Source organism: Agelaius phoeniceus, chromosome 9 (assembly GCF_051311805.1).
Source record: "Agelaius phoeniceus isolate bAgePho1 chromosome 9, bAgePho1.hap1, whole genome shotgun sequence".
In the NCBI taxonomy this organism is placed as follows: Eukaryota; Metazoa; Chordata; class Aves; order Passeriformes; family Icteridae; genus Agelaius; species Agelaius phoeniceus.
The window spans coordinates 4,548,743-4,692,921 of NC_135273.1; the positions used below are offsets into that span (position 1 = coordinate 4,548,743).

General features: G+C 43.7%; 2 protein-coding genes across 5 annotated transcripts; both read right to left on the minus strand.

Moving 5' to 3' along the window:
• Window positions 1-39,751: 39,751 nt before the first annotated feature.
• On the minus strand, window positions 39,752-44,073 carry LYPD5 (LY6/PLAUR domain containing 5). Its single transcript, XM_054636878.2, has 3 exons — window positions 43,460-44,073; window positions 42,561-42,677; window positions 39,752-42,002 (listed from the first exon to the last, which is right to left on the minus strand). Exons 1-3 carry the CDS (start codon window positions 43,512-43,514, stop codon window positions 41,800-41,802), a joined length of 375 nt encoding a protein of 124 aa, XP_054492853.1. The 5' UTR covers window positions 43,515-44,073; the 3' UTR covers window positions 39,752-41,799.
• Window positions 44,074-44,467: 394 nt separating this feature from the next.
• On the minus strand, window positions 44,468-101,852 carry TACC2 (transforming acidic coiled-coil containing protein 2). 4 transcript variants are annotated; one of them, XM_077182799.1, is made up of 17 exons: window positions 101,134-101,852; window positions 83,572-83,735; window positions 75,766-77,068; window positions 72,616-72,651; window positions 71,069-71,129; window positions 69,767-69,974; window positions 65,970-66,031; window positions 65,039-65,151; window positions 64,128-64,299; window positions 63,863-64,003; window positions 56,934-57,077; window positions 56,427-56,503; window positions 52,259-52,302; window positions 46,812-46,972; window positions 46,371-46,477; window positions 45,440-45,560; window positions 44,468-44,687 (listed from the first exon to the last, which is right to left on the minus strand). In XM_077182799.1, the coding sequence occupies exons 1-17, from the start codon at window positions 101,199-101,201 to the stop codon at window positions 44,622-44,624; spliced, it is 3,048 nt and encodes a 1,015-aa protein (XP_077038914.1). In that variant the 5' UTR covers window positions 101,202-101,852; the 3' UTR covers window positions 44,468-44,621. The 4 variants fall into 4 exon arrangements, with proteins under 4 accessions (XP_077038914.1, XP_054493699.2, XP_054493701.2 ...); XM_054637724.2 differs by having other exon boundaries at window positions 65,039-65,154; XM_054637726.2 differs by lacking the exon at window positions 72,616-72,651 and having other exon boundaries at window positions 65,039-65,154.
• Between the last annotated feature and the right edge of the window lie 42,327 nt (window positions 101,853-144,179).

The following is a 144,179-nucleotide window of genomic DNA, read 5'->3' on the forward strand; positions in this document are numbered from 1 at the left end:
TGAGAGCAGCGCAGACAAAACCTCCCTGTGCCTCCCCCAGGAGCAAAGGAGCAGCAGCTTCAAAATCCCTGCACGTAGGAGCAGATAGTTTCATTCAAAAGCTGCTTTAAAGCATATTTCCAATATGCATTTTAAGGCTAAAACTTCATCTCTTCTGATGAAATGATGTTGACAGAGCTTGGGAATTTAATCTCACATGGAGGTTGAATTCGTTCAGCCTCGGCTGGGTCTTGTTATTAATTTGATGTTGAAGTAGAAAAGCATCCTGATGTAGCTGCTGTGGATAAGCACTGGTACACAATGATGAAGTAATTTCCCAGCCTTTTAAGTACTCTGTTTCCCTGAAAGCCATATTTAAACACTTTGAGTTCGTTAGGAGTTTAATATTCTTATGTTGCAGTTGTTTTCCTCATTCCTATGTGCATAGCATTATACTAAAATACATATGGTGATTCCTCATTTTCCACCAAACAGTGAATTTTTATTTTGCATCCATCATTCTAAATATAAAATTTATCAGCAAAAAAAGAAAAAAATGCCCTTTCCCCCTCTTTTGTCTATTTTAACCTAAAACCGTTCCACATTACAAAAAAAAAAAGTGAATTGTCTTTAAAATACAGTGTCCCTGCAATAAAAGGATTGAAATGCTTTCATTTCGTTTCAAAGCTTAAAAGATGAGAGCTTAATCTTCTTCAGAAAAGGGCGTATTCTGCACTGCAATGTATGCAAAGTGCCCGGGGGGCTTTCAGCTCACCCTGCTGCTGCAGTCAGGTCAGGACAGTGCCTTGCTGCTGTCATGGGGCAGGATGGGAGGCAGAGGCTCGCTATTTTCTGTGTTTTATTTGTTTAATATTTCACTATGCACCGTGTTACAGAGGTAATTTACATTTATATTAGCCACTACAGTGCAGAGTAAAGCTGGGGGTTGAAGCTGCTCTCATTTGTGCTTTTACCAGGAGCTATAACATTATACTTTGCTGCAAGTCCCAGTCCTCAAAGGGCTGGGGCTGGAGATTGTACTGGCTGGGCCTTTTAAATTGTTATGAGCCATGATTTGAGTTGTATTTCACAGGAACTACTACAGCAGGAACAACCTGAAGCAGGGGAAGAGAAGCAGTTGCAGGGCAGCAGTGACCTGGCCTGAGCTGGCTTTGGGGCACAGGAGCTCCCTGCAGCCTCTCCTGTCCTCAGTGACCACCAGAAGGGATGGAGCCCCAAGTCCTGCCCTAAATCAATTCAACAGACATGTAAAAACATGTTTTTTTGGTCTGTTTTTACCCTTTGGATCCCCTCCCCTGTCTCTCTGGTGGGGAGGGAGCTGTGTGGGGCTTGGTTGGTGGCTGGGGTTAAACCATGACAGAGTGAAAGGAAGAAAAGTTTTACTCAGTTATAGCAAGACCCCAGATATCCCAAAGATTCTTGCTCTTGGCACACCCTTCTGGCTTAGCTGTGGCTGGTATTGCCCAGGCTGGGGAATCCCTTGGTGATGGCACTCTGGGTTTCCCCCCCTGGTCACAGCAGTGTCCCATATGGTGACAGTGCCACTGCTGGTGCCACCAGCCCTCAACCCCTCCCTGGTACCCCCCTGTGGATGTTCCCCATGGGGATGCCCACACAGGTGGCCTGTTTTTCAGGGTTTTTCACAGGAGGAACAGCTCTGCAGGTGGAGATCCAAGCAGAAATGCGGTGTTTTACATCACAGGAGGAATTACAGGGACTCCAGTGCAAGGTAAAAACTGCCACAGGTCTGTAACACACAGGACAGCACCAGCACAACCTCAGCTGGTAATTTCAGATGGGGTTAACATTTTTCCCAGCCCACTCTTGCCCTGGCAGGTGCTGTGCCAGTTCAGGTATCACCTGGAACTCTGAGCTGGCACAGAGGCAGCGTTCAAGCCCAAAACTGGCACAGGCTCCAGAGAAAACACCTTGGCTCATCCACTGGCATGTGGTTGTGTCACCCACACAGCCATTAAAAAAATGTTCAAGAGCTGGAGTGTATGGAGGCTCTGGTTAACAGCTAGCATTGTAACTTTTAAGTTCATAAAATAAAGTAAGCTGTTAATAAAGATTTATTTAAAGAGAAGGATATCTCTATAAAATCCACCATATTACATTATACAACTTGAAGGAGATAGCCAAAAAAAACACCCCAAACTCAAAACCCAACTCTGTGCCTACATTTAAAAAGGAAAATATAAATACTTGTAATAATTTCAGAGTATGTAGGGAATGTAGAAGGAATACAAAAACCTTTGAATATTTAGGTTTAGGAAATACATGAAACAATGAGGCTCTGGAGACATTCCCAAATGGCTTTTTAGCCTGTTGGTGTCTCCTTCCCAGGTTGTTCCTTGAGTGCTGCTCTACATGTCCTTCAGAAAAATTATTTTGTGGTCTCTTAGATTGGTTTCTGAGCAGAAAAACTGAGCTCCCTTCCGCCCTAATAGTTCCTGTTTCTTGGGTGAAATGCCTGTCACCCTTTTTGGGCAATCACCATTTTTCCTATCTCATGGTTTCTGAAGAGCTCCCAGGAACTCCCAGCATGATTTTCTTTTTCTACCTCCCTTTGTGCCATCCCAAAACCTCTGCTGCCTCCAGTAATGTTCCTTTTAATTTACATTGGAGGAAAGATTACAACTGACCATTGCAATTAAAACAGTTCAAATTTGATCCCACACTTGACCAAATTTTGGTGTTTGTATCTTCCAGCTGCTCTGATTTGTAGTGTGGGAAGCCACAGCCTTTGCACATGGTGCTCATTGCACAGTGGGCTACTGCTTGTAAATCCATTGAGAATATTTTGTCATCAAAAGCTACCCGAATTGGGTCTTACCAATTTACAAACTTTTGTCTTTATTACATTCTCTCTTGTATTTGTACATTTTTAGTCAGTGTACGAATAAGGCTCTTTTGGTATGTTCTTAATAGATGCAGTAATGACATGATCTATAAAATCCTCTTCTGCCAACAGTTCCTATCCATAATCCACCCTGGATTTATCACTGATGGGGACAAACCTGGAGCCAGAACCAGGAAATTCCCAGGAAAATACAAAACCAGCTCCAGGCCTGCTGAGGTGGGGAGCAGGATTTCACATGGAGATAGCAGCCCCTGTGCCTGGGGGACAGCCAGGGCCTGCCCCAGGGCATGAAGGCAATCCTGGTCTCTCCTTTTGGTCCCCAAGGATGCTTTAGGAGACAAGAAGTTTCCTCTGAACCCCTTTCTCCAAGCCCTGTTGCCATCAAGGACTCAGAGCTGCCCATGGCTGAAATTGAACTGCTGCTGAAAATTATTTCACTGACAATGCAGCGCAGATATTGCTCCAGCTTGTCTGGCTTTTCAGCATTTCCTTGCTCTCCACAGAGTTTCCACTCCTGCTAAAACCAGCTCCACAGGTTGTGGCAGCAGCTTGGAGGGGTTGTGTAAACAGCAGCCCTGCCAGGTCAGCTGCACCTCTGCTCAGCCGGTGACAGCGCTGGCTCTGCTCCCTGCCACCTGGCATCCCCAGGGACACAGATGTTGGCAGCTGTTCTCCTGCCAAATGCTGCCTTTGCCATCCAGCTACTGTGCTCATCCAGCCATAAAATTTATCTGTGTTAGCCTGGTGGCTTTATATTTCAAAGGGAGAGATATATATTATATCCATATGTTTCCACAGTAAGGGGGTTGGATTTTTGTTTCTCCTGATATCTGGAATGACAACATTTCTGGAAGGTGCATTGGGTTTTTCTGTGGCATTTCGGGGTTATTACTATTCTGTAGATAGCTAAGCTATGAAATGCATAATTTTTCTTTTTTAGTGCAATTCTGATATTAATGATGAAAAGATTACTGCTTCTGTCAATCCTGCTTTGTCTTGGGAAAAAAACCCACAGAACTGACTTTTCCTTTAGATCATTCTGTAGGTTCATCACACCTTAGAAACCTTTACAAGTGCCTATAGTGGCATGAGGCATGTGCCTGATTGGGAATGACTTCACTTGCAGGAAAAATACCTCTGCAGATGTTAAATAATGTCTTATGGATTACACAAGGATTAATTAAGTTTAGAAAGGATAGACATAGAGCTGATGCAGTGTGAAAAAAATGAAATAAATATTTGATGCCAATTAAGAGGCACAGCTTCCTTTTTACAGGGATTAATTGAGCTACAGTTTTGTTAAAAGCATCCTTCAGTTTTGTTAAAAGCAATACAAACTCAATAGAAGTATCTCATGGTCCTGTTTTAATTAATTATTAAACAGCAAGAGTAGTCAAAATCATCAAATAAATTAATCTCTCTCCATTAAAAGCATATCAGGGTGGTTTGCAGTGGCAAACCACAGCCAGATCTGACATTTCTAAGGGAAAAAAGAGTGGCCAAAGAAGGACAAAAAAGAGCAGCTGTTTTTGTGGCTGGGAGAGAACAGAGGAGAACCTTTGCTGGGGAAAGCCCCAAGCTGTACTGGGCACAAAGCTGCCCTTTAGTGTAACAGTGGTCACAGGGGTTTTCAGGATGAGGGAAGAGATGTTGATCTGACTCCATATTTCAGAAGGCTTGATTTATTATTTTATGATATATATTACATTATAACTATACTAAAGAATAGAAGGGAAAATTTCATCTCAGAAGCCTAGGTAAGAATAGAATAGAACAGAATGATAACAAAAGGAGCTTTGATTGGCCATTAATGATAAACATCTAAGATGAGCCAATCAAAAATCTACCTGATGCATTCCACAGCAGCAGATAACCATTGCTTATATTTTGTTCCTGGAGCTTCTCAGCTTCTCAGGAAGAAAAAATCCTAAGAAAGGATTTTCATAAAAAGATGTCTGTGACATTTAGGGAAGAGCCCTGCAGGGTTCCCTCATGTAGTTGCAAGTTTATCTCTGGGTGCATACATTGTTTTACAGCTTTAGGGATATATTTTGTTTTATTTGTAGGATACAGGTTTTGGATTAAAAAAGCATCCCAAAATCTTAAAGCAAACAGTTCCCTTGGTTGGAGTTTGGAGTTAAACTATATATATTTTTTTTTCCTTTTGCTACTTTTTCCTTTGAGAAGTCAGGAACTGTATTTTCTGGAATTTCAGCATTGCTTCTCCTGGGTGAGGGCTGGGAGCAGGAGGTGGCTCCTGGATCTGCAGGGGTGGTGGAACCCACAGTGAGGGGAAGCCCCAGGAGCAGTGCCTGTCTGCTGGGGAAGCATCTTCCTCCTGTGGGGTTATGGAGCCAAGCAGTTCCTGACTCCTGTGTCCTTAATTTGAGTTCTTTAAATGAAGAGGCTCCTGTGAATGCTATAAAATTGCAGTTTGAGAAATCAAGGACCAGTGGGCCATGAGAGAAAGCTAATTCAGTCCACAAAATATGAGAGCCACGATAAGGAAGAACAAAGGACAAAAGGAAAAAAAAAAAGGCAGAAATCATGGCTAGCAATTCTATGAGTAACCCACTCACTCCTCTGCAATGATTAAACATTAAACTCCCACAAGCTAAGCAAACAAAAAAAAAATCTTCTGAATTCCCCCAAGGCTTTTGTCTTTGTAGCAAGGTTTGAACTTGAGGGTAAGTGCAGCTGCATCCTGAGATGAGTTGAGCTGACTCTGCCCTGGAGGTGCTCTCTGGGTGAGGTGTCTGCACAGGGGTGTCTGCACAGGGGTGTCCCTGGCCAGGCTGGCCTCAGGTTGGGGTGATGAGCACTTGGTGCATAAAGCTCCTACACCATCCCTACAGATGCAGCAGTGTCAGACTTCCTGTCCCCCTGCTCCACCTTCCTGTGTGAGTTCAACTCCAAGGAGGCAGAATTGCACCTCTTTTCTTTCCCTACAGAGGAATAATCTGTGTTTGCCTCTCCTTTGCTGTTATAGCCCCAGCAGCTTGTCCTCCTTTAGCTTCACTTCATTCACCAGGCAGATCCCAGGCACATGCAGACTGCCTGTAGCCCCAAATTTGCCTTTTGCTACTTATCGCCTCTCTGCAACTTTAATTGTCCCAACTAACTTCAAAAAGCAGAAGGAGATTTTAAAATCATCCCAGCTGACAAAGCAGGGAACTCAATTTACTTTTGCAGAGCCGCCTTGCCAAAACAAAGACCGCAAAAGCTGCGCTCTCCTAGGTGGACTCAACCACTCAACCACTCGACTTTATCAAAGACAGGAACGGAGCAGCAGCTTCCCACACGGCTCCCTGGAGCCCAGCTTCCCTGGGGAATGCAGCACAAGCCTGCACAGGCACGCCAGGGCGAGCAGCACACAAACAAATCTTCCTTTGCAGGGTCCCACAGTGCTCTTGCCTAACGCAAAGCTTGGCTTTCCACCTCCACTCTGCTGGAGGTAAACAGGGTCAGCAGAACCTGCTGAGGTGGGAATCAGGGGGATTTTTAGCCTGTGGATAGCACAGGATGGTAGGGGGTGAATTTGAGGTGGTGTTGTCCCAGGGGGCAGCTGGAGAAATGGGACTGAAATCCCCAGTTGCTGACAATGGGACTTTCCCACTGGAGCATGTCCCCCACTGCCTGGGCAGCAGTGAATGCCAGGAGGGTCTGTGAAGGAGCTATGATATGATTCCAAGAGCTACAACATGATTTTGGGTATGTAAAGTAGGCAAACAGAGGTGCCCTGGCTGCACACTTGTTCATAAACACACCAGCTTTGTGAAAACACCAGGATTCATCCAGACACACCAAAGGTCAGAGGTGCAAAAAGGATCCCTGTTTGCTAAATTTGAAAACAGCCCTCTCCTGCAGCTCAACCATCTCTTGGAAGGGAGTGAGGCATCTGAAATCCAAATTGGAAGTATGCTATCCTGGATGATTATTTATTCAAAGCTCTGGCCAAAACAATGAGACACTCACAGTCTATGCCTGGCTGACATAAATGGGGCTGTATCCTGGTGGGGCTGTTCCTCAGCAGAACCAAAGGTAGGGCTGGGAAATTGCATCTGGTTTTGTTATCATGTCTAATAAGTTAATTCAGCCACGTGAGAGGCTGAAAGACTTAAAATACATGTTAGGGGATTTTTTAATCTTTGCAATAGGCTATGTTTGTAGCTGGGGAATATGATACAGTGAATGAGAGGTGGCATATTAAACTCAGCTGCTTCAACAAATGCACGTGTAAATAACACTGGTGGATTAAAGACTTTTTAAGGAGTTTTAAGGAGTACAGATGTAGAGCTCTAAGGGAGTTAAAGAGTTTAACAGAGAAAAACTAAATGAAAATGGTAAAATTGGAGAGGAAAGAAGGGGAAAGGAGAAGGAAAAACAAAAACAAAAAAAAAAAAAAGAAAGGAAATGATGGAGTAGACATAAAAACAGAGGAGATCACTAGGAAGAAAACAAAAACAGAGACTGGCCTGTCCCCTTTCAGATGGTGATTGTGAAATGAAAAAGCTTCACTGGAACCCAAAGCGGTCACTTGGGTTCATCTCCCCTGGAGAAGGCTGCAAAGGCAGCGCGGCGTACCCAGAGATAGGAAAACGGTGAGTGCTGCTGCTGCTGCTGCTGGGTGATCTGTTTTCTTTCATCTGATGAAGGTCATGACTTTGATATTTTCCACCAGACTGGCCCGATTTGGGTGTCGGGCTGTTTGTTTGTTTACAGATGGAGAAATGTTTCCGACATCTGTCTGCATTCTCCCAGCAGCTACCTCATGTTTCTTGCAATTTCCCAGCCTTGCCCATGGCCTGTTCTTGGAAGGTTAGTTTAGTTTGTGTTGGTTAAAACACTCTTTAGCTGAACTCACTTAACACAACACCACACTGAGGACTGTCTTAGCCTTTATGTAATGTTTTGCTAATTTTAACAAACAGGCTGAGTGGTTGGAGCCGCTGGGGTTGCTGAAGAGCCATGAAGAGATTACTCAGTCAGATATTTCTGGAAACGTCTAGATTTCTAGAAATACAGATGAAATCATGCCGAGATCAGAGCACAGCTGTGCAGAGAAGAGGCAGCTCATTTATCACCCCCATTGTCAAGCCCAAATTAGTCCAACACTGGTTGGAGCAGTGATGTGATCACTTGGTTTTGCAGCAGCTTGAGCAGAGAGCTGTGAAATGGGCAAAAGCTGAAATCCCCTGGAGCTGGGGGTTAACGAGTCCCCTGAGCCCTTGGAGCAGCTCCTGTCTCATCCCTGTGTGCATCACACAGCAGGGTCAACCTGCATCTCATTTCCTGGGACATCCCTTGGGCTTACCTGGTGCAGGAAACCAAAACAGTTTGGGAAATACACAGAAACCACAAAGTCAAAGCCTCGAGTGGAAATCTTGTGAAAAGCCAAGCTGTTCTCTGCGCAGCCAAGTAATCAGGCTTACAGAGTTGTGTCTGGCCCTTATTCCCACCCCCTGTGGGGCTCCCAGCTCCTTCCCACGTCCTCCTGGCCATCCCCTGGGGTGAGCCAGGGCTGGGGGTCAGCTGCCCAGTGGGCAGGACGGCAGCCAAGGGACCACGTGTCCTCTCCACCAGTGTCCCCACACACGTCCCTCCTTCCCTACCCCCGCTGATTTTTATCATATGGGCAGCCACATCCTTGGGTTTCTTAGGCTCTTTCAGATTTGGTTTTAATGAGCCAGCAGGCTCTGAGTTCTGACAAAAAGTACTTTAGCCTTAACTGTGCTTTAAATTTGACTTCTGTGTAAGAAGATGTGACAAGCAATGTTTGTGAACTTGGAGCTTATTACCTGTGCAGTTTATCTACTAATGGCTATCCCTAAATGTTTTACACTCCCTACAGTATATCAATGTTATAATTGTGCAACTAATTGAACAGGGCTTTCATTGAATTATCCCTAGGAACAGTTTACAATTAAACACTCAACCAACCATTACCTAAAGCTTTTACAGAAACGATTACCATAAATTTCCCTTCAAAATGGTGATTTAGTGCAAGCATACTGCCATTTTTTTTAGCAAGAAGAAAAAATAAACTTTATGCTGTAGAAATGTGCACATGGTAGTTGGCAGACTGGCTCCTGACCTCAGAATTACTATGAAACATGTATTTTAAATACTGAGAAACTAGAGAGTAAATGTATGTACAGGAATGAAAGGCTGACCAGAATGATAAATGAATCAGGCTTAATCAGAAACAAACAGTGACCTATTCATAGCTCTTTCAAAAAGGCAAGAATTTTGCAGATGTTGTTGGGTCAAGTTATATAAAAAGACAGTTTATAACAAGCAGAATGTGTGTGCTGAAGTCAAGGGAAGTCTTCACAGACACATGTTTTTCCCATAGCTACGTGACTTTATTCCCCAGCGGCGTGGTTTCATTTTGATACATGCTCCTTTTCATCTCTGATCAGGGCTCCATCCCCATGGTGGAGGGATTGCTGGAGAGTGCACTGAGAGCTTGGAGAGACATGAGAAACTGGAGTTTTAGGCTTAACTCCCTTGAGACATCCCAATCCATGTTGGTGGGAGCTGTGTGCAGTGCCGATCAAAACCTGTGCTGTGGGCAGCACAGGGGTGGTGCTGCAGTGCCCAGGTCTTGAGCAAGGTCAAACATTGCTGGGACGTATCCATCAGTGCCCCTGGGGTGCTCACAAGTGTGTGGGAAACGCTTTCTTGGACAGCAGCTCGGGCTCCCATGGGCAAGGCTTGTCCTGGCTGCGAGTGAGGTTTTGAGAGCCTTGTGTTTAGAGTCCAGCAGGGCTAAGGAGCTCATCAAGAGCTGGAGACCATTTTTCTCCTGTCTCAAGTGGTGGGAGAGTCAGGCAAAGGGCTGCAATCCAGCCAGCAGAGGAGCTGGGGAAGAGCCAAGATGAGCTTTTAAAGGGCTCATGAGTTGACACTGATTTGCCTTTGAAAACCCTGAGCATCTGCACTGAAGCCCAGAAGACCAGAACCCATTCACTGGCCTGGAGCCCAACACATGCTCCATTAAACCATATTTCATTTCTTCTAAATAAATAATCAGCCTCCTTTATGGCACCATAATATATCTGAGGTAGTGTCTCTGCTGCTATTGAAGTAGAAGAAGAGGGGAAGGAGATTGATAGCCAACGTTTCATGTGATGAAAGGCAGAATTAATCATAACCCAAGTACAGGATGGCACTGCTGCATCAGTTCTGGCCTGAGCCTGCCTCTCTGTGTATCACCTTGTTGCACAATGTTTCATAAAACACAGAAATGTTGAAATAGAGTCATCCTGGAGAGAACTGTTTATACCCAAATTGTGGATCTGATGGCATTAAACAAGATCCCTTGCCTTGAATCAGGCTGTGTTTTGTCCACTCTGTGGCTGCAGAAGAAGTCAGACCCGCAGGGTCCAGAGGCTGCCAAGAGCTGTGCACTGAAATTTAAAGTGCAGGAGTGGGGTAGGACAAAGGAACATAGGCTGGAGGGTCAGAAAGGGCACAGAGTAGTCTGTAAACCCAGAAGGATTTAAAAAAACATTTGCACAACTGATCTAAAATAAGCTCATTCATGGTTCATGTAAAATTAGAATCCTCTTGGAAAATATTATTCAATTGAACAGAAATTAGAAAACATGTGTGGATCTGCAGGAAATTTGAGAGGTGAACACCCCCAAACTTTCTCTTCCTGTAATCTAGAGCCAGGTTTTGCCGTCTAAGCCCATGCCTTAATACAGTGGAAATTGCCAATTTTCAGCAAGAACCTGCAGGTAATGGAAACGAGCTGCTGATTGAATTTACCCTTCCAATGAGCATGACAGGAGGAGAGGGTGCAGTTGCTTATTTTCATTCTGTGACAAACATGATTAATGGGCTAAATGCATAAGTCCTGGTCCAGTTTCACCACCTCCACAAGGTGCTAAAATCATTTCATTGAGAGAGGAAACACCAGGACTGACGCAAGGAAGAAGAAGAGCATGTGTGGCATAGCTTGGAAGGAGTGCAAGCCATGTTTCACCACCTACACCCAGACCTGAACCAGGATCCATATTGGAGGAGTCAATCTGATTTTCAGTAATTTAAGATTCTCAGATGACTTCTGGCTGAGCATTTGGCTTGGAGAAACATCTGCAATTTCATGGCTGTGAACTTTTAGCAAAAAGGATATTTTCTTTTTAAATGAGGAAGGGGTAGCTCTGAGCACTTTGTTTTCCTGCTATGAAGCAGACAGTTTTTATCTCTACCTGCAATCTAAGCTTTGCAGACGGGGTGAAAAGAGACTCCTGTGTAACTATTCAAAAGTCCCAGACGCACAGAGAACCACAGACATCGTCTCTCAAATAACTTCTTGCAAAAGCTGTGCAGGCGATTCGCAGGTCTTCACAGGAACTCGGTGTTTTGCTGGGGAGCATAATCTTTTCTAATACTGTTAATTTTAATAAGCCCTTTCTTGTCTGGTGGTTAAACCACAGGCCTACAAGTCACAACACAGGCATGTCGTTCCTGCTCTTCCTTGGCCTCGTGTCTCACCTCCAGCAAGACACAATTGCATTGTTACATTTTTCTGAATCTTGAGCCCTAAAACTGCGAGATATTTGCCCATCCGTGTTGCTTCGCTGAAATAACATTTGCAGAGCACTTTGGGTTGTCAGAGGACAGACATTATTTATTAATGTAATTTCTGATTTGGGCTACGCCCACGCAACCTGCTCGTTCATGTGGAACGGCGTCATTTCTCTGACTTCCTTTCTATGCAAAGGCTCGGTGTTATCTGCGTTAGGAAGTGTGATTAAGGAGAGAACTATGCTTCTTTTTAAAGGTTTTTTTTTAGATAGATCAACTTAACATGTGCTTTTCCCTTCACAGAAGTGATTTTTGTTTTTGTTCTCTGAGCTGAAAACCCTGCGACAGTGAGCTACAATCCTGAGATAACAATGAGAATTTTCTATGATGGCTTGAGTCCACGTGCCACTAACATTTTCCTTGAGGTGCTAAGCCTCTCCTTTCAACACCAGCATCAGTACAATTCAAGGGAACTCCAGTAGTTCAGAACGGAACCTTGGCTGGAACAATTCTTGTGGAGGCTGTGCATGCTTGGGCATCACTTATAGGAAGGACTGGCACTGACGTACGAATATTTTATTTACAGAATCTGTACTAATGAACTCTCTAGCTAGCTGTGACCCAGGAAACACTCTGCAGCTTCTAGAAAGTGCAAACCAAATTAATGCTCATGTGTGGACGTGAAGGTCAATGGGTAAAGGCTGAAGAAATCTAGCAAAACCCCATGTCAGCAGCCTGTTGAATCAGCTCTTTAAACAAGCTGCTGGATGTTGATGTAGGGTTTTGAAGTCTTATGTGCTGACAGGCCCTTGTATTTGCCTACTGATGGCAAAGGCATTATATTTCTCATCAGCTGCACAGCAATAATTGGAGACAGCATTTTTATCACAGGCTCAATTGATGTTGCAACAAGCCTGGTGTGTTGCCTCTGTGTCTGTCGCCACATTTTAAAATTCACGGACTATGTCTAATTTTTTTTTTTTCCTGATATGTCATATCAGAGTCCAAGCTGTTTTGTGAGCAGTAAGCATTTACTTACCAGAAATACCACATCAGCATCCAGACATAGCAGTAATAACTGTGGTTGAGCTCATCCTTTCCTAAATGCCCGTTGCAGGAGGACTGTGTCACTCCAGATTTTGGGTGAGCTGGTCAGCACCCATCTGTGTGCCTGATTCTCTGAAGAGATAAGTAACCAAATTCAGGCAAAAACCTGTGATGTGTGTGGGAAAACCAATGGCCAGATATTTCTTGTGTCAACTGGTAATTGCAATTCAGCTTGGGAGTCTGTAGCCTCTGGTTATGTGCATCCTTTTTCGAGTATAAACAAAGATAAAGTTCTCTGAGATTTTCAGGAGGAGTGAAAATATTGAATCTCATGTCAAGGTTTGCACAAAACATTTGATTTCCCTCCCATTTTTGCTGTTAGTTCAAATGAATGGGATGCTCTGGAGTTTTGACCCAGAATCATGGAGTTCTGTGAAATTGCTTGATGCAGGTTAAAGCAGGATGTGTTTCTGTGAGAGATCCCATGTAGGGGTGGCCATCCCCATAGCAGCAGTAGAACAAAGGCTGGAGAGGACCAGGCAAACACTTTCTCTGACATCCCAAATGAGAGATGTCCACTCCAAAACTGGACCTGGTAGTTCCAGTGCTCACACCCCACCCAGGCTTGGCCCTGCAAATGCAAATTATTAAATGTTTGGATGAGAAGGAAGATCAATTCTGCTTCAAAATCTCGTTCACACTTCCTTGGTGTTCAGTTCTGAGGGCACTTTCCAAGCTGCTCCTGGGCCTGCCCAGCCCTGGAAGCTCAGCTTTTGTCTGAGTGAGAGCTGAGGCTGAGCCTGGTGAAGCACCAGCAGTTCTGGAAACCCCCAAGCAGCAGCAGCAGCAGCAGCAGCAGCAGCTAGGCAGCACAACCTGTATGCTGCAAAAAAACCCCTATTCACCACCATCCCAAATATTATTAATCAGCCCACAGTTTGCTCAGACAGGAAATTGTTACCGACCACTTTAATTTTACTAAACAAATGAAACCACCCCATTACTCATTCAAATCTAATAAACCGCAGCACACAGAGGAGGAAGTGAGCACTTCAGAATGGCTTGGAGAAAAGTTCTCACTTTGTTTTGCCATTTAATTAAAGCCAGGCTCTTTACAGGAAAGGGCATAATTAAATGGCAGCATGTGTACCATGATAATCTCCTCCACTGGCATCTCAACATGCAGCTGGCTACTGAAGGCAGGCAGACTCTTTGTGCTGCTCTCTACACTCCCAGAGCCTCACCTGCTCCTCAGGAAGAAAATGCACTGGGTACCAGCACAGCTCTCCTCTTCACACCATGCTGGATGAAGCAGGGCTTCATTAGGAAGGTGCCAATGAAATAAATTTCCTTATTGCTTAATGCCTGCAGATGTTCAGAAAGCAACTTCCTGAAGATGGGCCCTGCAAGTCACCTGGCAGCCGTCGATTTTATCAATGCCTTGGCATTTCCCGATCATCAGGTCTTTAAAACATAAACAAAATAGTCCAGCTTTAATATTTGCAGTCCTAGCATTAGTTCAATATGTGATGTGATTTGTGTGCATATGTAAATATTGTCTTTGCAGGCAGAAGGCAGACAAAGCATGAATGTACTTGTACCACAGAGAGGGATTGCTGTAATTGTTTGCCTTTCTTCTCAACATCAAATTACTGCTTTAAATGAAGGGAATTTCTCAAACAGGCAGAAATGCCATTTTTGCTATGGGAATTCTACTTATTCCAGCTGCATGATGAAGTTTCACCTGAGAGAAGAGCTCATAAATGGGAATTATCCTTTGTGGTGTTTTGGCTCCCAAAAGATGATTAAAGACAAAAAACACAGATAATCTCAATGAAGGGCAAATATCACAAAGAAACTTAACAGCCAACGTGTTTTTGTAGCACTGGAAAGGCCATGAAGGCGTTTTCAAGCACACACGAGTTTGTTCCTGTCTGTACAACACCCCCTCTTTGGGACTGTTTCTGTTTGGCACCTTTGCACTCAGGGGATGGACAGTGTTTGCTGGAAGGTCCTTGCCAATTCCTTTGGTGTCTCACCTGCTTTGCCCTAGACAATCCTTAATCCAATGCAAACAGGACTAAAGTCAACAGGAAGATGTATTAAAGAAGCCTGCATAGTTAATAAATCCCCTATTAGTCACCATCAGGATGAACTGGTGTGTGATAAATCCTTTTTGTTACCGTGCTCCAGTCCCATGCATGGACCATGTTATCCACATGAAACCAGCCCCTCTTCCCTTCCCCATCACAGATGTGCTGCAAAATCTGCAGCACTCAATCTGCTCTCCTTCCCATTCCTCAAAATGTTCTCCCTACCACTCTCATTAGTCTTACTTAATTTGTTTTGCTCTGTGGAAGGAATTACAGATTTGCCATCCCAGAGAACAGCTGACATTTTTACAGGAAAAGAAGTACGTGATTCATAATTTTCCAGAAATCTGCACATTACATACGAAGCACATTAGGACCTTCTGAGAAGCAGGAAAAATCCTGAAACTTGTACTTGTATTGTTCCTGTTTGTCTGCTTTATGTACCTGTGCAAACAGCACAACAAATCTCACAGGCAGCAAGGAAAAATTGCTGTGCCCTCTGATGATGTGCATCATCACTCAGCTGAAAGGAGAGTGGCTGCACCTTGAGGAGAAAATGATTTTAAACAGTGCTATTTTGCAATGGCATTTTCCAGTGGTGCAGAGGACTGTGGAAGATCCAAGGAGGTGGAATTTTGGGAGCTGTAGGATAGATTTTTTTTCTAAGCCAGAACATGCATGAGAAATTTATAATGCAGTTCTGATTCAGTGTTCGATTTCAGTCATCCCTTTCTGCTTGTTGGTTTGGTTTTGTGGGATATTTTTTTTCTCTTTCCTTTTTAAAAGCAGCATCCTCAGCTTCTCTTATCAGGAGCCATGGGGGGAAATGCTGTGATGAAACCAGACTGTCACAACAAGGGTCCTGAGGAAAGCTGGCAAGAAATGCTGTGGAAAAGTGCCATGGTCAAGGGGACATTCAACTCCATCTTCTTGTAATTTTGAGAGGTGAACTTGAACATGATGTACAGAGCTCTGAGGTACTGGAAAAAATATTAATAATTCAATCTAGTGAGTGTTTTATGTCAGTGAACACAGTCTCAGGAGGAAGAGCTGGATGTTTTTAATAATGTACTCCTCAGAAATCCTCAGAAACTCAAGAAATTATTTATGAAGTGCATGTGAGGACAACAGTGGTCTATCCACTAAACTAAAAATGCCTTTCTTTCTGTCCTCTACTTTTTAGGATCACTCACAGGTACCTTATATCCCAAAAGATGCACCACAAAAACGATTTTATATGTGCAACAGGGAAGCAGAAGCTTTGCAGAGCAGAGATTGTTTCTCAATCCCTCTGGCCTTAATCAGAGCAGGACTTCAAGGCACTTTTTAGGATGCAATACCCTGCCTGGAGTGCTGCATCCAGCTCTGGGCCCTCACCACAGGCAGGTCCTGGACCTGTTGGGGCCAATCCAGGGGAGGCCATGGAGGTGATCAGAGGGATGGAGCAGCTCTGCTGGGAGGAAAGGATGAGAGAACTGGGATTGTTCAGCCTGGAGAAGAGGAGGCTCCAGGGAGATCTTAGAGCCTAAAGTGCTGAGAGGGGCTCCAAGAGAGCCTGAGAGGGACTTTGGAGAAGGGCATGGAGCGACAGGACAAGGGAGAATGGCTTCCCACTGCCAGAGGGCAGGGTTGGATGGGATTTTGGGAAGGAATTGTTCCCTGTGAGGATGTAAGGCCCTGGCACAGGGTGCCCAGAGCAGCTGGGGCTGCCCCTGGATCCCTGGCAGTGCCCAAGGCCAGGCTGGATGGAGCCTGGAGCCACCTGGGACAGTGGAAGTTGTCCCTGCCTTGGCAGGGGGTGGCGCTTTAATTAAAGTCCCTTCCAACCCAAACCATTTTGTGATTCCACCATTACAAAAAGCAGCAATCTGAGGTTCAAGGAACAGGCTCCCACATTTTCTGTGTCTGTTTTGGAAGTGATCCCTCCAGCCCCTGCAGGCTGAGGCACTGGCAGGATCCATCCTTCAGGCCCCTCCAGCTGCAGGAGCTCCTCCAGAGCCACCGCTCCCGCCTGATGCCACCCTCAGCCCTGTCCCTCCCCACAGCACTGCTGGGACAGTGGCATTTCCTGCTCTGGAGCTGCACGTTCCCTTTGCTTCCTCTGGAAGAGCAATCCAGAGTGAGCAAACAGCAGCCTTGGGAGGGAGGCTGCTCCGCAGGGCCCTCTCCCTTGGCCCGCCCCAGCTCTGGAAGTCCCCGGCTCGCGGTGTCACCGGGGCAGCTCCTCCCTGGTTTTTCCCTACAGATCCCGCTCCAGAGAGGTGGGACAGGGCCAGCCCTCCTCTCCAGGGCCAGTTTCCCTCCATGCAGGCTTTTGTGACATCCCTGGGCTGCAGGAGGCTTTGGAATGACAAATTCCCCACAGGAGCTCCCCAACAGCACAGGTAGCCACTTGCCAGTAAAAATCCCTCTCATACAAGGGCTGAGGTTCCTCTTTCTCCCCCAGCACCTTCCCAGAAGTTATATAAAATGATGGTATAGCTTTGTTAAACAAAACAAAAAAAAACCCCAAAACACCGAGCCCTAACTTTCAGAGCATTTTTAGAATCCTTTCCAGTGTACCTCATCCTTCATGTTTGCTCCAGCCACTGTTTAAACAGTTTGTGTTTGCTCAGGCAAGGAGATTTATATCCCGGATCAGTAAATAAACCTGTCACTGTGTGCTTTCCTACAGATACTCCTACCTGATGATTGCAAAACACAGCAGGCAGGAGAAGATGACATGTGTACAAAGAAAACGGGTGTCTTTAAGGCAAAAGAGCAGGAATTACAGCTCTGCTTTGGTGTGTGGAAGCAGACACACAGGCAGCCGTGGCTGCTTAGCCCCAGGATTTAGGTTTAGAAGTGTCTCTCTGAGCAGAAATGATGTGCAAGCTGGATGATAAAATATGAATCCAGAAAGTCTGTGGGTTAGATTTCACTGAGCTTTGGCTGGAGTTGCTGGATTGAGGAGCTCTGTCTCCTCTGGCTTAGACATTACATAGCAAAGCTTGTAATTTTTCATCTCCTCTGGAATGCCATTTTGCAAGAAATAACAATTCTAACTACTAGGTGCAAAGGAATTTTTTTTTAAATAAACTTTTACCTTGTCCACCTGTGTTCAGAGTAGGTCAGAGAATGGAAGGAAGGTGCCCCCCTATTCAGGAGAGAGGAACTGAGGGGAGCTGGGCTGCACACAGACTTGGCAGTGGCATTTCAAATCCTTCCATCTGAAAATAGGGGCTGGTAAGGTTTAAATCACAAACACACAATAAAACCCACTTGAAATGAGTCCATGTAAACGAAGGGATTGAAAAACAGCTCTGTATCTCTGTCCTATTTCCCTTTCCAGGAAGGAACATCTCTTGGGTAACCTAAAAACAAAACAAAGTAGCAGAAAACTTTACTTAACCTCCAGCTAATTTCCTATCCTGACTAAATTTAGCAGGTTGGATTTTGTTTGGGGATGTGCCTCCAGCACAGTAAATTCAGAGGGATGTTGCCATTCCCCTAAAGCAACTCTTGTAGTGCTCTGGTTAAAACTGGCTGAGTTAATTCCACATCACAGCATAAATTTTTAACATGAAATGTCACTTTTGGTTTAAACAGGGCAGCACAGGGGTCTGGTGGAGCTGTGGCTGAATTCTGCTCCCTGGAAAAGCCCAGCAGCAAACACACAGCAGCAAACCCACACAGCAAACAGCTGCTGGAGCTGCCTCCCAGCCACCTCTGCCTCTCAGAGAGCACAGGAGGACAAAAACTTTGTCATGAAAGCTCCTCCACGCGTGTTTTGAAACAGACAGTCCTTAACTGAAGGAAGATCAAGTCAGGGACCAGCCCAAAACACTTGGATTATTTTTCCATGAGTCAAGGGTTATACTCAAAACAAAAATTAGCCTACAAATACCAAGGCCAGGCTGGTGCACTGAGCATTTCCCAGCACAGGTCACTGCTGCCAGCCTCCTGCTACAGAGAAAAAACCATCTGACAAACGACTTGGAAAGTTTCTGAAACTTTATTCACTCTGTCTGTCTTTGCCTTGCTAAAACCTTTCATTTCAGGGCCTGCAATTATTTGCACTGCTGTCAGCTTGAGGTGTAGAAATTGTGGAAGGAGCATAAAAGGACAACAAATACATTTGGAAACTCTCTGAAACTGGCAGCAAGAGTTTCTGCTGTGTGTGTGGGGAAGCTGGAGACCAGGACGAGGTGCTTCTCTTACCTAACTGAGAATTGCATCTTCTTTGTGGGGAGAATCTTTCCAGGGCATGGAGATACCAGGTTACCAAACTGTCACAAAAACCATGACTAAGAAGTGTCTGCTGCTCACCTCAATCCTGAGATACTGGAGGAAGAAGAGGAAAGGAATAAATAATTTTTAAGTAAGTGAATTAAAAAAAAAAAAATCATAAGAACTTGTACAAATAAAAAGCAACACCTTTATTAAAGTAGTGCTTGAAGTTAATGTTTGAGCAAACAGTGTCTTTGATCCCATCAAAGTGAAATAATTGAAAGGGAATGACAAATGCACTGCCAGGCTGGCTGGAAAAGGTGATTTCAGGACACTTCCCTGCACCACATCCCCCCATGACCCACCAGAGCCCCTGTTCCAGCCCCTGCCCAGCCTCAGCCCTGTGCATGCAGAGCTCCTGGGGCTGATTGGTTTTCCAGCCTGGCATCCAAGGTCCCTGTTTTGCTACAAGGCAGAATCTGAACGCTTGAAATGACATAAAAAACCTTTTTGTGCTCATAAATGCAGGGGCAGAGGCTGCAGCCGAGTTTTCCTGCTGTGCTGGGAGCAGCAGCACCTGGCACAGCTCTGGGAAGGGGTATCTTGCTCTTGACAGATCTGTGGTTTTTTTATTTTCTTTTTTTTTTTCCTTGTTTGTGAGCCAAAAATAAAATTAAACTGCATAAACCACCCTTGTTAAACTGGACCCTTATTTTCTCCATGAACTAAAAGGTGCATTTGAGATTTTACTACTCACATTAATGAACTGGATGTAAATGAAAAGAAAGCTGTCTTACACATAATTTAGCATTCTGTAATCATTAACACTCTTTCCTAAGTCTATGGTTGATTCACTTTGACATTTTTTGTGGGATTTACAAACCCCTTTAGCCTCTGTTGGACAAATGAGACCGCGCCAGATGCAAGCCAGGGCTGAAGATGATTTAAGATTGTTTCCACTCTTACAGCAGCAGTTTCTCCTTCTGTCTCTAGCATTAACAAACAAACACAATTACAGACAGAGGAAGAACAAAAAGTTGCTTGCTAGCGTGAAAGAAAGCAGCAAACTTTTAGGAAGAAAAAAGGAAAAAATATTTTTGCAGTTAGGGTTGTATTTTTCATCTGGTGACAGCTCTGGCAGGGATCTGTGAAAGCTGATTCAGGGCTGGTTTGCAGAGCCCAGTGCAGGTGGTGTCAATGCCTTTAACAAAAAAAAAAGCTATGAATAATGAATAATACATAACCAAGCTTTTGTTGAGTAATTATTAATAGGAAACACACCATTTGAGATAAAGGAGATTCGTAGCTGGCAGAAGGTGGTAGGGATCACCATAACACTGGAGCTGGCCATCCATGGGGTTTACTTGGCACTCAGCAGAAAAGGAAATGTATTTTCCCTGCTATCTCCCTGAATAGTTGAGAGTGGAGCAAATCACCATCAGCAGAAGGCAGGAGAAAAAAAAATCTGTTTCTGATGCAACTTCCCATGTTTTCAATCAACATTTTCCATAAGCTGCCTTTTGGTGATGCATTTAAAAGTGATGTAAATGCTGTGATTGCAAAGAGAATACATATATTAAAGGAGCACAATAATAATATAAATAATAACAAACATAAAAATATATACATATATAGACACATGTATATACATATACATATATATATATATATATGTATATACATATACATATATATATATATATATATATATATATATATATATATATATTTATGGGTTGGCTGAAGAGAGCCACTGCCATGGTTTCTGGAGGAAATGGGAGAGAAAAACAAATTATTTGCTTCTTCAAGTAGCTGTGCATTTGTGGGCCCTGGAAACACAGGTACTGTTTTGCAAAGGGTTCATTGCAAATGAGAAATGAGCTCCAGCTCCATCATATCTCCTCCCCCACGCTGTGAAAGGTCACAGTTGGCTGAGCTCCATTGTAGCTCCCCTCAGATTGTGGGGAGGGAGTTCAGAAGTTGTTTTTCCCACCAGAAATAAAAAAGAAAAAAGAAAAAGAAAGAAAAGAACAATTGTACACCATTTCCATTTTCTGAAGAGGAAATGGTGATTTGTCTCAGCCATGCCATTGCCTGGGAATTGAGCAGCCTTTGGTAGTAAAGGAGTTAAGCAGCAGGTTTGCCTTAAATCTTGAGGAAAACATGTTTGAATTGCTTTTTTTCCATGGTAAATAAGCATGAGTCCTTCCTAGCACCTTCTGTGTTTGAGGTGCACCCTGCCCCTGGCTTGGCTGCTTTTTGCTGAATCCCACCTCAGCTCTCACCCAAATAATGTGCCACACCTGAAAGGTGCACCCACGCTGGAAAATCTCAGCTTGAGGAAAACAAGTAAGAAATGCACTGAAATGCTCTGAAATTCCATCTCCTGAGCAGACACGAGTTCCAAGGCAGCAATTTGTTGTGTTCTGTGGGCTCCCTCATCCTGTGGGTCAGGGTGGAAAGCCAGATGAGGATCCAGCAAATGGATTTTTCACTGTGACCTTTTGAATCATCCCAACAGCATGGGTGCCACTGGAAAAGCCCCAGATCCTCTTTTGTTGTGAACCAAACCCTACTGCAAAATTTCTCTCTGTGTCTCATGTCCAAACACAAACCTTTTCTGTCTCCTCAGCATGAAATTCTGTGTTCCAGCTGTGCTTTGGGTGAATCCTTCCCATATTTTCTATTTTTTCCTATGTGAAACTTGCTGGTTTCCCTCCCTGCAGAGGATTGAGCTTGTCTGGGCACGACCCAGGCAGATTAGGGAACAAGGCTGGGCTGCCTGTGCCACTTGGATGGTTGGAGATAATCAATTCCTCACACAGGCACCAGCTATTAATGGGCTGCTTTCTGGAAACTTCTGATTCAGAGCTCCAGAGTTGCCAGTAACTCATTCTGATCATTTATTTTCATGTCAAATAAACAAAATGCTGCCTGCCTCTAAATCCTCTGAAGGAACCCCAAGTGGAGGCAGCATCTGAGCAGAACAGGGGGGCACTTTTGAACTTTTGATGTTCATTTCCCTCTGTCCTTCTTCCCCTGTCTTCTGAGTAATTCAGAGGAGCTGAATCTTCACACCTCGAATTCATATAAAATCAGATTATTAATAAATTATGCTCACTGGGTGAGAGTGAGATGAGAATCATGGCAAACCTGATGGTGACATTTAGTATCACAACTTTAAAAAGCTGTTTTCAACAGCACATTGCAGGGTGCAGTTGCCAACAAGAAGACAGAACATGCAGACACCTCGTTTTTGCAGGGTTTTCCACTCTCATCAGCCATGTGATGACAGAAGTGGTTCTTATAACTATTTATTTAAGGCTTTATTATAATGCTCATGCCAGAGGGCCCTGGATTAAGATGAATTGCGAGTTTTAATCATGTCATTTCATTGTTTTTGTGGACCTGCCTTGGCGCTCGCTTGTGGGCAACTGCTGGCTTTGCAAAGAAAACTGTGTGAAAAGTCTGTCTTGTTCACTGCCCTAACAATGGACAAACCCCCAGCCCGCAGGAGCAGGGCACATCCACTGTTCTGCACATTGTTCATGCTCTGAAAAGGAAGAGGAACGGGGCTGGGCTCCTCCAGAAATGAGACAGAAATGCCATTGAGGTCTCATTTCCTGCGCGGGGCTGGCGAGAGCTGGGCCAGAGCTGTGTCGTGGTTTGTAGGAGCTGCTGCATCCTCCTGAAATCACTCACCCAGGGTGAAAAGGGCTGAGAAAGGGTCTGCTTTTAATCAGTTCAACATTCTGAGCTGGGGACAGTCCCTGTGAGGGGGGAGCAGAGATCCCCTCAGCTCCACCCAGTGAGGAGTGGGAGCGAAGCCCCAGGGGCATCTCAGCATCCAGAGCAGCCCCAACGTGTCTGGGCATCCAGAGACCATCCCTGACCTGTCCAGTGATGGTCAGCAGGGCCCTGGCCACCAGCAGCACCACATAATGCCCAGCTGGGCTTCAAACCTGCTGAAGTAATGGTTTAAAGTAGTCCCAGCCAAGCAGAGTGGAAAATGTTAGAGCTGTTTTAGGTGCTGCTTGTACACACTGCCACTCACATTCATTAATCAGACTCCAAAAATGATGGATGTCTTCAAATGTTGTTGCTTGTAAGTGAAAGTTTAGGGGCTCTGGTTGTTTAAAACTGGTTTTGTGCCATTTGAGGGTTTTTTGGGTGGTACATGATGATCCAGCTGCTTCCAGGGTGTGGGGCTTTCAAACCCATTCTTCCTCCCTGCTAAAAATCACGGATTTGTGAAAAAAAATTGTAATTTAGCAACACTGGGCATGTATTGGGTGGATTTTAAGGGACAAGAAATCATTGGTAGCTTCTCCTTTCCCCTCTGTGCTTGGATGGAGCACGGAGAGGCAGCTTCATCTCTTCATGGCTGCAAGAATATTCAATGAAATTGGAAACACTGCACTGCAAAGCCCCTCTTCACTTCCAGGAGCTATCCTGGGAAGACAACATAATGTTCATTTCAACCAAAAGAAAACATTCTGAGCAATATTTTCGTTTATATGTATATTTTAAATATATATTGTTGGTTTTTTCTGGGAAATTAATTTCCTCATCTCATCTTCCTCCTCGTTCTGTTTCACCTGAAGTGATGGACACCATGAAAGACATTTCTTGATCCCAGATGTGTTCCATTTCCTGCAGCTGAAACTGAAATCATTGCCTTCTTCATAAATACCTGCCAGGGATGGAGATGCACTACTTAAGAACTTTCTGCAACTGCTTTGGTTTGAAACAAATCAATCAGAAGGATTTGAGGAGGTAGCCAGCATTTTCTAATTTGTTTCTACTGGCAGAAGTGCTGCAGTGAGGTTACATCCAAACAAATTTGGTGGCAGCATCTGCTTTAACATGACCTAAACGTCTAAATCTAACTTTAGAAAGTGACTTGCAGCAGGTTCAAGCAAGGCTTTCAGAGTTTTTATTTCCACTGCTTTAAGTGAAGAGCTGGGCCATGGGGTTTGTGATTTTGGGATCCCTGGAGGGATCCTAAGCCCAGCAGAGTCCCCAGCATGTCCAGAGGAGCCCATCAGTGCTGTTTGTGCTGTTCCACAAAGGGTTGGACTCACCAAGGGATGGCTCTGGAGGCAGAGAGGGTCTGTTTCAATACCCCACCTGACAGCACTGGACTAAAATGGGCAAATGTGGGTGTTTAACAGAAAAATTTCAGCTGTTTTATGGTCCAGATCATGTCTCTGGGCAGTGCTTTAGTGCACAGGACTCATCTGTGTTTTATTTCTTTATACATATACATATATATATATATATATATATATATATATATATATATGATTTCTGCATCCAGGCTAAATAGATGTTGAAAAAAAAAAAAGCTTTGTTATGTTGTATCAGACACACATTAAAAAATATAAATGTATAAACAATGCCACATTTCTGAGCTGCATGAGAAAATAGGCTCTTTAGGGGTATTTTAAATATTTAAGATGCTATTCTGGAATGAAATTAGTCACATTAATAATCCTATTAAAATGTAAGATCAGTGTCCAGAGATGTAAGGGATTATTACTGTACATGATGTGAAGAAACAATTAAGTTGCATGTAAATGCCTCATGTCCTGTGTAGCTTTGGTCTTTAGGTATTTTATTGCAGGATTTTCTTTTCTCTAAAAGTTAGTGGTGAAAACACATCTCAGGTCAAAATAGTAAATAGTGAATCACCCACAAATTCAGCTCATTTCCTATCTCTCACTGAAAAAATGTTGATTCCAGGCATGGGAGCAGAGCTGTGAGCCAAACAGTAATTTCTTTATGGTGTGGATGACTCAGAGGAAAGAATGCCTCATGGGGATAGCAGGAGAAAAAAAACTAAAGAACAAGGAAAAAAGTAAACTTTCTTTAAAGAAACAGGCAATCAAGTAAAGGGCAAAAGGTCAGAAAAAGCCCTCAGCTGTTTCTGTGATGCTCCTGTGATGCTCTCAGTGCCCTGCAGCTGCTGCTCTGCCCTGGAATGCCAGGTTTGTCCCCAAGGCAGGGGACACCCAGGGGCCAGCCCAGGGCCAGGCTGAGCCCAGCCCCATCTCTGGGTTCAGAGCCCCAAATCCCATCCAAACCAGGACTGGGAACTCATTTCACACCATCCTGCCAGGCACTGGAACAGGAGTTTTCTTCCCAGCACTGCTCCTGGTGTGAAGCCCTGGGAGCTGATCCTGCCCTGGATCTCTGCTGGGAGAATGATGCAGAGCCAGCACCTCTGTTTTGGGGAGGGGAATTTAATGTTTTTAATGTTTTTAATGTTCAATCCCTCTTTAGTAACTCTACTTAATATTTAGAGTTAGAGTTATTAACTCTACTCAAGGATTTTGGGACCTCCAGCAGCTCTTTTGTTTGTCACTGTTTCCTTGTTCACAAATGTGAATAAAAGCAGTTTAACCTCCTCCATAAGTTGCTTTGTGATCTCTTGATGGGCCTTTAATGATTACAAATATTCCTTGCCCTCCCTGGGAAGTGTCTCCTCCCCCAGGCAGATTTATCCAGTGGGGTGAATTGATATTCATCAAGCACATTTCATGAAGGCTGATTGAGAAATGGAGCAGAATTTCAGCTCAGCTTTCAGCAGCAATATCTCATCTCATTGCCATTCTTTTTTTTTTTTCCACAGTGATAATGAATGATTAATTTCAACAAGCATTGCTATCTACATTTACATAATTATTTATGTGCAATTAAAACATCTTGCCTGCTGTTCCAGAGTCAATATCACGTGGCCAGGAGCACAAAACAAGATAAGGAGGCAACATTAAAATGTAGGGTAGCTCGTCCCTGTGGGGTAACCATGTGCTGCTTTAATGTCACATATTTAAAGCCATGCTCAGGACCAATTAATTTCAGTCTGTGAAGACTAAGAAAATTATTTGTGTTATCTCAGTACAGATCATTACCCTCTCCCACGCATTTTAGGAGCATTCCAAAAAATGTGATTCAGGTTCCAGCACGATATAATTTGAGGCCTGAGGCAAATTTCCTCTTCAGCACCTTCCCTTCACAGGGATGCTGCAGCAAATGGCCTGATCTTTATGTACAGTGATTGCTATAAGAAATAAAACAGATTTCTCTGATTTTCCATGAACACTTAAAATATGAAATAGAAACGTGCCTTTTGGAAGAATTATTTAAGAGCTAATTCTTGTTGGTGTAGGGAAATGCATTAAAAAATTAAAGTTTCTATTAAAAAAAAAAGCTTGAATTGGAATTGACTTAACTTCTTTCCACTCAAATTCACTTCCTCACCTGCTAAAATATAGTAGAACTGTTTCAGGAGTTGGATTTATCCCTAGGAGTTGTTTCCAGAAGGTGAAATTCACAGAGTGTAAATAATCTGCAGGAAGAAAAGACTTGTTAACAACAGATTGGCATAAATTATTTATTCCCTGCCACCAGGCCAGGCAGAGCTGGGCCCTGTGACAGTTTCCAACCACAGCAGGTTGGGAAGCACTGGGTGGGGAGTCAGAGCTTCCACAAACACTGGGGAATAATGAGACTGTAAATCCGGAGTGACCTTTGCTGCTGGGGTGGGATGGAGATCAAAGGGCTGAGATTTCCCTCTGCTGCTCCCTGCTCAGGGCTGGGACATCTGAGCTGCACCTGGCCCTGAGCAGCTTCTGACAGAGCACAGGGGAGAGCCAAGTGCCTTCCCTGGCTCTGGGCTGTCCTGTTTTCATTTGGGTTTGGGGTGGTGATGGCCCACAAGGAGCAGGACAGCAAAGCTGTCACTTCAGAGGGCACTGCAGCCGTGCCACTTGTGCCACCCCTTGGTGCCCCAGCAGCTCTGGCAGCTCACTGCCCCTCACTGTGCTGCATCAGAGCTTGCTGGAATGCTTGAGTTGAGCCCAGCAGGCTGCTTATCAAATGTCCTTATCAAAAGGATAAATGCAGTAGGTCCATGCTGGGCCTTCCTAACTGGAAACACACTGACCTCACTCACTTTTTGTGAGAAATAATTTCTCTTTGGTACAGATCTGCCTGATTAACAGGATGAGAAATGACAGCTTATTTGCTCATTGGAAGGCAAACAGCTGGAGTAGGGATACCCACACCATGATTTCCCATGGGCTGTGAGGATTCTGGGGCCTCCAGCAGCTGGAGGATGAGTGCAGGCCTCAGCTCCTCCATTTGGGCACGGTAGGATGGAGGGAATTGTGGAACAGAGGTTCTGAAAGAAGCTCAGGCTGCAGGAGATGGAGCACCAGGAGCCCTGTGCTCCACACCCAGCACTCCCTGCAGAGGCAGAGCCCAGGATCCCCCTGAACCCCAACAGGTTCTCCAAGGCAGAGGGTGGAAACTGTCCCTGGCTGTCCATAGGGAAAAGCCCTGCCAGGGACAAGGTACACGTGGAGGAGGCTGCTCTGAAGGGGATCAAACATGTGGAGGGATCCACTGCCAGGGGTGTTTGTGATGACAGCTGGGGGAGGAAAAGCTCCAGGTTTTCCAGTGGAAAAGGCGACGTCAGGCGGCACGGCCTCAGGAGCCGGGAAAGCCCAGCAGGAACAGCTGAGATCTCCTGCTTCCACTCAACACTTGACATGGAAATTGGAAAACTTGGTTTGGGAAGGACAAGACACTCAGTGTCAGTGGTAACCAACCCATCAGGAGTCTGAGAGAAAGGGGAGCCCCTGCAGAGGAAGAGCAGGAGGTGCCCTGCAGGCTGAGGGTGATGGTGCAGATGTGTCCTGCTGAATTAAACATCTGCTCTGGGTCTGTCTGTGATTCCAGCAGCCCACACTCGGTGCCTCCAGCACAGCAGGGGATGGTGGGACACCCACACCCCCAAAACCAGCAGAACAACAGCAAGGAGAGAGGGGATGAGTGAAGGAGCCAACTCTGCCTCAGCATCAGCCCTCGCTGAGGCACCACTGAGAGATCCATGAGCAGCTCCATTACAGTTAAAGTTTTGCAGGCTACTCTTTCATTTGGAGTTAATTAACAGTAATGAGAATATTACATGGATTAGGGGGTGGCTCTTGTTTAGCAGAGCATGGACTTTGTTTGTCTATCAGGACTATTCTCATTTTACTGACTCTCAGATCCTCATTAGATATTAAAACCAGGAACCTGCAGGGGAAAAGCCCTTCATCACATTTCTACTAAGTCAGTGTTTGTGTTGTGTAGGCTATAGTACTCTCTAATTATTTCTAACTTTCATTAAATTTGAGGTTTCTTTCTTATTAAAACATAATTAACTGGATGGGATTGGAGAGAAACTATGCTTAACATCAAGAAATTGAAGGTGGCAGAGCTTAGGAACAAAAGCAGGGAGGTGAGACTGTCAATATTTTGAACCTTCTGACAAATCCCCAGACTGTTTCATTTTAAAAGGGCAGCAACAACAAACCTTCCAGAAAATCTGCTTTCATGTTTTCGTGCCCATGGTCATTTCTTTGCTGTTTGTTTGTTTTAAAATGCTCCACTCCACTGGTGGCCATGGTATGCTGGGTTACAACACAGTGTTTCCAGACATGGAAGAATGTTTATATATCTGTGGGGAAACATTTAGCTATCTTTTAAAAATAAGCTATTTATGTATCTGGGTGTAAAAGACTGATGTTCAGTTCAGATCCTGGTCCCATCAGCCTTCCCTCTGCTCTGGGTCACTGTGGTCAGATTTACAGGCAAGATCTGCAGTTATTTTTTTATGGTTGTCCCTGTAGCTGGAAGACACCATCATGAACTTCAGAGCCTTCATAACAAGTAAACTCTTAACATAGAATATTTGCAGGAGTTTGAAATAGATCTGGACAAAATAGCCAAACAAAAAGAGGCTTTAATATTTTTTTAGATTATTTTATTACAGTCTGTGTTCAGTGTTGGAGTTCTTACTCAGAGCACAATGCATTGCACCAGTCTTACATATTGATTTTTATTTTTTGGCCATTTCACAGTGCACTTGCCTGGTTCTGCTTTCTGCACTGGCATAAAGGTGCAGCCATTCTGTGTGAGTGAAAAGCTGGAGCATAACTAGTCCAGACACCAGCCTGGTGTCTCTGCAGGAAGCAGAAATTCCAAAAGGGAGCAGGACAAAGCTCACAAGTCTGAACTCATCCCATGGGAAAGGCTGGGGTGTGCTCACAGGGCTGCTCCTGAGTGCATCCCAGGGAAACTCTGTCCTGCCTGCCCTGGGGCAGGGAATGGCAGAGCCAGGGTTTGCACACAGGGACAGCTGGCAGGGGAGCAGCTTCTACCTCTGCAGACACTGACAGGACAAGGGGGGGTAATTTCAAACCAAAAGAGGAGAGGTTTAGGTTGGGTGTTAGGAAGGAATTGTTCCTTGGGAGGGTGTAAGGCCCTGGCACAGGTGCCCAGAGCAGCTGGGGCTGCCCCTGGATCCCTGGCAGTGCCCAAGGCCAGGCTGGACATTGGGGCTGGGAGCACCTGGGACATTGGAAGGTGTCCCTGCCCTTGTCAGGGGGCTGGAAAAAGACAATATTAATGTCCCTTCCAGCCCAAACTATTCTCTGATTCCATGAATAAAAACAAACCTGCGAGCACATGGTTTGGGAGACAGATTTTTGATTTAACTATCACAGGGGTGCTTTACAGGTAAGGTGACCCAAGGACAGCACAAGTTCGGCTGCTTTGTGATGTTATTTTCATTGCTAGTGTTATCACCATCCTCCTAAAGAGCATGAACACCTACAAATGTATTTTAGGGTTTATTTTGTGTAGAAATGCAGCGTGCACGAGGCTTTATCTCCCTAATTCAGGGTTTGAAGTGGAGATTTTTTCACGTGCCCAGCTCCCTGGGGCTGGCGATGGCTGCGGTGATTCCTCATCCCCGGCTCCTTCTGCAGCACCCACGGGAACGGCCGGAGCTGATGGATGCAGCGGGAAGCGCCTTTGGGAGGGCAGTAAAATAATGTCAGCCCCAAAGAAGGGGACCTGCCATCCCGTCCCACCTGGGCACGGAGACTCCGGGGAACGCGGGTGGGATGGAGGCGCCTTTGGAAGGGGCTGTTTGCTGCTGGAGCACGGAGCGGAGCTGTTCCTAAATGCCGGGTACCATCTGCTGGCCAGCGGGAGCAGTGCGGGATGGAGCGGGGACAGGGACAGGATGGAGCTGGGACAGGGATGGAGCAGGGACAGGGATGAAACAGGGATGGAGAGGGGACAGGGATGGAACAGGGATGGAGAGGGGACAGGGACAGGGATGGAGCAGGGACAGGGACAGGGTGGAGCTGGGACAGGGATGGAGCAGGGACAGGGATGGAGTGGGGACAGGGATGGGGCAGGGGCAGGGAAAGGGAACAGAGCAGGGACAGAGATGGAACAGGGATGGAGAGGGGACAGGGATGGAGAGGGAACAGGGATGAAAAAGGGACAGAAATGGGAGCAGGGACAGGGAGCATCATCTGGGGCTGGGGACTTTCTCAGAGCCTCTGAGGATGGAGCAGGGCTGGGAGCATCACCCAGGTCTCAGGGCATTGCCCAGTGGGAGTTTAAGAGACAGAATCCTGGTTAGGATTAACAAACAGGCTGGGTTCAGCACATCATTCATGCCATACAATTCAAACCCCACAGAGAGAAAATTAATTGTCTGAAAAATTCTACAAGAGAGCTGGAGGACTTTTTGCAAGGGTGTGGAGTGACAGGACAAAAAGAAAGGCTTTAAAGTGCCAGAGGGCAGGGCTGGATGGGATTTTGGGAAGGAATTGTTCCCTGTGAGGGTGTAAGGCCCTGGCACAGGGTGCCCAGAGCAGCTGGGGCTGCCCCTGGATCCCTGCAGTGCCCAAGGCCAGGCTGGACAGGGCTTGGAGCAGCCTGGGACAGTGGGAGGAGTCCCTGGGGCTGGAATGAGATGAGTGTCAGGTCCCTTCCAACCCAAACCATTCTATCAGCTCATAAATTGACCTCAATCAATGGGCAAATTAATCAGCATCTCAGTTTTGTGTAGGTGCCAGAGTTCACCAATTTCAAGCCCAGTTTTTATCACCTAACACAATAGAAGCCAGGTACAGAGATGCTTTACTCAGCTCAAAGCCTGCAGATGTTTTTTCTCAGAGCTCTGGGGTGTCCACCAGCAGTTTGGAAGTTCCTGAACCAGTGCTCAGCTCAGTCACTTTGAGACCTCCTGCCCCTCTCCCCAGACCTCAGAGCTGTCTCCACCTCTGGCCAGCAGCCACAGATGCAGCTTGGCAAACTCCAGATTTGTTGAAACCTGTGATGCAGAGAAAAAAAAATATATTTATAAATATAATATTTTTAAGCATATAGAAAGAAATATCTCGATATTGTAACCAGAAGTCAAAAGAATTGAGTCTAAAAGGCCATTTTAAAGGTTAAACTGGAGTGGGGGGAGGACTCTGGTTGCTAACAGCTGTTTGCCAACAGAACATTCTCTGGCATTTTCTTTGAGGAAAGCTCAAAAGATCTTTTCACATTAGCAGTCCCCAGAATGGGTGTTAAGTTTCCTATTATTGTAAGAACGGCCTGGGAATCTTGGTGCCCTGCGTGGGAGCCAAGCACAGGCAGCAGCTGGGGAACAGTGGAGAAGTGCCCAAGAACTGCTGCCAGTTGGGAGAAAGGAAAAATTCCCAAGGAAAAAGGAGTTTGCAGAAGGAGCTTGAAGTTGAGTGGGGGTGAGGAAACATGAATAAGTGATTATTTTAGTATATGGAGGGAGAAAAAAAAGGGGGAAAAATATGTTTTAGTGATTCTGAAGAGACCAGAGTGACCAGATATACCAAGGAGGAGCTGGGGAGAGGGAAGAGCTGCAGAGCTCCAGGACAGGACAGCTGCTCCTGCCCTCCAAAATCCCTGGGAAAACAGGAGCTCTGAGCTGGGAGAGAGTCTGGATGGATTCCACGCCCTCAGAGGAAAGGGACTTTCATTTTTGTATAGCCTTGTCTCTAAAATCAAATTGATTTTGGTATCATCAGTGGTTATTGCCTCCATTCCATTTTTCTCATCAAGAAGAGGCAGCACTCTCCAGGCCTGCAGCAGCTGGGTGGAATCAGTTTGGAGAACATCAGGCACCTGTGGAGGAAATGAATGAGCCACAAAAGGGACTCTGGTGCCCTGACCAGTCACTTCCCTATTGCTGTTTGAGATCTTGCTCCATCACAGGAGCGAATCACAGGCACAAATTAAATGCAATTTAAGGACACTTAAATATTAACAGAAGGGGGCTGCAGATGAAATTGCAGTGGCTCTGAATCTTCATTTTCAGCATTCCTGTCAATCACTGTCATTGCTGTCATTACTTTGGATTTTCAACGCAAATGATGAATAAATTGTACACAAACACAGGCGTGTATCCCTGTCTGTGAGAGAAGTTTGGTTGCTGCATGCCAAGAGATTTTTGTGCTCTGAGAATGCAAGAGAAACGAAAAAGTTTAAATATTTCTACATTGCTTCAGTTTAAATTGCCAACCAAGAGGACTTTTATATTATTTATATCATATATATTATAGATATATTCTATTTTTACTTTATTATGACTTATTTGTAATATTTGCAGCAAGATAATAGAGACAATGTTTTGCTGTTCTCTCACTCTGGAGATGCTGTGGGTGAGAAAAGGAAAGGGGAAGGAAAGGAAAGGAAAAAAGAAAGGAAAGGAAAAAGGAAAGGAAAGGAAAAAGGAAAGGAAAGGAAAGGAAAGGAAAGGAAAGGAAAGGAAAGGAAAGGAAAGGAAAGGAAAGGAAAGGAAAGGAAAGGAAAGGAAAGGAAAGGAAAGGAAAGGAGAAAGGAAAGGAAAGGAAAGGAAAGGAAAGGAAAGGAAAGGAAAGGAAAGGAAAGGAAAGGAAAGGAAAGGAAAGGAAAGGAAAGGAAAGGAAAGGAAAGGAAAGGAAAGGAAAGGAAAGGAAAGGAAAGGAAAGGAAAGCCTATGGAGGGTCATGAGTGTGATGGTGACCAATTTGCAGCCTCCTGGCTGTATTTCAGTTGGAGGAGCTGTGACAACTCCAAAATCAGATGAATTCTGATCACACTCACTTGGATTTATGTGGTTGTGATGAAAAGCACCTCCCCACTCCTGGGCCAGATTCCTTCCTCGATGGCCCTGCTGTTCCTCAGCCCAGCAAGGAGTTCTGCAGATGCTCTCATGATAAGCTATGCAAAAATAGGCTCAGTCTCAAACTAATTCAGGCATTAAGATAAGCTGGGAGTCTAAAGCTTTATCTGAATCTGCTCACTGGATTCAGAGTGCACAGGAGCAGTTTCCACTGATACCTGCACACTACAGATCAGCTCATCCCCTGCCCTGTGCTTGACATAATTACCTTAAATCAAATTACTGACAAGATGTAGATTCTCCTCCTAGTCCTGCCACTTATTATCAATTTTAAATTGTAATTACTTTTTTTTTTTTTTAAATTCAGAAGGTCCCCAGCTTTCAGAAACAACCTATTTCATCCCTACAATTCAGGAAATGATGTGCTGAGAGGAGCAGACACTGTGGCAGGGGTTTCTCTTCCTGCCTGTGATGTAGTTCTGTCACTGCTCCCATTCCTGGGATAGCTTAAACCACCCAGCAGAGCTGGGCTTTATCATGGTGTGTACAGAATTATCTGCTCCAGCTGTGTGCAGAGAACAGCTTGGGTGCAGGACTCAGGCACTGCTGAGGAGCTGGGCCAGCCAAGGGCATTTCAGGGATGCTGAGCAGCACAGGAATGGCCTGCACAGCTCCTGCTGCCTGCCAGCCCCAGCACGGTGCAGGGAAAGTGAAAATTGCTTTATGCTGCCATCAGTGTCCCTCTGTGGCAGCTCTGGGGTGTGTGTGCTGTTCCTGGCCTCCAGTGGGCTGATCTGACTTTTCCAGGGTTAACACCTGGCTTTGTGCAGGCTGCTGGCCCTAGAGGCAGTGAAAAAGCTGAGAGGTTGCCCAGCGCTCTGCTGATCAAGGTGGTCACCCCCAGCTACCTGTGCCTGCTTTGGTTCCACTGAGAGAGGCAATTCTAGTTCAAGTGGGGGTGTTTGAACTATATTTTAGGGTAAAAATAAAGCCACAAAACAAACAGCTGCTCCTGAGAACTCCCTGAGTGCACCAGAGCCAAAGTTGAATTCATTTTGTCCTGTCTGGAAGCCCTGGCCGTGTTCTGTGAGAGCTGCAGATTCTGAATCACTCCCTCCTTCCTAGGGGGGCTCATCTGGACAGGGGCAGCTCCAGGGAGAGCTCAGAGCCCTTCCAGGGCCTGAAGGGGCTCCAGGAGAGCTGGAGAGGGACTGGGGACAAGGGAGGGAGGGACAGGACACAGGGAATGGCTGCCAGTGCCAGAGGGCAGGGCTGGATGGGAGATTGGGAACTGGGAATTGTTCCCTGGCAGGGTGGGCAGCCCTGGCACAGGTGCCCAGAGCAGCTGGGGCTGCCCCTGGATCCCTGGCAGTGCCCAAGGCCAGGCTGGACAGGGCTTGGGGCAGCCTGGGATGGTGGAAGGTGAAATTAGCAGCAAAGAAATGAAGGTGATTTTTCTGCAGAAGCAATAAAGAACAAGAGCCCTGATGCTCAATGCTCAACCTTAAATGAGCCCTGATTTGGCTCTGCAGCCTCTTCAGGCTTTTCATGCAGAACCAGGGGAGCCTAATCTGATTTAAAATGCATCCAAAAATTCCCAGCATCAACCGCAGGGAGTGGGACAGAGCTGACATCCAGACAGGCGGCTCTGGGAGGGAACCTGGAGCTGGGACAGGCTGGGACACCTGAGGGTCAGTGTCTGTCTGTCTGTCTGTCTGTCTGTCTGTCTGCAGGCACCCCACTCCAGCCAGGGCAGCCTTCCAGGGCCACCAGCATCACTGAACATTGTCCCACTTGCAGCCACAGGCCCCAGCCCCAGCTCCTCTGCCTGACCGGGGCTCGTGGCCACCTTGATCTCAGGGATGGAAATAACAGGAATGAAAATGCTTCTGCAGGAGCTGGGCAAATCTAGAGCAAAAGTGGTTTGGACAAGAAAATGAAATTTAAAAAGAGAGCTATTTTAAGCCTGTGAGTGACTGTATTTCTTGGGACCAGTGCAGCCCACAGGCCATCTGTCTCCTGGAGAGCTGCTCTGTGAGACTGGGCACACCATGCCTTAGAAATCAGCCCCAAGACAGGCAGCAGTGTTTTATCTGCTGGCTCAGGACACCCATCCATGGGCAGTAATCCCCTCCTCATCCTCCTGAGGAAGCAGCTGAAGGAGAGGTCACCAGGATTTGCCCCGAATAGCCTGGGCTCACAGTGCAGCCCAGAGCCAAGGCTTGGATCAGCATAAAAAGCTTTGGATAAGCCATATTAAAGCAAAGGTCAGATGAGATCACTCCACTCCTGATCACTCATGAGCAAAGTATTGTTCTCAGTTTCCACAAGGGAGCCTGGCTTTTGAGGAGCTGGGTTTTCCAGGGACTGCTTTGCTCTGATGTTAACAGGAGGTGTCAAATCAAAGCAGGATTTTTTTTCTCTCCCCATGCTTGTCATCTTCCTCAGAAGAGTCCCATTGAGGCCAGCTCTGAAAAACTTTCTGGCTGGCACAGACCCTCATTTCTCCCTAATTTATCCCTAATTTATTATTTATTTATGAAATTATTAGCAACTGATGAAACTCTGCAAACCCCTCCTCATTTAAAGAGCACCAGACATCCATGAGCTGGCATTCAGAAGAAAAATCTCCTAAATCTGGAAAAAAAATTGGCTTGGAAGGTGTTGGGAAGATGCTTTAGGAGAAGCTCCTCCTGTCCTAAGCCTTGGGGTGAGTGAAACAAAGCAATCCAGGGACAAACCCCTCCTTTTCAGCTGCTGCACAAAGCACTGCAGAGGGGCCTGGTGGATCTCTCCTGCTCACAGCCCTGATTCCAGGAATGCTGATAAACCTCTGCCAGTGCCCCCAGGCACAGCCCAGCTCGGATGATTTCCCCAGGAACATTTTTCCCCAGCCCAGTTCACTGCCCCCACTCCTGGATTTGCTTCATCTCAGTCACTGATTTGCTCTTTGCAGAACCCTAATCACTGCAACAGAATATTTAACAAAACCAGACGTGTTTATCCAATATGAGGAGTCATAGCTGGCTGGGAGAATGTGGAAACAAGAGATGGAGACTGCCAAGTGCTCATGAGCACTGTTCATGGTACAGTGCAAAGAGACAGCTCCAAAAAGTGAAACTTAACCCTTAAGGACTAAAGGAGAGGAGGGCAGGGCTTGTTCCTTGCTGCTCTGTCCCAGCCACACCTGGGGTGGTGTTCACAGAGGTCTCAGGATGAGGGAAGAGATGAGAATGTTGACTCCATGTTTCAGAAGGCTGATTTATTATTTTATGATATATATGGTATTAAAACTATACTAAAAGAATAGAAGAAAGGATTTCATCAGAAGGCTGGCTAAGAACAGAAAAAGAATGATAATAAAATCTTGTGACTGACCGAGACAGTCCGGACAGCTGGGCTGTGATTGGCCATTAATGAGAAACAACCACATGAGACCAATCACAGATTGCATGACCAATCACCTGTTGCATTCCACAGAGGCAGATAACCATTGGTTACATTTTGTTCCTGAGGCCTCTCAGCTTCTCAGGAGAAAAAATCCTAAGGAAAGGATTTTTCAGAAAATATCATGGCTACACACAGCCAGCTCTCAGGGATGCAGAGCATCAGAAGTGAGGCTCAAATCATCACTGGACACTGCAGGGTCCTCATTTCCCTTCTGTGACTGCAGATCTCTCCCCAAGTGTGCCCTGACCCCAGCTCTGCAGCCCCAGCTCTGGTTTGATGGATCCTGTGCTACTCTCAGCTCCTGGCTGGCACCAGGGGGGCAGAACTTTGCTCTGGAGCTCCCTCAGATGAGTTTTGGCCATTGGAACTTCAAATGCTCACAAAACAGCAAAATTAGAGCACAACTTACCCTGCTGATTAAGGCTGGTAATCAGCAGAGTGTGAGGAGGAAATTCAGAGGTTATCCTCCTATTAGAAATACCATTCCAATGACACATAAAGATGAGAGCTTGAATTCAATAACTGCACACTTGTGGAGATTTTGCTTGCATTGGAAAGCCCTTAAAATTGTAAAAGGGTGAAAGAAAAGTTGCTAAAAGGAGATGAACACCCTCAGGATCTCAAGGATATGTTGCAAAAGCTCTCTTTAGGTTGGGAGAGCACAGGAGCAAATCCACGAATCAAAAGTTTCTTTAGAGAAAATCAGGCTGTGACCTGGCTGAAGGGAGAGCAGCCAGTCCCTCTGAGCTCCAGACCTACAGACACTGATTGTTTTTTCACTGAAAATCAGAAACTGAGAATGGCTGACATTAAAACATGGCATTGAATGTCTCCAATGAAGGCAGCAGCAATCAGTGATTTGGACACCAGTCTTATTTTTTGGCTGAGTCTCTGCCAGTATTCAAATACCTTCTCCCCTTGAGCATTTAAAGGAAAAATTAAAACTATTTTGGTGAGGATGAAAGGCAGGAAGTCCTGAGAGAAGGGAAATTGCTTCAAGAGAGAAATTCCTCCTCACCTGTCAAACATTATCTCATACTTGCAAGTCTTTTGGGCTTGCAGCTAAAAGGGTTTTAAGAGGAGCATTGCCTGTGGGGCTAAGTCAGGCTGCTGTACAAGTTGCAAGGAATTTTAAGGAAAAGTGCACTCCTTAAGGGATTACTAGTGCTAAACATGGAAGAAAGGAGGGTTGGGTGGCTAAATAAGAGGGCAGGGTTAGATGGGAATTTGGGAATTGGGAATTCCTCCCTGTGAGGGTGGGCAGGCCCTGGCAGAGGTGCCCAGAGCAGCTGGGGCTGCCCCTGGATCCCTGGCAGTGCCCAAGGCCAGGTTGGACACTGGGGCTGGGAGCACCTGGGACAGTGGGAGGTGTCCCTGCCATGGCAGGGGTGGCACTGGGTGGGATTTAAGGTCCCTCCCAACCCAAACCATCCTGGGATTCTGTGATAAAATGCTCAGCCCCATCCTCCCACCCTCATCCCTCTGCTTTAGTTTTGTTCCAGAAAAGTGCATCACCTGTCTCCCTTGGAAACCCATCCCTATGGCAACATGCAGGAATGTCTCCATGCAGACATGGCACAGCTTTGACAGCCCCTTCTTTTTGTCACACTTCTCATGGCACCGTCCCGAGGCTGTCGGGAGATGATGGGAGCTCGCCTCTCTCAAGACACCACTTGGAAGATTTTCCACTGAGAACTTGTTTTTTGCAGTCTTTCACTCTCCTGGCTCTTGAACTCTCAGTCTGTGTATCACAACTGTGATTTTGTATGAAAAGTGTTGCAAAAAACCCATGTATTTGCCTTTATCAGAAAAAAGCCCTAACCCCAAATGTGATGTTTTTGACAAGACCTACTTTCCATGGAGCCACCCTGCCAAGCACGAGCTGCTTCTGTGCTTTTTCCCAACTCAATCCCACACTGGCTTTTCACTTGTGGGTTTTTTATTTTTTCTCAGATGCTAAGAAAGTTCACCTGCACCTACACTGCCAACACTGTGAATTTCTTGCTACACTCCTCATGGGATTAACATTGTTATCATTTCCCCCACTCTGTTGTGAGTAAATATGCCACCTCTGAGTATATCACAAATTTTCCAATTAAAAACACCCCCTGCACTGCTGGCTGTGGGTGATAAGAGGGCTCCAGGAATTGCACTCAGGAATTCTGATTGAGAAGCATGAAATCCTCCCCAAGGGCATGTTACCAACCACAGCCAGCAGCTCTGGGCTGTGTCCTGAACATCTGCAGGTCCAGAAAGGCTGAGACCCTTTGGAGTGATGCTCACAGTGAAATCTGTCACAGCTGGGCTTTCTTTGCACACAAAAACATGCTAACACAGGCTGCAAGGGTGGTTTTTGTTTAATCCCTACTGCACAGAAATGCATGACTGAAATTTCACATGAGGAAAAAAGGTCAAAAAATAAACTGTGGTTTGTGACAAGCAAGATGCACTTGAAACTTTCATCAAATTGCACAGCCAGAATTGAGCTGATCTTGTCTAGATTTTCAAGGCCACAAGGATTGCTTAGAATTGCACCAAGAACAAGGAACAACTTGGTACCTTGTGCTCACTGTGGAAAATCAGGTGTGGAGGAACAGACACAAATTAAATGGCAAATTCTCACTCTTACAGAGAGCTCAAGGCTCTCTGCTCAGCTGCCCCCTCCTGAGAAGTCCCAGAGGCTCTGGCTGCCCTTGACAAGACCAGGAAAACAAAGGAATGCTGTTTGTACAGCCAAAAACAAGAGGATAGAAAGAAATAGTGAAAGTTATGATTTGGGGCTGTAGTTACAACTGGGATTTTCTCTCACTTAGAAATGAATTTTTTTGGAGATCCTTCCTGGAGGTGAAAGGGCAGAGTGACACTCACACCCAGCTCTTACCCAACTGAGCCATTACATAAACCCAGCTGATACAAGAGATGAAAAGGAAGTCCTGTCATTCTAAGTTGCAGCAGAAAGCATTTCAGCACCAGCCTCTCTGCTGCTGACCTTAAAGGAGAAGGAGCCTGTGGCTGCAGCAGGAATTAACCTCAGAACAACCAAATTTCTATTGCACCTGTGACTGGGAATAGCTTTGCACAGTCATGGCAACAAAAACATTAAAATATTTTCTGCAATTTAATGGAGTTTAAAAAAGATCCCTTCTATTTTGTTTTTGTTTCTTTTGCTTGTCTTCCTGTCAATGCTTGCCAAAAACCATCACGAAACCGCTCTGAGAACACCAATCCACAAAAGTTGCTCATCCTTCCTAGATATCCACATGCAGACACTTCAGGGTCATAATTGGGCAGGAAAAATGTCCTTTTTTTGCTGTAAAAAGCAAAGCAGGGCCCATGATGAGCTGGGAGGCAGGAGTGGCTGGAGGCGTTGGGAGCTGCCTGAAGATCCCAGTCCTGGCTGCTGTCAGGAATGACAGATGGTGTTTGTCAAGAGGATAGAGATTTACCTTCTTACTTTACCATGGAAATATAGCAGCAAGAACACTACCAACATCCACTATTTTATCCAACAGATTTAAGAAATATATCCCACATTAAAAAAAACCAACAAAAAACAACAAAGCCCAACAGGATTCCTGCAGGGAAACAAAGCACCAGATGCAGCTGGAAATCCCAATTAAAAGAAGCAGTTGTGTTTACCAAGAGACAATGTCAGCCATTGCATGTAATTTATTTTCTCATTAAGGAAATGCACTGAGCACATACAGAGATTACATTCAATACAGATTTATCATCACAGAACCATACAAAGATAAAGATACAATCAATACCTGCTTCCTGTAGCAGAAGAGATTGAAGGAACTGCTTCAAGCTGAGAATGAAATGAAAAATACTTACACCAATTTAAATGATTTTTTTATACAAATGAGACACTGGAGTCCAAATTAACATTCTCAGCCAAGATCTGCTGCATTGTTGCAATCTTTATATTTAACAGCTTTATCAGAGTGGTGCCTAGAGACTAAAAATAGACCAAGCTGCCTTGTCTGAGCCCACCTGAACAAAACCCAGGAGAATCCAGCCAGTCTGAAGCCACAACCTACATGAGATGATGGAAGGATCCACACTGGGAAAGAGCACAGACAAACAAGGAGACAGCTCAGCCCCTGTGACAGCTACAAGGCAGGCAAGGGTTACACTCTGCAGGGAGGGCTCACTCATTGACCTTTGCAGCAGCTCTAGAGTTTGCAACCTGAATAAAATTTTGGTCAATGTGAAGAATTCTACTACACACTGCCCCAGAACTGATTTTTCAAAGAATTGTACTGAAAAAAAGTCACAGCACAAAGCTAGAGGAAAAACTACTTTGCCACGTGTTTTGTGAGTTCCATAAATTTCATTACCTAACCTTTTTCCTACGAGGCAACTAAAACTAGAACTGGAAGGACCACCTCTACTTCAGTTACACCAGCTGGACTTTCAGCCAGTCCTGTGCATGTTGTGTGCCAGGGGTTGGACCAGATCATCACAGCTGGACATTAAAATCTACAAATTTCACTCATCTGCTTGCCTGGTGCTCTGAGTTTTGGATCAAAGGAGGTAGTGATGCACAATGCCTTCTACTATGTGACCCCTTCTGGATCATCTACTTGGTAAAACTGCCAGGAATGGGTTTATTAAAAATATTGATTTAGTCCCTCTTTACACCTCCAAAGACTTCCAAGTAATTTCATTCACTTTGTAAAATGAAAAGATAGATAAACCACCTCAACTCCACCACATCACTGAAGGAGGAGACCTGTACAGATATATACACTCTTAATCTCAAAGACTGCAGTTTAGGGCAGTGGAGAATTATTTACATAACTGAAGCCTCAAGAATTATAAACTTAAGTTATAATTTGCCTACAAGACAGGGATTAATCACTTGTTTTTAAAACCAGCAGGAGAGATAGATTGAGCCAATCTTTGGATGGAGTACCAGTTCAAAAACAACTTCCAAACTCTTTTTTTCTTCTTCTTCTGATGCTGTGGCAAAATTCTCAAAGGATCAGAAAAGAGAAGACTGGAAGGTGTTTTTTCCAAGGAAATGCACACACAAGCATAGAGAACCATTGAATGGTTTGGGTTGGAAGGGACCTTAAAGACCATCCAGTTCCAGCCCCCCTGTCAGGAACATATCATATACAACAGAATATACCTCCATACATTATTCTCTTAATCACCTTCTCTTACCAATTTGTATTAATACTAAATCATCTGTATTTCAAGTTTCCTTTTGTCCAGCATGCCAATATGCTCTGAAAGATTAACTTGTTTGCTAGAATTTTCAGTCACTTTGTGCTTGAAAATTTTAGCTTGCTTTTGAATATCTGCCAACAGCAAAAAGCATTTGGCAGCCATTTGCCCTTGACCTCACTACCAGGTTACCTGCAGCCAAGATTTCTCCTTATCCAAATTGCAGGAAAATAAGCAACAGGGCAGCATTCCTTACACAGAGATCAAGACCTATTTAGCAGATGAAACAATTTTTATCTAAACATCTGTCAGGTCTTCCTACAGCTTTTTGCCTAGTGAGATAAACGGTACATGGAGCAACATGATTAGCAAATATTATCACCCCTTGCTAAGAAGGCAGAGTTGTTGCTTGAGGATGCTTTTTGTTTTCATTTTGCCCCTCATGTCAGCTTCAACAAGGGGTGCCAGAGCAGAGTGAGGATGAGGAGGGGGAGGCTGCAGGAGCTGGTGACCCTGGGAGCCAGGCTCCTGGCGTTGCAGTTGTTGGAGTAGCAGCAGTGCACGCTCACCCCGGGCGCCCTCGATCCGTCGCGCCTCGCCCGCTCGCAGAAGGACCTGAACGAGCAGGACTTCATGATGCCACCTGCAACAGAGCCACAGTGAGCCCAGAGGGGCTGCAAACGGCCCCCTGCTCCCACCTGCACCCCCCCAGCACCAGCCTGACCCCCCAGCACTGAGCAACAGCCTCGGGTTTGGCTGCTCCTCACAGGAAAATGAGTACGACCTCAACAAGGCAGCGCACCAACAGCTCCCACTAAAATAACTCTGATTTATCTCAGAGGCAACTGGTGCAGCTAAAATACCTTGGGATGTGCCCAAGTGCAGGGGCTCATTAGCTTCTGTTCCATCCTAATTTCCAGCTAAGTCACACAAGCAAAAAGTGGGCAATAGTTAAAATGCTTCTTTTTAGCTTTCCCACAGAGTGGGTGCAGCTCATTGTGGCACACTGACAAATCATTCCCTGGGGGATTTTGTGACAACAAAACTAGGACTGAGATTCATTAATGGGGTTTATTTTAAGAGGAGACATCTAATTTTGGTTTTCTCCTTAACTTACTCAGCATTCTTCTCTTTCCAACACTGATTATTTCTTTCTTTCTTGTGACAAATGCAACAGGTCTGACACATTTGTGACACTTACTTGCTTGTCCTCTAATGACTGCACAGGCATCTGCATGGCCTGGGCACTGCTGACTTCCTTGTCTGTTGCAGTCATCATCACTAGAACCTACACAGGTGTAACACTGCAGTGCTTCACCTGGGTGGAGGGAGAAGAGACCACTTAGAATTTACGAGAAGTATTTAAAAATATCAATCTTTCTAGTATGGTTTCGAGCACACATTAAAAAATGAAAAAAAAAAAGCTTTGGAAAATCCAAAGAGTCCGCAAATCTTTTCAATGTTTATTTTTTTAGAAATGGGTCAAATATTGATTAAAAAAAAAAAAAATCAATCACAGATTACTTAGTTGTTATAATCTGCACTTAAAATAATACAAGAAACATTTGATGTTCTGTAACTGCATCCATATCTTCTTGTAATGTTTTCAGAGCAGAGCCCAAATGTTGTTTTTTTCCCCCTCCATCATGATCTTTGGTCCACAGTACCATGAGAAAGCACATTGTATACACATAAAATCTTACAATGATCTAATTTTCCTCTTCTCCTGAAGTACCAATTCAGCTGGAAAGCACAGCAATGTATCCTGAGTTGTGCTCTTGTTTAAACACCACAACTATACCTCAATCCTCTTTCTTGCCTCAAACTACATGGCATTTTCAAAGGAAGGCAAGCATGAGCTATGAAGGTATTTCAAACACCACATTTGAAGCTTGCAGAGCAGAAATCCCACCCTTGCTATCAGTGGGGACATTTGAATCTTTACAGAGGTGCAATTCTGTGCTGCTAACCACACACACAAAACGACCTGAAACCAACCCAGCCCAGGAGAGGAGCCCAGAACAGCAAAGAGGCTCAGCCATGCTTGAGGTAGGGAATGCAAATGAAGTAAAAAAAGGAAAGAAAAAGGAGCTGACTTACTTTTGAGGACCAAAAGGGAGCTGACAAGAAGCAGGCTGAAGACTGTCCACATCATGGAGATCCAAGAGATGCACCATTAGGCAAAGAAAGCAGTTTGTTTGCTATTAGAGCCTTAATGCTTCTCCTCCATCCCTAATCCTGTGCAGAGGATAACTTACAGGATAAAGAGGTGTTCAAGAGTGCTACTTATGGAGCCTATTCTGGTTGCACCTCTGATCACACCAACCTCAGCTCCACCAGCCCTGCAGGCAAATTCTTCCAGGAGCAGGAAATTATTCACGTTTCAGTGCCAGACATGCTTAAAAACCATCCTGTCACCACATGGCACAGCCTCTGACTCCTCCAACAGCCTCATTACATTTGCCCATGGGATTTGCTGGATCAGGGTCAGAGCATTAAATATTTTGGAGGATTAAGCCTATGCTTGAGACTTGAGTGGTCCAAATCCAACACATAGACACACACATATATATATATATTTAGAGAGACATTAAGATATAGACCTAGATATGTGCACATAAGCAGCAGACTCTTGTGACCCACAAAGTGCTCCAAGCAGTGACCCATGAAGTGCTTTCTGTGGAGGAATTAATTCCCAAGAGCATCTGGTGCTGAAATAAGCAAGTAGCAAGTGAAGGACACAAAAGAGAAGAGAGCCATACTTATCTTCAACTTTCAACGAAAAAATTTATTTACAATAGAGAATTTCATTTGTGACATGCATTTTCCTTTTTTTTTTTTTTTAGATTTTATTTTACAAATCAGCAAATGCAGATAAAGTTTACATTCCTTAAGGCAAGAGTCCCCATGCAAGTAATACATGTTTATATTAAATCCAAAAGACATCCAACATGGGAACTCATGTACAAAGGGAAGGCTAGGATCAGCAATTTGTATTTTCTTAGAGAACTTGACAATCTCCCTGATACAGGAACTTTGAGATCAACTTGCTATGAATTATACTATGAAAATGCAAACAATAGCAAGAAATTCTGATAGTCATCTTAGTACTGCATACAATTAAATCAACTTTATTTAGAAAGAAAATACAGTAGTGCATACGAAAAAGTGAAAATATAACCTGTCCACATAAATGCATGGACATCAGTGTGCCAATGGTCATATTGCACTCAGTATCGAAGTCCAGAAATTTGGTTAAAAGTTAGCTTTTCCCCATTTTGGCAATCAGTTCATCACAAATCTTTGTTAATTCTTCTATCTCTTTATTCTGGAAAATAAAATATGAAGTATTATGAAAAGGATTGTTGCATTAAGATGAGGAGGGATTTTTAATTTTAACGTTATCTAACTAGTGAGAAAGGTGTGGGAAAATTAACTTTTCTCCAATGCTGAGAACAGGAGATCTGTACATACAGATATATGTGCATATATAGTACAACTAAGTGTTCATATTCATAGTACAGCTACATGCATTCAAACAAATGCTTCCTTTCTTCCAAAAACAGCTCCTCCAGTTTGAATAAATCAAATTTAGCACCAAAGCAGACAGCTTCACAGCAGTCATTCCCAGCACTCCACAACAATACAGAGTGGAAATTTGTTTCTAGGCTGCACTTTTCTATTTTTTTTTTCATTATTTTCACCCTGCCTTGCAGAGCTGCAAGCAAGGACGAGCTGTTCTGTGCCAAAGCAAGCTCCCTTGGCTGAGCTAGAGATATAAATAGGCATTTCCTACAGACACTTTGGAATTAGCATTGGAATTACAGCTAGCACTAAAAAGGGAAACAGAACCTGAGAGAAAAACCTGAGAACTGAAGCAAGCCAAGTCCTGGGCTGCAGAGGTGCACCCTGAGCTCTGCCCAAGGCTGAGCCAGCCCCAGACACTTGGGCTCAGACCAAACCTGGGTCCAGCTGGGGCACACAGGGGTTTTGCCTTAAAATTTGGGGAGTGCCGCTGTCCCCAAGGCCAGTGAGCTGCAGGACAATCCTCAGGCAGAGCTTGGCTCCTGGTTTATTTACCTTTTGTTCCAGTGTTCTCTCCAAGGCATCCACTTTGAGCTGCTCCTTGCGAAGGCTGGCCTGGTACGCTGCCTGCTCCTGCTGGGCCTTGCCTCTCACTTGTGCAATTTCAGCATTGGCTCTGCAAAACACACAGGGTTTGGTCACATCAGGATCTCCACAGGAAAGGGAAGAGGGTGCCCCAGGGTGGACAGCACCTGAACAAATGGGGGGAGAGGGCAGGGCTGCCTTCCACACAACATCCTGGGTATGTTGTGAAAAGCGTTTAGGGACAAGTCTCACAAATCCCTCTCTTGCTCAGCAGGGGCTGCAGAGCCTTTTCTTACTGTCTGTGTTGCTCCCTTTGTGCTTCTCTCAGACACCTCTGCTGAGGTCACAAATATGACTCAGGTGGAAGTGTTTTATGGCAGTTTCCAAACCTAATCTCCAGTTCAGGGGACTGTACTATGAGTCCTGAACATGATCCCCAGAAAGGCTTAACTGGTCATTACGTGGAGATCTAGAAAAAAGGAACTGGCTAATGGCTTCTTTCTTGATCCTCCCATGAAAATACATTAACAAGTATAAAGAAGACATTACCTAAATATAGAAATTTTAAGGGGTTCTGTAGGGTCAGGAGCTGGAAGAAACACAAGCACATTGCAGGAATTCTCATTATTGCATTTCTTTCCACCTCTATCACAGAGCAGCCTGTGCTTTGCATATTGCAGGATCAGTTTGGGATGTGAGGTCCAGCCATGGGAATCTTTCTGCAGCATGAACTCCTGAAAAATGTGTACAGTCCATGCACCAGCCCTGGAAGTGTCCAAGGACAGGGCTTGGAGCAACTTGGTCCAGTGGAAGGTGTCCCTGCCCATGGGAGGGGGTGGAACAAGATGGTTTTAGGATCCCTTCTAACCCAAATCATTCTGTGAATCCATGACTTGATTACCTGTCCAGTTTTTCCTCAGCATGAATTTTGAGTGCCTGGTACCTCTGCTCCTCCTTCTTCACTCGTGACAAATATTCCTGCGCACATTTCTTCAACACTTCTTCATTCTTAAAAGAGAAGATGACATCAAATTTAAACCAAGAGGTTAAAATGCAGGACAGGCACCTGTTTGTGGGAGTCACACACAGCTGTTTGAAGGGCTGCAGTCCAACACTGACACCCCCTGAAAGAGAATATTACACAATGTAAAGAGATTTACAATTTTTCTGTTTGCATTTGATAGCTGGCTGCAATCCTTCACCTGAGGACTATGGTTTGGCATGCAGAACATCAGAATCAGCTGGAAACACCAGTCCTGCCTTCTGCTCAGCAGCACAGCACATTGTGGTCCACAGAACCTGCTCAGCTCTGTTCTTTAAAGGAGATGTTAAGGTGACTGACCTTCCGAAACCCCTCCAGGACTTCTTTCATCTTCTCATATCTCCTGAAAAGATCTGCCAGGGATTTCTCCACTGAGTTCAGATCGGCCAGAGCTTGCTCCTTCTCCACTATGAGCTGCTGAACAGTGTGGTGGGAGACAGATTTCTCTCTCTGCTCATCCTCTGAAAGAAGAGAGGAGTAGAGAAAATAGAGGTTTTCAGCAGGGTAACAGGAGTAAGTCCACTGAGCTCACTATCATCTACAGTTTCTACTGTACTCTGCCCTATTTGTGTATTAGTAAGTTTACAGGATCCAGAAAAGTCAGATTTATATAAAGACACGAGCCTGTTTTGGAAAACAGTTGCTAAATACAGTGATATTTAAATATTTTGATGTTGGGGGAAAATGTGAATGTATCTCTGTACTGATGATTTCTTCACTCTGAACTCGGCTGTTCCCATGAAAAGGCAGGTGTTGGATTTCCCCTGAAGATGCACTAGCTGAAGGAAAGGACATTTATGCACATGCCTAGCACTGGCCACAAGTTATCTGCCACTGTTGATAAATGCCTGTCACCTCCTGGCACCTTCTAATCCTGCACAAACAAGGCACTTTGGTCAGTGCAATTCAATTCTTCCCTTGGAAAAGCAGTGTTTTACCAGCTCTCAGGATTGCTGGAGCAAGCAGCAGAAAGGAAATCTAACATCAGACAGACTTCCTAAGTGTAAAAAAACTGCAAAAAACATCTGCCAAGCTCCTCCTGTGTATAGTTAAATTTGAGCCAGGGGTGGTGGGAAGAACATAACAGGAATACAAATCCATATGGAGGAGGAATTTTCAAGGGAATTGACCTCATAATAAGTTGGAATATCCACGTAACACTGGAAGAAAAGGTCTGGCATTGTCTTCCAAAATGCTGCATTGTTTCCTTCACATCCTAAACTATGATTCTTGTGCCCATGTTTTAAGGGGTACTTTGCATGATACTGAAAGGAAAACCCACCCACAAAACACAACAGTTTTATATTACCATTTTCCTTGGTTTATGACAGAAATTAAAATAAGGTAAAAAGTTCTGTGGGAAAAGCATGGGGCATTTCACAATGTACAACTTTTCATTTGGGCCTTTATATTTGGAAACATAAAGAACTAAACAAGTTTGGTGTTTTTATTTGAATAGAAGATTTCATCTGAATTATTTATAGTGCTGGTCAGCTCCAAAGTGCCAAAGCTGATACTGTCACTTCCCAAACTGAGATTCATCTCTTCCTCTTGCATACTCCATCCAAAAAATAAACATTTTTGTTGGCCTGACCAAGGCTAGAGCAGAGATGATGCCACACTGTGCAGCAGCTCCTGGGCTCCTCTGCTCACCTCTGACAGCACCTGGCTGGGGCAGAGCCTGACCTGAGCTTTTTTTGCTCTGTGTGATACAGAAGATGAAGGTTCTCAGGACCTGCTTGTAACACCTTTATTTTACTGGTGAACAAATGCCTTTGACATGGCAGAGAAGCCCAGTTGTGTAACACAACATCACTTGGATATATTTAACACTTTATTAAAAAGAAGCATTCTTTTCTATTTTGCTTTCTTAGAGACAACCTGTATTCCTCTGCAATGTCAAAATTAATGTGTTCCCAATTAAAACAAACAAAATTGTTGTCTTTTGTTTATTTTTCTAAAGCTCAGAGGCTGTTTCCTTGTGTTCCAGCAATAGATTCGTTTAATTGTGCTGGAGATTACACCCTGCCCAGATAATTCCAAACCCTTTCCTGGCAGTTCTCTGGCAACACTTCTGTCACTGTAACTCCATGGGCAAGAGATCCATTTGCATCCTCATCCAAAATATTGTAATGTACTTAATATCACATCCCTACTTTTTCTGAGACTTTTGTCTGAGGTATTTTAGCCACTTCCTTACTTGGTTCCAGGGTGATCAGGAAGTTAATAATTCATGTCACACTCCCTCACAGCTACTGAGCTCCTCCTCTTCCTCCCTCCCCATCATGGGCCCTTCTCTCTCCTCAGCTGGATCAGCTCCTCCAAAACTCAACCCCCAGCACCATTTAAACTCACTCACGGGAAACCAGGGCAAATGTTACAGAATCCCAGAATGGTTTGGGCTGGAAGGTCCCTTAAAGCTCATTTAGTTCCACTCCCCTGCCATGGGCAGGGACACCTCCCACTGCTCCAGGCTGCTCCAAGGAACGTCCAAGTGATGCTCCCAAACCAAAGTGGTTAAATACAACAAAAGGCAGAAACCTGGCTGGAGGGAGACTAGAGTTTTATGTGATGTTTTCATAGAATCACAGAATGGTTTGGGTTGGAAAGGACCTTCTATTTTCTAAGACTATGATTTAGTTTCAATAAAATGTGCTGGTAATAGTCTGCCAGTCAAATCTTAGACAATTCGCTACACATCCTTAATTCTAAATATGTTTACGAGGTTATGTGATCAAAATATTTGAATTAAATAACTTCCCAGCTGCAACACACCCTGCCCAGGGCTCACCAACAATCACAGCAGTATGCTCAGGACTAACACTACCCAAATTGACAGAATCAGAGCAGCACCACGGCAGATCCGCTTTCAGGCTCAGCTCACTACTACTCACACGACTTAATGGGAATGCAGCAAACAGAGAACAAAAGCAAAAGAAACTAAAGATGCAAAATGCTGGTGTGAAAGTTGGTGTAAAGCTTTACTTACCAGGCTTGCCTGTTTTGTTTTTGCAAGCAAATAGCAAGAAGCAACGAAAACGGAAGCAAAATAGAAAAATCGGGAATTGTTAGGAAAGCAGCAAATAAGTAATGCAACAACCTGTAATGCACAAAGCATAACAACTGTTTGTTTTTCACAAGGAGAATCTCATCAGCTATTCAAATGTAAAGTAATAAAAAAAATCTCATAATGTAAAATCTCATAATGTAAAATCTCATAATGTAAAATCTCATAAATCTCATCATGTATTCAAATGTAAAAATAAGGATACATTTTTAACAGGAAAAAAAAGACCAACAAATCAACATTAGAAAGCTGTCAGTGAAAAGGAATTGGGGTGGGGATTTTGGCTGTGAGCCAGGTGTGTGGAGGGTGCAGGAACATTGGGGTCACCCAGGCTCTGCTCCCTGGCTGTCAGAGCAAACAGCACCAAGCACAAAGCAGCAGCACAGCCTGGAAAGCCTGGTCTGTCCTCTCCCCACTCCTCAGAGTAAACTAAAATGTGTTAGGAGTTGAGGCAAGTGTAAGGAAAAAAAAGGGAAAAAAAGATAAAAGCACAAGTAAAAAGATACACCAAGCGACACTAAACAGGGATCTCCACACTGGCAGCTTGCACAGTGTGGCATGAAGTAATCACAGCAGCTAAGCTGGGTAATTTTGAGTTCCATGTATGTGTGACAGCAAATACTGAACCTTCCACAGCCCTTGGAATCAAAGGCAATTGCTGTTTGCAATGCACATTTTTCAGGGCCTTTAGAAGCAAACATGGGCAGTCATATATTGTTAATATGGGACATTTTCAGTATTCATTATGCACACACCAGCCTACAAAAAGCTCAGCAGGACCTATCAACCTCACTGAATATTCATCAAAGGGATTGGTGAAATTGGTTTATGTGCAGTGCCCTTCTAACAGGGCTGTATAAATAGTTCAGAAGGGTTAAATGATGAACAGAAACAGCACAGGCATTTCTTTTGTTAAGATGCATATTCTGCTTCAGCACTGAGGCATCACTAACAGGTCACTGAAGTACATGCAAATAACAAACACACATTTTTCCTCCACATGTGGCATTCGGATGAGTGAATTCCTTTATCGAAGGGACAGCAATTTACAAGAAATGGCATGACAAAGTGGGACAATTAGATCCAAAATTTACATTAAATGCAGGGAGAAGCCTCACATTTAACGTATTACCATGCTGTAGGATTTGCATACTGCTCTAATGAACACAGAAAGGATGTTTTCTGTGTAGCTGTTGTTGGTTCAGTTCCTTTGCAAATGGACAGCAAATTAAATTACTTATAGCCTTAGCCCTTAAATACTCACCACAGAGCATCTGAGAGGTTCTGATACTCTGAATCTGAAGTTTAAATCATAGTCAATGGCCCAGTACTTACTGAACCTTCACTTCTTTGCAACAAGAGGAAGTGGCAATGGTGGAATGCACCATGTACACCAAGGCTGTGCCTCTGCCCCAGGATTCCTATTCTGTATCTTACTGTTGCACTGCAGTCTCAAAATCTGATTTTTAAAAAAAATCTGTTTCTCAAAAATAGAATGCAAATTTATCTATTGTTTACTGTATGCATAGCTTGGGGAAGAAAGGACAGGTCTTTTGTGTGTCTGTAGGACTGGCCAGGTTCAGAGTGGAAGCCATACCAGGGTATGTAAAACAAAATGAAATAAGTTCTTTGCATACTCTGGTCACTCCTGCTTGAACACTTGCGTGATGACAATGACACACACCATGTCAGAAGGCAGCACACTGGCTCAGTTGTGCATACAAAAGGCAATGGAGGCATAATACCAGAGAGAATAAAGCCTGGCCTCTTATTAGTGTTTTTTATTCCTTATTATATATATTTCATTGATTTATTTATTATAGTTGTCATTCTCACAAAATTTATTTGTAGGTCCATTTTACCCTTCACTTGAAATGAGGCTGGGATGCCTCCCAATGGCCAAGAAATCCAGGAAGGCAGCAAAAGCACCAGGCACTGGTGCTCTTCTGAGCAACTCTGGCCTTGGAGATCCCAAAATTCCACTCAGCCATTTGTGCTAGTGCCTGCTATAGCCAGACTAATAAAAAGAGCTTTGGAAATCTTAGAGGAGGCTTTAAAATCACATCCCAGGGGCAAGACCTCACATGCTGAGGAACCACACAAGCCCTGCAACCTTAGGGTTTGAAGTGCTACTGAGGGTAGAGGTTTTTATCTGTGAGACATGCTGTTAGCAAAGGTGTTTTTTAATTACTGAGAGGCAAAGCTTGTCACAATTTAGACTTGAAAGGAGACCCCTGTGTCAGTAAGTAACTGGGGGGGTGGAGGATTGGGCACTTGTAAAGTCCCAGCTGGGATTGGAGTTAATCTTGGTTTTCGTCTGATCGATGCACTTAGCACAGATAATCCCTGTTGCTGTGAAGAGCTAACTTTGGGATCTGCCTTTAAACAGCTGTGAGCTGATGCCTAAGGGGTTTTTAGGTCACTGAAAGTCTCTCCTGGAGAAACCCATGAATTTGAACCTGTTTCCTATGGGCTCTGCTGCAGAAGGGAAAGCCCTGAGCTTTCTGTGTTACCTGAACTGCCCGGGGGCTGCTGGCTGTGAGACGAGGCCCTGACTTTTCCTTTTCTGGTGTCCTCAGATGCATTCACAATTCCCTGCAGCATCAGCAGATGCAGCCAGCATCAAAATGAAGCCCACAGACTTCAACCAGGGAGCACCTTTCACAGCAGGAACACCTACCTATCATCTGAGCAATCGTCTTCTCATATTCCGAAACTATTTTTCTGTAAGAGGGAAAACAAAAAAAGAAAAACTTTTGGCAAACAACATCATTGCTCATGCTTACTTAGCAAATAACACTATCATAAACTGAACTGTGGTGCTTTTAAGAGATACAGAACCCCAACACATTTTTATATGTTCTTTATTGCCCAAATAACAAATAAAACTGAGAATTTTAACACTGCACCTGATTTTTAACTCTCCATGGGAATCAATAAAGGTGAGGGGAGGAAGAAGAGATTGCTTTGAAACAGATTCTGTTTTTTGAAACATCACCCATCATGATTATAAACATAATCACACTGGCCTAACTCAAGTATTACGAAGACCCTGGTTTTTCCATTGCTTTCTCCCCTCTTCTCCAAATTTGTGTTGGTTTCTTTTTAATATAAACTTCAAGTAAACTTATAATTGGCATCAAGTAAACCTAACAGTAGTGTTGGCTATCATCCAAACTGTATCTCATCTTCTAAATGAATCTTCTCATGACTAAATGATTCACTACCACTTAAAAGAACAAGATCAAATTATTCAACTATGTAGCACAAAATCCATCATGTCCCATTTCCAAAATCTGTTTTTGAAGCAGAGGTGGCAAAATTCTACTTTTAAGACTGTTTTATTTCGTATACTCATGGCAGGCTTTGAATTTCCTTCTTGAAAAGAGGTTAGCCAAAATAAGCAGATTAAATGTGATTTAGAAAGATGATCCATCCCTTCCCAGAGCCAAATAAAGCTAATGAAATGAGACTAGCTTGATCTGTGCTTTGATTCATGAGCCACGCAGGACCGTCTACAAAAAACAAAATTACCCCACACTTCATCAGAAGTGGATATTCCAAACAGCTCACTGGAGTTGGAGTACACCTCTTTTGAAACTCACTTTCACTTGCTCCATTTTCAGAGCTCTGCTGCAGTTGGTGAGGTTACAGAAAGGATGTGGCAATAAAAGTCAGTAAGAAAAGGATAAAACTGCAGAGCTCCCACAAAACTACTACAATAACTCCAGAACTGCCTCAAATCTGAATCACAGACAGAGCCCAGAGCCCTGAGAAGGCCACCTGGCCCTAAAGTCAGCAGCATCTCCCCTGCCCTGGTCCTGCAGAGCACTCAGAGAGCAGGGGCTCTAACTCCAGCACTGGGATTTTTCCTTTCAACCATAAACGATGCTTTGGAGAGCAAAGATAACAGCAAGGATTTTGCCCTAAAAGGAAGGGTTTGGTTTCATGTCCAAAGCAGATTACCTCAAAAGCCTGCAGTAAGCAATGAGGATTTTAAAGCTTTGTCATGTCCTTGTGACACAAGGCACCTTTGGGAAGTTTTAGCATCCAAGAAGAGGAAGCCAAGGACTCAGGGTACTCAGGGTAAGGAACACAACATTACAACACTGCAGCACTTCCCAGGGAAGGATTTGCTCCAGATTCATGTCAAAGGCCTCTTTCAATCCAGGAGCCTAAATAATGGTCATTACAGCTGGGGAACCAAAGGATGCTGCCACATCATCCCTCTTGGGGAGGGCACATCTTAACCCCAGGCTGACACATTACACAGGCTTAAATGCTGCTATTTGAGACACTCAGTTTATTCACTGACTGCACATTGGTAAGGCATAAAACCACCAGAATCTAAGGCTACAAAGGGCCTCAGAGGTCATCTGCTTGACTCCCCTTACAGAGTCATAATCAATCAGACCTCCAAAAAACCATAATTAAGTATTTCTTGCTTGCCTCCAGTTAGACTCTTGGATCATGGTATAGCCCACTGTGGTTCAGCTCTTTGATAGCTACTGCATTATTAAACCTCTCATTCTGGCTTCTGTTCTCTGGAGTGGAATTTCCTCCAAATGATCTTTTCCTGGTAATTTAGATGAATTCAGGATGTTCCAGCTACACTATGCAGGACATGGGTACAGGAGCATTGCTTCTCCTTCTCTGGGAAGTGATGCTTTTGTGCTTGCAGCCCTAAATAATCCCTTCACTCCCTGCTTATCATTATGTCATATCTCATTGCTGCATCTCTAATTTACCACACATGGACTGCTTGAACATTTCAACTTCCAAGAGAAATCTTATCTTGGTGCACATATGTGTATTTATCATTTTGTGACAATATTAGCCAGATTTTTTTCCTTTCATCCACACGTTCCAGGCATGTGCCTGTGGGAAATCTGGCTTGGTTATTGTGGGTTGTTTTTTTTTTTTTTATATCAGATTTTCTGGAGGGTGGAGACACACACAAGCAAATTCCTGTGTGGAAGATGAAGGTGCAGAACCACAGTGTGCCAGCTGCTCTGTGTCACCCCTGGCTCTCCCTCCATCAGGGAAAAGGCTGGCAGTGCCCACTGGCAGCCAGCAGACACGTGCACCCCGACACAGAACAGACCAAGCACCACACTTGAGTGTGAGCTGCACACTGAGACATTCCTCACAATCCCTCATTTTGTTCCCTCCTTGTTTGGCTCCCTGGGTTTGACTGCTCACAGCCACTCTGTTCTGTTGCTCCTCATTAAGCATTTCAGGGCTATGCCAGGGCTTTGTTCCCCATCCCAGCAGAGCACAAGGGAGGTGAGAGAACTCAGCTGGGCACTGGGAGGTGGCAAAGAAGAAATAAAGAGGCTGCCCTTGCCTTTTGCAGATGCTTCTCTTAAGATGCTTTGGCTCAGAGCCCCGTGCTGCTGCTATTCCAATCTGCCATGTGCAATTCCTGGCATCCATGCAAGCGTTTGTGGAGCTCTGCACTGCAGCTCCCTTCTACTCTCCCTCCCTAAGCACAGTTTTCCTGGATATAAGTGATTGCTTATGTAGGTCATCACTAGATAGAGAGTTTAGCTTTAAATCACTGAAACTCTTCATTTTGGGAAGAAGCTGGTGCTAGAACAGAGGGGATTTTAAAGAAAATATAGTCTCAGAAGCTATTTGTATAAATTATTACTTAAAGGAGGGATGCTAAAATAACGTGACAGTCTCCTTTTCTTTATGAGTTAAGAGGGGGGACCATTTTTTTCTGGTTTTTGAAGGTAGAAAATAATAAGCTTTAAAGACTCCATGAAGTATTTTGTACACTCTCTTTTGCAATTGATGGCTTTCTCAGATTCAGATCAATGAGCAAGCCAGGCTCATTGTTTTGTCCTCCTTATGGTCCTACCAACTGAAAAAAAAAAAAAAAAAGCTGAAAGCTTGAAAGGTTTTTCAACTGACTGAATGGAAGGCTTCAGTGCTTCTTTGAGCAGCACTGCTCACATCATCCACTACAGGGAATTTGTTGTCATCCTCGCAAGAGGAAGGACCTGGGCTGGAAAGGAGGGTCAAACCATGTTCCAGTGTACAGATATTTAATGTACCAGAGGCAGGATGGAACAGAAATAGAACAGATACAACCAGAACAAACTGAAAACTCCGGGTCCTTCTGTCAGCTCCCAAAGGGAACAAGAGAGCAAAAGTCAAGAGAACTATTGCTTAAATTAAATCAACCTTAGTGTGTGCAGCAATTAAAAAATCATCTTAGTTCAAAGAAAAGGGTGTAGAATCTCCCTAAAAGCCAACATTGATAGTCCAGAGTGGTTCCTTTACAAGAAATGCTTTTCTCCTGACACTGGCTTGATTTCTATTGTTGAACAACCTTACAATGATGTCCTGGAGGCAGCCTGTACTACTGCAAACCTGCATGTTCTTCCCTACATCCCCTCCTTTTTCCAAGCAGAACTACTTATGGAGAGTGAATTTAATGTGCATTTAAGGTGCACCCCCCTGCCAGGTAACTGGCAGGTAACTCTGCAGGTAACTCTGCAGGTAACTCATCCTGTCTGCAACAAGAACCTCACCATGCAATCCTAGTGAGAATTCACACACCAACCAGAGGAAATCCTTCCATGGCATTAACCTGGAGTAAAACCTCCCTTATATCTCAGTATTCTGAGGGTGTGAATGAGATTAGCAACACAGAAGTTTTCAATGATTACCCTGAACAGTGGTGCCCACCATACAGAGAAAAGACAAAGGATCAGTTCAGGATCAGTGCAAAGCCTTAAGTTAAAAATAAAGCTAAGCAAAACAATTGTATGAGCATGGTACTCTGTTGTCAGGCTGAGATGAGGCTCTCTGACAGAGTAATCAAGTTAAAAACCCACCTCATTTCCATCACTTCCCTTCTGCTTTCTTCATATTTCTCTTTCCACTCAGATACTTCCCTTTCCTTGGCCACAATCTGAAACAGAAAACAAAGGGACTAAACCCCACTGGATTATACCCATTTATTCATTGCTACTGTTAGCCACACTAATATGATACACAGCTTTGTAAAATACATCATTTTATTCCTATTTCAAGCAGCTTACCCTTTTTATATAATTATATAGCAATGTCAAGATGCACAGTGTACACCTGAGGTTTAATACCACAAAGATTTATTTTCACATTATATCTGCTTTTCACATCTGTAAAACAAGTAAAACTTGCAGTGTAGCACCTTTTGCTTTAGCGTGGCTGAGGATGGTTCCAAGAACAGAACGACATAAAACAGAACAACATAAACAAGAACAGAAGAACAGAACAACATAAAGCATTTGGGAGAAAACAGGCAAGAAGGGAACAACAAGGGGCAGGTTTTTTCTTTCCCGAGTTGTGGAAACTGTTACCTCTGCTCGGGCCAGCCGTAGTGCAGAGTCCAGGTCCTGCTGGGGGTAGAGCAGAGCCGTGGTGCTTTCTGCATCTGAGGCGCCGATGCGGGAGTACAGAGCACTTTTGGAGATGGAAACATCTGCTGGGATAGCAGGTTCTCTCTGTGGGTTTGGTTTTTTAAATACAAAGAAACAAGCCATTAAATAGGTGTTTAGCTCATGGGTTTTCTGGGTGTGGTGCTAGGACTAGAGTTCTGTGCACCTTTAAATTACAACACAAACAAGGAGCTCTGAATTCAGCAATCGTAAAATATCCATTTGAGATCCATAAGAAGCACCAGGAGAGTCATATTACCTCTACAGAGGGAAAATAAAGACAGCACTTTGTTATCAATATTTTAAAGTCTTATCTTAGAAAAGGTACTGTTTTTCACCACAACATCCACAAGAAATGCACATCAGCAGAAAGAATCAGATTTGAAGGCAGAAAGCTTGTTATGGTCCATTAAAATAAATCAAGAAACCAGAAGCAAGAGGACAGCTCACTTTCTTAGGTCTGGCCTGTCAATACATGGCATCTATCATAAAGAATACCACAGAAAAAGTGTGACTATGCAGGTGACACTGCTGCCCCACTGGTGTCCAGCATGCGATTAGTCAGTTAAATGAGGCTTTTTTTGCAGCTGTCAATTTTGCTCATATCAGCAGCCCAGATTAAATAAGGGAGAGCAGCATGTGAAATGAGGAGAGCAAAGAACAGGAACGTGACACTGAGATGCAGGAGATGTCTCACAAACAACTCTCGATGCAAACAACCCAAGCTACAGCACATAAAAACTGAGGAGAGATTCCAAAGGATGGTCCACAGAACCCAGAATGGTTTGGGATGGAAGAGACCTTAAATCCCACCCAGTGCCACCCCTGCCATGGCAGGGACACCTTCCACCATCCCAGGCTGCTCCAAGCCCTGTCCAGCCTGGCCTTGGGCACTGCCAGGGATCCAGGGGCAGCCTCAGCTGCTCTGGGCACTGCCAAGCCCCCACCACAAGGGCTGGACCATGAGTGGGGAGGAAAGTCAGGTTGATCAATGCCTTTTTCCATTCACTGATGGAAATGGATATTCAAATCCTGTTTTCCTTGCTGCTGAAAAGGGGATAATGTATTTTCCCAGTTTACCTGTTAACTTTGTGCATAAAACAATGTATTCTGTTCGTTCAGGTTCACTAATGCTGTAGCTAAGTCTTTAGGCTTTATCTGCAATAATTAAGACTAGTAATCAAGAATATTTCAATTATTTTTTACAAAAAAGAGAAAATAATTATTTTTTCTTGTATTTTATTGTCAAAGAGGGTGATGTGGTTTTAAGTTGTTTTGTTTGTATTTTTTAGAAGAAAATAGCAGAGTCACTCTCTAGTGACTGAAGCACAGGGATGTGAAAGGAGTAGATAATGTCTGGATCAAGGTTCATTCCTCATTAATTTCAACATCACATATTCTTGTCTCAACACTGGTAAAGGAAACTTTGCCAGATGCTATTCCATAAAACAGTTATGCTGTTCCTCACAGTTCTTCTCACACTGCCCAGCATCACAGAAAGCATCCAAACCCACTGCTCATGTTGTTGTAATCCCTTGTGAGTTCTTGTATCACACCTGACTGAAGAAGCTGTATTAGAAATTGTACACAATGCACACAGGACCAGATGTTCTGGATATCACATCTGTAAAGAACATGAAGAAACACTAACAACATTAAAATACTAGGCAAGAAAATTGAATTAGAACAAGAATAACCTAAACAGTACTTACAGAACACCTCACTGCATCTTCATTTACAGGAGACTCTCACTAATTTACTTGGTATTTTTTGTTTTTACACCTAGGAGTCAATTGACTCTTCTGGGATTTATGGAGCAGGCTATCCCTTCTCTGTTTTTGCTACCTTTAACATGAACATCCAAAATAAGGATCAATTCTAGCAGAATTAGGAGGTGCAAGCTCAAACTCGGTGGATTTTCCTACCAGAAGAAAAACCATTCCTAGATCTGTCAAAACTGCACAGTCTGTGCTCTTAAAAGTATCTTCCAATGTAAAACAACTACATAGGAAAAAAATCCACCTGGAATACAAGCTCAGACACCTCTGTAAATGTAGAAATACAAAAAAAACAAACTACTCCCTCCTTAATCACAAAGTAGGAATAACTGAGAGATAAGAGAGAGCCATTAGATCATCAAAGCTGTCCTCCAAAGAAAGGCCACCCCTCAGATTGATCTGTTGAACTGCATCTGTCACATTTCAAAAGCCTCCTGCAGCTTAATTTGCTGGATCTCATAAAGAGATTGCTGGAAAATATTCATTGTGCCAAGAAGAAACACAAACGTTTTTTAAGCTCATATAAAAACATGTCCAAGTAACTGCTGGGAGGATGACAATTTTTAAAAGAAAGATGTTTAGAGCATTTAATATGTACTTACAGGTATTTTTATGTAGTGCACAACAGATCATTAATTTCTCTAGCTCTCTTTGCATTTGATGAAATTGTACAAAACAACAGCAATAATGACATGCAGAATAGCTTGAAATTTCCAAAAAATGACCATAAAAACTCTTGGAATTTAACCACTGAGCAGAAATGCTTGTAGCAGTGGTCCAGCCAGTGTTGCCCTAACTCTGGAAACACCCTGCACAAGTCACAGCTGGGGTCTCTGGCAGGAGTAACCAGTAAAAGTCATCATGGTTTTACTGCAAAAGTCAATTTTACAGAGCTCCTAACTGATGCATAACTCAGTAACTGTTATTTGCTGCCTGCAAAATATTCCTACCCTGAGAAAATAACAGCACCTGACCAACAGGATGATGGTATTACCCAAAATAACCCAATAATAATGCTTTAACATCTAATTGCTGAGAAGGTAAGCAGTTAATTGGGGTAATAATCATCACAGGGATTTGTAAGTCACTAAACCTTGCACAGAAAGATTAGAGTCTTCAGGGGAATTACTACAAAATGTAGGTCACTGCAATCTTAGTGTAAATATTTGAGAGCTCAACACACTTCTCTTCCCAGCACCTTTCACAGAGACCAGATATCTGACCAGAAGGGAAACAAATGCACATCTATTAACCAGCTGCAGTTATCTCACTTCCAGGAGGTCAGAGAGGAAGAAAATAGAGAAATGGAAGGAAAATGAAAACTGGTTTTTATCACAGCAGTTAGAGAAATGTGTGTTTAGCCCTGCTGAAAATGAGGCTGGCCTTTCCAAGCCCCTGAAATGCTGCCTGGGTGTGCATGGAATGATGGACTCTTCTGATTGATGTGTGAGCAGACAGGTCAGTGCAGGCAAAGTGAGAGCTACTTGTGCTTGCAAATACATGGAAAGCCAAGGAAAACCCAAGCAGAAGTTTTCTGCCTCTAAAGTTTTGCTAAAATCAATGGCATTGCTGCTTGAAGGAAATAATCCTTCTCCACTACCATGAGAGGCCCACAAAGCTGTAATGCACTAATCCCATTTTTGCCCATGCCTTTCCTTTCAGTTTCTATTTTCTTTGGATTCTATCTCAGCACCCACAGGTGCTGGACTTAAAAAATTACCTCACAAGATCCAAATGGAGACTGTTCAACAGAAAAGAGTTAATTCACCTCAACACTGGAAGACAGAAATACTTGGCAATGTAAAAGTAGATGACTGGTCCTGCTGTTGTTTAAGTCTGTGACAAGAAATTTGGGAGTGGCCAAATAACTCCCCTCTGCCTGAGAACAGCACATCCTTATTCTCACTCCTAGTGCTAGCACAAAGTGCTAATATTTAATCTTTATTTTAGGTGATCTAATTTGTCATAACAAGTGCTTCTGTCTTTATTTATCATCCTATTCTTGTTACCCATCCAGTCATCATTTAGCAAATGTTAAATGTAATTACATAGCATTCAAAAAATAACAGAGGCCAGCCATCCAGAAGGGAATTCTGCCAGGAGCATCCAAATTTAAGTCACTGCAGTCATCTGCTGGTTTCTGTTCTACTTAATCCAGGCCATCAGTCACTGTAGGTCACAAGGGGTGTCATCACAGGCTAATTTAACACTGAAATAGCAGAGCTACACAAGGACAAAAGTCCTTCCCAGCCTAACATGACACCCATGGTGTTGGGCTACAAGCATTGCTGGGCCTGGACCAACATGGGGCACTGTCACCTTCAAAAACTGCTGCCAGTTCTCTGTCAGAGGGGGGAGTTTTGCCTGTTTTTCTCTCCTCACCTCTGCTTATCATTTTGTTTTCTTTGTTACACACATTAATGACATTTTCTAAAAAGTCACATGAAGTCTGTTCCCCATTTCTAAGTTCTAAGGAGTTCAAAACTTGTCTCAACAAAACAAGGTGCTGTGATGATGCTGAACAGCATCTTTAAAATGTAACCCCACATTCTGTAAAACTTCTGCACAATCTCCCCTGGGTAACTCACAAGTATTCACAAACACACAAATGCATTCTCTTCAGTCTAAAATAGTACAATTTCTGAGTTTCTGAAGAGCTGGCTGGTTGCAGAAATGCAGATTTTAAGCAGAAGTTTTCTGTATAACCCATGAAGAACATCTATGTAATATTATGTGTTTCATCTCAGATGTTTCCTGATGCTGGAGGTCCTGAATCCTTCATGTTCTAGCAAAGTGTTGGGAGGACAAGGAATTTGAGAGAGAGTAAGGAGGTAGAGAGCATCTAGAGAGGATCTCACCTCATTCTCTTCCAACACCTGACACTCAGGACAGTAAAGCAAGGGGACAAAGTCACATATAGGAAAATTATTTTTGTTTTTCCTCCTTTGCTCTTTATGTTCCTCATTACGGTTTCAGCTTGGTTAGTCCTTCTAATGAAGACAACAGCATGTTTTTCTTAATTAAATAAAAGATTGTAACAACATACTCTAAAATAGTTTTAAATCTGTGAGGAATGTGTTTACCTTAGTAAATATATGTGCACAGGAGAAACAAGGCAGCTCCTGGGCTATTTAAGGTATGTGAAATAAATCAAAGGTATGTGAAATAAATCATTGTTTTTCCACGGGAGTACAGTTAACATTAAAAAAAATCTTTACTTTTATGAAGTAGCTACTTAATAGCTGATCTTTAAAGCACCAAGAAATTCTACCCTGAAACCAGCCCAAATGCTCCAAATGCTGTTGTGATGCAATGAACTCCAGATCATTTAGGACTGGGCAAAGACTTTGGGCTGACCTATTAATGGACAGTACAAGAGGAAGGTTACTGGAGAAGGGCATGTCAGTAGCACATTCTCCTCAATTGGAATGAGATGTCTCACTGCAGCAGGACACTGCCATCCCATTCAGCTGATAGTCTTTTCCAAGAAAGCCACCAACATTTACGGAATGACTATTTTGGCTTTCCAAACACAGTGAGTTCCACGTGCATCCCTACAGCAGAGCAAAGCATCACTGTGAGGCACAACCAGCCAGCAGGACCTGGAAGTAGCAATGAAAAAAAAAAGATTTAGATCTTTATGAATAAAGACACATTGTGATGTGAGGCCTTTTTTCCTTGCGAGTTCTGCAGCCCTTCCAACCCTGCTGCAGTCCCTTTCTTCAGATGCCTGAGGGCAAGGCCGACTGATTTCTTCACTTCCAAACATTGAGGGTCAAAGGTGTCTGACTTCAAGCTGAAAATACTATCAGAAGACAGAATGTCCTTATGGCCAAAGCAGGCCTGGTATTCTTCACCATCAAACATTTTAGGACAAATCTTGCTTCAGAGAAATGACAAACACCACCTGGGCCGCAGAATCCACCTCCTGCTGAAGGAACGCTGCTGCTTCTTGCCTGTTGTTAATTGGGGTGTGAGTGGGGTGACAGCATTTCTGTGTCAGCTCTGCTGCCAGCATGCTCCTGGTGTCCCCCCAGGACAAGCAGCACTCGGGCTGTGCACACTCACACACACAGGGCAGGCACAAAGCAGGTACCTTGGAGCGCAGGGAGGAGAGGGCAATCTGCCTGGCTAACTTCAGAGCTTCTATCCTCATGGCAGCAAACTCTAGCTCCTCCTGTCCAAGGGTTTGGTGGGGGAGTCCCCCACAGGGAAAAAAATGCGGTAAGAACATGGTAAGAAATGTCTGACACGCTCAAAAATGGGTTGTTAAATTTTAACGTGTAACTCAGATAATTCCTGGGTGACAAACACCCCAAATTCCTCTCATGGTCAGGGCAGTGATGCAAAAATCCAGGGCTTGATTAGTTTTGAGGTAGCTGTGCAGAAAAATATTACTTATTAGGTGATCAGTATGAACAACACTTCATGTAAAAGAAATGATTTCTGAAGCTAAATCTTTATCACGGATTCCTCTCCTTTCATTTCCATTTTATGTGAATTTATGCCACATGTCAATCTTAGTTCAGCCTTTGCTTTTTTTAAAATTTCACTGTAAATATTCCAGAAAATATGTCCTGACATACAGAACTGCTCTGCAGATCCATTTGCTTTTCCTAGAAGAAACCATGCCAAATTCTGCATTAGAGAAATTACAAGAAAAACAAAGCCTGATTTTCATTTCAGCAGAATTAGGTCCTGAATCTCAAAAAAATAATCTATACATACAGACTTACTAAGGCCAGATGACAAGACAACTCTCCACACATCAAGTCCTGTGCTCAAGCTTAAAAAAATTTGCTTTGAAAAGACTTCTGGAAAATACATACATTAGAGGTACATAGGATAGGTGTTGATGAAATTTAAGGTTATGGATGATATGAATTACATGAGTTAAAGTTCCTCAAGTCTTTGAAAGGGAAGAGTTACTTTGGAAAGAATTAAATAATTATTTTAATTCTTTTCCACATCGCCTCCAAGCCTCCTTCCACCCCTTTTAGATGAGGCAAAGCATTCCTTTGCCTGTGTATGGACAAACAGAAAAAAAAGGACATTTATATTTCTGCTACAAACCTGAAGTTTCTGAGCAAATATTGGGGGGTTCTTTTCTGCCAGGTCAGGATCTAGGTATTCAGGCTGATCACATATTGAGGCTTTCTTAGATATCCTATTGAGAAGAGCATCAGCAGAGACAAAGGAGTCTTCAGGAGAAGCCTGAAGGGTAAAGAGGAGGCTGAATAAGCAACAGAGATTTTGCCCAAGTTGTTCGGGACAAAAGCAAAATGCAAAATTTCTGGAGGAAAATGATTCCCAAACTCTTATATCATATAGGACTCACGATTTCAATGGCCTCTGGAGTTGTTCCCAGAGTCATGGGCTCCAGGTCCTTCTGCTTGGCCTTGTCAGGGGGCTGTAAATGTCCCTCTTGGCTGGCAGCGAGGACGCGGGAAGCTGGGTGCGGGATTTTCATGCCAGAGGACTGCTGGCCTTCAGGGTCTTCAAAACTTGACCTGGAAAAAGATTGTGCACATGTTTTCAGGCTTCACAATTCTGCTTCTGGTAACAGCTGAGCAAGTCCTCTTCATCACTTTCATGTGTATATATATTAAAAATATATTTATACACACATTGTTTCAACTCAATTTTACATCATTATATCTCGTAACACTTTGCAATATCCTTTCAAAGCACTGCACTGGAGACATCAAAATAAAACCAGTTCCATCAGAAATGTCACATTTCTTCAGTATTTCTCACTTGCCTTTTTACCCCTTTCTCACTATCTCTCTCCCAAAACACAGCTCTTACTCACAAGAACAGATGTCCTTGACAAGCAAAATTATTGGAAGTAAACACAACTCCCATATCCTGGTCTTATGAACAAGAGCCCTTGTTCAGAAAGTGTATCCAGGGAAAACCAAGTGAAAAACTGCAATTAACAGATTTCTACACTAATGTGAAAATTACCTGAGTATTTGAGGAAAAAGCTTTAAGTAGGAGGCCACTGCCCAGTAAAACAATTGCTACACTGGCTATTTAGTTAAAATGTGAAGGAGAAATCCATGTCCTTATTCCCTCCTGAAACTTGTATCTCTTTGCCCTCTGTTCTCTATCATATGTGTACACAGATGGGGATCTATTTTTAAACAAATAACTTGGCAGCACAGAGGCACAGAGAGGAAGAAGTTCCTGTGAATGTGCTCTGAGGGTAACCCACTCCCCTGACAGGCTCTGCTCACTGTGACCTACCCTGAGCAGGGAGTGGTGGAGTCAGACAATCTGATGGGAGGTGATTTCACTGGGCTCTCCTGCTGTGCATCAAACATTAGGTACAAGGACTGCTTCTTCTGAGTGCTGTCATCCTGCTGGCCACAGGGAAAGAGAAACTCATTAAGCAATTCAACCATTCTCCATTAAAGATAATTCAGGTCACTGAAGCCTTTAGTGAGCAAATGAGTTGACAGAAAACTAATAATACAGGGTTGTAATGCTGATACTGAGATGGATCCTCCCAGGAAGAAACTGTCAAAGGACAAAACCTAAACAGTTCACTCTTTGTAGTGGCTCTTCTCCCAATTTGGGGTTAATCAGATTTCTGGTTCTGTCAGGCAGGAGGCACCCCTTGGCTGAGGGTGTTACTAAAATGTCCACTGAATATTCTCATTGCTTTAAGCACCATCTGAGTGATTTTCCTGATGTCCCCAGTGGATATCCCCTCATTGGATCCAGTCCAGCTATCAAATCCATGATTAAAAAGAAGGTGAAAAAAGGGATAATGTACAGAGCAGCATTCCAGACCTCACACTAATTATGTTTCTCTCCTGATTCCCTCCAGCTTCTTCAAACTTTTACTCCCAGTTTCTAAAAGAGTTCAGCAGTTGGTGTAGACAGCTCTGCACTCTGCACTGCTGGAAATACTGATTGGCTTTGAATCTCCAGAGAGAACTACTGTGATGCTAGCTTAGAAATAAAATCATGAAATGGAACAAGCTGTACAGGACACAGGACAACAAAGCACAGGCAATTTACCCCAGTAATGCCAATTTCAAGGAACTGGTTTTGCAAATCTGCTGCAGGCACATTATAATTAATTTAAAGGGTGGTGAGGTTGAGGGCATTACCAGGATAGTATATTCTGACAGGGGAATGCAAATGAATGGAAATGGAGGTGAGAACTTACAGGCACAGAGGAGCCTATTTTCTCCATATATTCTATTTCATATGAGTTGCCATATTCCAATTCTGCAACAGAAACAAAAAAAGAGGTGTTAATACATGCCATGACATGATTTTTTCAGAAGTAAATGAGAGCTCTTCTCATTGACAAGGGCCACTCCCACTCTGCTCAATACTTTCCAATGACATATTAAAAATAGATTATACAGAGAGAAAGTAAAAGGTGCTAATATTCACTCATTTTCAACAATGAACCTGACACTTTTCAGGCAAATCAGCTTGCCAGAAAAAAATTCAGCTTTTTAATTTGCCCCAGGGACCAGAATATTGAGAAGGTTTCAGAGTAGTTTCAGAGTACAGGCAACTTTCCCCTATCATGTTATCTTATCACAGAAAACACATTTTTTCAATAAATGGCAATGCTGATGCCAATTTCTTTTAAACGTATTTTAACAGCTGTTGAGAAAAAATAATTTCTATTTTTTCATGTTTATCACACTCTTAATTCAGAACAACTACTGGGCTATCACTGAAGAAAAAGGTACCTAAAATGCTCATGAACCAGGAGTGAGGCACCAGCCCAGCTTATGGGGCTGTTCTCACATTTTGCTTTCAGAGAAAGAGTCTAAGGCAGGAAGATTTACAAAGAACCCTAAGTCTAAAATGTAATAAAAATGCAAATCTTTACTGCTTCTCTGCTTCTAATCTCCCAGTTAGACTGGGGGGAATAACCAGCATTTCTCCCCAGTCTGTGGTCACCCAGTAGTTGATACAGAAGCAGACAAATCTAACACAGGAAAAGAGATTGTACCATCCTGCACTCAAATGAAAGCCAACTTCCTACAATGACAACTTAATTTAAAATTAAAAGCATAATTAATTTGTGCAAATGCTGTACTTTGTTCTGTTTCCATGACTTAATTCAATAAACCACTTGCATAATTTGATTCTGACTCTAAATAAATCCTAAGGAAATGCATGCTACCATTTGCATTATGATAAAATCATGTGCTAAAATCCTTCTAGATTTGGGCAGCTTTTGAAAAAGTAGAGCTTGCATTAAGAAGATGATAACCACCATTAAAATGTTTTATGTTTAAAAACAAACAACCCTGAAGAGAATCTCTAGCCTGATTTGTTGATTTAGAAAGTTTTCGAGGGTTCAATGTGATTTTACAATGCTTGAATTTTATTTTTTTTTTAGTAATAAAAAGCACTGCACAAGGACTGTAATTCCACAAGCTATGTATTTTGTCAAACAACCACTGAAGAGGAGGAGCCACAAACCCTCAGTACTGGTTGGGGATATTCACAGTAAAACCTGTAAGTGAAGAGAAAGCTGTAATAGCAGGCTCCTCACGTTGAAATTCCTAGCACTATATGTTTTTAATGGTAATAGGGAGCCAGGCAAGATGGACAACCTCCTGGTGTCAAATACCAGCAACAGCCTTTCTCATTCACCTCTCTTCCCAGTGAAAGCAAAACCCAAATTGGAAGGATGAATTCAAACCCTCTACAAGAAGCTGAACTGCAGGAGAAAGCCTGAAATCCCAGGTAACAGCAGCAAGTGTTTAGAAACTGCCTCTCTGTATCCCATTTATGCACAGACAGCCCAGTCAGGTGCATCAGGAGCGTTTATGGAGCAGCTTTATGCTCCAGAGAGCAAGCCCTGAGTGTCCAGGCAGCCTCAGGGGCAGCAGACGTTCCAGCACTGTCCTCTGCTGGCACAGCCACGGGGATCCTCCACCTGCCTGCAGCACTGCCAGCAGCTCTGCAATCCCAACCCAAACTGACTGCTGGGACAACACGCATTTAACTTCACTGCTGACAAAAAAAAAAAACAAAACCAAAAACAAAAACCAGGCAGGACACAGATGGAAACAGTCCAAGTAGAAACAAAAGGAGTAACGCGGCTGGCTAAACGCAGTTTGTTTCGTCTCACTGCTCTCAGGAGTCTCCAGCACAATTCCTCTCTCTCCTCTCCTCTCCTCTCAGACATCATCTCCCCTCCAAAATCTTAGGCTCCAGTTATCTCTATGCATTCAAAATCAGAAAAGCCCAGGATATCCCACGAAGCAAGACAATTATCTTTTATAAACACGTTCAACAGACTTACTAAGTGATGTCCTCCAACTCCTCCTACAAATAGCTGCAAGATTACATCAGAATTTTCTGCTAATAATTACAGCTTATTTCGGGTCTGTGCAACAGGAAAATGGCAGCAGCTACAGGCAGTGCCTGACACAGAAAAGGGCTGGATGCAATGGCTGGCTCAGGAGCTGGGCTGTATCTGTACAGAAGCAGTGTTAGGTTACAGGGTAACACACGGGTGTCTGGGAGAGGTAAAAATATCTACACTGAGAAATGGCCCTCAAATTACTCAGAAATTTCTCAAAGCTGCAGGAGCAAGACTGACAAGGAGAAAAAATTATTATTTTTAAGAGATATGAAAAGCAGAAGCATTGTTGATGATAATGAGTGTGTAATCTGAAACCCTGACTGTACCATGCAGCACACATGAGACAAGACAATTACCATTTAATTAGGAGCTTTGCTCACTTTCCTCTACCCACTTTGAAAGCTAAAATGATTGTTTCAGAGTGTCTCTTACTATTCCTTTGTTCCATTTTCTTCCATATAGTTTCCATCTTCCCAGATTTAGGGGGGCTTATTTTATAAAAAGTGTTTTTTAAGTTATTTTTTAAAATTCAAATACAGGGAAGTCAATGTCTAAATTTATGATTTGACAATAAAGACAAATGAATTCATCCAGACTGAAATACTTATCTGTTTAGAATACTCAACAGATTTCAGAAAAGCCCAGGGCACACAAGCATGTGAATATCAACAAAAGCACTGTGACTGTTGTTGCTTTTTGATGTCAAAGACCTTGACCTAAAAGTTTTTAATCAGGCATAAATTTAGACCCAGCCTAAAATGGCAGAAAGTAGATTTAATGGTAGATTGGGACAGGGACTGAAAGGATGGGGGGAAAAAATGAATTCTAATCAAGAAGAAAAAGTTTAAGCCAAGTTAAACTCAAACATGCTTCCCACCCACAAAGCTGAACATCTGCCTTTGGAGCAGATGTTGCAAAGCAGAATTCCCTCTGGTAGCCCCAAGGAAGGCCACACACAAATTGTCTTAATTCTGTCCCTTCCAAATTTCACAGACCTGGAATGACAGCTCTCTAAACAGAAACTTCCAGCTTTAGCTCCCAGCTGCTCATAGGAAAGTATGGCAGGAAAAAACTTTTAGAGTTGATCTAGTAGAGAATTTTATCTGGAAATATGAATGGTAACTCTCTTACAGAGGGGATATCCTGGACACTTTTATGCATGAAAATATTTGGAGCCCAAGAAGCTGCAAGAGAGATGGCATGATATGGGTATTACTGCAATACAGAAAATTTGAGCAGAATTTTAACATGGGACCTTTCCCCATGCAGGTTAAGGAACAGGCTCAGGCAGCATCAGTAGTTCAGTGACTCTGGAGCAATATCAGACCCCATTCACCTGTGAAGGCACTGACAGAACACACTGCTCACAGAGAAGAACAATTAATCACACAAAGAAAGCAAAAGCCTTTTTCTGAAGGGCCCTCATTTCCCTTTAAGCATCTTTTCTTTCCTGAAAACTCAAGGCTGGACTGTTGGGGTCTTACATTCAGCTCCCCAGAATGGCCCAGAGAGCACCATTTTTAGGGTTCCCTAATAAGAGTCTGCATTCAGCAGAGCACAGACCAACACCCCTGGCCAAACCAAGCCCTGTCTCTCAGCAAAAGCCCCTGGTGGAGCAGTACCCTCAGTGGGAGAGCTGAACTTGGTCTCATTGACAAAGGTGGACAGGTCAGAGGGCTGAGGGTAGTCCTGCTTGTCCGTGTTCAGGTCCACAGTCATGCAGGTCCACTTCTGCCCCGTCACGGAGGACGCCAGCTTCTCCTCATCCGTGGCGTGAACCACCGTGGAGATGACAGGAGGCGTTTCTGGAGTTGGCAGTGGAGTGGGATCCTGCAGCAAACAAGAGCCACTTAATTCCATTATCTTTCACTAACACATGGAGCAGCTCCATCTCTGAATTCCCCTGCACCACCAGAGCCATCTCTTTAATTCCATAATCTTTGCTGCAGTGCTGTATGAAATACTTAATGGAAAATACTAACTCTACCAGCAGCAAGTTTTCCCAGTATAACTCAGCTCTTTGATGATAAACACTTGCATTGCAAAGCTGCTTTGATAACAGGGAAGAAAGAAGATCCAGAGCTGTTCAAATCTGTTATGCACTTGACACAAGTGGCACACATCACCCACCACTGAAGTCCCTGACTACCAAAACTGACTTTTCAGGCTTCCCTCGTAGGAGCAAACCCTTGTAGGACCATGAGGTCATGAACCCTTTCCCCTTTCTTCACTTCTATGCTGTCAAGCAGCACAAATAAAAGGGCAGGATGGAGAACAGGAAGAGGAGCAGCAGCATGGAAGGAGCTGTGCCACATCAAAGCAGTCAGGCCTTTGTGGAAGAGCAGCTTTTGTCAACTTCTCTTCCAAGAAAACCACCTGCCAGCAGTTTACAACATGGAATCAAGCTATCCAAGCACATGCTCCTGGGAGATCAGCCCACTTGGTTTATTTCTATTTCCCTTCCAACCCACCAATTTGGCACATTTAGTTTCTTACTTCCTAATCTAAAAATTCCAGGGTGGATAGTGATAGTCTTGTTTTTCAGACTGAAGATATTTACTCATATCCTTGTTCCATCTTAACACAGGGCTTTCCAAAGTATATTAGCTAATACTCTAGCTGGAATTCCCAGAGAAAATACAAGAACTGCTGTATATTGTGTATACACTTTATAGGACAAAAGGTTAATGCTTTATGGTAAGACCCCAATGCATATAAAGAATATATTTTGTAAAGAATATATGCATACTTGGACTTATGCATATATTCTTTACAAAAATCTCCTTTATTATTGGAAGAACAAGTCGAAAACAAAAATATCTTGTGTTATTAAACATTCAATTCCAATTAAATTAATAAAATTTCCTTCTTTTTACCCCTTCAAAGACACAAATTACATGCATCAAAATAAGGCAGCACTTTACCTGAGAAGGAGGATCTGATAGTGGGGATCTTTTTGGTGATTTTTTCACCCTAAATGTATCACTGAAAATAAAGTTCAAAGTGTTAATATTGTAACAGCAGCAAGAATCAGGTCATTTCACACTTAGCAAGAGACAGCCACAGACAATGCAGCCTCTGTAAGCCCTTCTGCATTAAAATCCCATCCATTAGGAAGCAGCACCACAGAGAACCATGCCATGGGTACGTATTTTGTCATGCACTTGGAACAGGCCTCCATCCCTCCAAAGCTGAGAGCAGCAGGATTGCCATATTTTTCATGCTAGCTCCTGACACATTCACAGAGCAGACTGCATTTCAAATTCAGCTGCAATTCACATCCCTGCTCCACCACAGGCTCCCTCCAGGGCCCTGTGGAAATGATTCAGCTTCTGTCTGCTTCAGTTTCACATCCCAAAATTAGGTCTAACCCACACCTTCACCTGAGAATTCAAACTGTGATAAGCTTAGGCTCCAATGACCCCAAAAACCAGGAAGAAAAAACCTGGTTTGCTTTAGATGAACTATATAAAACCATCTGAGGCAGATGCTGCTCCCCAGATGCAAGAATGAGCTGTGTCATTACAAATGGGCAGAAGAGACCTTTTTAAAAACAAATAAAACAAGCAATATGGCAATTCTGCTTCCACTTCCCCTGACACCTCACAGTGCAGACTGGGAGCACGGACACTGTAGCCCTCCAAAATCCCACAGGTTTCAGTCAAGCAAAATGAATGAAGAATATAAATTATGTCATGACAGTATATAATTATTACTGTTGCCTTTATTCACAATTGGCTAAAAATATTTTCTAACCAGGAATAAACGAATTATCTGTCTGTTCTCTTGATGCACATTGCCAGAGTTATTGCCTTCAAAACCATTGATGTTACTAGCTACAAAAGGGAGAAAAATACTCTAGCAAACTCACTGATAAAGACTTTATGTTTGAACAGAGATGCAGAGATGCAGCAGCAAAAATTACTGAGCCCACCAGCTCATCCCTGATCAACGAAGGCAAGGCTGACACCAGAAATTCTAATGGTGGGTTTCTAATTCTAATTAATGGTGGGCAGAGGGTAAATCAATACCACATCTAGAGGGGAAAATAAATTGGGCAGCTGAATATTGGTGTGTTCAATGCCATTAATTATCCAGTTATGATGGCAGAATTAATTAGATAACTTTTTCCTTCAAGAAAGACCAGCATTTTATGCAGTATTTACAAAGAATTGATTGTACAATGTTGTTCAGGGGTAGAAATAAAACTTCCATATTTTAGCTCAAGGATACAAAATTTCTATAGGTTTTAAAGGAGGATCTTCTTTGATAGGCAACAGATAATGAGGCAAACTCAATCACAGTCAGGCATCTTACTTAAAATAGCTTTCATATGTGCAAGTGAAATGAAATCATTAACATAAAAGCTGCATGCTGAATAATAACTGATCATGCTGCAAAATAAATAAGTAAAATTAAAAAGCCCATAAATCAAAGAGGAAATTTGAATTGTTAGCTTAGAATTACTTACAACAGAGAACATACAGACATCACATCTTCTACCATCCTAAGACAAATAAGACAAAGAAAAGAGAGACAGACAGAAGGAACTGACAAAAAAGATTAACCTACAAATACTCTGTTAATGTTAATGTGTTAAGGCAATCTGATCATGCATATTTTCTACCTGTATAATCTTAACCCCTACTTTTTATTTTGATATACACAAGGAGAAAATAAAAATATTCATCAAGTCCTTCAATGTTTTCTAGTTCAATGTTACACTTTTAAAACGCTTTCATCTTACAAAACACATTTTTCAAAGCTGACACCTTCAAGTTAATTCCTCTCAGCACACTAACTGTCCTTGCCTGCCCTGATGGAGGCCACCTGCTTGCTTTTCAGAACACAGTATTTGTTATTATATGAGATGCAAAACTGTTCCTGAATGGCAGCTAAGCTTAAGGAGAGGGCACAGTTATTCCAGGTTTTGTCTTGTTTGCTGATGTGTTGTGACAGCACAGAAAATGCTACTTGACCATTTCAAGCCATTTACCCAGGTCAGGATAGAAAATGACATTTCTTTAAATCTCAGCTGGTTTGGCTCTCTCCAAAACCTAACCTGGTGTTCCAACAGAGCAAACTGGTTACCCCCAAAGCAGAACCAAACCTTGCCAAATATCTTGAACTAAGAGAAGTTTTCATTTGCTTATAAGCTTGGCAGCTTCTGCTCATCTCTCCTCACGTGCAATGCCCGTGACAGCTGGCACCTTCCATTTCCAAACAGCCTCCAGCCATCCAAGGGCTTCCACAGCAATGCCTGCACAAGCAATATCTCTAGAAACCACTTATTTTTGCTCATCACTGTGAGCTGGCTCTGGGGAGGCATCAGCTGCTCTTTGCTCAGCATCACCTGAGCAGTGTGATTGTCTCCAAGCAGCTCAGCACTCAGGGAGATGAGCAGGGAGCAGTTTGTGTCGAGCTCACACCTCTTGTAAAATCATTTTTCACAGGGAGGTCAATGCTTAAATTCTTGCAGTTTCATTCAAGAACAAAAATGGCATATTTTTATTGATTTAGCACATGTTAGACTGAGCACATGGCTCAGATTCAAGGTAGTACAAGCTCAGCACAGGCTTAAACTCATGCCTGGCTTCTTCACCTCTAATCTAGAACTCACTGCCTTTCCACATGAGGAACTCATTTCCAAACAGGGTTTGATTTCTGCACCCCTCAACAGGGCTAACAAAACCTCCTGCCACTGCCTACCCTGGCATCCCCTCTCAAGCCTGACGGTGATTTTCTTCTAGAAAGTACCACAGCTGCAGGCTGCAATGGGTTATTAACATTCAGTCTCATCTTTGTAAAAAAAAAAAAACAAACCCAAAAAACCCACTTGCAAAAGTAGGTTACAGGGCTGCAGTGAGCAACACACAGCACAACCCAGGGAAAGCAATGGCAAGCACGGGCTGGGAATTCCTGCAGCCTTTCTGACCCAAGAACCTGAGAGCCCTGAGCTGGGGGAGCTTCACCTCCCCACCCTGATAAACACCAGCACTGAACTTTGTGATTCCAAGACAGAATTTTCCTGTGATGGATTTTCTCAAGGACAAACATGGCTTTGTAAACTCTCTGTAAACTCATTTTCCCCCTAAATTAATAACTTTGGAATTCTTTCCAGTATTCAAAGCAGATGGAGAACCCAAGAGGCCCACTTTGGGGGTCTGTCAACTCCAGCTACTGGAAGACACAAGGAGACTCTGGCTGGCTGCAAAAACTTAAAGATCTGGTGACATTAAAATTCTCCTCTGCACATCCCCAGTAAGATTCAAATTGTTCCTCTCTTGCTGTCAGACTTTTAAATCTTCTTGGTTTGGACCAAATCAGTTTGGACTGCAGGCTTGGAAAAATGTTATTTACAACAAAGTTTCAGGTGAACCTCAAAAAGTAGCAACACCAGGAAAAAAACAGGCTTCTCTCCCAAAGAAAACAACTCAACTACACAACTAAACTATCAGTAAGTCAGAAATGCCCCTAGAAAGAAAATAAAATAAAGGCACAAGCTTCCTCAAATCTGACAAGGGACTTGAATTAGAAGCTTAGAAGGCAGGAGGCTATTCAGAAAAATCTGAATAATCTCCATTTCACCCTGTACAGGAGATCAGCTTTTGTACTGCTTTACATTAACCATGTTATCTTCTTATCTTAAATTGGCATTTTAAAAATTTGCTCCCATTTTTGTTAGTCAGCTGTAACATTTAAACCATAAAGGAACATGAACTGAGATACTTTCTTACAGATATACACAGGAGATAAACTTCAGATATATGGGACACTTAAATTTAGGGATCAACAACTCAAAATAACTATATCTGAGCAGATAAAGCAACATGCAAATCAGCAACCAGCTAGAGAGGTTTTTAACCAAATATCTAATAGCAAATTTATCCTGTAATTTGTCACCCATGTCTAAAAGCTGGATAATTCCCTACCATATAGTAGTTTTGGATATTTTAAACTTTCTGCACAGTTGTAAGCTCTTTCATAAAAAGGAATTTTTTCTTAATTGTGTATATATATAAATATATATAAAAATGTATTTCCATACTGCACTCTTCTGTTCTAGGTTATTTTCTTTTAAAAACCATAAGTCACTGGATGAAACCATCTTCCTGCTGTTTGCAAGATGAGATTTGTCACTGCCTTTCACTGTCACTATTTCACATCCCACACTCAAAACCAATGATTCATAAAATAGTTGTGCTGGTGGAATTACTTTGGTCATCTTAAACAGCATCAACTTCACAGAATGAGGCCACAGAAAATTGGGTACATAAGCGATAAAATTGGGTATGTAACTGATAAAATTGGGTATGTAACTGATAAAATTGGGTACGTAACTGACAAAATTGGGCATGTAACTGATAAAATTTAACCAGGTTCAGAACTACGCTGAGCCCAAAGACTTGAAAAATGCAGTTGCCTAACGTGGCTTGGTAGTTCTGGAAATATCCAATTATTGAGGAAACAGGTTGAGAGCAGGAACAGCTCAGCATGACTCCAATTGTGGCCACCAACACCCAAAGTCACCTCCCTCTCCCTGCTGAGCTATAAATCCTGTGTAACTGTGCTAAGGGATGTGCTGCTTCTATTCTAGAAACGTCTCTGCCCTTTAACTTACGTTTTTAGTGGTGTCTTCTTCTTCTTGGCAGGTTTGTTGAGGCTGTCTCCTTCCATCCCGTTTGTTTCGTTGGCACTGGCTGGTATCTCAAAGGAAGCTGGAGATTTGGAAGGCGAGCTGGCAATCTTAGAAGAAGACTTGAAAGGGTCAATGGAGTCCTCACACATGTCCGGCTCGAAGCTGTACGTTTGTTGAGGCAGTTTGGGCGATTCCTGCATTTTTGTACTGGATGAGAAGGGGTTAAAATTGGGATCGTCCCACTTGTCGATATCAAAAGTGTAAGAGCCTTTAGTGATGGGGATTTCGTTTGGATCAGTGGGCGACTTGGTCGGGGTGGTTGGAGCATTGTCAAGCTTCTCCACCGGCTTTTTAGTCTTTGGCCTCCGGAGCGGCATTTTAGCACCAGGCTTTTTCCCTGCTTTTTTGGGAGGAGGAGCGCTCTCCTGCTGCTCTTCGCTCCCCCCTTTCTCCTCAGAATAATCAAACTCCAGCCTCACCGCTTTGGTGGGAGGGTCCTCCTGTCCCCCAGTGTCTGGTGGAGTCACCTCCACGGCCTCAGGGGCCGTGGTTAGAGGCAGCGTTTTCCTGCTGCCAGGGGGGGAGTTCTGCACCTTGCTGCCCCCGGAGCTAAATGCACTAATCCCTTCCAAACGGTCCGGATCCGAAGGCTCAGATCCCTCAGGCACAGATGGGGCCTCCTCTTTCTCAGCAGAGATTTTGGAAGGTTCAGTACATTCAGGCTTTGCTGAGTCAGCCTTCACCTCAGGTGCTTTGTCCTCACAAGCTGCTTGGCCAAGCTCAGGCGGTTCTTGTGGGGTTTCCTTCACCAGTGGAGCATCCAGAGGTTTTTTGGCTGACTGCTTCTTTTTTAAGGAAGCTGGTCTGGGTTTTTTTGTTCTCTTGAGGGTACTGGAAGCGCTGCTGGAACCAGTACTGTAGGCATCTGCTGAGGGTGCTAATGTCTCACTGTTGCCAAGGTAAGATGCTCCATCAAAATCACTGGCCTGCAGGCTGAGAGACCGGGACAACGTGGATTTGGACACTGGGACCGAATCCGTGGATTTTCTCCGGACATTTGCTTTGGGGTCACGATTCTTGGGCTCTGCAGAGCTCGGTCCTAAGGCATGGAGAGAATCAACCAGCTCAATGTTATCAAAATCCAAGTTGTAGGTTCCACTGCTGGCTATGGGCTTGTCCTCGTCGAAGACAGCGGAGAAGGAATGGCAGGGGGGACGGAAGGGGCTCTCCTGAACTGGCTCGCTGTGTGACACATCGGTTACGGGGTCAGCTTCTGAACACGGCCCTGTGGGAGCAAACAGAGAACTCAGTGCACTTCAAACACCTTTTCAGAACTGGGGCTTACGAGGTTTTATTACAATCTAATATTGCTACAAGTAAAAGGCGTTAAAATCATACAAAATTGACTAAGCAAACCAAAGTGACTTTTTCAGTATCTGAACCAGATTAGGAAAAAACCAGATCTGTTCTCCCCAGAACAGGATCCAAGGCAAGTTTCACAAAAAGACAAAATATGTACTTGCAGTACCTCTAAAGCACCTCTTCTAAACTATCACTTACAGAGATGGATATTACCATAATATGCTAAATATTGCCAATACCTGAAAAACTGCACATAAAGCACTTTCTTACTCCCATTTTCTACTACTATAAAGAGTTCACACAATTGTGTCAGAGCTTTTATGAAGTAAATCTCCTGTAAATTGACTGCTGCTTCAGTAACTACATGTTGACCTTAAGTTTTGTTTCCCATGTGCTATTTTTACCAATTTACCCAGAGGAAAATGGCTTTCTCTCCACAACCCATCAATGCTGCTCCTCTGTCTGCCCCAAGCAGTCAATAATTACAAGTTTATAAAAAGACATGAATAATTGAGAACTTAATATGAAATAAATTATGGTAAAGGTAAAAGAAACTAAACAAGGTCATTTAGAGAACTCCACAAATATTTTCAGTTGAAGAATCTTCTTTTAAAAAGCTAGAAGCTCCCTACTGATTATTTAAACCAGGTTTTTCCAAGTGTAGTTCTAACTTGTTGATGAAAAGAAAATTTTGTAGAGAGATTTATGTCAAAACTCTTAATCCAAGCAACTTTCCACTGCAATTAAAGGTTTTCTTATTGAATAGAATCCTAAAATGATTTATAGGAGTCTCTTCACTTGGGATAAAACAACTATTGGACAAAGTAGAAAAAGAGTGAATAACAAAAAATCAGAAAATAGAGAGGTAGAAAAGCAGGAAGTTGATGGTCCTTGCTGCCTTCCAGCTCATTAAGTTGATTATGCAAATGTTTTACAAATCCTGCATATGGTTTGCTCCTGCTGTGACTGTTCTACTCTGACCTGAATGAACCAGGGACGCCTCTGTCCCTGAGTGTCCCTATGGGGTACCCCAGACCTGGGACAGCTCTCTCCAGCTCCCAGCTCAGGCTGGGCTGAGCCAGCTGCTCACAGCTCTCACAGAGGAGCAAAATGCCCCCGTGTTTCCTGGTGAAGCAACACAGCCTTCTTCACACTGTCATATTTTTTTAATTATGCAATTATAAAGAAAAACAGTCAAACAAAAATGAGTCTTTTGCTCAGCCCTAAACGATTTTAGAGACATTTCTGCTCATCCTTTTCATTCCAATCCTGACATGTTTTGCAGAAAAACTCTCATTTTGCTCTGCTACATTCATTAACACTGTTCATAAAAGCCATACAGACAATCAATTATTATTTTAGTGAGAAGCTATGAATGGATTAAGAAAAGAGAAAAAAAGATTTCCTTTGTTTCAGAAGAAATTGTGTGTCTGCAAGGATTATTATTTATGGGTGTAGAGCACAGAAAAGGATTTTTAAGGGAATTGGACACATTTCCCAATGTGGCACCATGTACTTCCAGAGACTGTCAAAGGGATGACAGCTACGCAGTTTCTCTTTTAAGACTGTGGAAGTTCACTAGGATACATCAATTAAAATAATATCCTAATGTGTTTTTTTTTTTGCTAAATGAATGCTAATAGCGTGGCAGTACTTCAGAACAGTTTATTTTTCTCCTTAATCCCCACTGGTTTGGGCTTGGTTTCAGCCTGGCTGAGGGGTCATTAATTAGGCTGGTGCCCACTTCACACACACATCACTTGGTGACACTGATGGGACTCCTTCAAAGGGCACTCAGAGAGTGACACAGACCTCCAGCATCAGCCTCATCTGTCCCTTTCACCCTGAAAGGAGACTGGAAGGCACTTCAGGGGAACACATCACAATAAATACTGGGATGCCAGTGGAGTACAAATGTAGGTCAGCATGAAATCAAAGTGGGATCTGAACGAGGAGTCATCTGCAGTTATGCACTGTTTGCATTCCTGCCTACGTCAAAGCCCTCAGCAGCATTGAGGCCCTTGTTCCAAGCAGTTATAAACATGCACTAAAACAAAGTAAAATAAAATAAAATAAAATAAAATAAACCATTGCCCTGCAGGACTTGGACTGTAAATAAGAGCCTGAGGTTTGGGATGCATCATGCAAAAGGAGTGCAAGGCTTTGCATCTACTCCCAACAAAGCAACATTTCAATTCTGTGGGCTCCACACAGTGCAAGGCTTTAATCTTCTTTAACTGCTTATTTCATGACTTCCTCCTCATCAAATCCTTTCTACTCAAGAGTACGGATTTCTGCAGAGCGCTGCTCGATATTTTTATTGTTTCTTTATGAAACAAGATGTGAAACTGTCTCAGCAAACAGCTCTTGGCAGTACAGAAATGCTGCTGTCAGCCTCTTTTGGCTCGCTCATGGTAGCAGCAGAATTGCTGGGGCAGGAGGCATAAATGGTACTCAAGGCTTTATTACTACAAAGTCATGAAGACCACACTTTCCTGACATTAACAGCCTATTCAGAGAGCAGGGACATTTGTCCTTTTACAACACAAAATCAAGCCAATCAGTATCACTACAGTATTTTATTAAAATGCAGTTTGAGCACAAAGGAACATACTACAACACCAGCTATGGGATTTAAGGCAGGATTTACCTGCCCTAGAGAGAGAGAGAGCAGCACAACATTTTAAATCAGGTTTATGCCTTTTATTAGCACTGAGTCACCCACAATTTATACTGGTAGGAGCTGCCCACAAGAAGATATTAAATTTTATAAAGCTCTCCAAGAACCTGGAGGATAGCTGGGGAACTTACACTGCAATAAAAAAACCAGGCAAGCTCCTCAAACCCCCAATTTCATTAATTAAAAAAGAAAGTCCAAGTTCTGCTCCTTCCACTGGGAAATTCCTCTGATTCCAACCACATTTTCACTGGATCAACTATAAAAAAAATTCCCAAACCCAAACTCAACAATATAAATCTCAGATTTCTTGTATCCAGGTGATGAGACCTAAATATTAAGAGTTACCTGGCATATTTAATACTTGGCATTTTCACCTGGCACCTGCTATGGAAGAACCAGAAGTTGCTAGAAAGTCACAGAATCACAGAATATCCTGAGCTGGAAGGAACCCACAAAGATCACTGAAGTCCAACTCCTGGCCCTGCACAGGACAGAGCCAGGAATCCCACTCTGTGCCTGAGAACATGAATAAAATATTGTAACACTGTGTGCATTAATAAACAAAACAAATTCCTGTTGCTTTTTTACAGAAGTAGCCAAGGCAAGGGGCTACTTTGCTGAAGCCTCTCTAAAGCAGAAATAAACTGGAAATAGGCCTCAAGACTGCTGATCTGGAAACAAAATGAAACACTCTTCTGACAGGCTTAGCAATAACATTTAAACAGATGTAATAAGCAAATAGAGAAGAAATTGAATATCAGTTCTGTTTTCTAGAGAAAAAGCAAACAAAGGCAAACCTCTGGAAAATGCATACACCATGCATCCAGTTACTATGTTATGGGGAAAAAATGCCAAAAGCATATAGGAACTGGAATTGCCTTACACTAGAAATTTTGAAACATGGTTTACTTCAAGTTCCTTCTTCTTATGGAAACCCTTTGATGCCAGAAAATCAACTAGTACCACTTGTTTAAATTTCTGTAAAAATACTTTTGTCATTTATTCTAAGATGTATTCTAACATTGTATAGAAAAGTTTCTTTTCAAATTTTCCATATCAGGCTTCAAGAAGAAAAACTCTGAAGAAGAATGCTGTCCACACCAAAAATTTAGTTTGTTTTTGTTTGGACCATAATGTCTATTGGAAAGCCTGGCTTTAAATTTCCCTGGCACCAGAAGAACTCAAAAATAGGTACCCCATATCCTGATTGTTGGGCTGTAAGGCACAGAGGGGACTCCAGATCTCACTTTCCCCTGAATAAAATCTGAATTCAGTAATCACCTGGGGAAGGCAGTGGGGGTGACAGAAAGTTCCTAGGCAGGAATTCCTGGCCAAAACCAGAGTACTTGGGAGAATGGGCTTGGGGGACATTCTGGTGCTCAGATGGATGAAACAAGGGACAAGAGGACACTGCTGTGGGAAGCTGAGGAGACAAGTAACAATAATTTAAAATAATGGCAATAATAACTGCAACCTCAAACACTCCAATGTGAGCTTATAACCCATGTTTCCCAGAATTATTTAGGGAGGAATGGAAGGGCTCATTTGTGGCAAGTCCTGGGGCTCAGGGGTAGTTTCCATCCTTGCTCTGTTGCTCCTCTTCCCCTCCAGACTTGCCCTCAGACTGACTCCCCTCCTCTGCTCTGCTGCTGATGGACCAGAGCCATGCAGCAGGCTTTACCCCACCAGGAGCTGGCACAAACCCAGCACCAGTCCAGCTTAGTTCACTTTCATCATATTTACTAAAGGACCACCAACCTAATTAAAACCTCTGCTCTTGCCTTTCCAGCAGTGGGGGGGTCCAGCTGCTGTGCTAATGATATCATGCAACACAACTGCAGCCATCTGCATAAGTAATTATTGTCAGCTAGAGATGAAAGAATCCTTTAAACACTTGCTGTGCTCCCTCCTTCCACCCAACCACGCTCTGTCACCCATCCCAAGTGAAGACAAAGCCATGTGGCTGCTGGACCAGGAGCCCAGCAGGACACTGCTGCCTCTCCCTGTGCCAGCCTCTCCAGCTGCCCATATTCCTCACTCCTCCTCTAGTGAAACCTGGGTTTTAGCTGTATGGTGCCACCCAAGAACTCTGCTTTAATGCCCCTGAGCCCTGAGGAAGGGACCACAATTCTCTTTGTGTGCAGCCACATGCATAACTTATGAAATAAATAAACTGTAAGACACTCAAGGGGTTTATACAGTACAAAATGTTTAACTTTTCTCATTTCTAAACACCCAAACTATAGTCTTATTATTATTTACTTCTTCTAAAGATTTCCAAAACAAATGAATTGCTTTGTGCTGCCCTCCTACATTTGGATTTTTTCTGCATTACACTTCTTCTTCCCCTCCAATCAATTCCCCTGTTGTCTAATTGTGTTTTGCATCATTTTGGATCACTGAACAGATCTCTGTCATTTTGCTGTAACTTGCCTCCCATGGACAATGTGATTTGCAAATGAACTGGTTTCCCCTCTGCTATCCAATGGCCTCCAATAAAGTTCACACTGGCTGTGAATAGCTAAATTCAGTTTCCCACTTTTCTTCAGAAAGATCTGAAAAAAAAAAAGGAGGGGGGAAACTGGGATGGAAGGAGACAAGAATCACATGTGCCAGGGAAGCACATGTGTAACCAGGGGCTTGAAGATAATCTACTGCAGTAATTAAAAGCACACTCCAACCCTGTTCAGCATGTGTGTTCTTTTGTTCTCTGAGCACTTATTTTGTAATCATTGGATTGCCAAAGATTTAAAAAAAGGAAAAAAGATGCAAAATGAGTAACTTTTGCTACAATGATGCGGGAACTCTAACAGCAGAAAGGAAAAAGCATCAGGGTGCCTCAGTATTTACTTTTTATTTTGTGAAATCAGCTAGTAGAAAATCCTTGAAGCTTCTTAAAAACCTATCATAAATCAAGATCCTAAACAGCATTGCTTAATGAGTAACTCCCTTTGGTGGGATGCTACAACTCTTTCCAAACACAAGTGTTTAGCAGCTTTAGACTGATGGGAAAAATATTATCTGCATACAATTTAGCCAGGTGATCAAGATGACTTGACTTTCAGATGGAAAAAAAGACAGCACAATGGGGAATTCAGTCTCAAGCTGTTGAGCTGTCATCTGACAGCCCAAACAAAGCTATTTTGGGCTAATAGCATGCTTTCTACTCCCTCATATTCCATTACTCAATCTGGAGAACAAAGAACACTTTTTGGGGGAAAGAATTTCTTTGGGTTTTAAACACAATTCTCCCTTTTTAAAGATTTTATTTTCCCAGTATGAACCAATTTTCACATATGTATACCATACATACATTCATATGTAGCTCCATGTTCCTCCTATAAAATCAGTAATTCTGTTTTTTGACTACCTCCTGTTCCAGTAACACATTTGCAAGTGGCATTTTCTTAATTGTCACAGTTAACATTGCTCACACATGTATCTGCATCTGCAAACCACATCTCTTTTTTCTACTCAATGGACTCTGTAAAAATCCTAGAAAAAGAAGCTTGGTTCAAAAGGAAGAAAGTTTTTTTCTAGAGAGCACCTCTTTTTAATATTCTTCAAATGTTATGAACAGATTCTCCATTACTTTATTCCAGGAGGCAACAGGGTTTTTTTCCTCTCTGCATAGGTAATTAATTAATATTCCAGAAGCCAACTGATTAGCATTAATTCCTTGCCAGTGCTTAGAGAAACACCTCCCTGCACATTCACCTCCCCCAGTAACGTGTCCCACTCCTTACCTGTATCTTCCACGGGCAGCTGAGGTTTTATTTCTTGCTCTGCTACGTCTGCAACAACTTCTGCTGCTGCTGCTGCTTCAGGGGGAGGTGGTGGAGGTGAAGGTGGTGCCTTGACAGGTGTAGTGGACTCCGGGGTCTCAAATGCTTCTTCGGAGTCAGAGCTCCTGGGGAAAATCAAAACAGAAACTGGTGAGCACAGTGAGAATTCATGTTTGCAGGTCAGGCTTGGCAGCACTGGGATTCCTGAGCTGGTGGCACAGACCTCAGCTCTCAGGCTACCTCTGTGCTTCCCAAAGGAGACCTGGCATTCCAGGATGGCTTCCAGAGCAGGATGTCATGGCTGTGGTTTTCTCCCTAGACAAGGATTCATGTAATTTGAATTACAGAAGTGAGCACACACTTGGAAATGAATCCATGCTGCAAATCCTGCTTTGCAGTGTGAGGGTGGCTCACCCACAAAGACCAATACCCCTGTGCTACTCCTATAAGCACACCTAAATTAACTAAAAAATACAAATAAAAAGACTCTTCTGAAGAGAATTTCCTAGCTTCATTTAAAAACCCCAAACGTCTAAAACAACACCAAATTTCTTTGTGTGCCCTCAAGGGTGAGAGAGCAGACATGAAGGTGAGGTGCAGCCAACTCCTGTGCATCCTCCTCCCATGGCAATACTACATTCTATTTTCAGCAGAATTTTACCAGAGCCCTTTTCAAACAGACCTTGTGACACAAGGGAAGACAGCCTGTAAAATGCATGGAAACCTAGTATTAGAAATAATCCTTTTGTGGCACCATGTGCTCACAGGGACACAAAAACACAGAGACCACCATGGGTTGATGCCAGCCCAGGAATGAGACAGCAGCACTCAAAATGGAGTCATTCAAGTGAAACACAAGCTTGAAAGGGAGCAACTCTACAAAATAATGAGGAACACAAACATTAATTAAAGATCTAAACCATTCAAGGACACACCACTTGCTCTTAGAGGTATATAGCCATAAGAAACTGTCCTTCTAGGTCTGGAAACTATAGATCATACTTAAACTGAGCCCAAATGATAAACATTTCATCCTTTGTTTGGGAGCAAGGAATGCAGTAACAATGGTGTCATATTCAATATGCACTGAACATATGTTCAGTATCCATTCAGTAAGAGTTTCTGTTAGTCAGATGCAGTTTTGGACTGTTGGTCTGTAATGAAGTAAATTGAACACAGCAGTTTGCTGAAGGACAGGACAGATTTGCCTCTTCCCAGTGGGTTCTGTGTTGCCATAAAATGAGAAGCCATTTCATCCAGAAGCACTCCACAGGCCAGCCCAAATCAAGGGCTCCTCTCATTTTGCTTGAGTGAGAAGGTAGCTCTGAGCTGCCAGACTGTTTGGTTTCCTGAGACCCCTGATTATTTTGAGCAGCCCCATGTCAGGAGAAATACAAATACAGGATTTACATTCGTTTGCCTAATTCTATCACAGTATAAAGCCTTCAGAGAGCTGGGGAAGAAGAGACCCCAGTGTCACCTCAAGGAGCACAGTGGTCCCAATTTTCCCTCTCCCTCTTTGCAGAATCCCAGAGACAGCTCCCACCCCATTGGGATGCACATCATGACCCTGTGCCAACCAAATCCTGGCTCATCACCCCTGAAACAAAAAGAGTTCTACTAGGTTATAACTTCAGGTCTTTGGAGATTTCTTTTTTTCTCCCCAAACCTACACAGCTCAAAACCACTGTGTCTGGCTTTCCATTGTATCTGCTCCTCAAAAACCCTTTGTGCCACTTCTTTAACCATCCTCATTCCTCAGGCCACAGAACAGTCAAACTGGAACAGGCACACTGCATCATTTCAAATCATAGCCCTCCAAAGATGCACCATGTTTTAAGTTCTACATATTTTAAGCTTAAAGAACAGCTGCAAACAAAGGGCTTCTATAAATAAAGCTTCACAATAGGTATTCAACAACAACAACAAATAAGCTTTCTCCTCCCTCCATGGAGCTGGTTCAGGAAACTTTAAAGTTGAAGAATCAAAGAGAAACAGAGTTGTGTGATATTTTCCCAGTGTCATAAAAATAAACCCAGGAAGTTATCATCTAAACCAACAAAATGAGAAGTAATTCATATCTCTCAGGCTTTCACGTAGTTTTTCATTGTGCTGCACTTAATTAATGTTTCACCCTTTACAATTTGAACTCAAAGTCTAGCTCTGAAACACTCAAACAATAATGTTTAGACTCCTTTTTCCCAAACTGTCTGTACAGGACTCATAACATATACAGAAACTGGAATGGAAAAACCTCTATTTTCATATCCTACTCAAGGAAGAATTTGTTAAACTGCCTTGATGGAGCAGTTCTGTGTCCTCCTTAGTTAAATTATGGAGAGAATTGGTGCCTGTTTATCTACCTTTTAAAGGAGGCCCCTCTGTTTATTTGGTCTCCTCCTTGGATGAATTGGGCAAAACCATTTGAAGTAAATAGAAATACTTGCTCTTTTTTGTTCACTGCATGAGTTTCCACTCTGGGAAACCTCTTGAGTCTGTGGACAGACAGTTGAGGTGCCTGAGGTCCAGAAAAAGGCTTTGTTTTGCCAATATTTAATAATTCCCAAAAGATTCTGATGCAACACTCCTGATTTTCAGCTAGTACAATCAAGTAAGAACTGTCTTAACCATAACCCAAATCCTTGTTATGAGAAGCAGTTGTGCTCACAAAGAAAATTCTATTTAACAAAGAAACATGAAGGGAAGCTTAATACCAGAAAAACCTTCTTTATCATGGCCTGGGATCTGGGCAAGGGCATAAAGCCTGGAAGCACATTCCAGTACTATGCTCCAAAGTCAACATGCATCCTGGAAATATTAAATCTTGTGTTCAGTTTTCCTTAGTGAAAATACAGATGATCTCTCTTACACGAGGTATTTTTTAAGACCGCAGTCCTACGTTCAAATGGTAAGAAAAGATTTTCCCAGAAAAACAGGATTTTCTGTGAAAAGGAAATTATGTATTTCAGCCAGTTCAATTCACAATGCCTTTTCTCTGAGAAACTCAGGGAATACATGGGACAAAAAGAAATAATGCTGCTGCTGTACAGTTCTTGGTGCAAAGCAAGATTGCCAAACTGTGATACATCCTGAGAGCTGGCACCAACTCAAAGCTGCACAAGGAGCAGCCACCACAGGTCCAGCTGTGGGAAGGTTGTCAGCAAAGGAAGAGTTTTGTGCCTTCTAGAATATGATTCTGAAGCTCCAGCCAAGGATGAAGCAGAGTGTGAGGCTGCAGGACTTGTTTGTGGGGCAGTGATGAAGTGGGAACTACAGGAAGGAGTCTGGGACAATAGTGGGAGCTTACCTTCATAACATGTCATACAACTCTTTCCACCTGTATCCTCTGGATTATATACATAACAACTGAAAAAATACAGATCATAGAAGTCACAAAACATTCTTTCAGTCTGTCTCTTTCATGTCCCTTCTTGAAAGACACCAGTAAACAGTAAATCTAGCACATACAGAATGGGGTCCCACAGCAGGGGAGAACAGGGAAATCCAAGAATCAGACCAGACCAATGAAATCTGGCATCAACTTGAGGAGCCTGAGCACTCCCACTCTCATATGGGAAGTCTGAGCTCTTGCCCAGCCTGTTACATAAATCTCTGGAGGAAATACTGAAGGCAGAACCAGGGTTGACCTCTCTTCCTCACCTCTGGCCATGTGGAAACCCAGCCTCATAAGTTACATTACCTTTTTTATAAACCACAGGTTCTTACAACTGAAATCCTCCCCGATTTCCATAAGGAAAAATTGCCTTTTTGTCAGTGTAGCTGGAAAGTAAGAATGAGATTTCTTCATTCCCCAGCCTCTCCTCCCTGCCTGCCCTTGCCAGGCAGACACAGCTCTGAAGTGAGTGAGGTCACCCCAGTTGCCACCAGAAAACTCAATTCATTAAAAAGTGGCTTTCAACAGAGCTGTGGCCTTGGGCTGTGGTGGGAATGCTGCCATCTGCCTTGGGTTCCTCCAATATTGACACTGCAGCAGCACAGCCAGTGCCACCCTGCTCCCTGCTCTCGTTCCATAGCAGGGAAAGAGAATATAAAAGAAATTTAAAAGCAGGACTTTGACATGACGACTGAGCTCAGGAGCATCACCTCCTACGGAGATGCTCAAGGGAGCAAAACTGGAACTGGGATGTGTCAAGGGAGCTCCACAGCTTTTGTAGGGTGACTTCATTTAATGCTAAATCGATATAGAATTTCTATTTAGTGTATAGCCTGCTTCAGGAAAAAAACCAAACATGCCTGACTACTTTATGGAGCACTGATCTATTGATGTGCAATATGAACAATTTGGAGAGGAAATAGGGGGTGGTATTATGAATTTCTGAAGCCAGGAGTTGGAGCTGCATTACTGAGGAGTGCTGCCTGTGCTGGGAGCGAGGAGAGGGAGATGGAGCCAAAGGAGCTGCTCTCCATCAGCCAGGGTTGTGGATCCACAGCTAACAAGAAGACTGGCTTCAGGAGGATCTGCTCCACAAAAACAAAGGTGAACAGACTCTATTTCAATTTGCACATTTTCTTCCAAACTTTGCACTTAGGCAAAAGTATGGTTTATTTCCTTAATTAGTGGAATGTGACCTGGATTAATTGAGGTCTCTCCTACCTGTCAGCAATATCACTGATGCCCTTCCAGCACTCCATAAACTCAACCTTCTCCCTGCTGCTCAAAAAACTCTGTTCACCAATTGTTTTTGCCCTATATTTTATTGACATGGCAATTTCATTCTCATGTTGTATTTAGAAATAGGACACATTGGGAGGAAATAAACCAGGCAATCTTACAACACACACACAACAACAAAACCAAACTGTGCTCCACTGCCACCCAAGAGTGCTCAGAGGGAGATGCAATGAAAGCAAGGACTGCAAAGGTTTATTTGGATGTTTGCAGATTGCCCTCTGATTGTAGTGTGAGTGACATTTGGAGGTGTACAGAGAGACTGAGGACTCAGAAGATGAGCAATTCCTCCCTGACCAGTTTTAGCTGGTAGTAACTCCTGCAGTCTTTTCCTGAGGTACAGCTGGACTCCTTGAGGGAGAGGAGACAGAAATGGGTATTTTGTCTTTTTTTTCCCAGCTCATCTTTAGATCCCCATGTTCTTTACAACTGGCTAGAGCTGCAGCTCAAGGGGAAAACGTCTGTCCAAGTACATCCATCGCCTCCAGGAAATGTAAACCTCATTAAAGCTCTCTGCAGACCTATTCCCTGAGCCTCAGGACTCAAACAAGGAATCTGGCACCAGGGGATCCTCTCAGCTCCTGCACCAGGTACTGGCAGGGACCTGAGGCAAACAGAGTCCAAGGCCATGGCATGAAGGACCCAGATGAGCAAACACTGCAGTGCTAATGCAAAAGCACCATCTGTGGCAGGACCTGAAGGAAACAGATTCCATCAGGCCCGGCCCTGCAAAGCATTTGCAGCTGTTACATCATAAATTTAAGGTATAAATTTCACATGAATATTTACTGAACAATTTATCATGCACCATGAGAGGAAACTCAATCAGAGAGAAAAGGAGAAAAAAAAAAAAACAACCAACTTTTTAGATTGTTCAATTTAGTATTGAAGATTAATTTTGGCTTTCATTCTGGGTATCTCCCACTGGGAGATGAGCTGGAAATAAAAAGGAGGAATGAGTTCTGTAGTTTCACCTCCATCGATCATTTTCAGAGATGATCCTCATAAAGCCAGCATGAATAATTCAGGTGTGGTTTAGTGATGAGCCCAGAACCAAGGGTGCAGGAGTGGCTGCATCCTTCTGAGGTCAATCTGGTTGTGTGTTACTTAAGCAGGCACTTTTACTGCAGTGGCAAGGCCCACACAGGCTGATAGATCTGGAAAGACACTCAGGAACTCCAAGCTTTAGAGTTTCTAAAGCCAGAGAGACAAGGCAGACAGAGAAATGCATTCATTTCAGTCAAAGCTCATTCACTGTAAAAATCTGATAAAACTCTTTCAGATTTCCAGGTGTCATTTTCAATGGTTAAAATGATCTTCTCTTAAAAATCCCCCAAACCCAAGTAAGCTACAACACAAAAAGAACACCAAGGCAGGATGTTCCAGCAATACATCTCTCCAGATGAAGATCAGTCCTGCTCTCAGCTCTGCCTCTGAACTGCTGCACATACACAGAATCATAAAACAAGTTTGGGTTGGAAGGGACCTTTGAAATTCATCAAGTTCAGTGCTCTTGGGGAGCTCAGTTCAAGTCTGCCTTACCCAGACAGGCTGGGGCCTTTAAACAGCATGGACAGATTCTTGTAAATGCATGCAGAGTCCAGAGGGGGGAAATGACTGCTCATTACATTTTATATTTGAGGGCTTTTCCCTTTTGTTTATATAAAATTAAATAACTGGCAATCTGTCATAATTCATCTTGTGGCATCATTTGTGGTTCAGTTACACAAACCTAATACAGAGACATACACTGTCTTTTAGTCTTTTTTTTTTTTCTTCAGACTGTAACAAACACAGCCCTGCATCATAATTCAAGAACATCAGGAGAGCCCAAATGGTAATTCCTTTCCTGGAGATCAAATTACCACTTCAGGTCAGCAGCTATTAGCTGACCCAAGGGCCTACTCAAGAGGACCAAGAAATGTTCTACAGCTACAACAAAAGGTCATTTTCTTAATCCCAGCACTAGGTTGGGATAATACCAAAGATGTGCCAACTTTCTATGCTGTGATTTTTACATAATATTTGCCTATTCAGTGACTTCCAACTAACATGACATTCCCCAATAATTAGCTTATTTTAACATGATTGTTAGCTATTTCATGTTTTGAATATGAAACATCCCTACAGATTTAAATTTTGATATTAAATTTGTACAGCAACCCACAGAAAACAGAGATGCAATGGTGGAATTATCTGGTTATGTTAGGTATTAATATTTGGTGTCTACCAAATTGGAATTAGTCTACCTATCAAACCTAGCACCCACAGATCTGCTGAATACATGGTTTTAGAAAACAATGCAAATATATGTGGTGAGTGGCATAAACCTCACAAACTTTCTATTATGCTCTAGAGGCATAAACCTCACAAACTGTTTTCCCTTTCTCTAATAAAACATACCTTTGGAATTATAGGATGTCTCAAAAGAATTCAGGGCCCCCCAAATTCAGGGGTTTGGAGCAGATGATCTCCAGAGGTCCCTTCCAACTCCAGCCACTCTGATTCTGTGAGAACCCTTGGCCCAGAGCAGAGCACAGCCTGCAACCTCAGCCCAGCCTGCTGGATGGGTGACACTTCATGGACCACGGAAAGCCATCTGTCCTGCTGCCTCTGCCCCCTGGGAATGCTCCCAGAGCTGGATCTGATGCTTGTATCAAATCAGGAGCTGGGGGAGGTACCAGCATGTCACTTAGTGTCACCACAGTCCATTTACAGGACAGTTCCCTCAGGGACACATCTCTGACCATTAACTATTAATGGACCTCTCTCACACTACTCCAGGGAAAAGTGACAAGATCACCCATCCTAGGATTGAATAAATTCACAACAAACCCATACTGTGAGGAGACCAGCCACAAAAGAAGATGATGTTGGGAAGGAAACAGATCACCAAGCTTTCCTTCAGCTCACATCCTGCTCCCACAGACACCATCATCCCACAGGAACATTATTACTGATGTGCACGCACAGGATGAGGATAAAGCCTTGAGAATGTAATAAAATGATGTTTGGTACCTGCAAGGTGGACACAGGAAAACCACAGGGTACTGGTCTCTGAGGGGCTGCTCCAGTGATGTGCACAATGCCCCAGACCTCTGACCAGAAGTCAGTGGAAATTCAGATTTCTAGTGCTGAGAAAAGTGCATCACCTTACAGGGGAATCCTTCAGTCTGCTGGCTGGTGTGTATGGCACACGTACAGAATCTATATATCATATAATATGTGCACAGAACAGGCAATCACACCTTGTGCTACTCACCTGCAACACTCCTGCCACATTCTACAGATTCCTGCCTTGCAAAGTCTGACCATCAAAACAAAGCCATAATTTCACCACAGCATTATTTCAGCTTAAACAATAATGCTGGAAAATAATTCTAGTCCTACCTTATAGCAAGAAGTTCCCCATACTGCTTTAAATCATGTTAAATATTTCATTTTCATTTTATAACAGTCACCACTGCTGAGTTACCAGATCTCTTTTATTTTTGCTTTAAAACAGGATATGGTTCAATGGAAAGTATGACTCCAGCTTCTTTTATCACAGCAATTTCAAATCATTTTATAGAAGAAATCCATGAACTGGGATGAGGTTTATTTCCTTGGTATCTTCATTCTTTATCATGTTGTCTTTCTGATGCATTAAAACACTAATTAAAAACAATACTGTAGGACAGAGAAAGTGAGGGCCATTTTCTAAAAAAAAGCTTTTTGTAAAAGAATGCAATCAAAACTGGAAGGTTTAAACAAAAATCATGTTTTGCATTCAGAGTAATATTCCACAAAATCATCTGCAGCTCCTTCCTCAGCAGAGAATTTCTGCTCAACCCAAGAGCAGGATAACATCACATGTTCATTTTATGGCCTGAGCTATGAAGCCGCAGAGAAGCATCCTTTGCAATTCTCACTGAAAATGAGAATCCAATTCTCACTTAAAATGTCAAATAAATCCCATTCCACCGAAACGACACAAGAGCTCATATTGACAGGGATGTGTGCAGAAAGCAGGGCAGCAGCCCCTCTCCAGAGGAAGATTTTAATATTATTTCAGCTTAAATATTCATACAGAAAGCACAGCTCCCCAGAAAAACAACCACTATTACAACAAAGATGACCCTTTTCAGCCCACAAGGATGTGTGGTGAGAGGCACAAGTTTGAATTTTGGGACACAAGGAGGAAGGTGATCCTGTAGCCAGAGCCAGGTGAGAGGCACAAGTTTGAATTTTGGGACACAAGGAGGAGGGTGACCCTGCAGCCAGAGGCAGGTGAGAGATGCAAGGCTGAATTTTGGGACACAAGGAGGAGGGTGATCCTGCAGCCAGAATCAGGTGAGAGATGCAAGGCTGAATTTTGGGACACAAGGAGGAGGGTGATCCTGCAGCCAGAGGCAGGTGAGAGGCACAAGGCTGAATTTTGGGACACAAGGAGGAGGGTGATCCTGCAGCCAGAGGCAGGTGAGAGATGCAAGGCTGAATTTTGGGACACAAGGAGAAGGATGATCCTGCAGCCAGAGGCAGGTGAGAGATGCAAGGCTGAATTTTGGGACACAAGCAGGAGGGTGATCCTGCAGCCAGAGGCATCCCCTGCCTTGAGCAGTTCTGTGCCTCCCCTCACCCTGAGCCCAGAGGGTGTCAAACCCTCTGAAGCTGCCCCAGAGGATCTCAGCTGAGGTGTCAGTGATGGACAGCAGGGTGGATTTGCTGTGAAGGGGTGAATATGGTCACACACTGCTGCTCTGATGCCACTGAGTCACTTCTCAGCTCTTCCAGTCATGGGGGTTCCAAGCTGGAGTGCTGGGATAACTCAGTGTCTGAGCTCAGAGACAAGAATCTGCATTTTCTTTTCTAACATAGGTGAGATAACAGAAATAAAATGCTAGGCTTCCCCTTTCAGAGCATTATGTGGGACTTCAGCAATGGAAAGTAGTACCTTGTGTGTTATCCAAGCCACACAGATCAGTTTGGAAATGTGTCTGCTGTAATAGATTGCAAAAAGAAAACTAGGAATACCTTAAACATTAATCACTTGCTATAAAAAGGCCCGTTTTTCCTCACAGGATGGCTATATTTAGAGAACAGGATTAGAACTGCAGTGGAGGAGAACTAAAAGGGCATAAGCATCTTAAAAATAATGTTGAATTTTGGGTTTTAGCCTATTGTCTTATAAGCAGTCTTCCTACCATAACTGAAATGGGAAGAAGGAATTATTTTTTCCTGCTTTTTCTCCTTGTTTATTCAGCAATTTTGAGCACATTTTGTGCAGAAGCCAAATTCCCACTCCCCCAACAAAAGCCATTTCCTGCTTTCACACAGCAATGCTAGAGAAATGTCTCAAGCTGTGGGAAACCACATCTGAAGGAAAAAAGACTGCGGGATATAACATGGCACACTTACAGCAGCACTTCAATCTACTTAAATCATTTTTCTAACTGATTAGCAAGAAGTTCCCCATATTGCTTTAAATCATGTTACATTTTTCCTTTTTATTGCTTTTCCTGAGATCTGGCAGGGTATGTTTTTCAACACCACTGATATAAATGAATAATAAAACAATCCTCCATCCTTTCTGGCCAGCCTGCTTTCTCTTTTACTGGCTTCAGCCTGAATAATGAAAATATCTACGCCACAGAAACGGGACTCAGAATTGAAATTGTTTTGTAAATCCCTACGCTCTTCTCAGGCAGATGCTTTATTCTCTGAGGTACAACAGGAAAAAGCAATTTAATTAAAGGCACTCTTCTTCAGACATCACAACTGCAAATATACTAATGTGTCCCTAAATCACCAGAGGCTGCTGAATATTCAACCACAGAAATCTTTTAAGAAAGATGCAGGCTACCCCAATATCAAAGGTGGAAAATGCTTAAAACAAATATAACCAGTTAATACACAATAATCCCAGCCAGTGATGCACTTTGCTCACCCTAGTGGGTTAGGGGTTGGGGTTTCAATCTGTGGTTGATGCTGAAATATTTAATACCCCTGGCAGGTATCTTTCCTCTTCTTTTAGTCCCAAGGTCTAAAATTTTAATCCAGGAATCATCTTCATGTGAACTGTGCCCCCATGAAGAAGCATCCTGTGCTCCTGCTACACAGCATCACCAATGGGAAACAGATCAATAATTCATCAGGAGCCAGAGCCACAGGTTGGGAATTGCTTTGTTTACTGCAGCCACCTTTTAAATGCAACAATGTGGCTTTGCAGAGCCACCTCTCAGCCCTGCCACGCAGCTCCAAGCAGGACCAGGGGAAGAACAGCACGGGTGGATGTGTGACACCCACCATTCCTGGGGTCTGGTTAATCCTGGGAGCATGGAGATGCTGAAAACAGGGGGTGTGGAACGGGCTGTGCCCCTGCAGTGCCTGTGGACGGCCCTTCCTTTCAGAAAGGAGACAAGGATTACACGGGGGTGGAGAAGAGACACGGGGAGAACCTTTACTGAAAAGGAAACAGAGGAGGAGAGACCCTCTGCCTTCAACCTGCTCCATATTCTGCCTTTTTTGGCCCCTGCACAGCCTCCCTAAAGAACTCTGCAAGATCCTCTCTGACCCTTACTCCTCTATTTCAACACCTAAAGCAGCTGCATGGACAGACACGTGGCCAGCAAGCAGTAGGAAAAAAGAACAAAAAATATATATCTTGACCTCTTAACAAGAACAACAAAATCTCTGCTTGGTCTCTACTCATTCCATCTCCTGCCTCGGGTGGGTGAGATCCAGCTGCTCCTCCAGCCCAGTGCAGCTCTGGAGGGCTTCCCACTGCCTTCATTCACCTCTCCCATGGGCACACTCGGTGATGCTGCAACTCTCAGGGAAACTTCCCTTCCCTTCCCTTCCCTTCCCTTCCCTTCCCTTCCCTTCCCTTCCCTTCCCTTCCCTTCCCTTCCCTTCCCTTCCCTTCCCTTCCCTTCCCTTCCCTTCCCTTCCCTTCCCTTCCCTTCCCTAGCTCAGGAAGCACCAGCTCAGCCCCACAGTGTGATGGAAAGAGCAAATCCCTGATCTCCAGTGGCATTTATTTCACCAGCTGGGCTGCCCTCAGCTCAGCCAGGTGAGGAGCAGCCTGAACCTTCCCTTCCCAGGCTCCCACTTTGCTCCTGCACTTGGCAACTTAAACAAAGGGATCTGAATTCCTTGCTCATCTTTCCTCTCCTTTAGCAACCAAACCCTTTTCCCAGCACAATGCTGGACTCATTTCGAAGGAGAGCAATGGGCTGTTATTAACAAGACCAATAAATGCAGGTTTTTATGCTGAAGGAAATCAAAGCTCTGAAGGAGCAGGAGCTCATGTGATTGTAATTGTACCCTGTGTCAGATACAACCTGGTTTACATTAAGCCCTACAAAAAAAGCTGCTTTTGTTTAGGAAAACTGTACCGTGTAAATATGGATGTAACTCTAAGGATTCCGATTAATCAAAATCAAATAAGCTTAAATTGGAAAGACACAGATTTTCTCAAAGTTTACATATTTGCCCCAACAGAACCAACAGCCCCAGTTCTTCTTCTCAAAGAGGTTTCCCAAGCATCCATTCATCCCCTGAATCACTCCTTGCAGCAGAGGGAGAGGAGCTATAGCAAACAATATTGCAGGGCAGCAACAAACAAGGAACAGAGCTCTACAGTTGTCCTGAGGTCTGTCTCAAACACATCCACAGTTGCTTCAACCAAAATTCAGTTCACATGCAAACTCCAATTAGGTTTCCAGAGCCAAGGAAGGATCTCACTGTCATATCTAGTGTCACCATCAATGAGGGCTCTCAGGCCAAAACCTGCCTTACAAGAAAATTTAAGACTGTAGCGGAAAAAGGAAACTAATTCAATTTTTTCCCCATTAAACTGGTTCTAATGGGAATACAAAACATGATATCCATAGCCTGCTACTAAATTCAGATGGTTGCTTAAGAGCATTTAAGGATCTGGAGAGAAATTACACTTTTCCTTTCTTTGCTTTTTCCAAAGTAAAAATACATTTGCTTGTTTGCTTCTTACAGCAAACCCGCCCACTTTCTCTAAGAGAATGCAAACTGCATTGAATTTCTAGCTGTAATTACAACTCTGCCTCTTGCCACTCAAAATCCTGTTTACCTGGGCTACATAAGAAGCTTGGTACATAGCTAAATCCTCACAAATCATCAGAGGTGGATAAGGAAACAGTACCCATAAGACATAAGCAAATACAAAAATGATAGGTGTATGGTTTTAAAACAAAGGAAATGTGCTTGTAAGAGACAGAACTGCTTTTCTGGATGCTGTAATCATGTTAGAGAAACATTCAAAGCACCCAGACTATTACCTCTTGAAAGACACAGTGCTGAAGAGCATCTTTGATTTAAATCTAACAATCAGTTCCTCTGAGTGCTGGGTCAAGGCAAGCAAAAAGCAAAAAAGCCTTTTGCAGCCAGGGAAGCAGCTCTGCTGGTAAATGACAGCCACAATGCATGTGCAGGAAATGCCTTTTCATTCATGTTTTTACCACCTCACATCAGTTTTTATTTTCCAATTTGCCTGCATGTCATAATCCATAATAGATGACAGCAGCTCCATTACACGTGGCATAGGGCAGCCCACTCCGTATGGAGAGCTTTAGAGCACACATGGGTTTGCCAGACGTGTGCTGTGCCTTGTTAACACAGGGCTGAGGGAGGCTGGGGTCTTTTCATTTTATTTTCAAGGCTAAATGTGACCTGCCTACTTCCAGTGACAGAAGAAGTGGTTGATGTAACCACCTCTCATATCAAAGGGAGTGCTGTCATTGACTTCAGAGATGAGATCCTTTGGGCTCAAACAAGGGAGGCTGGAATGAAAGACAGGGAAGCTTGACAGAAGAATCTCCTCGTTACTCCTGGTACATCTTAAGTAAAACATCCCCATGGCTTCCAGCAATTCACCCTGTTTAGCAGACAAGCCCAGCAGATAGAGCATCCTCTAATTACTGATGGGGGATGCTCACTGAAGGCTGTCAGTAAGGGGAAGAAGAAAACATTTATGTTTCTACATAATAAGCTGACAATAGGCAGAACTGTCTGTCAAGGGATTAACTCAGACTAAATATCAATTCGGTAACATCAGCTTCCCTTCCTCCCAAGATCCAAATTCCTTCAATATTTTTAAATTTTATCTATATATATATATATCCCACTCTTCCATGTATATATATTTATTTGGACCATTTTCCTCTGTATGAGCATAGAGTACTGTGCAAATATTTCACCAGACTGATTTCTTTCAAACTTTTAAGAGCCACACAATGGATTCTTCCATGTTTGGAAGACAGACAAGCAAGGGCTGTTTTTTTACACATATGGAGCGATAACTTTTATAAATACATGTGTATACAGACCCTTACACAAAGAAAACTGCTCACATCTCCTGTGCAGAAGGCTGAGACAATCCAGTTTAAATTCTTCTGAGTCTCTCCTGTAACCAACAAACAAAAGACCACGCAGCAGAAGAAATATTGAAAAACAACCCACTGGGACACCAGCATCTTGGCCTGCTACCAATGATCAGTGACATTCAATTTCTTTCTTGGAGCCTGCTCCAGCTCCCACTGAAGTCAGTGGGCATTTCACTATCAACTTCAGTGGGAGCTGGCCCAGGCTTCAGTCATTTTCCTCTTGGATTGGCAAGGGATGCAAACGTTAGAGACGCAGCATGTAAAGCTCCTGATGGGAGGAAATAACACATCAGCACCCCTTTGGCTGATCAAGAAATGGGCACTGAATGTAAATCCTGCCAGTTGCTGCAAGGACAGCAACCATAATGCAACCAGAAAAGCAAGGTGTGGTTTGTGCTCAGGAGAAAGAAACCCTTTCCCCTTAAAAAAATACATTTCAGGGATGACAAATGCCTAAGAGCTCCCAGCATTTAAAACCCTAGCAACGTTTCCAGTTTGCTAATACTTAAAAACGTTGCCAAGAGATAGAAATACACTGCTCTTACAAATAAAAGCACTGAAGATGAAGGTGGCAGCACTTGGCAAGCTGATTTGTGCTCGCACCCTGAGCAGGGCAGCACTGGCATGTCAGACAGAGCACACACGGATGCCATCTCCGGCTGTGTGTGCACCCAACAGACCCGTGCACACTGAGCATCATCTCACTGTCACCGGCTCTTATTTCAGCAGGGCCCACTCCTATTATCTGATGGAAACGTGCCCCTGACTGAGCTCAATCTGTGACCACCAGGGTGCCTGCTGCGATTTGCAAAGCACATGACAGAGCTCATAACGTCAGCAGCGAGGTCTGAGCCACCCCACTTTCATCTGCAGTTAACTTTTATTGTCAGGGGCTTCCCTTGGGCTCTCCCTTTTTTATCATTCCAAATTGACTTTTCTTTTTTCTTTAAATAAAAGGGCAATTGTCTGCTGCCAGCGAGTGCTAACAATCCACAATGAGCAACAGAACACCCGGGCTGTCAGTAGCAATAGTGGGTTTATTGCAAACACTTTTATCCTGGCTGAAACAAATTTACATTAAAATTGGGAATTTGGCATATGCATGCAAAAAGGGCATATTTAATCATAGTTAAAATCTTAACCTAGACCCCTTTTCAGCATGGGTTCTAACACCAATTTATTTCTACAACTTTCCCTAGTGTTTAATCAAGAAGTCCATCATAGGATACTTTGGAGGAACTCAGCAGTTATTTAAGGAATTTGCCTCTGTAGTTTTTTTGATGCTATTCTAGTCCAGTAATGATTCCTGACTGACACCCCCCTACTCTAATGAACTCAGGGCAGGCAAAGCCAACCCTGCTCTCCCTTTGTGGAGCAGCTCTCCTCAGGGCAATCAGCCTCTGCTGATGGCAGAAGTGATGGCTTCGGGGATGCTGGAACTGCGTGGGCAGCTGCCCAACTTGCCTGGGATGTGGCCAGATGTTTCTGCCTCTGAGCCATCACTGCCATTAAGGAATTTGCTTATGTGTGCAAAGCAAGCCAAATGCAACCTCATTTAAAAAGCACTGGTAAAAGTTACAGTGATAAGAGTAGAAAGTTAAAACCTCCCACCAGAACTGATGACCATGACATGCTACAAGGATGTTCTTGTTTCATAAAACAGGCCCATGATAGAGAAACACCACCATTCTTATCTCATTTTGAAGAGTATTTAGTTGAAGAAAGCAGCACGACCTCTTGGTGATTTTTTTAATACAAGATTAGTAATACCTTCCACAAACTCTTCCCAATGACATCAACAGTTACTGAATGATGCCTGTGCTAAAAGTGCATCTGTTGATTATGTCAGCCCTTAAAAGATCATCTTGAAACCCCACAGGAATGACTAAATGCAAAACATGAGTAGGTTTGTATATGAAAGGAGTCATTGAGAGAGATGACAATGTAATTTACTCAAGTACTCCTCAAAGGTACAAATATATATACCTTCATTTATATATATATAAGTATATATATACACACACCTTGATCTTGCTCATCCAACAGAATGCATTGTTAAAAGGCTGTGAAAATTGAAGACAAAAAGCCTGAACACTGTTTTAGCAACATGTCTTTTATTGCCCAGTCCTTGGACCGCTGTTAATAATCAACAGCAGTGTGTGCAAATGAAAATGTCATTTATAGTGCTTTAAAGACAATGAGGCATCCATTTATTCCACCATATTATTAAAATAGATGATTTTTATAGGAATGTCGGATGGAACTATAGGGGGGAAAAATGTTAATTGCTGAAGCTACGCATCAAAAGAACAAAGGATGCAGAAATGCTGTTAGGCCTGTATCTTACAAATATAACAAGACACTGTCAAGCAAAGCTATCTGCTGATGTACTGGAATATGACAACAGGGAGCAGATACCCACTTGTAAGGCCTATTACAGAGGCAAAACTATCAGTTACTGCTCTATCATTCCCCAATGGCTCTGAAGCACTTACCTCAAACACACAAATGATGTTTCAACCATAATCAGAGCTACCTTAACAAGCACACAATAAATTGAAAAAAAAATTTAAAGAGACCTGTATGAGGTTCATTTGTAGACAGGCCCTAATGGATAAATACCTAAAACTTAACCAAAATACATATTCAGTAATGGACACAGTAGTCAGACATGTTAAGATAAATGTGATTTATATAACTGTAATGACAAAAGGACACAAAGCAGTCCTTCTAAAACCTGTTCAGAGGTAAGGTCCATGCTCTAGCATTCCAGCTTACCAGCCTGGGGTGGAGGGTTAAGGAGAAAAGACTGTTGGCTAAGTAAACTGACAAATCCTCTAGTAATAAACTACAAAATCTATTTACAAATGGGAAACGATGCTGCTATTCCTGCATGCACATGCACATTTCTGCACTTTTATACGTGATTTAGCCACCCAGAAAAGTGCTAACTCTCTCTGAACAAGCACAAATTGTCTCCTTTTTCCTCCCTCCCCCAGCAAATCTTTGCGAGCCGGCCTTCAGCGAGGAGAGACCTAAGGACACCTTGCTTATGCTTCACAGAGGATCTAACACCATGGCAGGGATGGATGTGACAAGGCTGAGGCTGAAGAAACACAGTATCCGTGCAGAGAGAAGCCCTGAAAAAAGCCCAGCGAAACGGAGCTCCACGCTGGGCGTTTTAAACCGAAAACACCGAGGTGGCGGTGGGCTCGGGAACGGGGAAGGGGCTGGGGTTTTGTTCTCTGGCAATGCTCGTTGTGTCTGACTGACCAGGCAGCCGAAACACGGACAGACAGAACGCACAGGGGCAGGCACACAGGGAGCGGGGTGCCCTGGCAGCGGCACGGAGCTCTCCCACACCCCGCCGAACAAAGGCCTCAGACACCCCCACGGCAGCGCCCAGCCCGGGCGCTGCACGGCACCCGCACTTACATGGCCTCAGACGGCTCCCGGACCAGGCCACCTGTCTGTGCCTGCTGCAGGGACTGCGAGCCTCCCATCCTCAGCGTGCCCTGGGCTCGGGGCTAGGCGACAGCAAGGCCGGCTTCCTGCGGAATCCCCCCGGCGAGCAGCCCCGGCAGCTCCGGCTCTGTGGAGGCTGCGGTGCTGCAGTGCAGATGGGAACAGCTGCTCGCATCAGTGGCAGCACAGGCACGAACACTTCGGCAGCTTCTCCTCTCTGAAGTGTTGCCAGTTTTGGCCGTGGGTTGTTGGTCGGTTTTGGGGTTTGTTTTGGTTTTTTGGGTTTTTTTTTTTTTCTGTCCAGATGAACGGTGTTTATAAAATAAAACAAAATCCCGGCCGCCGTGACGGGGTAATCATCTGCTAAACAGCTCCGGTGCAGGCGCCTGGAACGGTACTATTGGCTATGGAAGCCGGCTTAAAAAAAATAAAAAAATAAAATAAAAAAAAAAAAAAAGAAGACGAAGAAAAGCAGACCCTCCCTTTAAGCACACATTGTCAGCTACTGTGGCTCTCTAAGGACCTGCAGGCAGGACCATTACATTGTGTTGACTCAGCCGATTTGAAATGCAAATGCCCGTGTGCGCCGGGCGCCGCGCACACATCTCCCCCCAGCCCCGACCAGCCGTGCTCACCGGGACCCTGGCACGGAGCATTAACGAGCAGAACGGCTGCTTTCTGCTCCTTTCGCACACCAGCTCATCCCTCTTGCGGGAAAAAAAATGGAATCTTCCGTGAGGAACGTAGGGAGAATATCATGAGCAGCCAAGGTAAACAAGCCAAAGTGGGAGCAGCTCCATCCGACACTGGGGCGCTTTAACCATTGTGCTCCTGCCTGCATAGACCCCTTGGTGGACAGGGATCACAGACCCCCTTGCTGGACAGGGATGCTTCATATAGGTGGGGAGGATATTTAAGAGCACGGATTTCCAAGCCCTACAAATCAGCTCGTTCTTTTGCCATCTAGGTGGTACCAGGGCACTGGGAATTCTAAGATGCTGAAAAGGATGGGCACCATCGCTCTCCACATCCCTGCTGTTGGCAAATAACAGATGATTCACATACAAGATGTGTTTCACATCATTAAAGGAGAAAAAAAAAAAATCAGTTGCACTGGTGCCTGTATCGGGGATGAAACTCTAGGGATACAAATGGCTTGAAGCTATGTAACAATTCTGGATACATCACAGGGTGGAGGGGTCAAAAGGATCAGATAAATTTAACAAAAATATTAAAACGTGCTGACTTCCAAGCACCGACCACAGCACAGCTTTTATGCTCTAGTGGAGGCCTCATTAGGCTCAAGCTTTCAACAGTTTTGGAATTTTTTTTCTCTGCTTGAATAAATCCAGTTTCTTCTTGCTTGACAGGAGAATGACTACTGAATGCATGTATAACATTCTGATTCTCTGGGTGCACCCACAATAAATTGTTCTTGTTTAGCAAAGATTAAGAACTTTTCATTTCCAGAGGCTGCCTAAAATTTAATTCTGTTTTATGAACAGCATCAAGATAAATTACATTTTTCTTTTCCCTTCTTTTTTTTTAAACTATAGGGGAAAGCCTGTGAGCCAGCACTTTGTTCAGCCACAAGCTTCTGAGCAAGTTATAATTTTGGGGTTGTTTTGTTTCTGATAAAAGCCAAACCCTCATTTCTAGCATCTCATTGCTCAAGACTCATCCCAAGTCCACCAGAGAAGCAGCAGCAGTGCCTCTCTCAGGGGCTGAGCTCCAGAACTTCTGGAGCAGGGCTGGGTGCCTGAGCCACAAGTGACCCCCAAACTCTGCAGCATTGCCCAGCCCTGATCTTCCCTTGCCAAAGTGGTGGCAGCTCACTACACCCTCTGTATTTGCCACTCACAAGTAAGGAACACACAGGAAGTGCATAAAATATATGAAAATATCCTATATACTCTTTGGCAGCAGATTTGAAACAGTTAATAACTCCAGGATTCCCATCCAGTATGGGAAATCAATGGTGCTGGCCAACAGACTAAAATTCCATGTCTGGATCCAGAGTCCCTCACTCTAGTGTGTGGTAGCTCTACCTAGTTTTGAATATCATAATAGCTCCCTGCTGATTTCATTTGTTACAGAGAAAAGGAAGACTCAGAGAAAAGAAAAATCCCTAGAAAGGCAAACAGCAAATTAAGTAAAGCCCTACCAGGTACCTGGAGGCCAAGAGGGAGAACACAGGCACTGTTTGTCCTGGCAGTGAGGAAAACAGGGACACTGTCCTGGCAGCCAGGAAAGCAGGGATACTCCTAACAAGTGCAAAGAGTAACACTTAAAATGCCTGTGTCAACTCCTTCAAGTTTCACATGTACATTTATTAAATAAACAAAGCCCTAATAAAAGAAGGCAGGGATTGAATCCTATTCTGAGTCAGCATGATCCTTTCAGGAGCTGTACAGTGCAGGTTTGCTTTTTTTCCATTCTCCAACTTATCTATGCAACAAACATTTGCACTGCACTAGAAATGCAAACCTGCAGGACAGGAGGAAGGGCTTCAGCCTTTGGAGCCCAGCTGTGGCCCTGCTCACTCTGCCCCTTCTGTCTGGGTTGCAGGGGGCTCAGGGTTATGGTGAGGGGTGCCACAGGCAAGGCACTGCCTCCTTCTCCCCTCCCTCTCACCCCAGCTCCTGGGCACAGCTCAGAGATTCACCAGAGGACAGCTCAGCACCTCTGAGCTTCTCCTGCTCATGAGGAGGATGGGATTTCTCTCTTCCCTGTGAGAAATAACCATCCAAGCAGCTCAGCTGCAGCAATGTGAACTCCTGCTGGCCCATGGTCTTTCACAAACAAAGTGTGCTGCAACTGAGCCTTGGACTGGAGAGAGTTTGTTGCCTATGGGATGCAGTAACAAACACTAAACTGATGTTTCTGGCCAACCTGTGCAAGAAGCCCAAAATGCAGATTTACTTCTGATTTGGCCATAAAATCTGTTACACTACAAAGCTGCAGCCCATCCTGACTGGTAAGAAATACCTCAGATGAGAGGAGCTCCACCTCTCCTGCCTGGCCCCAGCTCACCCTTTAGGCCTGCCAAGAAGCATCAACTTAGCACTAAATTTAGTGTGGGCTTTTAAAAATACAAGAACTGTGTTGACACTCTGAGTACATTTGGTAAGAACTTCTCTGGAACCTTAAAAACACACAGATGTAGCTCAGAAAGAAAAAAATCCCACTGTAGCTTCAAAGGATTTAAAAATGCCCTAGGCACTTCAGCCTAGGGTTTAAAAGCCATGTAACAACTTATTGTGATCCCACTGCTGAAAATCCTATTTAAGTATTCAGTACCATCCTTTAAAATTAATCATTTTCTCTTTCTGCCTCTTTCACCCATTTAAGCAAGAGCCATATTTTGGCCTCTACTAAATTAATGTTTTATTGAAACTGGATGTCCACTGATTAGTTGTTTAAAACACTCTACAGATTCCTAAATATTTGGTCTGATTCCATTTCATGTTTATATATCAATTCAAACTTCGGTCACTTGCACCCAATTTGAAATTTTTGGCTTCCATCAAAAAACAATGCTGAGCAGGACACGATAAGGTTTGAGATACTGAAATTTATGTTCTGTTCCTTTGCTCCTGGCTTCAGTGTCCATTGTGCCAGGCATTTACACAAGTTATAAACATGACCACACATACACACACACACACACACACAGAGAACATCAAAGAGCCTGCTGAAAGAAAAGCCTTCCTCACACATCTATTCCCCAGGGAAGGAGGGGTGAATATTAAGCTGCACCTCCTAGCTGCAATGCATTATTGAGGTACTGTGCAGAAACAAGCACCACATAAAGAAAATGCAAAGACAGAGCAAAACCAAACATCCCAAGCAAAAAAGGGATTTCTCTGGTATGTGAATGCTGCTGCCACAGCTCTAAGGAACAGTACTTCCTATAAAAAAAACAAAAAAAACCCAAAACAAAACACAAAAAACCCCCAAAAGATGGGGAAATGTTTTAAAAAACAGATTATTGTTTAAACATAATTATCCCCCTCAATAATTTTTATGTATATATATGTGTGTACATATATTTATTTAAATTTTATATATATATAATTATTTATTTATTTAAATGATACTGCCTTTGGACCCCAAAGCCTTGAATGCAGCTTGGGAAGAAGCTTTCACCCCAAAGCCTCTCTTATTTGTAAGCTGCCTGGAATCAAAGGGCTCATGGCAAGGCTGTCCACGATATCAGACTGCCAAGGAACAGCAACACCCCTCCAAAAGCACTGAGAGGACCAAACTGCTTGCGAAATCTGACTCTGTATGGACAGAGTGGCAAAGCAAACCGTGCCTGGGGAGGCTGGCTGTGTTAGAGAGCACATCAGCACATTAAAGCACTGCCACCTTTTGAAGTGCAGTGCTGAGAACCCTTTTAGGACACCCACGGCTGGGGCCTGCCCTGGAAGCCCTGCAGGACCCCAGCCCTCCCTGGGCTCTGCTGCTGTGACCCTGCCTGCCAAGCCCTTCCAGCCGTGCAGGGGCCCAGGAGCGGAGCTGCTCCTTGTGCTCCAGGAAGGCTGAGCAGCCTCTCTGCAGCCATGGGGGCACTCAGGGTTGGGCTTCATCTTCCCAAGGGTTATACAGCAGCCACCTGACAGGCTTTTAAAGAATTCAAGCATTCTTCATTACAGGCTACACAAAAATGTGTAAATCTGGACATGTTGTGCATATTTCTGTGCTTTTTTGCTCACCGTGCATTTTGTCAGCCCTGGGACACCTTTATTTCCTTTAGCTTTGTTTTTATTCTGCAAATCAGACTCTTATTCCTGTAGCCAGACTTTTGCTCCTTAGTCTCATCTCCCTCTCTCAGAGAGCAAGAGAGGATGTATCTTATAATTTCCACTTCCCTAGAGGACAGTAATTTAAATTTCCTTCTCAAGGAGATGAAGTTGCTGCTGGAACACCACAAGGCATTTACTCCCCTGCCTTTGGTTCCTCCCATTTTCCTGTTGACTTCAATCTCATGTCATGCCCTGAGATGTGCCACAAGGAATCTGTGTGAGATCACATTCATAATGTAATTTTTTTATTCCAGCCAGGTGCCTCCATGCTCCAGCTCACCACCTGCACTGCTGTGGGACAGGGACAACATTTAACACTGCTGCTGTCATTACCTCCTCCAGAAAGTCACAGCTAAGCACAGAAACCTAACCAAACCCATTTGCAATCTTTGTCTCCAGAGGTGTGATTCAATTTTTTTTTATTTTTATTTTTCTTCTTCAGGGAATAGAAGAAAATTAACTCTATTCCAGCCAAAACCAGGATAGCATAGTACTATATGTGAGCAGACCATAATTTAGAATTAAAAATCTTTATTATTTTGAAAGATGATAACCCAAACCACCTCCTGGAGGGCCAAGCTGTGACCTCTTGCTGCTATCAGGTAGCAAGAGCAGTGAAAAAAAAGCAAATTTTTTTCTTTCTCTCCCATAACTTTATGAGGACCTTTGTGATACAAATAAAAGAACAAATACAAAAGTTAGCTGAAACATGTGACAAATTTATCCCATTTTGGTATACTGGCAAAAACCAATGAAAGGTTAACACAAATTGGAACATCTGTGCTTTAGCAGTGCCTAATAAATAGACAGGTACTGCAGTTTATGGCCATGGTATAGTTACTATTATAGTCTATAATTAGCCATTTAAAGATGCATTTATTGCCATCCTTCTAAAATCCAGTTATCCTTAGCTTAATTCCATTCTAGTACAGATAAATCAGAAATTTCTACACAGAGTGACAGACCTTCAGATTGAAATCATGGGTTTGTTGGTTTGGTGGGTTTTTTTTTTTTGTTAGCTGTAGGTTTTGGATTAGTTTTTGCTCAGCATTTATCTTTTAATGGTCTAAGAGTGGGGCACTGATTCACAACTGGAGAGAGTAAATGAAATCTGAGCAGTAAAATAATTGCAGAGTGTTAAATCAGTGGGATATTTTTCAATACAGTTTTCAAGGAAAACAGATGCAATTTGTTCAATTGCCTCTGTACATCACCTGGCACAACTTGGCCTTATCCACGTCACCCTGGTACAAAATTATACAGCACCAAACACCACCAGGAGATCCTGGGTGTAAAGCTTAACAGACTTAGCTTGTTCTTACAGATCAAATACTTTGATAGACACTCTGTCTGCTCCACCACTTATCTAGATTAACATAGTGTGAGTGCTTTATTTGCATTGATACACTCCTCATGAAAACACACGATGTCCCAGAGTTTTAAGCCTGTGCCCACTGACATCTGCTAATTCCAAGGAAACAGGAGAGATCTGTGATAATGCAGCCAGGTTGGACACTGAAGCTGACAAGAAACAAACATTAGAGTGAGTTTCAAATAAAAATAAAACTAAAACCAAGACAAAACATAAATAATTGCACCCCCTCCCCACTGATCCCTGCTTGGTTGCTAAGGTCACTGCTTAATCTAAATTGCAAGTGAGATTAATGGCATTAAGAGTTATGAATAACCAAGATGCCTGCTTAGTTATTGAAATGTCCAGCACGGGAAAGGCTGAGGAAGGATAACAAAAGGGGCCCTGCACGGTGCTGCTGGGGGGCTCCAGGCTGTCAGGGGCCAGCAGTGAATCACCATCAGCGACGTGAGAACTGCACACCCCGCAGGATTCCACGGTCCAAAGCCTCCCAGGGAACTGAGGAGCCACACCAAGTGGGAGAGGAGGCTCCCAGGAGCTGAGCACAGCCCTGGGTGTGGGTCCTGCCCTGAAGGAGCAGGGCTCTGCCCCACACAGACCCTCAGGGGAGGCAGAATTTGGGGTCAGGGCAGGCAAACCCCTCACACCTCACTCTGCAGCCTCTGCTCTCCTGATTGCTGCTTTGCTTTCCTCTCCTGCCAAGGCACAGACATTTCTGTTTCAGATTTTGCTAGTGCTCTAAGAGCCAGGCCTGAATTCCTCAGGTCACAAACAAAAACTTTAAACTCCTATTTACCAAATTTCTGGCCTGGGCTTCAGACTGGGACCACAAGCATCCCCACACCAAAGGAGGGATTTTGTTTTCCTGCTGAATGTGCCTCTGCAGACCGTGTCCACAAGCCAAATGCCCAAATTCTGTTGACATTTCCAAACAACAGAACTGCAAAAACACCATCACAGACGACAGGAGCTCATCCTGCTTCCATGCTTCTTTTTAAGTCTCTGAACATCCTGAGGTGTAAGATCCCTAGGGCAGCTGGAGCCAGGCTTGTCAGGAAAGGAGCTGCCTCATGCCAGGGCATGAGGGGACTGACATTTTCAAGGGTTTTATGCACCTGCCCTCAGCTGACAAGATCAGTGCTGATAATGCTCTCTGGGAGCACCTTGTTGCAGGAGATCTCAGCAAGCAGAATCCAAAGGCCTGCTGGCCTCAGGGCCCGAGTAAAGAATTAGATGATGAAAATGCAGGATGAAGAAAGCAGACAAGAACAGTATTGCCCCTGGTGCAGTGCTCTGCTGTGGTTGCTAAGGATGGGTGGTCAAATGACTGCCTTAAAGAAGTCAGCTTGCAGCTTCAATTTGATTTCATGAGAGTTAACACAAAATTGGTCTGAAGTATGCTTAGTGTGTCTCAATGGCTTCTTTAAGCTTTTGCTTTCAGAAGATTTAGCATTAGAGCATCCCAAAAGCACAGGCCATATTTTAGCAAAACAGTGATTATTGAGAAATACAAAACACACCTGGCAACAGTTTTAGCCCATTTATTACCTGATCTAGGACAAGAACTGATCCCATACAAGTCCTCCACCCTCCTGGCAGTGTCAGGAGCTGTCACTGTGTGTGCCACAGTGCCAAGGAACAGCATCCCAAGCCAGGAGTGTAATTTCTGAATATATACTGCCATGGTTTTTGTAGGATGCAGAATGATCAATGCTGTTCTAAGACTCCTTGTGGATGGATTAATTAGCGGAACGACATTTTCATTTTCATGCTGCTGAACCTGTTCTAGCAGCAAGGAAATTACCATAAATTGCCTGAGGGAACCTGTAAAATACACAGGAATAACAGGCAAACAGAGGGCTACCATCACCCTTTTGTCCATGCCCTCAGACTGAGAGCAGCTTTACAAGACACACAAATAATTGCTCTCTTTGGGCAAACCTGCAGGCAGAACACCCCAGAGAGCCCAAATTCCCAACCAGCAAGTGGTTAGAAAACAGGTGACATTTCCCACTTGTGTCAAGCACCCATTAATGGTTTGCCTTTTAAAAATGGAGCTGCTGGCAGCTATTTGTTGACTGTCCCCCCACATCATGGGTTCACCCACATAACCCCCACCATGCCAGTCCCACACCCAGCTACAAGAAAATACACAACATTTTGGGCCTGAAACACAACAGACAACCCAGAGTTTGATGCTATTAATAATAAATTGAAGATGTCAACACAAAAAATCCTCTGCTTGAGGCTGAGCAGTACTAAACACACACTCAGGAGACAATCTCCTTAAACACCTGGAATTCTGGAAAGGGATGAAGAGCAGCACTGTGGCTCATTCCTGTCCATTTTTTACAGGCCAGTTATGTGGAAGGGATCTATTTTTTATGCTGTTTTTCAGGTAAATGCTTTTCATGGTGTCAGCCACTAAGCCTCAACAAAAATCCTTAGGTTTGGTTTATAAGAATTTAACAACTTCATTTCAATGCCTTCTATCTGTTGCTATCCTGAAAAAAGCATCACTTCACTCGTGCACCAGACAGTCCAGACAAGCACCTACTATCCAGTTCACATGAGAAACATAAAACCCACAAAATTACACCTTCCTTCTGCCCCAGAACACCCCAAACCCAAAGCCCTGCAAACTCCCACATTTTGGAAGGAAAGAGGCATTTGTATCCCACACTTGCACTTCTCATCTCTTCCTTGCTCACTGCACTTGTCAACGTAAATGTTGTAACACATTCCTTTCAAAAGGGTTAAATTCACTCAAGAGGAAAAACCCTGAGTTTCTGAATCCCATTTAAATCTCTTCTTGGTTTTAAATACATCATTAAAAGCAACTCGGTCTAGAATTATCAGTGTTGGTCCAAAATGAAGGCAATACATTGATTTTTTTATTTCCTCAGTTTCACACCAAGCCTCTCTGAAGGTGGGCAAAAGGAGAAAACTTGTTTTCAACACACAATCAAGCAAATAAAACCCAGAAGTCATAAAGCTTATCCTGTTTTTCTGCCTGACACCAATTCTTCAGCTTTGCTTCCTCCCAGGGAAGCATTATGAAACATTTTGGAAACCAACAGCACAGAAAGTAGAGCTTTGTGTAAACACTGTTGTGACTTTCTGCTTTCAGAGAGATTTGTTGCTGTGCTTCCAATTGGTTCCAGGCTCATTTCAGGAAAATTAGCTAAGACAGAAATGTGTATTTGATTTCAGAGATCGACAGACATTCCCCATCCATCCAAAGTCTCTCAAATGTTCAGACTCCAGTCTGCTGTAGCTTTTGGAAGAAAACTGACCTGGTATCTGACAACAGGGAGGGCCCAGCTCTGCATTCCCATCAGCCACACAGAACATCACAGGTGCAATTTTCAAAGCAAGCACTGAGGCTACAGCAGAGGACAAGCTCAAAACCAGCTCTTGGTTTTTGTTCTCCAGAACAAACCATGTCCATCTCTGTTCCCCACAGCACAAAGGGATGGAGCAGCTCCCCAGAGACTTTCCAGCTCTTCCATGGGGCTTCTATAAAGAATCAGCTACTCTCTAGCAGTATTTCAGCACTTCTCTCAAATTATGAAGTGTCTGTGACACGGTTCATAATGCGACCATCATAATCACAGAGGAGACTGAAATGCCTCAAGGATCCATTTTACAAAATGAAAATCACAGAGTGGCCCAGCAGCTGCACCAGTTCAGCACCTTACCAGACACTTCCCATCAATGTGACAAAGTGAAACAGAACCCAATTTGCAGGCTATTATTTTCCATGGCTGATTTGACTCGATACACAGGAACGACATAAAAATACAAGGTAGTCTGAGAAGTATTCACATAAGGGGCTGATTACAACAGCAAACAGCTATTTGGACAGTAATAATTTTGCTTTTCAAGAGGGTGCAAGAATGATCTTTTGTCCCACAGACAACTCTAATTCTCACCTCTGTGTGCATCTTAACTTCCATGAAGATACAAACACACCAGTTCAGCTTGGAGAAAGAAGCTGTGGGTGACAGGATCACTATTCTCAAGGCATAATGATGTGGGAAGTAAAAAGATTTCTAGAAAGCTGTAAAAGCAGGCTCCAAACACATAATGAGGGTGCTGGGAGTGCACATTTGGGCTGCTGACATCCTAGGCTGGATTTGGATTCTGCATTAAGTTGTTCTACTAATACAACATGTTGCCCAAAGAGGCAGTGGACTTCCCACCTCTGGAAGTGTCCAAGGCCAAGAGTTTCTTATGCACACACAGACATTTACATTACTAAACATGCTACATCAATATCAAAACAAAACAGAAACTTCAGAGGCACAAGCCAATCTAAATATGTAAGCACAGCAGCTCTGCTTGCCTGCAGAGTTCTAAAGTTACTTCTCCTGTCGTTGAAGCTGAATTCTAGTGAAAAGGAAAATAAAATCCCCGTGTTTTAGTGGTTCAATTTGGATTTGTAAACAACAGTCATTTGTGACTGCACTACAGCAGTTGTGAAATCCAGGTAAAGCTCAAACAATTTTGGATGATTCTCTGGAAGGAGCCAACATCTTGGGGTGAGCATTTTCCAACTTAAAATCGCATAAGCTCATTTTTCTCCATTTTTTGAGGATAACCAATGTATCTACCCTTCAATACAGAAAATCCTCTCCCAATGACAGAAAGTGCCTACTGGTGCAAAACACTTCTGTTCTCAGTGATACACAGGTTTGTGCACTGCACTGTCATGGAGGAAAACTACAAAGGTCTAACTGTGCCTCAGCAGCACCTACACTAAAGGTGAAGACACCATTTTTCTGATCAAAACAATCCGGAGTTTAGAAGAAATAATTAATCAACATTTCCTAGATATTACAGACAATAGTTTTTTCAGCAGCATTTGATAATAGCTCTTTGCGCACTGTTCACAGCAGAGCACATCTATTGTGTACATTTTAATTCATAATTCAGAGTACCCTCCTGCTGACAGCAGCATCTTTTGACATTTCTGAACAGAGCTGTAGTGGCATAACTGGATTTCCTGTGGTGTCTCCTGTCTTGCATCCCCCTTGTCACAAGCTGCCAGTGGGTATGTGTGGGGTGGAGAATGCTGCTCTCCAGGGAGTGCCCATCTCATCTTCTCAGCTGTGCTGTGACCTTTTCCATTAATAGATGTCACAATAAGGGCAGGCCTTGATTGCTGAGCCCCAAGAGCAGACTGGTTAATCACCTCAGACAGGAATATCCAAGCACATGTCTCGTCTATATTTGAGATGGGATGGTTGGGACATGATCTTTTATGGTTCCTTCCAACCCAAATCGTTCTATGGGTCTGACTCAATTTAGGGGTTTTCAAAGCAAAAAATGTGCTGGAGCACCTATCAAACACTACAGCAACAGTCAGTTGAGATCTGAGGCAGTGAAACACTTAACTTTGAAAAAAAGGTAATATTTATTCAGCAAGAGTGAAACCAGATGAAAATCTTCTTCCTTCACTACTGACAGTGACAATGCAAATCAGGTGTGGGGTGGGGAAGTTGCTGGCAACATCTGAAGGGGAATGAGCACAACAGTCCCCTTAAATAGGACCTGATCTTGCACAGTTTCACACCCAGAAACAAAAAAAACCCAACAAACTTTAATTCAATAAAGGGAAATATTGGGGAAAAATCTAAAAAAAAATAATAGTTTAAAAACAGAAGGAAAGATCAGCACAGTAATAACCAGCGTAGCCTAAGCTCCCTCTTCTGGTATTTTGGAGTAGATACAGTGGATTAGCCAGGTCTTGATGAGTCTAATTTTGGATTCAAAATCCAGCAGCAAAGTGTTCATATAACACAGACAAAACACCTGTCAAACTTACTCAGCCTCTTTCACACTAGAAACATTTCTTAAGCAAAAGATGTAAAGACATGGCAAAGTCTTGTAACAATTGAAATCACACAATACCTTTTTTTTTCCCTTGTGAAACCTTTGGTCTCTTCAGCAGGCAGCTCTACACCATCACCAGGGGCCACAGCCAAAGGTACATCCTCAGAAACGTGGTTATCAACTCCCTCGCAGCTATCAGGCTTGGAAGTGCTGCAAAACAGGTATTAAACATAAGCTGACAAATTTCAGTAATGCCCATGAAGCTTTAATAGTCTCTTTATAGGATGAACTTTGGCTGGATCTACAAGGAGCTGTAAGGAGCACATCATCCCCTCCCAAATTCCCTCAAATTACTTCTTCCTCCAAACATTATTTCACTTCACTTCTCAGCTGACCACATCATCAGCCTCTATAGACCATAATTAAGTGCTAGAGAATTTAACTGTATATGAAATCAGTATAATAAATAAATAAATCACTAATGACTGCTTTGCTATTCTCACACAGCCTTTTCTCCTCACTGTACAATATAAATATTCGATGAAGCAATTTGTGTTTTAGCAAAAACCCCTAAAATCTGGGACTAAAACATTCTCTTAGTTTAAAAGCTCTCCCTAGGCTGCAAAGGTAAACACAGTAATCCCAGAACTCATCACAAGGATGTGAGGTCCCTCTGCTCAGCAAAGCCCCATGCTCAGGAGCAGGGCAGCAACCACAGAACTCCCCCTGCTTTCAGCCACACTCATTAGCAGGAAAGGAACTAATAACCAATGACTTTATGTCTCAAAAGCAGGAGCAGTTCAAGGTCTTGTCATGCCACACTGTCCCTTCCAGGACAGAGGGACACAAATATCCTGGGGTAGCAGCCACACACAACAGCCTCCCCTCCTGCTGGTGCTGCTGCCAGAGATACAGACACAAATGCTGATGGAAATGTTGATGGAAACAGGACGTGGCTTCTTACAGGTTTCCTGAATTAAATATAAACAGCTATCTTAGTCATTCCTTTCAAACTTTTCTCTCCTCTTCCCCCAGTAATTACACTGGAATTGTAGGCAGCAGATGGAATTGTGTTACTGATGAAGAGTTAGTGAGGTCCAGGGACAGGCTGTTCCCTTCTTTGGTGCACAAACAGAGGACAAGCCTAAACCACATCCCTGACTTCAGTCACAACACACAGGAGCACGAGAACAGCCACCTCCCAAAGTGCTTGTGCACTCAGGCACTAAGATCACCAAAGCTCTTTGTGAGTGTAGTTTACCTTGATTAGCTTATATCCACAAAGCTGCTTTGTGTCATGTGGGACAACTACCCAGCTATCTCTTCTAAGAAATTATCCCTGCTTTCCTCACTCCTTCCTTCCTTTCCTTCCTTCTGTTTGTCCAAACTGGCCTGATGCTGACACAGACACCCGAAATTTTCAGCCCCATCAAGTGAATACAAATAAATAAATAATGATTAAGAAGCAGGCTGTTTCCTTTTTCATGCAAAGGCCTTTGTCCTTGGCTAAAAATGTCTCTGTACTAATATAGTAACAGCATCCTCTCTATACCAAGGCTGTGACTATATAGGGGCACAGGGAGAGCAGTGAAAGTAAGATTTTTAAAGGAGAAAAAAGTGAACTGCTAAAAATAAGTGAATGCTGAACATCTGTTTGGAGAGCAAACAAAGAGCTGCAAAACCCAAACAATTCACAAGAGGGCTCAGCCAAACAAGAGCACCAAAGGCACACAAATTATGGCCCTGGTGTTATGGACACACAAAGCTGCCCCAGTCCTACAGGAGCACCTGTTTCACCCACACTCTTCACTCAGGTCCTAATGATCATCTGCAGCCCTTCAGCTTCCCCCTCCAAGCCTTTCCACTTCGAATGAAACCCTTTTCAGAGATATTCTGACTAATGAGTGTCAATCCCAACACTAAAGCAAAGCTTGCCATCAACACATCAGGATTTCTGGAAAAGCTGTGCTCCCCATCCTTCCCAAAGCCCTGTGTCCACCCCTGCTCCTGCTCTGACAGACTGCACAAATCGAGGCAGGGGAGCACAGAACAGAAACCCTGCCAAAACACAGACTTTCTGTCCACTCTGAGCTCTCCAGCCTAACCCTGCATCAACTGGGCTCCATCTGTCAACTCATGGGACTTTTACCACCTCAGACATGAAGTGGCTACATTAAAATCTCTCCACAGCTCTTATTAAAACAAGATTTTCCATCAAACTTTTTTCTCAACTGGAAATATTTTAATGGTTGCAAGAAAAATATTACCAAGAGACCCAATACTTCTCAGTGCACAATAAACTATACATTGACCAGTATTTATCCTGTGGAGATGAGCTGATTAGAAAACAAGCATTTTGAAGCACTATCTCTTATAAGTAAAACCTCAAAAATAATTTTCTGACTATCTGTGTGCACAGATAGTGCACACTCTCTGTTTGTGCTGCCAACATTGAGAAGTACAGCCCTAAACACATGCAGCAAGTGCCTTCTAAGCTGTCATTTATTCCTGGGCATTTGCAGGTTTGGGGTTTTTCAGACACTGCTCAGAAGTGTTTCACACCTCTAACCTGGAGCCCAGCTAAGCTGTGGTCTTGGACACACAGGGCTCTTATTTGCCTTCTCCACCTTTCCAAGCCAAACATTCCTCCTCCAACACAGAAGTCCTGTTGCAGAGCTCTGCACCTGCAGAGTAAAGAGAAAGCTGTGCCTGGCCAAAACTTCTCCTAGAGCAACATGTACTGGCAAATCAGAGTGAACTTGGCCTTTCATTGCTGAACAAAAATGCTTGGCAGAACCACCAGTGAACTTCTTACCTAATTCTTTTCAGGGCACTTCTCTGTAGATAAGTAAAATCTTACTGAGCAGATGCTAGCATGTTGTCCACGATCAATATGGCAGCAGCAGGAGAGAGGCAGTCAGTCACCCTCAAGCAGCCAAACAAAGATAGAGTTTCCTGACTGGACAGATGGAGGGACAACCTGATCTCTTACTCTGCCCTGCCATCTGGAAGCCATTTAGCACAAACTGACCCCCATCATGCATGCACCATTATTTTTCCCTCTCAAAGTGCACACCATCTGCATTATGTGACACCCCTGATAGGGAAATGCACAGAAACAAAAGCAAATTTAGTAAATAACTAAATATTTTGGGGAAAACACTTTATGATTGTGCCTTACTGCAGACACACTGGAATAACACCATGGCATTCAGAGCCCCTGTAACATTTCCATTTTGCAGAGGTACCCAGTAGGCAGCACAGAGACATCACATTGTGCATTAGGGAATTGTATCCACTCACACTGAAACGTACTGGTGCAGCGCTTCAACATAAAATGCCAAAATGCAGAGACTTTAATAAGATTATTTTACTTGTATCAGCAATAATCTGCTCCATGACACAGGTGAATTGCTGATGACAGATAAGACAATGACATGAATTAAAAAAAAAACATTACTGAGGCTCCTCCCGTGGGTGAGAGAAGCCCAGTCCTGCTATGTGAGCATAATCCCAGTGTTTTAACACTTTCATATGCCACCAACTTTAGATTGTTGGCAAAGCCCAGGGAAGTCAGCAGAGCTGCTGCTGCAGGAGGAGCTGCACCAGGACTGAACACACAGGAGTTAAATGCAGGCACTGATTTAACCCCTCCTCTGCCAACCAGCTGCCACCTGGGGGTGGGCACAGTGACAGCCTCTGGGTTTTCTACTGCTGGGACAGCAGGAAACCCCTCTTGCAAGGCTCACAGAGAAACCAGCAAGTGGCAACAACCTGGACAGGAAAGACAGGTGAAGGAGAATGGACAGGCTCTTATATCCAAAGCTGCACACGGATGCAAAATGAAGGAGCAAGGAAAACAAACAACACTGACAAGAGTTGACTTGTGCAGCACTTTACAAAACAAACAAAAGAGTTAAAGGCAACAAACACAGAAGAAGCACTCACAGCCAGCTTCACTCCAGTAGACCACAGTGCATTTCTCTGTCAGTTTCCTCTGTTTCAGGAATTGGAAAATTACCTACCCCCAACGTGAAATACCCCTGGTTTGCTACTTTTTAGTGCTGAACCCTTGCAAAAATCCTTGCAGCTCCCTCAAGGCCAGGATTTGGAAACCAGCAGATCCTGTGGTTGCTGCACAGTCCCTGTGCCCTCACCCCTACTGGGCTCAGCCACCCTGGATGGGGCAACCACAGCCCAGCCTGTGCCACTGGGGTGGAGCAAGGAACCCCAAGACACCCTTCAGACATCAACAATAAAACATTTAAAAGGCACAAGTTATGGAGGAGATCAAAAGGAGAGGTATAATATAATTAACTCGAAATTCCAGATTGATGTGAGAATGCAAACAGTGAATTCATGAGGTTTACAAGAGACAGTGAATTAAAGCACTCTGAGACTGCTCTCCCTAAATGTTTAATTATAGACAGCTTGTGTGCCTTTTTCCCTGCAAACAGCAAATTATCACCCCCAGGGCACACAATCTTCTGTTCCACACTGTAGTCCAAAGACCATATACAAATCTTTCTGGCACTTTTGGTGCCTTTTCCATGCTTCCACATTCAGAAAGTAGTTCACAGCTCCACCTCAATTAATGCTCACTCTTTTCTAACTGCCTCACTACTACAGCCAACAATCCATTAGCAAGAAAAGCAGAATCCACAAAAAAACATCAGTAACCCAATTACATTTGTTAAAAACAAAAGAAACACAACTTTTTGAGTAAAAACTTACAAGAACTGAAAGAAATCCGCATCATTAGCTTCCCACTGAAAGCTTCTCTAGATCATCTTACAGTGACTGCAGCAAAAAGTTTGTTTCTCACAGTGTCTCCCAGCCAGCATTGGTGACTAACCAGCTTGGGGACTGGTGGCAGAGCAGGATGGGCCAAACAGCAAAGTCACCCAGCTTTTAAGGTGGATTGAGCAAACCACACAAGGTCCCTCCAGCCTCTGATGGTGCATTATTGTGACTTCAGCTAACAAATGTAATGCTAGCTTAAATATACTGTGTGTGTTTACACTTCACTGAACTCCTGGTGATTGAAGGGTACACACACCCTACAAGGCTTCCTCTATTGTTCAGATAAATTTATATGCCCCAAGATCCTGACAACCCCACCACCACCAGCACAAAGAAAGCAAGTTTCCCTTCTCAGTGCAAGCAAAGGCAGACAAAAAGGCCAGAGTCCAACAGAGATACCTGAATGGTTTATAATCAACATTATACTGCTTAAAAACTTCCCAAAGAAAAGGATTATTTACCTTGCACTAATAATAATTAAAAAAAAGTATAAGCACCTAAAAAAATACAGGGCATATATCCACCTTCACATGCCACAACCCTCCTGTGTGCTGAAGTGATAGAATCTCAGGGAAGGGTAAACAGAATTTTCTTTTGAAGGCTTTGACAAGGGGGGATTTAAACTCTGGTGGTACAGATCCCTGCTGAAAGACAGAGGCAGACCCAGCAAACCCACCAGCAATGGCTCCAGCAGACAATTATCCATGCAAGGAGGGCAGCAGCAGCTCCTCAGGCAGTGCTGAGCTCCTGGTGCCCCAGTCCCCATCAGCAGGGAGCAGAGCAGCCCCTGCCCTGGCCCAGGCACGGTACCTGGCTGCAGTCAGCTCAGCAGCTCCCACGGGGACAGCATGGCCAGAGGCTGCACACACAGCTGAGGGATGCTCACAGGGATCCAGGGGAGAAGCCAACTGATTATCATCACCTGGCCCAGGAGGGCTGCAGAGAGAAAAGACACAGAGAAAGGCAGCCTTTAATGTCTGAGTTATTGCAGAATTACTGTTGTTGGTCCTTCTGAATCCCTGGACTTGAGCATGAATGAGCTAACTTGTGTGTTGGGGAACACAGAGGAAGTTGGCATTTTTAATCTAAAGTTGCTTTTGTTCCCACAGAACTGAAGTCTCTGGGTTTTTGTCTGACTTACAACTGCAGAAGCAGTGAGACAGTACAACCCCACAGCAAATGAACCCCATTGTGCTCCTGATTATGAAAAGCAAATGAGGAATGGAGCTGCAGCTTGAACAAGAGGAATTACAAGATTCCCTCACTCAGAAACCACATCAAATACAAAGAGCTTGATGCTGGTTTCCACCTGAGCTGGGGAGTTCCATCAGTGGGGGCACAGAGTCGAAGGTGTCCAGGTGCTGTGGAGAGCATCCAGCCTTGTCCCATTCCTGGGAAAAGCCACTGGGTGCCAGCAGCTCGTGACTGAACAAACCCATTTGGAAACACACAATAAGGAAAGGAGCTATGCTGAAAAAGAGACTTTGTTTATTTTTACAAGACACCAAACCATGGGAATCCCCTGCAAACAATGTTTTTGCTGCTACTTCAACCTGACTTTGCCACATGACCACCCAGAGATCAGGGCCCTGGAAGCATCATTTTTCCCTGAAATTCACCAAAATTCTAAAGTTATTTGTAAACTATTAAGTGTGACCTTAAACTGCTGATGGAATTTCACACTGCCCTGGATCCCTTCTGTCCATGCTGTTTCCTGTACTACCTAGTGAATAAAACACTGAACACACAGGGATGGTACCCCACACACAGATGGATGTGAGGTGTATAAACTCACTCAGCATTTGCAATTCCAGCTCATAAATAAAAAGCTCTAAATCAGAGAACTCAGCTTTAACTAAGTGATTATTGTCTTACCTAACTTCAAATCCAGACATCCTGGATGATTCTCTACTGTAATTTAATTTTGAATCAAAAAACATAACAAACAGTGAAAGTTTACTGTAACAATGTCAGTGTTATTCTGGTAATGACTGAAGGCTGCTGGTCAGTGTTATTCTGGTAATGACTGAAGGCTGCCATCTGAATGTACTCACACTCCCATATTTTATCTGAAGGATTCTGTACCATGTTCATGTGGGGAAAAACAATTACAGCTCTGAGCAATTGACTGCCCACAGGTTCTCTGGTTGAACCACACCTGAGGGCTCTGCCTGTTGTAGGGACCTTTGAGCCAAGGTGTTTACAGGTTCTAAAGTCCTCTGGCTTATTGCCATAAAGGGACAGGTTTTCATTCATTACTGAGTTGCAACTGGGGCGTCCTCTCTGGTTTGCCTTGAAATGAGTGTGTAGAAAGTAGATTTTTGACAACAGCACTTTACAATTTCTTTTTATGTACATAATGAGTGAAGTGAGGAGATGGGCAGGTTTTCTTCTTGGTGTGACAGAGCACTAAGGCTATTCCTGTAAACACCTAGAAAGCACAGCACAAACCCAAACTGCAGCTGAAAGTGCTGTGCCCCAGCCTGGTGAGAAGTGTTTGCTCCTCACCACTCACGTTTCCTGCACAACTCCCAACTCCTGGACAGGGATTTTCATAGTTTATGGACAAAGTAACCTGAAACTCAGGCCTGGGGAGGTGATGGAGAAGCTGCTCCTTGCCAAGCCACCCTGCTCTGTGCTGCACAAACAATGAAGCCATCCATGAGCTGCTCAAACGAGTTCCACAAGTGACATTCCCGGGAATCTCAACTGCCTTTGGCTCTCCAGGGGCTGCCACCAGGTCCCTGCTGCCAGCCCTCTGCAGCCACCAGCCTCTAAGGGCAGCTTGTTGCAAGAACTGAGCTCCATAAAAAGGCCATGAGCTTTTTCCATTCTGCTGCCTCAGTTCTGGGTCGAGCCGGGAAGAGGATCGACATAAAACTGCTTCCAAATTCTGCTTATGACAGGCATGACTGAAATAGTTTGCAAAGGAAAATACCTCACAGTTTAACAAGCAGTTGCTTACCAACAGCTGCAGCGAGCACACTGAATTCTGCCCCAAGACCACGGGGTTCAGTCTGTTATTAGTGTGTCACAAGAGAAAGACACTGCCCATCAAGTGTCCTCAGGCTCTTGAGTTTCACAATTTCACTTTTAAGGCCTCTACTTAGCCTTGAAAAGAGATTTTCCAAGTCACTGTTGGAAGGCAGGTATGCAAATAACAAGTTTCAGGCAAAGCTGGACCCACAGTATTCATTACATATCAGTGAATGAATGAGAAATAACTTCATAAACCTGTTTAATTTCTTCTTAAACACAGCAGGTCTGAGAAGCCTTCGAGCCAAGGCAGAAATTTAAGATACACACAGGGACACAACTTGGCACACGTGGACACAGAGACAGTGAGTGCTGGGTGCTCTGCTGGGTCTGTTTGCTGCTCTCCTCCTGACATCCCTGAGATGCAAGCCTTAAACCCCCAATTTCACAGCAAAGTCATAAAACACTCTGATACTGGTGCTGGAGACAGAAGGCAGCTCCAGGTCTTGGCATTTACTCCCTGTCCATGTTTTTCCAATCAGGAGAGCTGGATGAGGCTCCCTTTGAAGACTCAACAAGAGCTCCAAGTTTACTCCAAGGGAAACCAATAAGCATTTCAAACTCTGCCATCTCCCAGCCCCAAACATTTGGCTGCTTTTAATGAGATAAGAGCAAGATTTGTGGATCCTGCTCTTACTCCAGAAATCTCTGGAAAATGGCACCAACAACCACAAGGCAGGACTGAGCTCTCAGGGCTCTGATCACCACCCACTGTTTTGTTTTCATCAGGACACAAGATGTTCTCACTGGGTACAGCAAGGCTGACTAACAAAATTCTTCATATTTCATACTTGGCTTTCTAATACTTTGGAGCAAAGAGTCAAATTTTTAAGCCTCGGTTTACCCATACATAAGAAAAAGTATTAATCAATCCCAGAAAAACATTGAGAGAATTTGCTATTTCTGTTAAGCTCTTATACTGCAATTCTTTGGAAAGGAAAAAGATCTAGCAGCACCTACATCAGTTACAAAATCATTCATTCAAATACATTGTACCTCATTAATTTTGATCCATTTTATTAATTCCTTCATAATAATAATCTTCTCACAGTTCAGTTTGCAACTTATCTCTTACATTAACCATATTCACTGAAATAAACCCAGTGTCTAGAAAATCCAACAATAACCTGTTACAGTGACTCTGTGTCCCTTTGGTATTTCTGTTCTTTAAAAGTATTTCCATGATTACTGGGACTCCTGTCAATGATTCAGCAGAGAAGGAGGTAAGAAGTTATTTCTCAAGTAAGAAATCAACATTACAGATATCACTAACTAAAACTAAACTTGTTTAGGGAACACCTCAGACCTGCTGCATAAGATACAAACAAAGCATTAAAAACAAACAAACCCCTCTTTTTTTTCCCTCCTGCACCACTACTTATGAACTTATTTAAAACCCATTTAAATGTCAACAGCATTTCAGGAAAAATATGAGATTCTAAGATTAAAATGGAAATTGTGGCTTTATTTCCCAAGGAATCAAGGGAACATCCATCCTCACAGGACAAGTCCATGCACCAGCAGCAGCTTAAAAGCTCAGACCCAGCAATGACTGGGGGTCACTTTTGCTGGTCACTGTGCTTAGATTTAGCCAAGGTTTTACTTTTTCCACCTAAAAATGCACTCACAGTCAAAAGTTCAAGTTTTGGGCAATACGCTGCCTTTTGCAAACCCAACAAAAGACCTACTTATGCATTTAAAGATGAGATTTTGGAAAAATCTCTCAAATTCCATACTCTGAAGAAGAAATGCCTTAAGAGACTCACGCCAGCACTTTGTATTTAGGCTCAGCCTGGGCCAGGCTGAGCCCTGCTGAGCTGGAGCTGTGCAAACACAGTAATGAAGGTATCCAAGAAATGAACTGGCATGTGATAATTAAGAGCAAATAAAAACCCTGTCACACAGGGGGAACACGAGTTTGATGCCCAGTGCATGGCAGCAGAACTACACTTGTGGAAAAAAGGCACTGTCACCAAGAGACCAGAACTGGCTCCTGGGGGCATTATTCCACATTTCCATGCTGTTCCCCTGAGCAGGACTCGAGGAATCAGCAGAACAGGTCCGGGTGCTGGGTGCCTGGAGCACGCAGGGAGGGTGGGGCAGCCCCTGAGTCACAGCTGTCCCCAAGGGAGGGCCATGCCACCACCCTGGCTGGCCACAGGACACACGGCTGCGGTCCCAGCAACGGGAGAGTCCCTGCCCTTCCAGCACAACCCCAACAGCACCAGGAAGGCAAACAGGAGCTGGTTCTGGAGACATGAAGTGACTTTTCCAAGGCTTGCTGAAGGCAATCTCCACCTGTGGAAAGCAGCCCAGCTGTGCAGCAGCTGGCAGCGCCCGCAGGTAACTCCAGTGTTCTGCTGGAGCTGTCAGGGAGCCTGCACAGGCATTCCCAAAAAGTGCATTTTTCTGGCACTCCTTGTGGAAACCCTGACAAGATAGAGGAGTTATCTTGGCAGGGGATGGGGTTTAGTCACACATTACCTGGGGGTCTGCAGTTCCTCTCTCACCCAGCCCTCCTTGCTTAAAAAAAACCCCTAATTTCTGTAACATGTGCACCCAGATCGATCACTGATTTGATTAGCTGCAGTAATAAAATAGAAAATTTTTTTTGAGCGTGCTACATGACTGTGGTCGCATTAAAACTCAGGGTGAGTTACTACATTAAACAAACACAACTATCTTAGATCCCAATACTTAAAGGCACTGAAACATGTGCTACAGCACTACTTCCTTCGCAAACTAAGAGAGGGACAGCAGAAAGCCACATAAAAGTGTCAGAAGTATAAATCACGCCTGCACAGGATGAATAAGCATATTTGCTGTGATAACTGTCAACCATTAAAAAAAGCCCATCACGTCACCACGAGCAGCTTGTAGAGCTCGGAAGGGCTCGGGAAGGGCTCTCGGTCACATCCTGATGTCACTGGAGCAGGACTGCAAAGTTCTCAAATCCCCAAAGTTCCCAGGCAGCAAACCTGAAGCAGAAGTTCCTCAGTGCAAACAACACACACAGTCTCCTCCTCACTCCAGCAGAAACCCCAAACCCAGCCAGAAACCAGGGCAGGAGCCACAAAACCACTGAGGTTTATTTTTTTTTTTGGGGGGGGGGAGGGGGAAGGAGAGTTAATCCTGACCCAGAGCTGGAGGCAGCGCAGTGGGAGCGGGAGAAACAGCGTTCAAAAAAACTCAAAAAAGCCCTCAAAAAAAAAAAAAGAAAAAAAATAAAAGAAAGGGGGGAAGTAACTTTAACTTTCCCACTCACAAGTGTCTACTTACCAACGCCAGGAAACAAGCAGCAGCGCTCCTGCCCGCGGTCATCCTCGCCGTGAGCGCAGCCCCGCGGCGCAGCCCCTCACACGGCCCCCGCCGCCCCGCGCTCCCCGCATCGCGGCCGGGCACTGCCGAGCCCCGCTGCCTCCGCTGCTCCGGGAGCCCACAAAGGCCGAGCAATGCGAGCCCGGAGCTGCTGCTGCCGCTGCTGCTGCTGGCAGGCTCCTCCCATGAGGCTCCCCGAGGAAAGGCCGGAGCGGCCGCGCTGCCGCGCCCGGGTCCTCCCCCGCCGGGCCCGGGGCAGCGCAGCCCGCCCGGCCCGCGGAGCTCCGCGACAAAGCGGCCAAAAACACCGAGCAGCCCGGCTAAACACCTCACACCTGGGCTGGCTTCTTTTTTATTGAGGGTTTTTTCCCCCCCTCTCCTCGGTTTTACGGTGGAATTTCGGAGTTTCCATCCTCTGGAGGGGAGGGGATGTGGGGAGATTAAATTACGGTGTTTGTAACGCTTAAAGCGCGCACACACAGCTCCCAAGGCTTTAAAAGTCGCTCAAGAAGAGCCTGGTGTAATTCATGGTGTTTGGCAACTTTTTTTTTTTTTTTTAAGTTTCAGTTGTTTTGCCCAACTTAAGAACTTTTAAAAATATTTTCAGGATGCAGATGTAAAACTTTTAACAACTTTCACTGAAGCATTATGGGTTTATAGCTAAGCAGGTAACATTTTTAAAAATCCAAACCAAACCATTTTTAATCCTGGCTTAATTGTTGGGTTAGATTCCAGCTCCTAAAGTCACCCAGGTTTTCTCCTAGTTTGGTTTTTTTTTTTTTTACCTGCCTTCTTTATAGCTTAATCTCCTTTTTCTGTATCTTCTTTCTCATGGATTTCTTTACCTGCCTTCTTATAACTTCCTTTAGCTGCTTTTTTATGAATTCCTCTTTTTTTCCATAGGTTTTTACCTGTTTTCTTACAGGTTTCTTTACCCAGAAGAAAATTGAGCAGTTTTAATTAGTTGCCTGCCCTTATTAATCTCTTGGTTTTCCTATGGGTTTATAACAACACAAAAAAAGGGCTTTACAGGTAATTAAGTCTGCATGGGGATACAACAAATTGCATATACGAGCTGCCAGCACCCAAGGAATTAATTGTCTCTCCCCAGAGAGATTATTATCATGTTTATAACACATAAGCTTTATGATATCTCTCCCACAGCAAGAGAGTTGGTAGATTGGGCATTTGGTAAGCAATGGAGATGTTCTGGATAAAATCTGGGGTTACAGAGACTCGGTTTAGCTGAGTTAGTTTCCCAGCTGACTCCATGTCTCCAAACTCCTCAGCTGTGGTGCCAGCCACATCTTGGGTGACAAAACCAACACTTCCTCCTCAGAGCTCAGTCCAGCCCCTAGCAGGACTCTGCATCTCTTTTTAATATTAAGGTACAGTAATGGTAAGTCCTCGTGGACTTCTCAAAGCACCAATTCAGACCTGGGCTGCAGGGGGGAAAATATTAGCCAATTTTTAATTTTTTAACTCTTTTTAAAGAATCCAATGGTTTCTACTTCTAGCCCTTGTCTGATCTTTTATAAGCAAAAAGAGGCAGCAGATTTTTGTTCAGGTAAGTTTTGTGTTAGAGGAGAACTTTCCATGTAGTCTGAAAGGAGAAGACAGAGATTTCCCCTCCACGTGTTTATTGCTGCTTTTAACAATTCAGGTACCTGAACAGGAAATAGAACACAATACCAAATGATCCCCAGACACCAAATCAGACACTGTAATGGGTTAAAATGCTGAAGGACACGTAGAGAGCCAGCACCATCTGGGCTGCAGGGCACGGCTTTTCATGGGGCAAACACTGTGCATGGTGTGGGGAGCCAGCAGCACCCACTCTGACAACAAGAATTAAGATGAGCCTCAGAGTTAAAACCTTCTGGAGAGAGCATCTCTATCATATCCTCCTTCCCAAACATTAGGAAACCAGCCATGGAAAAATTTGCGGTGATTTTTGATACAGGTACAAGGATCCAGTCCCTCTCTCATTTTGGGGGAAATTAACCTTTTTTTTGCCATCTGGAAGCCATTTCACAAATAGCTTCTGCAGGTATAACTGCCCTGGCAGGGGGGGGAGGAAAACCCTGGAAAGAGGATGATTCATTAAAATAAATTTTTATTTTCTTTGCAAGCAGCAGTCTGGCACAAAGCCATGGCCACAGACAAGCCATGTTCCTGCTAACAGAACCAAACCCAGCACTTTTAGAATAAATACTCATTTTTCACAAACAGCATGCCTCTACCTGTTTATTCCTTAGCCTTTGCTGTGCCAAAACCCTTTGACCTACAGTGAAGCAATTTCAAGGCGCCTTTGTCACAGAAACATTTGCCATTGTCTCCCAGTGCCCTCTGCTATTTAAAGGTGGGAGCCTGAAAGGCTGAAACTTCACAACAGCGTGCTCAGGTGTGCCTGGGCTACCTGAACTTGGGGAGTACAGAGGGAACCAGCTGAAAAGCAACAGGGAGATAAGAGATAAGCTCCCAGCAGACAAGGACAGGGCAGGGGTGGCCGGGGCAGACCAAAGAGCTGCCAAGGAAAGCCTTGCAAAGGTTTCTCTGGGGGTCAGAGCTGGACCAGAGCAGCTGGTGAGAGGGACTGGGAGCAGGAGAGATCTCATCTGTGCCAGAATCCAAACCCTTCCCTGGCTCACAGGGAACCACAAGGAAAAGTCCAGAAAGCATCAGGATGGGATATAGCAGGAGGGGACACTTACAAATGTAAATTGTGGAATCACAGAATGGCTTGGGCTGGAAGGGACATTTACAGGAACCACCCCCTGCCATGGCAGGGACACCTTCCACTGTCCCAGGGAGCTCCAAGCCCTGTCCAGCCTGGCCTTGGACACTGCCAGGGGTCCAGGGGCAGCCACAGCTGCTCTGGAAAATCTGTTCCAGGCTCTTACCACCCTTTCAGGGAAGAATTTCTTCCCTATATCCAATCTAGCCCTGCCCTCTTTCATTTTAAAGCCATTCTCCCTTGGCCTATCACGACATGGCCCTGCAAAAAATGTATGTGTGATTTTAAATTGCTCTTTATGAGAACTTGGTGCCCATTTTAAGACCCTTCTGCAACAAATCCATATAAATGTACTTCAGTTTTAGAATAAAACAGGAGTTTCTTGTTTGCATTTCCTGCCCAGAGGTTCACAGCCATTCACTCTGCAAAACCACAAACCCAATTAACTGCAGAGAGCCTGCCTGAGATACCAAGGTGTTTGTCTGTAACAAACACCTGAACTTTATATTTCCACTTCTTTCCACACACAAATTGCCCACAACCATCATTTGTGGTGGCTGAAAATTAGGTTGTGCATTTCCCAGCAATTTGTAGTGGACAGGCTTTAGGATGGCTGTCTCTTAAATTCCCAGATTTTCACATTAATCCAAAGGAGAGTTCAGTGTTAACCCATTACATCTTGGAGGGTAAAAGTGATGGGAAGCTGCCATTTTGCAAATTTACAATTAAGTGAGGCTGGTTTTTAGAAAACCCCGGGCTAGACTCAAAGCCTCACAAATTCCAATGATAACTTCTCTGGCAAATCAAGTTTATTTGGAGTTTCTACCAGAAGATTTGGAGAATGGTAGATGTAATATAAGTTTCATGTACCATCACAACATTAAAAAAAAAAAAAAAAGAGAAGATGTGGAAAATTGTGGAGACTTTTAAATATACAGCAAAACTATCTTTTGAGTGTTTAATGACATTGTTAGGAAGGGGAAATGGAATTTTTAAGTGTCTATTTATTTTTTTCCATAGTTGTTAGTAACTGAGCAATGTATTCATGCTTTTGCTTCCATTCCAGGAAACAAATCCAATCTTCTCTGTCTGCTGCAGAGTTATTCTTAGCTGGCTTTGATATTTCTATCAGCTAGGAGAGCATAACAATGTTATCATGGTTACAAATTCCAAAGATTTTACATAAGCTCTTGAGTGCCTTAAAAAAAAATTTTTAAAAGGCTTTATTGATTATACTGTTTGTGTTTCAATAGCCAAAGCAGCTAGGAAAAACAGTCTGGAGAAGAATTTTAAAAAGGCAGTTTGATGAGTTTCATGGAGCACATGCTCCATGTTTTTCAGAGCACCATGGACAAAGAGAAGCCAAGAGGGACAAGCTGGAGAGGGGCAAACACCAGGCCAATGAATCACTTAAATCCTACTTGCCTACACAGAGCCTGTCTTCCTAATTTGATTTTTTTATCTGTTGAAACAACTGGACACCCCTCTGATTGAAGCAGAGCAGGACAACTGTGGTTGTGTATATGTGTATATATATATTTTTTAATTTATATATATTTATTTATTTATTTTTATTTATTTATTTATATTATATATAGGATATAAATAAATATATATTTATATATATATATTCTATATAATATATAAATATATAAATATATAAATATTATATAAAAATATATAATGTATAGAAATATATAAATATATATTTATATATAATATATATAAGTATATATTTATTTATTTTTATATATTATATATACATATACACACACACACACACACACATATATATATATATGTATATATATATATGGTGTATAGTGCTTGTAGGATGGTCTGGGTGGGAAAGGATGGCAGGACAGAATTGAGAATTGTCCCTGGCTGAGCTGCCAGAGGCTCAGGGCCAAGTCCTGTGCTGGGATCACTCCAGTGGAGCAGAGATTTTGGGCCAGCATTTACCCCCTTGCAGGGCAGGCTGCAGCCTCTCCCACAGCTGTCTGGAAAGGAATGTACCAGGAGGGAAAGCAAGTCAATTAGTGAAATTAAATTGGAAACACCCCTGTGCAGTCCTGGGGCACTTTTGGACAGCTGGTTATTTCACTGAGGATGGTGGATACCAAACAGGGGAAGGGCTGAACAAAGAGCAGGTGCCAGCACATTTCAGCAAGGAGAAGGAGGTTGCCATCACATCCTGGGGCTGGTCCTTCCCCACAGCACAGAATGGTGGCAATCAACATTTCCCAGGGACCTTAGAATCCAGAGCCATCACACCTTTGAATGCAGCAATCAACATTTCTGCACTTTTTACTGCAATTTGAAAGGGAGAACAACTTCTAGGCCAAAGAGAATATAAGAATTAACCTGTGAGGTAAGTGTAGATGAACAGGCCCAAACAGATCCATACAACATTTTTTTTTCTAATTTTCCAGGGTACCCAGATGTTGGAATTGGAACAACTAAAAAATCCCCTCTCGTTTTTAGCAATGCATCTTTGGATTTCCACACACCTGGACCAGTATAAGATAGGCTCCAAAAAATCAACATAAAAGACAGGAGGGGAAAAATAGAAAGAAAAGGGTAATGCAAAAACTATGGAGTTCTAGCTCTTCATCCCTGTGTCTGTAATTCTGTTTTCAGAGATGCCCTCCATGGGGTTCAAAGCTGGGTCTAATCCTATTTTGCATGTTCTGTCAGACAGAGGGACCATGGAAGAAGCTCCATGGTATATCCAATTTTCCAAGAAGCCAGAAGATACTGTGTTGGAACAGAGACAACAGGGGATCTGTAAGATGCAGACATGATTTTGAGAAAACAGGCAGATTACTTGGAAGAAGCAAGGTTGAAAAATACATCTGGGGAAATCTAATTAGGAGGGGAAAAAAAAGTAATCAAAGTAATTTTTCACTTCCTAGAAATGGGAGATGTCTGCTGGTAAGAGCAAAGTTATCTTAATTTTTACTCTTCTGTGAATAGAAAAATACCAAACTTAAATATCTCAGACTTCACACAGATGAAATTCCCACAGAACTGCCCATCCTGTTAATTCAGTTCAGGACTGCAGGCATCTCCAAAGGCACAACTGTACTGACAGCTGCACCTACTAAGGATGACAATGACAGTAAGAAGGGAGGAAAATAAAGAGAAAGAATTCAGATACAAAGGAAGAAGGGCAGGGGAGATAAATAATCTGATTAATTTTGTGCATTTCATTTATGTGTAAGTCACCTCCAGCTACTTTTCCCTTTGTTTTCTGAGCCTGAGATGCTACACACCTGAATCATTTTGAAGTTAAAAAATAAGGAAATTAAGAGCTGCATAATCAGTGTTTTGACAAGATTCCTTTTAACTCCAAACTCTTGTTTTCAGAGGCTAACAAAGCAAAGCCTTAGTGCTCAAAACCCACTTTCCTGATCTGAAAAGCAGTTCTACATTCCCCACCTCATCCAGCAAGACTGTTAAAATATTTAATACTGTATTTGTCATGCAGACAAAAAAAAAAGACCAAGTCATATTTACTAAGGAGTGAACATTCTTTTTGGAGTTCTTGAACCTGCCAATTTTTGATGGCAAGAACAAAGAATGAAGCAAATCCAAAAGTATGTCTGGACCAACTTTAGAGATCTTGTCTGACCTATGCAGAGGACATAAGGAATGTTTTTCAAGTAGTTTTGCTGACTCCATCTGCTGCCATGTCCTTCCCAAAAAAACAAAATTGTTTTGATTGGTAAGTGATGGGAGTCAGTGCAGCAGAACTCTGCATTCCCTCAGAGCATGGGTGCCACTGCTTGCAGTGTGCCCACAGCTCCCTGTGCTCCTTCCTGACTGCACTCCCAGCCCAGCTGAGCCCCTGAGCATCCCTGGGAGCCTGGAGCACCAGAGGCTTGTGAACAAACCCAGAGCATCAGCCTCCACATGCAATGTGCTCCCTGCACCTGCACGTCTGGGCATGGCTTCACAGCCTCCCCTCTAAAATCTCCCTCAGAGCTTTTTACAACAGACAGTGGCAGCCTGTATGTGCCAGCTCTTCAATTACATCAGCTTATCAAAAATCCATCCCACCTCTAAACACCCCTACAATTTTGCCATCGTTCCCAATTTTATTCCACGCTCTGCCCAACATCCGTCACAGTCCATGGTGCAAACAGGGGCATTTCAGGGACTGAAGGACTCATTCCATAAAAGAAAGATGCATGGGTTACATTACACAAATGTAGGTTACATTACACATATGTGGGTATCAATTGCAAAAGGAGAAAAAACAAACCAAGAAAACCAAGTCAAGTCCTGATCTTCCTTTCCAAGTAATCCTCAGACAGAAAAGTGAAGCAAATGGATGCCCAGTAAGTAGGAATAGTGGCCTTTTGATGCCCAAATGTGGCCATTAGGAATACAGGTTTTCTGTTATTGACTTGGTAAAGAGAGTTAAAAACATCAGAACAAGTTGGTTCTTGTTTTTTGGTTTTTTTTAAGTCTTTTTCAGTGCAGATAGGTTTGCCAAAATCCAACCCTTCCCTGCTTCTGCTACTGGCACAGCTGTAGTTTCACAAGGAAATGTGGCTTCAGCCACAATCTCCTTTCCAAAAATGACTGTCCTTTGTTGTGCAGATTTGCAGGGAAGTGATTGTGCTGTACTGCTGCCTGCAGACATAAGGGCTCCCCTCATCAGCTGCCCCCCTAAAGGTGGTGGGGACAGGAATCTCTGCAGGCTGTGCTTGAATTCACTGCTCACCTCAAGGCCAGCCTCCTCCCAGGGCATAGCCACAAAGGGAAGAAATTCCTCTCTTTCCTCTCTGGGAAGAAATCCCAACAAGAATCTAAGAGTCAGATGACACAACTTCAGCCCCTTATGCACAATTCAGTGGGGTTTCACTATGAGGGATCTTGTAAGAGAGGGATTATACACAAGTGGTGGAAGGGGAAGAAAACAAAGCTGAAATAATTCAGAACCCTCTCCTTCTCAATTAAGAAGGTTCTAAGTGGTTCTCAGAACCATTTCCTGCCCCTAAACACAATTTACTTCTGACTGATATTTATTTTGAGAGCTGGGGAGGAATCTTTTTCTCTGGAGTTCTTTATATCTGGTCCTTATCCTCACAGCCAGCTCTTAAGAAAGGTGCACCTCATTTGGCATGGCTGTAGTAGTTTATCCTCTGTAAGGATGACAGGGCAATAAACCACTGCAAAGCACTCAAGGCTTTGTGGCTGACATACACAGCGTATATGGAATACACCTTGAAATTTAATGATACAAACAAACCCAGTTTTAATCTCAGAGGAAAACTGGATTGGTCAGTGTATTGGACCTGATGAAGACAGACCTGCCAGCTCAGCTATTGCTGTCTGTCTGCTTCTTTTTTTTTTTTTTCTTTTTTTTCTTTTTTTTGGTGATATAAACTCATATTGCTCTAAAAAAGAGCCTGACCAGAGCAGAGGCTCCTCTGGCCCCCTGAGAGTCCCCAGTGTTTCAGCCTTTTGGACAGCCACAGGCCAAAATGAGCAGCTGCCTGTTGATGCAAACCCTCCTCACGCTGGAAAAACAGGTGATAATGAATTCTTGAAGCATATGCAAGCATTAAGCAACTACTCCATGAACTGTCAGCAGCTGTTTCAAGAGCCCTGCCCTGCCTGCCACAGGTATTTATTTAAAGTATGGTACCCACCCTGATATGAAACACATGCACAGACTTATGCTCTGCCCTGAGTCCCTTATGGCTCCTGAGCCAGCCCCTGCCAGCAGGGGAATCTGTTTGGGAATTTCAAAGCTACCCACTGGGAAGGGAAGCAAACAAAAAAAGGAAGGACCTCAGGAGAAATAACAGGGTCTAATTTCCTTGTCATTTTATAGACAGATCCTTCAAGAGAAAGTCATATGGCTGTCCTGGTTTCCAACACTTCTAATATTTTTCTAATGTACATTCTGCTCACACAATTAGATGACATTCAGCCTCCATCCCAGCAGGCAGAACTCCCCCACATCCTCACCACAACTGAACCACTTCAGGAATTTTCACTTACAATATGGTTCTATCACCTCAGCCTTGAAGGAATGTGGCACTGGGACATTTTCCCTCATTGGTGAGTGAGTGCCATTTATGTTTTTGGGATTACTTAGAAAGATTCCACCTCTGCAGACCATTCACTGGCATTGTCTGATATAGTTCAGCTTTTCCCTGTGCTCTGCTGCTGTCTCAGCCACTGCTGCCTCCTCAGATACAGAAAAGAGAAGGACAGTGTGCAAGGAAGCTCTGAGGTTACAGAGGAAGCAGTGACATGCCTAGATAAAGGGAAATCACCTGTTCTAAGATCCTAATTATCATGAATTAACTGCACATCAAACTAGGAATCTAAACAGCAAAGTAGAAGCTCATTAAAAAAGGAAAAAAAAAAGCCTTAACTTTATTAAAGCAGTTACTGCTAGGTTTGGAAAATAAAAATAAATAAAACCAAAAAAGCAAGGCTCCACAAGTCCCAGCTCTGAAGAATTCACATCTGAAACAACTCCATGTCATTAGAAACACTGAATAACACGGTGATCAAAGGCACTGTCAGTGCAATTATTCTGTACAGGAGGATAAGAGGGAGGCCCAGACAACTAACTGTGAGTAATTGGGTTACTCCTTAGGCTTGTTTTTAAACACTGCACTACACCATGTGAATGCTGCAGGTCTCATTCAACTGGGTCACCAAAACTGAGGCAAAAGTCTTCTAACTTAAGGCTAGGAAGTGCAATTTGTATGCCTAACTTCAGGTGATGAGGTGAGAACACTGGGAAGCAAACCCACACAAGTAAGGCCAGGAGTTTGGCCCAGCAGATGGAACAGCTCAGAACTCTGCTCCTCAGCTTTCAGGACCTCTCTGTCCTTACGAATATGCTTTGTTCTTTTTCCCCCACATAATTCACATTTAGAAGCAACATATATTTAAGATAAAGTTAAGAACAGAGTAAGTGACATGCCCTCCCAAAGTGCCCAGACAACGGGCACCTGCCTGGAAAATTGCAGCCCTCTCCAGCCCTGGGCTCCTGCCAAGCATTTCACGTAGTAATTCAAAGTAAATACCTTTCAGTGGGTAATCCTGCCACAGCCATATCTTGAGGTTCACTGAGGTCAGGGCTCTTAGGCTCAGTTAATGCCAGTGGTGATAGCTTTCCTTTGGCATCCTCGAGGGAGATTTCATGTTCTGAATTCATCTTGCTTGGCTCATTTTCAGCAACAACAACACCTGCACATGCAGAATGCTCGCCCTGCTCCATCGCAGGGAGGGCTGGAGAGTGATTTCTGTACAGGTGTGCCTCCTGCTCCTCAGTGCTGGAGTTTATAGCTAGGTTTCCCTCAGCAGTGACTAACATCCTTGCAGTACCAGTTTCAGGGATGTCTCCAGTTTTTTCATTACCTGTCCTTGCTGAGCTTAACACTGTGTCACTGCTCTCTTTCACCTCTCCCTCAGTCATGCTGCCAGACTCTAGTGTACAGGCAGTTTGCAAGCAATCATCCGGGCTTACTTCAGTTTTTAAGTAATCTATTAACCCATGCATGGTCACGTTCTTTTCTTGCTGTGCATCTTGAGAATCCCCCGATGTTTCCAAGCAGTTCCTATTTACTGCTTCGTCCTGTATCAACTGCAAGTCACTCTGAGACCTAATGTCATGCACACAATTGCTGTGAATGTTTTCCTCCTGATTTTCCTCAGGTGACACCCTGAAACTGTCTGGCAGTTCTTCATGGCTGTAAGATCCTCCCGGGACGAGCGTTGGAGCTGCCATGTCAGAGCTGCTCTTGGCAACCTCTGCATCACCGTACTCACTTCTCCCCTGTTCATTTGGCTTAGGATCCTGGCCCTGTGCAGCAGGAAGACTTACATCCTCTTCAGAGGGAGCTGGTTGTGCATTGCACTCTGTAATTAAGTTATTTCCCTCTGTGGCAGCAGCATCTTCTACATCCCTGCCCTGCCCATCGCCTGCAGAGATAACAGCTCCGGTGGGTCGCTGCTGGCTCTCGGAACACGCAGGGAAGTTCTCAGCTGCTGCTGCTGCTGCCCCATCAAATGAAGCTGGTCCTTGCTTCTTTATCTCTAAGCTTATTAGTGATTCAGGATCAACGCCACCAGCACACACGCCCTCCTCTCTTTCCATCTCACTGCTCTCAGTGGGTTTGCCTGGCTTTCGCAGATTTTCCCGGGCTTGTTCGGCAGATGGAGCGCCATCCAAGCCAGGGACCACTTCTGAACAGCCAGAGGGCTGCCTGCTTTCCTCAGGGTCCTGGAGACTTGCTGGTGGCAGCTCTGCCCCTGTGTTTTCTTGTTGCAGAGGTTTGCCCTGGGCAGCTTTGCAGGAAATCTCAGTGGCTAAAGACAACTCTGGCCCCTCTGCTTCTGAGGTGCCCTCGGGAGCTCCTTTGCCCGCCTTGTTTGGTTCTGAAAAGTTCTCAGCAACACAAAGTTCTGCTGTGTCCTTGGCCACTGGGCTCTGCTTGAAGCCTGCATGGTTTTCAGTCAAAAGCTGGGGTAATTCAGCACTCAGTGTGCTGTGGACAGTTTTCTTAAAAATCTGGCTGATGTGCTCCCTGAAGTCTGGGATGCTGGAGCCAATGTCCAGAGCGCTGCAAGTCAGAGCCTCATGCTCCCTTCCAGAGTTCTCTGCAGACTGCTCAGAAACACTGATGTCTGCCCTGGTTATGTTATTATTCTCTTTTGAAAGCTCTTCCATTTTTTCTGAATTCCCAGGTTTCTTTAAGATCTTACCGTACTTGTCATCTACGCAGAGATTGGTTGCAATTTCCTCATTACAGCCTCCTCGTGATGATGAAAGGCTCAGCAGCTTCCCCTCTGTAGTAGGGAGTGCTAACAGAGACTCTGCTGAACTGTCACTTTGCTGTTCTTTGAAGTTTAGCTCACTTTTTGTTTTGTTGGATTTAATTGCAGAGATCTCTTTCTTCAGCTTCTCAGAATTGAAGTGTGATAAGTTTCCAGTTCTCTGCCCTACATTCAAAGTCTCTGACAGGGCAAACATTTTGTTTCCATCACCCTGAAAACTTTGGTCTGGACACTCTTTTTCCCTCACACACATATTCCCTCCAGAGCTGTTTTCTGAGTTTGCTGCTTTATCTGTGCTTACCCTGGGTGAGGGACCTAAGGGTGCTGACACCTGAGGACCTGGGGGACCCTGCAAATTAGAGTTACCTTCTGAGCTGTTTTGGGATGTTGCAACTTCCAGCTCATTATTTAGTGATTCCCCCCTAGTACCCTTGTGCTCGTTGTTTCCAGGCTGCTGGCTGGGATGGCTGAGTGCAGAAATTGCAAAATCTGCTTTACAATAACCAGGCTGCTCTGTTGCATTTTGAATGCAGCTGGATTTATGTGAGTTATCAGTGGGAATGTCCTCCCTGTGTGCCTGTAGTGGTGAAGGAGATCCTCGTGCCCCTGGACTTGCATCAGGCTTTATATTGCTTGTTTCTGGGGCAGAAGCACTGTCCTCACAACTCATCTCCATGTTTCCATCTTTCTGGACGATTCCATCAGCAGTCAGAATATTTTCTGAGTTTTTTGCCATTAATGGCATTTTCCTTTGCATTTCTGGATGAGATATTTGGGGATCATTTTTCTCAGAATTATCAGAAGTATGTGCTATTTCTGTATCTCTTGGCAGAGCCTGTGATGTGTTAGTGGCACTTGCTGAATCCTGTGTCCCTGGAAGAGCATTTACAGCAGCAGCAGCAGCAGCAGCACAGCTTTCAGCAGCATTATCCTCTCTCCTGCACACGCTGCCTGGCTGCTCATTCTTTTCAAGTTCTTTACAAAACGTGTCTCTCTGACATGCTGCTTCATGCTGCCTCGCTGAGATCAAAGAATTATCACCCTGCTCGGGCTTGCTGGAGTTGTGCTTACTGCAGCACTTCTCTCCTGCCTGCAGATGGGTTTTGTTTTGCTCCTTGCAATCTTGCAAATTAAGCGCGGTCACACCAGGAGCGTTGTGCCCGTGTTTGCTCACGTCCTCAGCTCTGCTGTCATCCCTGTCCTGCTCTTTTGGCCTTCCAGAGCCACTCTGGGGCAGTGCTGGAGCTGGCACAGGAGATTGCTTGTCAGGGCTGTTTGAAATGTCCGGAGGTATTACCAATATGTTGCTGTGACTGTCTTGGTCTGGCCGCTCGGGTTGTGGTGCCCTTCCCTTGTTCTGCTGCTCATCTGCTCTGCTGGCAGCTGTCAGCCTGCCCTGGTGCTCCTGCTGTTCAGGTGCTGTGTTTGAGCTCCAGCCACTGCCACCAGCAGCAGACAGTGACTGCTCTGCCTGGGGAGGAGCTGTTGGAGCACCCTCATTTTCCTGCCCCTCTGGGACACTGCCCTCCAGGACCCTTGGAGAGCTGCTCGTGTCCCTCTCAGAGGGGCAGCTGTTTGCAGTGACATGGCTCTCACCCCTTTCCTCCATGTGAACTTGGGGATCAGTAAGTCCTGAAGTGCTGGCTGCAGTTTTGGGGGGTTCTGAACCAGCCATCTGTGTATTTCTGTGACTTTCTGCAGCCACTTGCTCCAGCTGAGCTTGCACATCCAATTTACATTTACTTTTCTGAGCCAAATCTTCATCCCCCACAGAACTTTTCCCTGCAGTTTGGAGCTTCCCTTGTTGAACACCCTCATTTTGGTTTCCATCCCCAGCACTGCTGTGTGCAGCTGCAGGTTCCTGCTCTGGATCTCTGTGAGGTGCCTTGCTGATGTGACTCTTCTGTTCTTTGGTTTCCTGTGAGGCCTCCTTGGTTTGTCCCATAGTCCCTGCCAACTCATTTAAGGCCTGGAGATTGAGTTTTAATTCAGGCATCTTTGCACTTTCTCCTGACTTGCTGGAGCTCTCAGGCTTTTCTTGACTCTCAGTTTTGTGTTCAGATTCCAGCACAGCTTCTCTAGCAAAAGCCTTTTCCCAGGACTCATCCTGCTTACTCTGCTTGATATGATTGTTCCCAGGGTGGAGGAGCAGTGAACTGTGTGCACCATCTAAACAAACCTTTTCAGCCCTGTCACAGCCTGACTGGTCCCAAGTTTTGCCTTCTGCCTCAGTGTTAAAGCAATCAAAACTCCCTGGGCATTCCTCCCTTGCCAGCTGTGGGGAAGCCACGAGTTTGTCCTGCAGGCCATCTGGAGCAGCTGTTTTCTCTTTGCTCATTTCTTGTTCAGGTTCACAGCCATGAGGCTGGGAATCCCCTTTGGGCAATTTAAAGTTACTGTCCACATTCAGAGGCTTTTCCCCACCTTTTTCCCCCAGGTCACCTGTTGAAGTGTTTTCACAAAGACTGAATTTTTCAGGATCGTGTTCAAACTGGGTGTTTTCCATGTCCTGGTGGTGGCTACTAGCAGAGCTCAAGAGTTGTTTTCCTGCCCCACTTGAGCCCTCAGGTAATTCACTTGTTTCTGACACTTGTGCATCCTCTGTTCTGTTTCCATTTTTTCTTCCTGTTACATCCACCCCCGTTTCTTTTTGATACAGCTCTGTGGATCTGCTCAAAGAAGTACTTGATGCATATTCTTCCAGTAATAATCTTTTCTCTACCACTGAATTTTCCTTGGTGGGGCTGATAACGCTTTCTGTTTCAGAAAGTGTGGTGCTTTCTCTAGACACATCATCAGCTTTTATAATTTCATTGCTATTGGCTTTTTTTGGGCTTTCAGTTGTGACAGCTGATTTTTCTTCTTCCTCTCTCTCAAATGATAAAGGCACACTGAACTGCTCAGCACTAACAAGCTCATCCTCCTTTTGAAGCTCTCTTTGAAAAAGGGGTTTGTTTTTTTCAGAGGCTGTTTTCACTGCTTCACTCCTCACTGGATCCTGAGAGCCATTTCCAGGCACATATTCCCTCGAAGGCTCTTCAGGCTTTGGTACCAGGAAGAGATTTGGAGGGCTAGAAGGCAACTCTGACATTAAAGTACAAGGTTCTGATTGCTCCCTTTTGCTTCCAGATAGAGCTGGATTTGCCTCATTGCCTCTAGCTGTTGTTTCAGCCCCCATCTGTAGATTACAGATCTCACTGAAGCCCCGGGCGTTCACAATTGCTCCAAATTTTTCACCGTCTGAGCCTCCTGTTGCTGGCTGATTTGGGATTAAGGTTTCCTTTTCCATTAGCAGCCCCTCTCCACCATCTGTGTTCTGTCTACCTTGCTGCATTACTGCCTGCAGCTGACCTACTTCCCAAACTCCTCGCTGCTGCTGCTGCTGCTGGGCCCCCTGAGCAGTAAAATCATCTCCTGCTGCCTCACCCCAGGGAAAGGCGCTGCCATGTGGCTCCCTCCTGCCACCCAGCTGCTCACCCTGCTGGAGCGATCCTGATTCACCCAAACTCACTGCTGCGAGGGCAGGGCTGGGCTCCTGTGGCATTCTGGGCTCGTTCTGGCTGCTTTGGGTGCAGGAGGCAGCAGCATTGTCCACATGTGCTGGTGCCTCTTCTTTGTCCTCCCCTGCACCTGGTGATGGCTGTGCTCTGTGGCAGTCTGAGGAGGTGTGTGGTTTGTCAATGCTGCCTGTGACAGGTCCTTTGGCACGGTCTGTGGCAGGCAGGATTCTCTCCCTTGCTTCAGCAGAGTGCTTTAAGAAATCAGAGTCTGTTTGTCCTCCTTGCTCTTGCAAGGCAGTGCTCTGTCCTGTCCCCTCTGGAGACCCCAGGCTGGAATTTAGGCTGGAATTTGGGCTGGAGAGCTCTTCAGCACTGTGGCTACTGATGCTGCCAACAATGGAAACATTTATTTGTTTCATATCAATAAAGAAGCAAAGAAATAAGAAGAAAAGAATAAAAACCAGTTTGTGGCACTGATGTTTCAAAGCCATGCAGTGCATGCACTGAGAAGCTGATAATCTGCTTTCAGCAGTTAAACCAGCAGATGAACAGTGATTTAAATGCTCATTACTCTGTGAAGAATGGTCCCAGTGTTACCTGAGAGCCACCATGCTCAGGGCATGCATTTTAACCACTCCAAAATCTCAGATGACTGTGGGGAGAGGGGACACACATCTGACAGACTAAAGGAGCAACAGGGGAAAAACAGGAAAAAAATAACACTGGGAAAACCCACAGCACCTCGAAGAAAGGCTTTTTGTTTCTGCTTCTAAGAGACTGCTTTGGCAGAGCTACACACTAAGTGCTGTTATCTGGCTGTACTCGAGTGTGTAGCAGAAGATTAAGAAGAGCCCATCTGCTGAATGTTTTCTCCAACTAATCAGCACAGTTGATTCTCACCAAAAGGTCAGAGGCTCACCCTGCCCAGTGTGGGATGCTGCTGTGCCACCATCCACACCCCAATGATGAGCTCATTTCATTGCAGTGTTTGATTTCAGTGCATCCAAGCTGTAACCCTTGGTGTGATCTCTCTCTCCACCCATTAAAGATATGATAGGAAGAACAGAACCAGAGATGACTAACTGCAAGAAGGAAAAGTTATTTTAAGTATTTTTCACTGTGTGGGCCTCAGTTTTTTCCCACACTGAGGTTTGTAGGCCATGAAATAGGTTAACCTTGTTCTCTCACTCACCTTCCATGCCTGGGCATGGGAATATGGAGAGAAACATCAGTTTCAGACTGGATGTAGGATTGCACAGAAGAGCAAGGGGCAGTGTTTACTTGGCATGAAAGAATGAATCCCAAGCAAGGCAGGACACAGAAAACACAGTGCCAGGCACTGGGTGGTCAGTGCAGAGCTGCACAAGGAGAAGTGGCTCAGAGCTTTGCCACAGCTTAGCAGTGACAGGTTACATTTCAGAAATTCCAAGTCCCCTTTAGATTGGAGCTGGAAAAGATGCTTAAAACACCTCCTGTACAGCCAGGCATGGATTGGATTTTAAGTAATCTCCAGAAACCTGAGAAGCCTCTCTCTGCTTCTCTGCCCAAGTTTAACACACAAAATACTTGATGGAGAAGGGACCAGCTCTGGGGTCCCTGCAGATTAGGTTTGTGTTTATGCAAGCACAGCACCTTGGCCTGTGCTGCCATGCACAAAATGCACTTCCAGCTGGGGCCAAGCCTCCTCCTAATTCTGAGAACTGCCCAGCAAACAATTTCTTTAGGGATAGCTAAAGCTGAATATCATCAGTCTGTCTTAGGTGCTAAAAACCTCCTTCAGAGTCATTGCAGTGGAAAACAAAGTGGTCTTTAAAGAGCCATTGAAATTTACCTGTATTAAGGCTAAGCCTCAAATCTAAGGTAAAATATAACTTAAAATTCATATATAGTTCAAACAAGCTTCAGCAATGCTTGGCATGGGTTTGAACATTTAATTCATAGCACCAATACATTTTATTTAAATGTTCAGAAAACAATTTGTTCAGAGGAATTCTTCTCTCCCTATCACACTGAAGACACTTATCCATATGAAACTCACTGACACTGGGAATACCAGAGATGGCAACAGAATATTTGGTGTCTGCTGGATCACTGACAGCACAGGGCATGACAGGGCATGAGCAAACAGCAGGGAGATGCCAGGAGGTTTTCCCCAAGCAAGGCATACACTTTATTATTGACATTAATTTTGCACTCAGGGAAGCTTAATTAGAAGAGGAGGGACAGAAACCACAACACTGAACTGGGGAGGGGGTGGAGGAGTGGGAGTCAATTGTTATTCAGGATTTTTGCTGTGTTGCAGGTCTATCTTCTTACTGACTAAATTGCTCATTAGCAGTTTTGTGCCCAGGGTTCTTCACCCTGGAAGCCAGCTCCTGTCAGAGATGTGGTGATCAGGAGGAGAACAAAACTGGGTGGGGGTTGAGGGGGAAAGTCCCTTTACCCTCTGTGAAACTGAGCACTGGAAGAAGCAGAAAACACCATCCACAGTTATAATTGCTCCTTATCATTTATCTTTAATCTCCAGTTCTTTATTTATCATTAATGCCATCTGTCAACAGAGCTGGTAAATGCACAGTAATAAATCTGGGATGGAAATGTTGGTAATGTTCACTATATAGAGCATTCATCATCATATATTTGCATTTTTCAGATTTCATCTGACTCAATTTTCTCTTAAGACTTCTACACACGACTTCTTTGTTACATTAGACTTCTGTTTGCAGCTATTAAATATGAAACAGTTCCAGACATGTCTGGAGTGGTTAAATATTCTTGATGATAATATCCAAACCCATGAACTGTCTACTGCCATACTGGTGTCAACTTTGTTAAGAGCCATACTAACAAACTTGTGACTTAGCAAGTTCAAGGGAGATGGCAATCCTATCAACTAAGTTCAGCATTATGAATCAATCAAAACAATTTTTTCTGCTATTCCAAAATGCTGAAAAGTTGTTCATTTTACTGAGGAGCAGATGAAGGAATTGGGACAAGTTTGTAATTAATGTATGCTGAAGAGAATTAAAATGAGAGTGCTGGCACAGGCTGTGACAGTGAGTTGAACTGTCACTGTTAGAGTGGAGAAGCACAGATTCATCATCTTGCTGCTGCAGCTCGCTCAATGTTTTATTCAGAACACAACAGAACTGAAAAGTCTGAGTTTTCATTCAGCAGGATTGGCCCAGGCTGACCTGTCTGGGATATCTCTGTTTATATTTCTCCCTCTGATGGAGCTAACAAGGAAAACCATTCAGGGAACACATCCTTCCTACATCTTCCTTTTCATTATTTGCAATCTTGCTTTTCTGTCTGCAAGGCATGCTGGGGTTAGACAAACATCTGTTGGGAATGCCTTAAGCACAGTTGATCCTGCTTTAGGGCAGAAGGATGGACTGGATGACCCCTTAAGGTCACACCTAGTCCCATTATCTTCCACTCTTTTTAAGGGGAATAACACTACTGGGAAATTACACCACATGCTGAGGATAATTCCCCTGAGTAAAACCCAATCTACATTAAATCAATAATTACTTTCAGGGAACGTGTATTTTTAGACAACCCATTTAATACAATCAGCACAAAGCTATGGCCCTTAAAGTTGGTGTTTTTAAACACAGGGAAATAAAGTGTGGTCTCTTTTGTGGGTAATCTGACCTAGCTCAATATTATTAAGGGGAAAATTCATTCTTATTTAAAACAAAACATGCAAATGACAAAGCGTGGAAGAACATTCGAGTTCCTCATAGTTCATGTAGAGTTTAGGGCAGAAAAAGTCATTTTGCTGTGAATAATTGCTGCATGTGATGGATGATGTTAAGAAAAGAGAAAATGCAGTCATGCAAAGACATAGGTGCATCTGTAGCTTGAACTATGGGTGTCCCACTGCACTCAAGAGTTACCAAAGGGAACTTTTCCCTCAGCTTAGAAGTTAAGAATTTTCAATTTCAAGGCCCTAACATACTGAGCATATGAATATTTTGCCTAAAATGTTTGTTTTGCATAAACAATTATTGACAATTTGCTTGTTTGGAAGCACATTGCAAACGTAACAATTAATTTTTAATAGCTGCAGTTAACCTTTTCCACCCTCAGAAGATATTGTGGCAAGTCTGAATTTTCCTGGAGAAATTTAGGAGTCCTGCCCAGTTACTAAGCTGTTTGTTAGGAGAGCACTGCCTGCTCTGTGTTTAGGGTGTGAAGCTATAAAGGATGTTAAGAAATCAATGGCTTTTGGTGCACATCCCATAAATACTTCCAGATTAAGAGCCATACCCAGACTATCAACCATTAACACTTGAAGTCACAACTCCCATTCTTCTGTTTTGTCATCCACAGCAAAGACAAAGGGGTCAGGAGATAAAACCAGCAGCAGCCAGACAAAATCTCTGGCATTTAGCATTTACTGTCTGAGTGGGAGTGTGTGTGGAAAGGGGGTTTACAGATGCCCAAATATGATAAATGTATTGGAAAAACAACAATAAATGAAGAAATGAAGATACCAAGAAATGAAGATACCAGAAAATTGTAGAGTGTGTGTGGAAAGGGGGTTTACAGATGCCCAAATATGATAAATGTACTGGATAAACAACAGGAAATGAAGATATCAAGAAACGAAGATACCAGAAAATTGTAGATAATTCAGAATTTCCATTTCTAATTCCTGTTCTCCCGTTCTAAAACATGCAGTAGTTACTGAAAGGACAGGCATCCCTCCCAACCCAGTGAGGGAAAAGCATCAAGAGCCAAAGGCTGCGGATCCCAGGGGTCACCCACGGCTGCCATCCACG

What these genes read in the sequence shown, in the direction of transcription:
- LYPD5 (XM_054636878.2), bottom strand. Translation starts at nt 43,514, where the DNA reads ATGATGTGGACAGTCTTCAGCCTGCTTCTTGTCAGCTCCCTTTTGGTC. An exon ending in CTCCCTTTTGGTCCTCAAAA is followed by an intron (nt 42,678 to 43,459) that starts GTAAGTCAGCTC and finishes CCCTCCACCCAG; the next exon opens with GTGAAGCACTGCAGTGTTAC. An exon ending in AGTCATTAGAGGACAAGCAA is followed by an intron (nt 42,003 to 42,560) that starts GTAAGTGTCACA and finishes GCTCTGTTGCAG; the next exon opens with GTGGCATCATGAAGTCCTGC.
- TACC2 (XM_054637724.2), bottom strand. Translation starts at nt 101,201, where the DNA reads ATGGGAGGCTCGCAGTCCCTGCAGCAGGCACAGACAGGTGGCCTGGTC. An exon ending in GTTCAGCTCTCCCACTGAGG is followed by an intron (nt 66,032 to 69,766) that starts GTACTGCTCCAC and finishes TTTCTGTTGCAG; the next exon opens with AATTGGAATATGGCAACTCA. An exon ending in TACGGCTGGCCCGAGCAGAG is followed by an intron (nt 56,504 to 56,933) that starts GTAACAGTTTCC and finishes TTTCTGTTTCAG; the next exon opens with ATTGTGGCCAAGGAAAGGGA.